At 30.3% G+C, this 144,179-nt stretch overlaps 13 protein-coding genes and 2 long non-coding RNA genes across 41 annotated transcripts in view; 6 read left to right on the forward strand and 9 right to left on the reverse strand.

Annotated features, from left to right (window-relative positions):
* LOC128390447 (myb-like protein A) overlaps positions 1 to 6,735 on the reverse strand; it is a 6,839-nt gene extending 104 nt beyond the window's left edge. The window contains exons 1-2 of the mRNA XM_053350165.1: positions 6,513 to 6,735; positions 1 to 2,679 (exon numbers count right to left, since the gene is read on the reverse strand). The exon at positions 1 to 2,679 is cut by the window's left edge and continues 104 nt beyond it. Coding sequence (XP_053206140.1) covers positions 1,082 to 2,679; positions 6,513 to 6,735 — 1,821 coding nt within the window. The 3' untranslated portion in view covers positions 1 to 1,081. The remainder of the gene's footprint in view (positions 2,680 to 6,512) is intronic.
* LOC128390448 (uncharacterized) lies at positions 2,818 to 15,399 on the forward strand. Of its 13 annotated transcripts, XR_008325634.1 has the most exons (9): positions 2,819 to 3,779; positions 3,878 to 5,575; positions 5,819 to 6,743; positions 10,076 to 10,132; positions 10,534 to 10,651; positions 10,726 to 10,778; positions 11,293 to 11,336; positions 13,164 to 13,253; positions 14,398 to 15,399. It is a non-coding gene; the product is annotated as an uncharacterized LOC128390448 (long non-coding RNA). The 13 variants fall into 13 exon arrangements; XR_008325629.1 differs by having other exon boundaries at positions 10,534 to 10,778; XR_008325632.1 differs by lacking the exon at positions 13,164 to 13,253.
* On the reverse strand, positions 8,695 to 9,119 carry LOC128390450 (uncharacterized). Its single transcript, XR_008325637.1, has 2 exons — positions 8,950 to 9,119; positions 8,695 to 8,881 (listed from the first exon to the last, which is right to left on the reverse strand). It is a non-coding gene; the product is annotated as an uncharacterized LOC128390450 (long non-coding RNA).
* A 9,976-nt stretch (positions 15,400 to 25,375) lies between the features above and the next one.
* On the reverse strand, positions 25,376 to 27,545 carry LOC128390424 (heat shock protein 60A-like). Its single transcript, XM_053350138.1, has 2 exons — positions 26,370 to 27,545; positions 25,376 to 26,269 (listed from the first exon to the last, which is right to left on the reverse strand). The coding sequence occupies exons 1-2, from the start codon at positions 27,429 to 27,431 to the stop codon at positions 25,604 to 25,606; spliced, it is 1,728 nt and encodes a 575-aa protein (XP_053206113.1). The 5' UTR covers positions 27,432 to 27,545; the 3' UTR covers positions 25,376 to 25,603.
* A 214-nt stretch (positions 27,546 to 27,759) lies between these two features.
* LOC128390425 (mitochondrial carrier homolog 2-like) lies at positions 27,760 to 29,799 on the forward strand. Its single transcript, XM_053350139.1, is given in 4 exon segments — positions 27,760 to 27,975; positions 28,214 to 28,611; positions 28,697 to 28,841; positions 28,844 to 29,799. Coding segments are annotated over 3 exon segments (1,041 nt in total). The 5' UTR covers positions 27,760 to 27,975; positions 28,214 to 28,275; the 3' UTR covers positions 29,404 to 29,799.
* A 13,491-nt stretch (positions 29,800 to 43,290) lies between these two features.
* On the reverse strand, positions 43,291 to 60,569 carry LOC128390470 (cholecystokinin receptor type A-like). Of its 2 annotated transcripts, XM_053350195.1 has the most exons (6): positions 60,255 to 60,569; positions 60,102 to 60,191; positions 59,894 to 59,996; positions 55,910 to 56,033; positions 52,240 to 52,707; positions 43,291 to 44,471 (listed from the first exon to the last, which is right to left on the reverse strand). In XM_053350195.1, exons 1-6 carry the CDS (start codon positions 60,421 to 60,423, stop codon positions 43,866 to 43,868), a joined length of 1,560 nt encoding a protein of 519 aa, XP_053206170.1. In that variant the 5' UTR covers positions 60,424 to 60,569; the 3' UTR covers positions 43,291 to 43,865. The 2 variants fall into 2 exon arrangements, with proteins under 2 accessions (XP_053206170.1, XP_053206169.1); XM_053350194.1 differs by having other exon boundaries at positions 59,894 to 60,191.
* Positions 60,570 to 60,713: 144 nt separating this feature from the next.
* Positions 60,714 to 62,951, reverse strand: LOC128390469 (heat shock protein 60A-like). The gene is made up of 2 exons (XM_053350193.1): positions 61,784 to 62,951; positions 60,714 to 61,689 (listed from the first exon to the last, which is right to left on the reverse strand). The coding sequence occupies exons 1-2, from the start codon at positions 62,843 to 62,845 to the stop codon at positions 61,024 to 61,026; spliced, it is 1,728 nt and encodes a 575-aa protein (XP_053206168.1). The 5' UTR covers positions 62,846 to 62,951; the 3' UTR covers positions 60,714 to 61,023.
* Positions 62,952 to 63,304: 353 nt separating this feature from the next.
* On the reverse strand, positions 63,305 to 68,446 carry LOC128390464 (protein AF-10-like). 7 transcript variants are annotated; one of them, XR_008325640.1, is made up of 8 exons: positions 68,034 to 68,445; positions 67,288 to 67,556; positions 67,105 to 67,198; positions 65,994 to 66,790; positions 65,793 to 65,897; positions 65,424 to 65,663; positions 64,497 to 65,293; positions 63,305 to 64,289 (listed from the first exon to the last, which is right to left on the reverse strand). XR_008325640.1 is itself a non-coding variant. In XM_053350179.1 (8 exons), exons 1-7 carry the CDS (start codon positions 68,220 to 68,222, stop codon positions 64,663 to 64,665), a joined length of 2,325 nt encoding a protein of 774 aa, XP_053206154.1. In that variant the 5' UTR covers positions 68,223 to 68,446; the 3' UTR covers positions 63,305 to 64,289; positions 64,647 to 64,662. The 7 variants fall into 7 exon arrangements, 5 of the variants coding, with proteins under 5 accessions (XP_053206154.1, XP_053206155.1, XP_053206157.1 ...); XR_008325639.1 differs by having other exon boundaries at positions 63,305 to 64,341; XM_053350179.1 differs by having other exon boundaries at positions 64,647 to 65,293; positions 68,034 to 68,446.
* An 817-nt stretch (positions 68,447 to 69,263) lies between these two features.
* Positions 69,264 to 71,957, forward strand: LOC128390463 (Bardet-Biedl syndrome 7 protein-like). Its single transcript, XM_053350177.1, has 5 exons — positions 69,264 to 69,846; positions 69,917 to 70,278; positions 70,349 to 70,730; positions 70,802 to 71,005; positions 71,082 to 71,957. Exons 1-5 carry the CDS (start codon positions 69,288 to 69,290, stop codon positions 71,903 to 71,905), a joined length of 2,331 nt encoding a protein of 776 aa, XP_053206152.1. The 5' UTR covers positions 69,264 to 69,287; the 3' UTR covers positions 71,906 to 71,957.
* Positions 71,958 to 72,033: 76 nt separating this feature from the next.
* On the forward strand, positions 72,034 to 73,332 carry LOC128390474 (uncharacterized). Its single transcript, XM_053350198.1, has 4 exons — positions 72,034 to 72,198; positions 72,300 to 72,427; positions 72,488 to 73,107; positions 73,171 to 73,332. Exons 1-4 carry the CDS (start codon positions 72,163 to 72,165, stop codon positions 73,272 to 73,274), a joined length of 888 nt encoding a protein of 295 aa, XP_053206173.1. The 5' UTR covers positions 72,034 to 72,162; the 3' UTR covers positions 73,275 to 73,332.
* LOC128390473 (retinol dehydrogenase 13-like) lies at positions 73,285 to 74,939 on the reverse strand. Its single transcript, XM_053350197.1, is given in 6 exon segments — positions 73,285 to 73,644; positions 73,729 to 74,058; positions 74,060 to 74,147; positions 74,224 to 74,328; positions 74,394 to 74,665; positions 74,763 to 74,939. Coding segments are annotated over 6 exon segments (1,068 nt in total). The 5' UTR covers positions 74,837 to 74,939; the 3' UTR covers positions 73,285 to 73,445.
* An 86-nt stretch (positions 74,940 to 75,025) lies between these two features.
* LOC128390468 (uncharacterized) lies at positions 75,026 to 79,529 on the forward strand. Of its 4 annotated transcripts, none has more exons than XM_053350191.1 (7): positions 75,026 to 75,184; positions 75,295 to 75,466; positions 75,576 to 75,795; positions 75,865 to 76,145; positions 76,711 to 76,871; positions 76,939 to 78,269; positions 78,690 to 79,522. In XM_053350191.1, coding segments are annotated over exons 5-7 (1,854 nt in total). In that variant the 5' UTR covers positions 75,026 to 75,184; positions 75,295 to 75,466; positions 75,576 to 75,795; positions 75,865 to 76,145; positions 76,711 to 76,870; the 3' UTR covers positions 79,212 to 79,522. The 4 variants fall into 4 exon arrangements, with proteins under 4 accessions (XP_053206166.1, XP_053206167.1, XP_053206165.1 ...); XM_053350192.1 differs by having other exon boundaries at positions 75,911 to 76,145; XM_053350190.1 differs by having other exon boundaries at positions 75,576 to 76,145.
* A 593-nt stretch (positions 79,530 to 80,122) lies between these two features.
* LOC128390467 (serine/threonine-protein kinase OSR1-like) lies at positions 80,123 to 95,972 on the forward strand. Of its 5 annotated transcripts, none has more exons than XM_053350184.1 (6): positions 80,123 to 80,280; positions 89,478 to 89,868; positions 92,262 to 93,131; positions 94,059 to 94,827; positions 95,131 to 95,276; positions 95,677 to 95,972. In XM_053350184.1, exons 1-6 carry the CDS (start codon positions 80,240 to 80,242, stop codon positions 95,758 to 95,760), a joined length of 2,301 nt encoding a protein of 766 aa, XP_053206159.1. In that variant the 5' UTR covers positions 80,123 to 80,239; the 3' UTR covers positions 95,761 to 95,972. The 5 variants fall into 5 exon arrangements, with proteins under 5 accessions (XP_053206159.1, XP_053206158.1, XP_053206161.1 ...); XM_053350183.1 differs by lacking the exon at positions 80,123 to 80,280 and adding an exon at positions 83,192 to 83,352; XM_053350186.1 differs by lacking the exon at positions 80,123 to 80,280 and adding an exon at positions 84,460 to 84,735.
* A 167-nt stretch (positions 95,973 to 96,139) lies between these two features.
* LOC128390471 (adipokinetic hormone/corazonin-related peptide receptor variant I-like) lies at positions 96,140 to 119,889 on the reverse strand. Its single transcript, XM_053350196.1, has 3 exons — positions 118,986 to 119,889; positions 99,187 to 99,400; positions 96,140 to 97,340 (listed from the first exon to the last, which is right to left on the reverse strand). Exons 1-3 carry the CDS (start codon positions 119,712 to 119,714, stop codon positions 96,910 to 96,912), a joined length of 1,374 nt encoding a protein of 457 aa, XP_053206171.1. The 5' UTR covers positions 119,715 to 119,889; the 3' UTR covers positions 96,140 to 96,909.
* Positions 119,890 to 125,981: 6,092 nt separating this feature from the next.
* LOC128390459 (leucine-rich repeat-containing protein 70-like) lies at positions 125,982 to 129,037 on the reverse strand. Its single transcript, XM_053350173.1, has 4 exons — positions 128,555 to 129,037; positions 128,213 to 128,457; positions 126,658 to 126,814; positions 125,982 to 126,244 (listed from the first exon to the last, which is right to left on the reverse strand). Exons 1-4 carry the CDS (start codon positions 128,949 to 128,951, stop codon positions 126,105 to 126,107), a joined length of 939 nt encoding a protein of 312 aa, XP_053206148.1. The 5' UTR covers positions 128,952 to 129,037; the 3' UTR covers positions 125,982 to 126,104.
* Between the last annotated feature and the right edge of the window lie 15,142 nt (positions 129,038 to 144,179).

Raw genomic sequence — 144,179 nt, forward strand, 5'->3', positions numbered from 1 at the left:
AAAAGTTTTCTGATAATAAACATTTTCATTTTCATGTTTTTTAGCAATTTATATAAAAAAAATTAATCATTAGTTAATCAGCCTGCTATCAGCAACTATTTGATTTGATTTCATCCACAATTAAGTTTTAGATTAAAAAAGTAATTGATTATTTGGTCGTTGTAGTTGATACTTTGCTTTTTTTTTGATGATTATTGTTGTAGATTAAAGGAATTAATCTGATTATCCTTTTACTATCGGTATGTATTAATATATATTTATATATAGATTAACTCTCTATCAGGATCATCATAATGATCATTTTTTCATCACAATTATAATCATCATCTTGGACATCATCATTATCATCATCATCATCATGATAATCATTGGGTATCATTGTTGTTTTGACCTGGTAATTGAAATGGACAATCGTTAATTGGAAAGTTGATTCCATTGATTGTTGAAAGATTATTTCTAAATTTGTTGCTGATTGTTGTCACAAATGTTAATATAATTAACATTTAAATTGTTGAAAATGAGGGAAAAAAGGTATCTTCATTGTGAAATGAATTGAATAAATTGAATAGAATTAATGGTTAATTATGATGGAAGATGATCATGATGATGGTGGAAATTTTATATTTGAAGATGTTGATGAAGAGATGATGATGATCTTAATGGAATATATGAAGAAAAAAGAATAGAAATTGAAATATAAACCTTTTTCTTTTTCTTAAAATTTTTTGTTCTGTATTTGGAAATTAACGGGAAAAGTTATAGCCCGTTTTCAAAATGAGATCGTTTGATGGCAACGAAATTGGAAGAAAATGTCTTTGTTATTTTGAAATGACTCTTTTTTAGCGCAAAAATGATGATAATCATGATAATGATGACGATTTAAGCTTTGTTGTTGTTATTGGAAGACTTTTGGAAGACTCTATATCTTGGATTGTGTAGATTTGATTGTTCCAAGCCAATGTTTGTGCCCTTTAGATGCTTTTCAAGATAATTGAAGATGAAAATTTAGCTCATCTCATCTTTTTTTTTATGGAAAAATGTTGTAAACTTTACTTTGTATGTCCAATATTTAATAATTCGATTAAGGTAGTGTCATTGAGGGTGGAGCTGAAGGCGGTGGAGTTGGCGATTTTTTGGCTGTTAGGTCAAGCGGTGTGGTTACTATGTTGTCCTCGTTGGAAGATGGCGAGAAACCGGAATCATGATCACCAATCATGCAGCTTTTACTTCCCTCATCTCCTGTTGTTGGATTATTGTTATCGTCGTGAAGGCACAATTCAGCATCTTCAGCATCTTCTTCCTCTTCTTCCTCATCTTCGGATCCTCTTGTTGCTCGTCGTGGTTGTTTCTTTGATTTGTTTCGATTATGAGGATTTAAAGGTTTTACACTGACAGATGAACGTGACAAGTCAATGGGTCTCTCTTGATCAGATGATAATCCATTACCATAAATAATATCACTTGGAGAGGGTGGAGCTCCTTTGATATTTAGAAAATGTGATGATGGAGATAAGGAGACGGATGAAGATGAGGTTAACTTAGAAACTTGATTAATAGATCCTATTGGGAAAAGTCTATTAGAATATGCTGAACTTAGAAGATAATTGTTAAACTCTTTGGGTAAAACGTTAAATCCTTTGCCAAACAATTGAACAGCAGAATGAAAAAGATGACGTGATGATGGATCTAAAGGTGACATAGGAGCGATTGGTGATATAGGTATTCCATGGTGAGATTGACTACCAAGTTGATGATGATGAAATGGAAAGGTAAGATTATCATTAGGTGTTGCTACACGTCCATTAGATGTGATACTAGGACTTGATGAATTAGACAAAGGTGTTGTAATGGTTGAACCAATGGCCGGTGTTGAAAGATTAACTTGTGAGGTCTGACCGGAGACTATGGGTGGAGAAGAAGATGAAGAGGATGAAATATTAAGAGGATGGATAAACTGAGAGTGTAAAGAATGAGGATGTAAATGATGCTGTTGATCTTGATGAGATGATTTTGAAGAAGATGCTTGGGCAACTGCAGCAACGGCCGCTGCCAATTTAAGGTTAGCTTTAGAATCACTGTATGGATGTAACATGAAGGAATTGGTTGGATCAAAGTTTGAGAACCCAAAGGCTTTGGCAACTTCAATTATTGAACAAGGTGATGAATGATGATTAACACGTCCCGATGATCCTTCACTTCCCAACGTTAATAAAGGCGATGGACCGTCCGAAGAGCCGTTATGATTTCCCGGTGAAACATGAGTTTGATTTTTATTTCCATTGCTTGTTAGCACAACATTACTATGATTAGTTATATTATGAAGGGTATGGTTGTTGTTACCATTATGATTGGAGAGATTATTGTTTGTTGAACTGTTTTTGTTGTTGATGATGTTATTTTTATTGTTATTATTGTTAACATTGTTGTTATTATTACTATTATTGTTGTTGTTGTTGATGATGGTGTTGTTATTGATACCATTGGTGGTGGGATTTTTAACATGATTGTTAACATTTTCTCTCAAATTGGCTTCTGATTTAAATTGATTGACGAGATCTTTGTTTTCATTAAAAGATTCATTTAACTGAATTGATCCATTTGTATTGGTCGTCAGGCTTGTTTGATTATCAATTAAACAATGTAACTTAAACCAATTTGATCGACGTCCATATCGAGATCCTGTTTCCGTCAATGAATTTGTGTATGTGTATGTGTGTAAAAGTAAAAACAATTAAATTTGAAGAAGAATAAGAAGAAGAAAATGAGGATAAACAAGAAAAATAAAAGAATAAAAAAAAATAAGAACAAATTAACAAAATTGATTAACAAGAGGGAACAAAATTAAAAAGGAATCAAACATCAATCATGTAATAAGAATAAACCAAACAAAAAAAAAAGAGAATAGAACAAAAATGAAACAAAAAGGAGAAAAAATTCTACGGGACCAACACCTAATTGCGAATATTAAACAAACATAGAAAGAAGGGTAAAGGTAAAAGAGAGAGAAGAAAAAAGAGAAGATAATTAATGTAAAGATGATCCCTAATTAAAGAGTAATTCAAATTTCGGTTAATCATGATTGTTGTTTAATTACTTTAATTTAATTAATGGTGATCGTTATTAGTATTTAATTTAGTTTCTTTCTACTGACATTGTATAATTTAATTAAGTTACTTAGTTAAACAGGTTAAACCCTTCCGGCAACCAAATTGTAATATCTTCTAATTTTAATTTTTCCATTAATTTTGGTGATTTACTTTGGCTTTTTTTTTCTTGTTTTTCGCCATTTTCATCGGGCTTTTACTGTGTCTTATCCCTATCGCTTTTTTTTTATTTACCTCTTGGTCTCTAACTTGCTTGATTGTTGCATTAATCATGAACCCATCAGGTCATTTAAATTTAATTGTTTTTGCTTCTCTCTCAGAGAGTAAAGTGTATTCTTCATGTTTTGTTGTTGTTTTTTCTTCTTCATCTTATATTCTGTGTTCTGTGTCAATCATGATCTCGATCATCATCATGATTATTATTATTAAAACATAATCATCATTATCATCATCATGCACCACAATAAACACAACAAAAGATACAACATGAGATGATGCTCATCAATTGCTCATTTCTCTATATATCTTATGGTTTTTCTTTTCTCTTTCTCTCCTTTTTTTTTCTACTCTTCTGTTGCAGATCATTAGAGTTGGATTTCAATTTCTATCCAAGGAAACAAGTCAATTATAAATTAACTCAACTTAAGCTTTTGTTATAATGGTTATAATTGTTTGGTAAGTGGCTATTTCTTTTTGATTATCTTCCAACAACAATTTAATTTATGTCTTTTTCTTTTACATTTACACATGTAACATTTTCTTTGGCCGTTTAGGAGAAGCGAAAAAAAAACCGTAATGTCGTTTGGTTGTGGTTTCATGTTCCCTCTTCTTCTGATTAAGATAAGTGAGCTGATTATTTAATTAAGTGTTTTATATTTATTTGTTTTTTTCTTTCATCTTAATGTTTTAATTTGGTTTTGGTTTTTTTTTCTCCTTCTCTTCATTTCAACTTCATTTCTTATCTCTGCTTTATTTAGATGTAAATTAAAGCATGATAATGTTAATGGTCTCTCTCTCTCTCTCTCTCATACATAATATCAATTTAGAATTGATCATGAAGATGATCCCTTAGCGCCCTGATCATAATTATATGATGATGATAATAATGAATTATAAATTATTTAATCAAGTTTTAAAACGTGAATCAAGTTTACACCAATTTCAAATTATCTTTTAACTACTCTGGAAGCATAGAAAACCATCAGAAGAAATCAAAGATGCGATAGAGAACCACAAGAGCTGAATACATTATCAACAAGAAGAAAAAGAAGAAGAAAAAAAACAATAATATTAATAATTATCAAAATTTTCTCTTTACAGTTGCTTGATTTGTCACCATTAATATCAAAAGGACGAGGATGGTGGTAACTGTTACTCGTATTAACGAGCAGAGGAAGTTGGACAAGAAGCGCAATCACCATCATCATCAACAGCGCGCATAAAGAAAACGAAGCCCATCTTACCTTGAAGATGTCAACGGAAGTTAAATATTAATTCCTTGTTTCGATTCTCACAATTTAATTCATTTCTCATTGTCTTCTTCATTAGCATCATTTTATCAACACTTTTACGCTTATTCCTCTCTCCCTCTCCCTCTTCCTCATAATCTTTCCCGCTAATTGGAATTACATAGGCAGAAAAAAGAGACAAATTATCAACAAAATTCACATAGTTAATTTCGTAGTTTAAAACAATGAGAAATTTGTTGATCTGTGATAAACAAAAAACGAAACGTAATAATATGTTAACTTCCGTTAATTAAGGTTAAAGATGAACCTTAATTTGATGATGATGCTTCCTCTTAATTAATGCGACACACAGTTATAGTTTCTATCCACCCACCTACATCCACCTTCCCCTCCCTCCTTCCGCCTCCCTCCTCCTCCTACAACCTCTTATACTACTAATTGATTGCGAGATTCAAACTGACCGACAATAATAACCTCAAAATCAGTAATCCAGTATAAAGAGTAATCATCACAATTAATATCTTTGTTTTTTTTCCTCCACCATCACGATTATCTTTTGTTTTAAATAATATTTAATAATGATAATTTAGTTGGTGGAAAAAAAGAACATTGAATCAATTAAATCTATATATTCCTTTCTATAGATCATCTATAATAACAATCAACGCTTTTTGGAACTAAATTAACAGCATTAATTTCATATCATGATGATAAAGATGATGATCTTTACATGGCTAATCAAACAGTTTTACAATCAACAAAAGATAACTGACAATCAAAGGAGATTAAAAACAAGACTAATGATCAACCTGATTAAATCAACTTTCATCTTCATCACAATCAATCATGATGAAAACAAACAAGCTAACAGTTTTTAAGGATCATGGTTAATTATAATCAATTAATCTTGTCAATGAAAACTTTCACAACAACACCAACAACAAATTGTATCATCATCTTTAAATTAGTTGTATCAATTTATTCAAATTTAAACTAATCAAGGTTAGTAACGTAACTTTCAATTCTCATTGATCCTCATTTTTGATAGATTAATAAGCTTCCCTTTTTTTTCATTGATCAAGATTAACTTTGAAAATGAAAAAGCGCATACAAATCACATATTCATTAACAATTTAATCAATTGGTAATAGTTTTGATTAACTATTAACATTAATCAAGTATACAAATTGATTGAATCAAGTTGACCCGTTTTTTTTTTATATTATTTGAATTGTAATTCATTAGGTAATCGCTTAATTTGCAGATTTATTGAGTATTATTATTTCCTTGGATCAACACACCACAACAACAACAACAACAACATTATGAGAAATAATAATATGATGATAATGAAAATCAAGAAACTTTTCCTGTTAATTATCGTTAGTTTAAAAAACGTGATTCGATGTTTTTTTTTGTCAAAATTTAAATTTTCATGAAGAAAAGGAGCCCAAGATATTTGGAAGATGAAACTTGGTAATCAAACTCAATTCAAGATTCTCATGAACTTAAAGATTATCATTATTATTTCTCTCTTTCTCTCTCATCTTCATAATGATGATTATTATATTAATACTATTATCATTATTATTATTTCAACGTGATTCGGCCTGGAAAAAAAAGTGAATCGATAATTGTGATTACAATGGGTAGACGACAACAATCAAAGATGAAATAATTATCTTCTAATCAAGAAGTTATTGGAAATTGCGGATTATGTATCATCATCATCATCATGATTATTATCAATTGTGAGATGAACTTTTGAATTGATTTAGTGAAATGCTAATACCAAGAGGATTAAATTACAGGATTGAATTTATTCAATTATTATCAATCTCTATTTCTCTTTCTATCATATTGTGGTCAAGATGTTGATTGAAAAAGTTTGATTGGAAAGGAAAAGTTTTGGATAATCGAAAAGAAACTCGAATCTTACCTGTTTTGGACATTCCGACTTGGATACATTTTTTTAAGCGGCAACATTTACACGAAGTCCGATTTTTTTTGTTAATTACACACTGATTGTTGTTTTTACAATCTCCAATGGTCGATGGATTATTATATGTCCTACCGAAAAATGATTTACATCCTTCACAGGTAAAGGCACCAAAATGGTAACCAGCCGCTGGTTCACCACAAACTTTACACAATTGATTCATTTAATCAAGTAAGTAAATCAAACTTAATCAAAGTCACCAAACAATTTAAAACAATCTTAAAAAAAATATATATCAAGTGATGAAGTGATGAAGGAAAAAAAAAGAGATTGAAACAGATACGAAAAAAAATATCAAAAATCAAAGTTATTGATACTACGATGATGATGATTACGATGATTACGATGTTAATACATTTATATCTTGTGTTGTTATTATTTGTTGACGATGTTGTTGTTGTTGTTGCTAAAAAAAAGTGAATTGAAAAAAGATTTAAGGAAGAGAGAGAGAGAGAGAGAGTAATCAGGTAAATAGGGAGACATTGAGTGAGAATGAAAAAGAGGGACATGCGTAGCCACTCAAGGATACTCACTTACTAACTCACTCACTCTCTAATTCATAGCATCATTATCATCTTCTTCATCTTCATCATCATCATCATCATCATATTGAAAGAAGAAGAGAAAAGATGAAGGCGAAAAAAATGGTTAAATAATCAAATGGATAAGCATTAAATTAATAATGACAAATAAACTGGTTAATAGCTTATTCACGTAATTTATTATTATCTTAGTGAAAATACAACACAAATTGTTAAATTGAATGAAAAATAATTGAGTTAATTAAATAAACGTTTTTCGTTTGTTATTGATGAGGATCCATCAAAAAAGATGACAGACAAGCTTCCTCATTGACTTTTGATATGATTGCTCATCTTAATATACAGAAAAGGTGTTAAGGTTACCTGTTGAAGGTTCTTTCTCTTTACCTTCTATCATCTTCATCACCTTTTTTTTTACTTCTTCTTAAGGTGATTTACCTGGAGAGTTGTCAGGTATCATTATTGACATTACAATGGAAACAGATGATTTTGATTAATTTTTCTTATCCAGTTAAATTGTTTTTTAAGCCATTTAACTTTTCTCTCTCTTATTTTTTCTTTTTGATTTGAAATGTAATTCTGTTCAATTTTTGATTTCATCAGTTGATGAAAAATGAGATAATTATAATGATAATGATTCTTTAACTTGATAATTTACACACGCGTCCACAATACGATATAACACGAGAGTAAAAATCAACAAGAAATTGAAAATGTTCTGATTGACAGGAGACATTCCACCAGCATTTAGATGGAATAAGAGATGATTTTCTCTCTCTCTCCCTCTCTTGAAATATTCTGAAGTTGATAAGATGATTGTGATGATGATCATGATTAAGAGAATGAGGATGAAAAAGGTTAAACCTGTCACCTAGAATATATAAAGAGAGAGAGAGAGAGAGAGGAGATATATTGCTCAATGGGCTGAATGATTGTTCTGATGAAGATGATTTTTTGATCATGATGATGAGAAGGATAAAAGTTGATGATCTCTTGAATTGTCCAGTAACCATTATGGTTACAGATATTATCTTAAATGAAATCCCATTAGCAACATGTCAAAGATGAAGATGAAGGTTTCATCATCATCTCATCATCATTATTAGTAATAAACTTTTGGAACAATTTGTTTTAATTTACTTTGGTGATCGATGGATACCTGTTGAGATTTAAAAAAATAGCAAGATGATTAAGGTGATGATGGAAGTTATATAAAAATTGAGTAATTTTTCATCTCTCTCTCTCTCTCTCTCTCTCTCTCTCTCTCTCTCTCTCTCATTTGTCTTGATCATTTCTTATTATTAATTAATTGTGTTGATCAATTGTATCAAAAATTGATGCGGTTAAACTTTTTGAATCTCGAATAGTTTTCAAGGTTAAATCATTGACAAAAATTAGACAGACTCACAATCGGTTGGTTGATTATTTCAAATTTAATGGTTTTACCGCAAAACTAATTCAATCATTAGCACTTTACTTTAAACTGACGTCAGCTATCAACAGATGATTGTAGCAATTAGTTAATTTTTTTGTTTCTTCTTGCAAACCCTTCAAATGAACTAGTTAAATTGTGACTAATATTATCAATAGAAAAAGTTACTTTTATTGTTTATCGTTATTATTGTTACATTCATAAAGATCTGAAATTGATGGTGTGTTGATGATGAGGATGCCCTTGGATGTCATCAGACATCATTTGAATTATTGTTAATTCATTGATTATGATAATGAAATGCTTTGAATAGATCACCGTTTTTCGAGTGGTTCCTTGGGGAAAAAGAGAAAAGAAAACATTGAAATTGAAATTCTCTCAAGATGAATCATGTTTTTCTTACAATCTACTGAGAATCATGATCGCCATCGTCATTATCAGGGGGAAATTCAGAGTAAATTTCATCATGGAATTGAAAAAAGAAACTCAAAACAAACTCTAATTCAGTTTAACTGTTAATTGCTTCGCGATTGTTTAACATTATTTTCACTTGTTGCTGTTGTTGTTGTTCAGTTATTGACATGGTGATAATTTCATGATGAAATTTCATAGGAAATAATTTCTATACAATAAACATGCGCATGTTGACATGCTCTGTGATTAAATTGTAACAACCAATCATATGTTACAATAACTGTTCAATTATCATAATTAATTGTTCAGGAAATGCTGATACAATTTACTGTGTTTACATAACAATTAAGACCCTGATTCAATGTTAACTTTTCTTGTACCCGAAACTTTTATCAAACTTTTTGTTGTAACAATTAAATTGAGATGAGAAAAAAAAACATCAAATTGATTAGCTGAATAATAATAATTGATTTTATTAGATTAATAATTTAATAAACTTCAGGTAATTGCATACATTGAATCAGAATTGAAGTGCAATTTATATTCACTGCAACAATTTAATTAAATGTTAATTCATTGTTTCCCTTTAACGATATGGTATTTGTGAAGTATGAAAGTAAATCAAGTAAAAACTAATTGTTATCATTATTTTTTTTGTTGTTTTAATGTAAATCAAATCAAAAGTAATTAAAATTAAATTGATTTAATGAGAAATTCATCAAAATTGAATCGTGATCTTCAGGCCAATCAGACTAAGTTAGTTAGGTGTTGATAAGCCTGCAAAGGTAAAGGTAAAGGTAACATGAGGTAGTTTTATATGATGTATGGGATGAATTAAACGTTGCATGTTTATCCATTAAATGTTTGCATATTTAATTAACAAGTTTCAGTTGATGAGAAGAAGAAGAAGATTAATAAAGAAAGAGAAAAAGAAAGAGGAAAATTGAATTGGTTTTTATGAATCAATTGCAAAGTTATTAGTCAGACACGCTCAATGTAAATAATGGATTGATGATGTTGCCTTAAATTAAACTGGAAAAATCATCAACAATCAAGGCTGAATGAAACACTCACTATGCCTTAATTTTTTCTCTCTCTCTCCTTTACCTTTACAGGTAAATCATGGAACCGGTTTCATGCTTTTATTATATCTTTTAGATGGTCAATCCAAGGTAAGATTATGGTCTTCCTTTTCTTCATCATCTTGTTCATCTTCATGTTCATTATTCAGACTCTCTCTCTCTCTCTCTCTCTCTCTCTCTCTCATCTTCTTTTAACCTTCTTCTATGTGGTTTCCAAATTATTCAAGTGTTTACACTGAAAATCTTAAACCCGCTCATCTTTGCTCTTCCTCATCATCCTTACCCACCCTCTCCATCTTCTTCCTCACTCTCTCATCTTCCTTTTACTCAATGTTTGCAAACCACAGAATATAAGATTATCATCATCATCCCTCTCTCTCTCTCTCTCACTAATTTCTATTTATATCGTAATTCAAACCTTACCTTTATTTATTATTTCACCAGGTAAACTTTAAGGTATGATAACATAATTATCGTGTATTTTTTTACAGTTTTACTTTTCAAGGTTCACCCACTGGACCTGATTAGACTTATGAATGACCAAAATCTAAATCTTGGTGCTTCATGATGATATTATTACGCTTCCATTGACGACCAGATCCACTTTTCGTTAGTTATTGCATTTTGATCGTTAAACTCTGGAAATATTGGTAATATATTTTTATATTTTTCATGTAAAAAAGGTAAACACTGAGTCATCACCATGATACTCATCAGAATCATCATTTAAAATGACGTAAGTTTAATTTCTTAGCAACTCAATGTTGTTATTCAAATGATCAACCTGATTATTAACACAGAAAACGATATCAAATGATTATAAACTAAACAATTAATTACTCGTAATTTGATTACAAAGTTAATAGTCAATCAATCAGATTGATTGATATTAACATAGAGAGAAAGAGAGTGAGAAAAATAAAAGGCTTTTTCCTAATCAGAATTAAATTAAATGATCTTTATCAGGGTGAAACTCGCAAAAAGAAATCGAGTCTAAATTTAATTGAGTTAATTAAGTTTCGTGACAATTATTTCATTCATTGAATGATAAACATAAAAATGATGCGAAAAAAATGAAATAACAGTTGGACCTTTTTTTTTATTTTCCTCGAACTCTCTTTCTCTCAACATTATTATTATTACCATTTCAAGGTTCAGATTAATCTGAGTACATTTCATTTTCTATTTTCTACTTTTTTTTCTCAATCATCATGATCTCATGTTTTATCGGTGTTTCCCCGAACCCAAAGTCCGTTGGAACATGCAAAACCATTGAACAGAGAGAAAAAGAAAGGTAAGAAAATAATAGTAACGAAAAGGATCCTTCGTTAGTTACCATGGTCAATAATAATGATAACGAAAAGAAAATCAGGTTGGCATGAATTTCTTTCTTTCTTTCTTTCTTTCTCTCTCTCTCTCTCTCTCTCTCTCTTCATCTTCCAACTATGATTCCATATCAAGGTCGCTGGTAAAAGTTGTTGTTATTTTCTTTTCCAGGTAAGAAAGAGAGAAAGTGGAAGAGGGAAGAGGATGCAAGAAAGAGAAAGAAAGAGAAAGAGTAACGTGCCAATCTGATTTCTTCTTCTTTTTGAGTTACAGAATTTACAGAATTTCCTTGAACATTTTTTTACCTTTTCTTTTTCTCTGCCATGTAATAAAAGACATAGAACAAGAGAGAGAGAAAGAAAGAGAGAGACGGTTTGTTTTCTTTATTAAATTGAACAGAAACATTGTCATAGTTGGTTAATCACCTTAACTCATAATAATCATGACAATGACGGTGATGATAAACTTACATGGTAATGAGTTAACTCATCGTTCCAGTTTCATGGTTGACATATTTTGCTCACTCAGTTGACACGATGTCTTATTAGACTCTATTCATCACTCTAACAACCACTCCCATCATAACCACTGGTAACATATTACCCTAGTTAGACAAAGTTAATTATCATCATTTGTCATCATTCATTGAGATCATGTTAACAAGACAAAACTTAACAAGGGTCAATCTCAATTCTGTATCGGTCATTTCACTTTTATTTGACCAATCAAAATAAGGAAATGAAAACATTGAAAAAGAAAAACTTTTCTCTCTCTCAATCTTCAGGTAATAATAACATTATGTCATCTTGATGTTTACCTGAAAATTTAATCAAATAAATTGAATGAATTCAATATCATCTTATAATCTTGATAAGCCTAATTGGGTCAAGGTTGATTCATCTTCATTCTTGATTGTGATTAAATTTACATTTAAGTTAATTAATTCAATCGCCAAATAATCAACTTTCACTTTCACAATTCAAACTGATTCGTTTTCTTTTTTTTCTAAATTGAATCTTAATTAGTTAATTATTAATTTTCTTTCTCTCAATTCTGAAGGCCCAAGTTAATCAATGAAGAAAATATTATTATTAAATTGAGTTACTAATTAAAGATTTAACAATTAACCAGAAACAATGCTAATCAGTGAGCACAAAAATAGTTAAAAAGGTTAACCAACAATCAATTTTAATATCGATTGTTATTATTACCACAATTATTGATCAATAACAATTAAAATTACTTTTCCCATTGAACAATTAATTGATTACGAACTGAATGAATCTATGTTTTTTTGTTTCATATCAAATAGTCAAGTTAATCAGTTTAAAATTGATTGTTAATTGTAATCAAATAATTACAATTAACGAAAAGCTTGTAGCTCAATTCAAGGACCAATTTTAATTATAATCACAACTATTTCAAATTCAATAGTAAATTCAAACAACAATTAAATGGTAAATAATATTAACACTGTTTAATAGTGATTTAGGAAATATATATTAATATGTATAAGAAGTAAAAAAAAATTATATCTAAATCAAATTAAATTTTAATAACGAAAACAATTAACGTATTAACCTATTGAAACGACATTGTTCAATTAAGGAAGTTTGTAATTCAATGATTTAATGAATGAATCAATTGTTAATCAACACTCCAACAATTAATAATGATAACTTTCTAGTTGAGATGTTAATTTTATTTAATTGTAATTAACGATCAGTGAAAAACCAGAACAAGAAGTAAGAACAACGAGAGAAAAGAAAATTATTATTTCTCTTTTTTTTTCAAGATCATTCAGAATTCATGGTGAACCGATTAACTCGTAAACGAGCACGCGATGTTTTCACAGCTTCCAGCACGTTACAACTTTGGCAATTTCGTATGTGTATACATCTGAAGGAAAGAGAAATTAATCTCTTTCTTTTTTGTTGAGTCGAAAAAATGTTCAAATTCGAGAAAATTGTCATTGGAATAATTTATATATAATTAGAATGGAGCATTTTCCGTCTTTCCCTTTTTCTCGTCAGAACTTTTCGTTTGTTCGTTAGTTGGTTCATTCGATTCATTTCTCTCATGCATCTTAAGAATATTAAATTTTAACAATCAACGATCAATACCAAACTTGCAACAGTAAGAATATAAAATAGAACGAAAAGTTTTTTGCTGAACTTTTTGTGCGAAAAAAAGTTCGCACGCTTCTTTTACCCTTGAGGATTTTCGATTAATCTAATTTTCGACTGCGAAAAAAAGAGTTGAGGCTAATTTTCTTGGTTCGAACTTTTTTCTTTTCTTTTCTTCTTGATCATCATTTTAATCTTCGGCATCAATTAGAGTTTTAGAACTTTTCTTTTCATGCTTGTTTCGATTTTCTAGAGTATCGACTATCGACTTGGAACCTTGAAATAGTATTTCAGTAGATTTATTTTCCACTTTCGATTCAAGATCAAAGTAATTTTATTTCTCTCTCACTGAAATATAAATAAGTCGATAATCAAACAATAACAATTAACGATAACAATGAACATGAAGCAGCATTTGGTGTGAGAGAAAACATAAGTTCATGTGGTAATGTTTTCGTTAGCTTATTCCAACCAATTTCTGACCGCAACAATATGGGATAACGATTAGTAACATGTTTAGAATTGAAAATGTTACATTAGTGACCTTGTTTCGATTAACTTATAATATAAAATGAAATAATTTCTCATTTTCTACTTTCACCTAATTTCGACCTTCATCAGAACTTTTCTTCAGTTCTACTTAGCATTATCTCTCATTCTCTCATTCTCTCTCTCTCTCTCTCCCACTTTAGCACCTCATCACCATCCTCATAATCAGAATCTCATCTAATTGATTCAAATAGCAATTAACTAATTGCTTGAAACCTTTTATAAAGAAACAGCTTACAGTCAATATTTTATTTTCTCTCCTTTTTCATATATTATATATATTAAACTGTGATTTCCATGAAATTTCATGAATGGTTCATTATAACATATTGAATCTTTTTTTCCCTGATTAAGGTTACCATGTCTTCCTGGATCATGATTACAATCATCATAATCATCACCAAGAAAACCAACCACACCACCGTCATCATCAATTATTAAATTGTTGAATGTTAATCAAATTTACCCTCTCCCTCTATCTGTTCAAATTGATATGATAACATTATTTTGTTTTTCCTCTAAATTATATCTTATAATCATCTTAATCAATTGAAATCGTTGCTTTTTAGCCAATTTCAATACTAATCATGATGATAATCAACAATTTGATTGTAACTTGTTTTTTTCCAGTTGAAACTTTTCAAGCTCGATCCATTTAGTTTATCAACAATTTAAATAATTATTCATTGCATGATCTTATCATCATCTCTTTCTTTACTTTCACTTTCTCCCTCTCTTCTTGTTTCACCACAATTTCTTCCCATTCTCTGCATGAGATTCATTGATTAACCTTGAATTGGCCAACATGATTTAAGAAATTCACCTTCGATTTTATCGCTCGACAACTTTTTCACTTTCTTTCGATTTATCATCATCTTATCTTCACTCTTTTCCAAGCTCACTTTCTCTCAATCATCTCCGCAGGCACTAACACTGATCTACCTTTTCGATTCCAAGCTAATTATCGAGATTATCACCATTGGCTAACGAAAAGTTGAGAAAAAAACTTTTCGCTTTATAAACTTTCAAATTGTATGAATGAAGTGATGATTGTTTTATGGTTAATTTCGATTAACAATTAATCTTATTAATAGAATTAGAATATGACAAAAGTATCATTGATATTTTCTCCCTCATTTCAAATGGAAAAACATTAAAAGTTCTAAAATGTTCTAATCTCGTTTTCTCTTTTAACTCATTCCAATTTAACTTCCCAAACAAATCCTTGATTTTCGTGTCACGATAATATCATAATGGTTTACAAATGATTAACATTAATTCATTTGTGTGTGTGTGAGGGAAATCAGCTAATCATTTTTAATTCATTTAATTATCATCATCAATTTTTTCCCGCCAACTTTTCTCTCTCTCAAATTAAATTAAAAGCTATTGACTTAATGTCCATCTCTCTCTCTCTCTCTCTCTCTCTCTCTCTCTCTCTCTCTCTCTCTCTCTCACTTGATATCACTGACCAACACACTTAACTGAACCCAATTTAAATTGTTATTAAGGTTGAAACCAGTTTCCTGGACATTGAGAGATTATTGTTAATGTTAATTGTTATTCTTGATTGTAATGGTTTAATCTTGTACTCATGTTATTGTTACCCAACTGATTATCATCATTGATTATGGTATAATCATCATCGGGTTAATCCTTAACAACTAATAATTAGTAAATATCATGACAATCAACAAGTATTAATATCAGAATATGATTACAATTAATAACTGATCTTTAATCATCATCGAAATGTTAATTGTGTCTAAATTGTGTCTTACATATTTTCCAAGCTTACTCATCATTCATTAATCATGATTAAATTATCATTATTATTGATTATAACTAATAACATAATTATGATTATTTGATTGTGATAATCAATAATATGAAAGTAACAATGAAAAAGTTTCGACGAGAATCAATTTTCAACTGAACAGCAATTAGAAATTAAAACTCACATTCAAAATTGAAATTTAATCATCATGATTAACGTGATGATTATCACACAAATCATAATGATTTAACTTTTTACCTGTCTAATCAATTTTAAAAATATTACCTACAATTTGTTGAACAACAACAATCAAGTAACAAAAAAAAAGGAGACACAATTAAAAGTGAAACTTATTGATGATTATAAACAATTGGGTCATCAATTATTGTGATCAATGTTGATTGTTGTTGATTTAATTTCTCAATGTAATAGTTTTTACTTTAACTGTGATTGATAAATAAATGATAATACCATTGACCTTGGTTAACCTAAATTAATTGTCAATCGTAAGAAACAGATTGATTTTAAATTGTTAAATTTACTGTCAATCACTAATCATAATCAACGATAATCACAAGAAAATCAATTGTTAACTTTTGATACACTTTTCGGTCTGATTTACCTGTGTAGGTAAAAGGTGATCAATGTTTCATTGTAATCATGGGATTTGATTGTTGCTGCAATGATAATAATAAATTGGAATAGCGAAAACAAGAAATAAATTGTTCAGGTAATCATGATGATAATAATAATGATGATGAGGATGATAATGATAATGTATGAAAGTCGCTCAAGGTTTTGGTTTTTTTTTTGCTTTTATTCAGTTTCTTTTATTTTTTTTTCTCATAACTCAATCTAGAATTGGAATTGGAATCGTAATCATAGTTATCACCATCAATGAGGAAAAATAAATGAAAATGAATGGAAATAAATGTTCCAAACCATGTTATTGATGATGGTCAAGATGAAAAGGTAACGTGAGGAGAGTTGAGGGATGATGATGGTCATCATCATGAAGATAGAGGTAAACAAAGTAAAGAAGAGTAGATGAGAAAAGGTTATAAGATGTTCAAGATGAGGATGAAGATGAAGATGATTATCATTATCATGCTATTGGAATTGTAACTGATAATCTTGTGATTCTGTTTCTCTCTTCCTTTTTCATTGTTACAATTCAATGAACATTCAGATTAACATCATGAATTCATCATTCATATTAATCATTTTTTTAGAAGAAGAAGAAGAAGAAAACAATTTGTAAATATTATTATTATTTCTAAATTTTGACCATTAAAGTTTTTACCCAAATATTTTCAACCAATTTTACTGAGCTTTTTACCTGAACTTTGTTGGTGAAATTTAATCAATCTCAATTTGAATAATCAACGACTCTAATTGAGTATAATAAAACTGATTAGTGTTTTAAATTGAAAGGTTAGTTTGATTGATCGATTAACTTTTATTTTCTTGCTTAAATTAAAAGAAACAACAATTAGCAATCAACCTGAATCAATAAGTTTCATCAGTTTGGGAAAAGTTTATCGTCAAAAGTGAACAGTAAATAACTGTTTCTATTATAAAATATATAACGAATTGTAAAAAAAAGGTAAAAGAAAAAAGTTTTTTAGAGGTTACAGGTAGGAGGAAGAGACAGAGAATGAAAGAAAGAAAGAGAAAGTGAATTGATGAGGAAGAAAGGGAAAGAAAAGAGAAGAAGATGATGAAGATGAGAAAGAGAGAAAGAGAGAGAGAGAGAGAGAGAGAGAGAATTCAAATGAAAGTCATGGTAGAAATGATTTACATGCTATTACCTTGATTTGACAATAGACCAACTTTTTGTTTTCGCCATCATCATGATAATAAGATGAAAACTTGTCAACCTTGTACATCTTAAGATGATGAGAGAGAAAGTCTCACTCTGACAATGGGAGAGTTAACATTTTAAACCACAAGAACGAGAGAGAGAGAGAGAGAGAGAGAGAGAGAGAGAGAGAGAGAAGGGAGGAAGATAGAATGATGATAAATCTTAAAAGGAAGAGTAACCAAAAAATTCGAGCAAAATATCGTCAAGGTTATCTTTTTTTTTCCTCTACTTTTCCTTTTTGTCTTAATAATAATAAACCAATTTGATAATCTAATCATAATAATAGAGATTAATAATAAATTATTACAATAATTTATTAGATTAACTTTTGATTACTTTTAATATTTTTTCTTACCTACGCTTTGCTGGTAATTAAACCAATCAACTAATACATTTAAGGCTTATCATCAATTATGTAATGATTATGATGAGAAAACTTTATTTCTTCAACTTGTTTCACTTTCTCTCAAATACTATCACCTTGATTTTTGAATTAATTTCATTTCTGATTGTTGATTGTTGATGCTTTCAGATAATTGGGCTGTTGTTAATTGCGTACATTGGCTTTTAAATATTAAAGAAAACTGATTAACTTAAATCTTTTTTTTGTTCTTTTCTGGTTTTTGTATTTTTATCAATCGATTTTAATTTAAAGAGAAAAAGAAAAGAGTTTGATTTGATTGATTTACTTTTGATGATGATTAACTTTACATGGGATGATTGAAGTTAATTGTCAAGGTTAATTGTTAGTAGTCATTAATTAATCATTTTCAGATGATCTAATGGTTTTCTTATTATTATACATAAATATTTGTATTTCAATCAAAAAATCAACATGGAAATTAAATTAAATTCATGATTAACATTTTATCATCAAAGTTTTGTATCAACTTGGAACAATTAATTAATCATTCAGAGGTATAACTTGATGGTTATGGTGTTAATTATAATGAGCAGTGTTGTTAATTTAATTGTTACACTAATTAACGGAACAGCAAACACACAACAACAACAAGGTAGGAAAAAAGAGCTAAAAACTTACCTGAAGAAGAAAAAGTTTTTTTTTCTCCAAGTCGAATTGTACTTTTCTCATTTTCTCTCAATGTTTTTATTAATCATCGTCTTAATTGTAATGATAATAATAACTACAATGAGAATTAAAAACAATTGAACTGAAGGTGAGTTAATTATAATCATAATAAAGGTAAATTTTTATTAAATTGTTTCTGTTGATCGAATTGTTGTTAACTGATTGTTAACCTTGGGCTAGTTGAGAAAGAAAACTTTTCTCTCTCTCTCTCTAACATTGTATTAATTGTTATCGTTATTAAATTATGATAATCATCATCATCGTTAATTGTTGAGGAGGAAAAAGGAAGCTTAGGAAGTAAAATTGTGCTATAACAATTAGCGAAACTTACAATTGATATAATCATATAAAGAGAAAATTAACTTTCGATGATTTAAAAGAATCAAGAAGAATCAGATTGATCTGATTGAGATGAAAATGATTAGTAAATTAAAGTGACCATGAAAACGATGATTGAACTGATAATCTTATTGAATTGATGGATGAAGGTTTCGTAACCATTAGTGGTAACAATTAACTTTCTCAACAGAATCAAAATTGATTGTTAATCTTAAAATCTATTCTATTATTGAATAAACAAGCTGATTCTAATAACAATGATAATCGTTATAAGATGACAATCAGAGGATTTGATTATATGGAAATTTAGAAGAAAAGAAAAATCAAAATTAATCTTGATCATATTTTTGCAAATCGAATCATATTTATTATTAATTTTTCAGTTCTCATGTAATTTGCTTAATGATGATGATGATGATGATACATTGATTCGGTTCCATTCTTGATTCAAACCATCATGAAATTAATTCAATAATATGAGTCTGAACACCTCACGATATTCAGAGATGAAAACGAGATTTTTTCCCTTCTAATGATTAGACAGACACGTTTTAAATTAACAGGTTAAAGTTAATCATCATTATCATGGGAATCATATGATCAGTGATGATAATAATGATGAGGATGATGAGGATTAAGCTTTGAAAAGATGGAGGATAAAGTGATAAAATTAAAGGTAACACGAGAGAGGTAAGAGAAGCCCTTAAAAAGCTCAATGGTTTGTGTAATATGATAACTTTTTCATTCATCATCATGAAGATGATAATAAATTTTTGCTCAAAATTATTATTATTATTTAATTATCATGATAATAAATTAACATGGGAATCGAGTGAAGGAAAAAAAAAGTTTTGTTTCTCTCGATTAGCAAATTAAGTATTCACGTTAGATTGAAATTAATTCAGATTGAAAACTTTTCTCTTACACCTCTCTATTCTTGATACATTTAATTACAACAACAATTTAAATATCATCCAGACCTTAATTGTGAATTAGCTTGACCTTTAATCGTAACTGTTGATCAGCCATCTCTCAGTTTCTCATAATAATAATTTTAACGTTTAGTTGATTGAGCTTTTTCTGTTGTGATTCCGTTATGATTGAATTCACTATTAACGGTAAATTGTTTCAAACAACAATCTGCCTCAATCGTTAAGACAATTACAAATTGATTTAGTTAACAAATGACCAAACTGATTTATGTTAATCATTTAATTGGGATTAGTTGGACAGAGGAAAAGGTAAACTGGTATCCAAAGGAAACTAAAAGGTATGTGAATAAAGCAACAGAAAAAAATGATAACAGTAATATTATCGAGCATGTTGATAATAATTTGCTCTTGGGCATCAATTATCTTCCAGGAATAAGTGAGAGAGAGAGATGATAAGGGATGATGTGACTTTTGTCTTTCTTTTTTTCACTTTCTTTTTACTCTTCTCTTTTAATTCCATCAATGAACCGTTTCACCTTCCTTTCACCTGCCTCCCTCTTCGAGCCTCACCTTCTCTCTCTCTCTCTCTCAGTAATAACCTTGTTTATTATCTTCATTATTATTAACATCCTCATCACTATTCTCATCCTTATCATCATCAACCTCAGCGAAAAGAAAAAGAGAGATTGAGATTTGTTGTGTTTCTTTTCACTTGAATAGTTACAAATCTTTTCTCCATTTTCTTAAGCTTTTTGTGGTTGCTCTGGTTTCATTCATTTCCTTTTGTTTGTTGTCTGACTTTCTCTTCCTCTCATTATCATCATCCTAATCATCATCAACAGGTATAATAGGTAAAGATAATAATATAAGATGACTTGTTACTTTATCTGTCTTTCTCTCTCTCTCACTCTCACTCTCACTCTCACTGTCTCTCTTGTCCTCATACTCATACAGATCCGTCTCACTCACACCATTGTAATGACAATAGAAACCAAGATAAACATTTAATATACTATTTATTTCATTCATTTATTAATTTCTGAGACAAATTTCCTCCTCCTTAATGTCTTATATACTATTTACTTTAATTCCACCCCACAGGTAAAAGTAACGAATCATTTCCTTTACTCCTTAAAAATTTACTCCCACTGATCTCACTTACACATTAAGATAATAGGTAAAAGATGATGATGATAATCATCCTCATCATGTTCATCATCATTACCAATGAAACCTTACAAGATGAACAGAAAAGCTTTGTGTTTACTTGATTCATCAATGATGATGAATGATTTTGAGAGAGAGAGAGAGAGTGAGTGAGAGGGAGAGGGGGATGAACAATACAAAAAAGGGAGAACTTTCTCTCTTCAAACTTAATTATGATTAGAATTAAATCTTTCAATTTTTCTTTGATTAATTGTAATCATAATCATGATAAAAAGCCAATGAGTAGACCTCTCGTATATTTAATACAATTGTGATTGTTTAATCTTGTCAATTGTTATACAAATACAAATCTTGTTTACCTTGATCTTGTCTGATTAACAACATTGTAAATGGTTAATGATTATCAACATAATCATCAAAATGATGATCATCAATAATCAACTGAATAAATTGTTTTTTTACCTGTAATACCTGAAAGAGAGAGAGAGAGAGAGAGAGAGAGAGAAAGAGAAAGTAAAGAAGGAAAAAGTTCTTATTCTAATCATGATAATATTAAGATGATAATTCTAATGATAAATAATTATAATAATAACAATACGATGATCAATGAGCTTGAATATTTATATTGCATTTCAAGGGTTCCGTTGATGATTAGTTGATTGTAACTATCAACTAAATCAATTTATTGGTTAAACAATAGGCTAACAAGTAACAATAACAATAGTAAGTAAAATAAAAAGTGTAAAATCTCATAAAAAAACATAAATGAAAAACAATCATTTTCATGTTAAATGTTGATTATTGTTGAATTAACTTGTTTCTTACCTTTGCCTTGTTAAAACATGAATTGGATTGTTGTTTAGTTAATTGTTTACTGTAAAGAAAAGACAATTTAACATGCAATTGATAAAATTACTATTACAGGCTCTAGATGTTAATATACATTAATGATGATAATAATAAATGATGATGATAGGCAATAAATAGGTGATGAATTGAATGAAGAGGTTTTTTTTATATTTGATTTAATTTGCAAAATTTTATCCATTGGTTTATATTATATTGATTATTACACCTTATTGCTCATTGTAAATGATATATCTCATTGTGATTTGATTTAAATTAAAACTTTCCAATCACAATTGAATTAGTTGATTGGCTTTTGTGTATGCGTTATATTGTACATTATCATGTAAATTGTATTGCAATTTATTGGTAATTGATTGCAATTTAAGTTTGCTTTCTTTACTTTGATTGCTTGATTTTCATTGCCAAGGATTTATCATTATTATTATTATTATTATACTCATCCATTGAACTTTTTCAAGCTTTATTATTATTATTATTATTGATTATCATGAATATGGATTAATTTGTTGAAATGTTGTTCAGATTGAAAAGATTATCAGAAACATTGATAACTAATCATGACTTTTACTTTCATTATCTGATCTTTAATAATAAAGTTTTGATCTCATTTCTGATAAACTTTGAATATATAATTTTCTCATTTCATATCAGGAATAATATAATCATCGCTTTCACTAATTTCCTACTTAATTGTTGACAGCAATCTACCTTGTTAACTAATCATCAAATTATCATGAATTTTGATTATACCAGAATGCTGATGATGATATTAAACTGTAAGATTAAGCTAATCATCAACTTCGTTATTGGTTAATCAAGTTAAATCCTTGGAATGAAATGAAAGAGAAATTTTTTCTTCTTCTCTATGTTGACATCTCTCTCTATCTCTTACATTGAAAGATCCGATTAAAAGTATAATTTGATGACATGATGATGATGATGATGTTAATTATAATGATCATCATCATCATCATTATTAACATGATGATGAAAGTTTGAGAAACTATGAAACTATTCAAAATTGATATGAACTATTCAAGGTAATCTCATCATTCAATATTGTTTTCTAATGGGAAAATTAATATCTCTTGTAAACCCAAAATGATAATTTAAATCGTAATGATTAACATTTAATCGTTATGATAATTGTTGATTTTTTGTTGTTGTTTTCTTTACTTGGACAATCAAATACTATCAGTGTATATATGAAATTAAGTACAATCATTATGATTGTTTGTAATTGTTACTGTTAACAATCAAAATTAAGGTGACCTTAAATTATTTAAGGTAAAAATCATCAACATTTGTTAACATGATTGTATGATTATGATGATTAAATGTTTGTCTTTTTTTTTGCTCTTTTACATTGTGATTGTGTCTACACTTAATTGTGATTTAGTAAATTGTAATATTATCATTAATCATGACATTGGTTGTTTACTTTTACTTTTTTTGCTCAAAACTAAATCAATTTGGGATCAATCAAATCAAATAGTAAATTGCTTATATGTGATAACTACTGGAAATTAAAACAACAACAATCAATAAACAATGAAAATTTAATAACTGGAAATAATTGTTGGCTTGGCTTTTTTGTTTGTTTGTTTGCTAATTAAAAACAATTAATTGTTTGATTCTTGATCAAGGTGATCAAGGTAAAAATCCTATGTTAGTTTATTAAGGTTACAGAGGGAAATGTTTGTTGGGTGTGTGATTTGTATTTCTTTCATTTTTTATTTTAATTGTTGCAATGAAAGTAATAAAAGACAAGAAAGTCATTGGGAAAAACTATTGAGATGAAAGATTAAGATGATGATGATGATGATGGAGAGAGAGATGAGGATGAAGATGAAGATGAAGGCGGAGGAGGAGGAGGAGAAGGAGGGATGTTGTAAAACGGAACTGAGATCATTGATGCATGAGGTTGTTACCTGAGAAAAGAGTGGTGATAGTAATTGGTGAGAAGACAAAGATGATGATGATGAGAGATGAGAGATGATAAGAAAGAGAAGATAAGTTAAAGAGAGAGAGAGAGAGAGAGAGGAAATGAAATCAGAACACATAGAAGACACTGAGAAGATGAAAAATCTGTGATTGGAGGAAACAATAAGAAACAGTTGAAAGTCACTGTAGCTTGACCACGAGGGTCAAAGGGAGGGAGGAGGTCGAGGTGGTGGTTTTGGTGGCGGTGGTGATTCTTGTTCCCTTATTATTATTACCTTTGGTTGACTTTTAATTTGCTGCAAGTTTGAAAAATAAAAAGCCCGGTGTGTGTGTAACGGAATGACCCAAATGCCCTCGGGCTATTTCCAGGTAAAAGTAACCGTATAAGTTTTCATCTTGACAAACATTCGAGGCTAATTGTCATTTGTTAAAGGTAAAAGAAACCGTTGTTACTCTAGCAATTAGTTTTGATTGTTTTCTGATTTTATTTTGATTCGTTTTCTTTTCCGTTACTTTTACCATTCATCCAAATCGATCTGATTATTATTATTAATCTTTCGTATTTATAACTCACTTTTTGTTTCTCAAAAATTTTAATTATTAATACATTGTAACTTTAATCACAATCAGACATTGGTAATTTGATTACTTTTCTTCGTAATCATTGATTGTATCGATTAATTGTTAGGTATTAATTTTTTTTTTCTTCTTTCAATTATATTAGCTAAGATAATCTTTCATTTTGTTTCAATGTTTATTTTATTGGTTTTCAATTGATTACATTTAGTTCATCATGTGTGTTAATGATTGATAGTTAATTGTAATTCCATTCTTAACAATCAATTTACTTTATTATCCTTTTTTTTTGTTGCTAATTGTAATTCGAGTTACAAAGTTATTAGTTTTTTTATAAGATTAAAAGTAATTAAACATTTTTCTGTACAAAGAAAAACATTGTTAATGTTTTCATTTCCAAATGTATCATGATCACTTAATTGCTTATCACAATTAATCACCAATTTCTTTGGGTTATCAGATTCTAATCACAATTAAGGTGATTCGATTTATCCAATTTTCTAATTTTACTTGAATGAAACAATATCTCCATCTAGGGGATAGAATAATATTTTTCCATTTTCTTTTTTTTTCTTCGTTTCAGTTTCACATACGAAACTTAATAATTTTCTTCCGATGTTCGGCAAAATGACCTTTTGTAGCATTTAGAACTAAAGTTCTTTCGATTTGATTGTTTTTCGCTTTTAGAATGGTAATCAATGTGATGTTTTACTTGGATTTGAAAGTTTCGATTGTTGTTGGATTTGGTGAGATTGGAAAATGATCAATCGATATTCTTAATTGTTGAAAATATGTAAAAAAAATTTAATTTACAAATATTATATCTAATTAAATGAGGATTGGAAAAATTACATCTAAGGTTTTGATTACAAAAGCAACTAGAGACCGGGATAACTACAAGATCAACGAAAATGCTTCGAGAGAAATACAATTGAAAAAAGAAATGACTTGTTTTTCTAAATTGGCCTTAGAGAGAGAGAGAAAGAGAAGGGGATTTTCGTTTAGAAACCACCCATTCCTCCCATTCCACCCATTCCACCCATACCGCCCATGCCTCCCATTCCTCCCATGGCGTCGGCTTTGTCTTCTTTGGGACTTTCAACGATAACAGTTTCTACTGTTGTCAATAGGGAGGCGACAGCGGAAGCATCGGAAAGAGCAGTTCGAACAACTTTAGTTGGATCAATAATACCAGCGGAAATCATGTCAGTGAATTCACCAAGATGAGCATCGTATCCAAAGTTAGGGTCACTTGAGTCCAACACTTTTTGTACCACAACTGAAGCATCGACTCCTGCGTTCATAGCAATCTGCATACATGGCATTTTCAACGCTTTTCGAACGATTTCAATACCTGTCTTTTGATCGTCGTTGATTGGCTTCAGATCGTCTAGAACTTTAATCGATTTAAGAAGAGCTGTTCCACCACCAGGAACAATACCTTCTTCAACTGCAGCTCGAGTGGCATTTAGAGCATCGTTTACTCGGTCTTTCTTTTCACCGACTTCGACTTCACTTGCACCACCGATCTTGAGAACACCAACACCACTTGCCAATCTCGCCAATCTCTCGGATAATTTTTCCTTCTCATATTCGGAGCTTGTATTTTCTATTTCGAATCTAATTTGCTCGATTCTTGCATCGATTTCAGATTTGTTACCTTTTCCCTGTAATGAGAAGATGAAGGAGATCAGATTAGATGAGATTAGATAAATTAAATCAGATAAAAATAAGAATAAGAATAAGAACAAGAGTATTGAAACTTACCTTCAATAAAAGAGAATCATCTTTGGTAATTGTAACTTCACCAATTGTACCCAAATCAGATAACTGAATGTCCTCCATTTTGGTCAGATTAGCATCATCACCGAAAACTGTTGCTCCAGTTGAAATGGCGATGTCTGCAAGAGTATTTTTCCTGTTATCGCCGAAACCAGGAGCTTTTACAGCGCAAACTTGAAGACCGATCTTCAATCTATTCAATACTAAAGTGGTCAAAGCTTCACCTTCAACATCTTCGGCAATAATTAAAAGAGGTTTTCGTTGAGCATTGGCCATTTCTAGAGCAGGAATCAAGGGTTGGACAGAAGAGATTTTCTTCTCGCTTATCAACACAAGACAATTTTCAAATTCTACTTTAGCTCCTTTGGGCGAGGTTATGAAATAAGGAGAAATGTAACCTCGGTCGAACTTCAATCCTTCAATCACCTCCAATTCATCAGTCAAGGTTTTACCATCTTTAACGGTGATCACTCCATCTTTACCGACCTTCTTCATGGCTTCCGAGATCAATTGACCAATAGTTGAATCTCCATTGGCTGAGATTGTGGCAACTTGAGCAATTTCCTCGGGTGTTGTTACAGTTTTGGACTTTGATTTCAAATTGTCGACAACCTTTTCCACAGCCATGATGACACCTTTTCTAATCTCATTGGGATTGGCTCCTTTCGATATCTTATCAAAACCCTCTTTGGCAATAGCTCGGGCAAGGACAGTGGCTGTTGTAGTACCATCACCGGCAGCTTCATTTGTAGCATGAGCAACATCCTGGACAAGCTTGGAACCAATATTCTGGTACCTGTCCTTCAATTCAATAGCTTTGGCCACAGTCACACCATCCTTGGTGATCTTTGGTGATCCCCATGATTGTTCAATTACAACATTTCGTCCAGCAGGTCCCATAGTAACAGCAACGGCATCGGCAAGTATATCAACACCAGCCAACATTTGAACCTTTGCATCGGAACCAAATTTAATCTCCTTTGAGTAATTACGATAAACTAACCTTCCAAAAGCACGGGGAGATCGACGCAACAACAAACTATACATCTTGATGATTAGTTAATTAGACAAATTGATTAAGACAAAACAAAGAAAAATAGAACACAAAGACAAACAAAACTTGAAAGAATCAAATTAAACTCAAAGATTAAAGAGCAATTAATTCAACGTGAGGAACATGCGGTGAGAAAATTGGAAAATTCTAGTAGAATTTCGGTTACTCCATCTGACGGAAGAAAATCAAACCTTCGATTAATTGTTCTTCTAATTAAAAAACTGTTTTCTTTTCACAAACAAATTCACCAAATCAAATCAATTAATTTTCTCTTAAAAATTGGATCAAATTAACTAATCAAGTAGTTAATTAACTCTAATCAACACGATTTAAAGCTTCATATCGAAAATATTATGGAAAAAATTATCGATATATCGACAAAGGTTTTTGCTTTTCCATTCAAATGAATTGAAACATTTTCTTGTTTGTTTAGGTTTTTGTTGCTTCTTGTGTTTAATTAATTGTGATTTTGGTTTAGTTAATTACTGTTAATTTCTCTTTTTATAGTTGTTTTACACTATTTACTTTTTCTTTCCGGTAAGTTGACTTTCAGTTTCCTAATTAACCTTCCAAGTTTTCATTTTCATGTTTGTTGATTTGTTTACTTTTACAAAATGAAAATTTTTACTTTCTATTTTTTTCCTGCTTTTTTTTAATGGAATTAAATCAAATCAAATTAAATTAAATTCTTGTCTTCATTAACAACTTCTAGATTCTAAACTTGACCTTATATTTTGTTGTCTTTCTCTCTCTCTCTTTATCTATACTGTTACAGGTAAATTGGTAACTTATTGTTTTACTGTTGGTATTTTATTGGACGAATAAATAAAAACAAAAATGGCTGAGAATCAAAATGAACATGAACTGTCATTTGAATCACAATCTGATGTGGCTAAACTTGTAATTTGTGTGGTCAAGCATCCATTTGATTTGGCCAAGACTCTTATTCAAGTTGGATATGAACCTTTACCCTCTTTTCCCACCCGAAGTATCTTTGGTCAACCCAAAATCGGTCTACCTGGTGCACTTTCCTATCTTGGTTATGTTTTTAGACATGAAGGAGTAACTGGTTTATTCAGAGGTTTACCTTATAGTGTTGTTGATTATTTTAGTTATCGATACACTTACAATTATATAGAAAACAATATTGGTAGAGTTTGCCCTTACTTACAGGTAATATTTTCCTCTCTATCTCTGTTGATATAAAACCGCAAAGATTAATTGTATATATCTTATCTTATTCTTCCTTTTCCTCTAGATAACCACACCTGATCTAACAGAGGAAAGTGGAGACGTTACCACAACCGAATATCAACCAGCTCCCAATTTAACAATTAAACTTCAAAAAGATGGACGTCGATCAAATGTTCCAATAGATTTTAAAAGTAATGTCGATGAATTGACTGAGTTGTTGTTCGAGATGGACTTTGTATCACCGGTGGATTAATAGCTTCTTATCCATTTCATGTTTTATTGGTTCGTAATTTTGCTTCATTCGTTGGAAAGGAAGTAGTTTACGATTATCCATTATCTGCGTTAAAAGATATAATCAAAAATGAAGGAATCGCAGGTCTTTATGCAGGTTTTGTTCCCAAACTGATCGGTGATCTTTCTTGCCTTGTGATAACCAAAAGTATCATCATCCTCCTCATTAAACCGTATCTAAATGTACCCGAGTACAGTTCAGTTCTCACTACAATAGTCAATTTCATGGTTCCAGCCATTTTGTATCCATTTAATTTGGTTTCGACTGTTATGTCCATCAACGGCTGTAAATCTCTTGAAGCAGCCAACCTTGAACCAGAATTTCTCAGTTGGACTGAATGTTGGTCTCACCTTAGTTCTATGGGTAATATCAAGAGAGGATCATCAATTATCTGGAGAGTTCAAACATTACCACCCTCAGGAACACCACCGAGGCCGGAGGGTTTCGGACGATATGGATCATTAAATAAATTCAATTGAACAGAGAAAACAACAACAATTAGATGAATCCTTTTTTCCTCTTTGCACCAAGTTTAATCTACTCATCAAACTATCAACAACTTTCAAGTGGATTTTTCAAATCTAATAGGAAATATGGATCATATGGAATAAATGGAAATTGTGATCAACCAAAGGATAACAATGGAAACTCAAATTAGATGCAAGATTCAATTGATTGTTGACAATTAATTGTGAACATCAAACCGAATCAACTTAAATAATAATACCCTGACTGTTAACATAAAAGCCAAATATTATATAAAACTTTCTCTTAATCATTGAAAGTTTATTAGTGATACAATAACAATTTACCAATAAGAAATGTATATTGTTGAACTATTAACAATAAAAAGCACGATTGCTTAACTATCATCATCATCAACACTCAAACAATTAACACCAACAGTATAAAAAGATACAATTTAAATGGCCGATTTTCTAACAAATTATCATCATTTAGAAAACTCTTTTGATTCTAATAGTATATTATATCCTCAATCAATTTTAATTGACAACTTTGCACTGGCAAACAATCAACACTAATCAGCCGATTCTATCAACACAATCAAACATTTGATAACAATCAAGATAATCACCGAAACAAAACAAAAAATCAGGTCGATCCAGTCGATTCAAAATCTCGTTCTGTTTAAAATCAACTTTCACCATTAATAGAAAACAATTTAACAATCAAAGTTAATCATAAATACGAAACTAAAAACAAAATGAAAAATTGTAACTAATTAGATTAACTAAATTATCTTTAATATTAATCCTGATAAATACAATTGTATAATAGTTACAAAAGTAACAATTTAAACATGAATACTTTTCACAATTAAATAATTGTTGATTTGGAAAAGTTTAATTCATCAATCAAAATAAATATTACTTACAAATTGATATCATTTTACAATCGAGATGATTAACAGAATTGATTGATTAATATAAGAACAAGTTTAATTACCTTAATCATAGTGATGAAAACAGTTACACTTTGATGATGTTGATATGGGGATGATCATGATGATTAGATTAATTAATTAATTATCTTCGTCGTCCATTAAAAGCTCTGATTCCATAACCGAATCCGTAACCACCAAAGTCCGGAAAATAATAAGGATAAAACGAGTGATAAATATACTGAGTTGATAACTGGATTAAAACCATAATAATCACAAGGAACAGGAGAATCTATTAGTAAATTATCAACAATTAAGATGTACAATTAGGTTTACAATTTTAACTACGATCACAATTTAACTTACCTGGTAAACTTTTTCCATCGTTGTTTGTACTTGTCACTTGTTAATCAATTTGAAAACTGTGATCAATTAATGATTAAAATTTGATATTTATATTAGCCTGACAATTGGCTAATTGTTTAGTTAATTGTTCACAATACTTATTGACCCTTGCATGTTAATTTGACAAATTTTAAGGAAATCAGGTTAAACTTAATTGCTCCGTGATTAATATTACTGATCCTTTATTTATTATTTTTTACTTTCAGGTCCAAGAAATTAAATCTCAACGCTTATTTGATCATTTATGTCAATTTGTTAATTGTTACTCTTAATATACTGTTACAAAATTGAATATTGGTCACTTTCACTATCCACTCTTGACCCTTGGTCATTGTTAAGTTGACCAGTTAATTAATCTTAAAATTTAAGGTCAATTTTAAAATGAATAGTTGTATAATTTTCTGTTTAAACTGAATTGAATTAAAGGTTAATCACTTTAAATGAATGAGTTAATTTTTACTCTTCGTTGATTGATTGATTGATTACCTATTTACTTTATAATGATTGATTGGTGAAAATAAACCAACTTATGTTACAATTAATATTATCATCAACATAGAGGGAAAATTGAACAATCAAACAAAATGATTACCTGATAATCAGTAGCATTAATAATAACCCTTAACAATTGATAATCATTCATCATGACAACAACAACAACAACAATTAAACTGAAAAGCGATTTAATCAATGAGAATTAGTTAATCAGTTAATATTACTCGAATATGGATAATAAGAATTGATTAGAACAATATGAGAAAAAAAAGTTCTAACAAAATCGAAAGGTCAATGAATATTATCAAGAGATAAATCAACATGGATTAGAAAAGGGATTAACCTTGAACTTGATTACGATGATAATTGTCAGCATGATAGTGAGAGAAAAAAAAACAATCAAGTTAATCAATGATTGAATGAGAAACAAATCGAAACAATAAACAAACAATCAAATTATCAGAAAACTCAATTGTAATAGTTAAATGATTATTCTATTCCTTGATTGTTGTGTTCAAGTGTAAACACACCAAGGCTATTAAAGTGTCGATGAAGATGAGAAATGAAGAGAAAAAGTTATTAGAACTTTTTTTTTATCGAATTTGTTTTTTTTTTCCTAACCAACCAAACAATTTGAAAACAATCATGATTAACATTATCATTATTTTGATTATTTTCACCTGATTCCGGTCCAGTGAAGTTGACCATTGTTATCCATTGTCCAGTTTAGATGAAAGGCCAAACTAAAATTACTTTTGATTCTGTTCAATTGATTTGTAATTGTAACAATAACAATCTAATTTAATCATCAATTCTGAATGAATTCTCAATTTCTTTTCTACTGTTTAATCTGAGTTAAAGAAAGCATCATCGATTATAATAATCTCGATTAAATTTGATCCGTTTCAGAGTCGTTTTCAGGTCACAATTAACTACTGTTAATGATTTGAAGAAGATGATGATTAACAATTGTAAACTTTACAATTGTTCAAACTGATCAAGTTTTATTGTTGATTGTTGTTTGTTGATAAAATGATTCTCATTAATAGTAACTAATTATATGGATCATTATATTGATTACAATCAGTTTTGATCAAGAGAGAGAGAGAGAGATAGAGAAAGTCCCTTTGGTGAATTGATTTTTAATTTTTTTCATTATTATTAACAATTGATGCTAATTGTGATGATTATAAATTAAGGTTGTTAATATCATATCAATCATGATGATTAGCTAACTATGTTTATTTATAAATCGCAACAATTTAGTCAACTCATTGATATAACTTATAATCTGTTGACAGGTTAAGGTTAACTTTAAAGTTTCTCTTTTTAATTTGATTCACAGTTAATTGTTAACAATCAGCAGATTGTCAACTAATCAACAATCAGTGTCAACTATCTAGTAAAAACAGTAAGTCAATTGACGATCAATCTTAATTAATTTCATCAACATCGAAACTATTTATTTAAAGTCTATTAGATTGTTAAATGATATGAGAACTTTTTTCCCCCTTCATTAATGTTAATTGTGATCATCAAAGATGACAATTTAGTATGAATAAAAATGATTTGATTGATTGTTTTATTTATATATTCTTAATTGTGATCATTGTAATCGAGGACTTAATCAATGAACTGACAATCAATTCAAATGATTCCAATCAGTAAGCAGAAAAAAACAATTCAATTGTCCAAATCAATTAAAACTAATACAAATCAAAAACAAATCAATTCCCAAATTTAATTGGCAATGGGATCATGTTAATTATACTTAAAGAAACATAAAAAAAAGCTCCAAAATTCAAATTCAAACAATTAAATTTAATTGTCTGGATCATCTTCTTGCAAATGATATTAATACAATATATATATAATAGTTATAATATCAATTAATAGTTAATTGTTGGTTAGTTGTTGTTGGTGTTGAAAAAAAAGGTCCATCCAACAATTAAGACTTGAATGTGAAAAAGATTTCATCAAGTTTAATAATTAACCAGATTAAACAAAGTCTTAATGGTCAGTTTTATCCATAATGGTCAGTTAAGAGTTAATAATAACAAAGTAATGATAATAAACGTTAAACAATTAAAGTTACCTGATATTATGATGATAATAATAATCTTCATAATGATGAAGCTATTTAATTCATTGAGAGAAAGATGAAAAAAAAAAGTTAATTTTAAAGGTAAAAATAGTAATCAAAAAGTGAGCAGAAAAAAAAGTTTTCATCATCATCCATGTTTAAAGTAATCAAAGCACTGGACACAACATGATCTCATCATAAACAACAACATGATATAATTATAATGAATGAACCGAATTAGTTGCTTGACCATAATAACAACAAGTGATAATAAAGGTTAACTTATTTTAGAATGAGCGAGAATCAAATGTAACTTATATACGAGAAGTAACTTGTTAGTGAGTAGATGATGATGAGGATTGTAAAAGAAACAGAAAGTGAACCTCTTTAGACGACCTTTGACCTGAATTTAGAATATTATTATTATTATTATGTCTTCTCAGTTAAGATTAATCTGATTAACGGTTAATCTTTTAATCAGGAAGGAAAACACGAGATGATGATGATGAGAAATTGAGAGGAGGAGGTGGAAAGAAAGATAAAATGATGATGATGATGATGATGGAAGATGAGGTTCAACCCACTGAACGGGTTTTTTTTATTCTTTTTTATCGTCATCATCATCATTCGTGAAAATTTTGTTCTAATCTATCGTATCGAAAGTTATTCGATGAAAAGAAGATGAAAAAAAACTTTTTTCATAAACAAATTTTTTCTCTTTCTTTTCACTTACTTAACTTTTCCATGAATTTCTATTGTGTCAACAATCAAAACTAATTGTTGAATATTTCACCATTTAAATAATTGAAACAATCATGTTAATTAACTGGTCATCATCTTGATATTGATTGTTGAATAAATTTCCTCTCTTTCTTATTTGATTAATTGATTTTTCGTTCAAGTTTTTTTCTTTCTTTGATTGTTATGATGATGATTTTGTTTACTTCTTGTGATGTGAATTCAATGTTTAGGATTAATCATCAATCAGAAAATTCTTATCATGGAAACCATGTTAATTCCCGATTCTGGTTAGTGGTCACTCTTTTCCTTTTGATTGTTAATAGTTTAATTCAGTGTTCTAATGGTCAAGACTTTTATGCTGGTTACTATTCCTATCATCCAGCTTATTTAAATGATGAACCAAATGTAATCCATTATTCAAAGAGGATGCTCTATGGATTACCTAAAGGTGGCTACTCAATGTCCGGTAAACCCTTTGGATTAACGGCTTACCTGTTTAAATTGAAAGATTGGGATAATCTTTGGACTCAATATTACTCATTGGAAAGTGCCTATGCTCCAGTCCGATACTTTGGACACCATGGAAACGTAGTTGATGATGTGATCAATTTTTGGCGTTAATTATATCATAGTTTCATCAACAATTAGATTATCATTTTTTGTGAATAAACATTTGCTGATTTGGACAATTAAATCAATATTTAAATCCTTAATTTACCTTTTAAAATGTTAACTGTGATTTAATCTCTGTGATCATGATTAATGACCTTCCATTATTATAAATAATCACTATTCATTCAAGTATATTACATAATATCACTTGACCATCAACTGACCATTAACTGTTTTGATTAATATTAATATTTAATAACAAATCAACAAGTTAACTTTCTGATTAATTGATTTGGGGAATATTGATTTCAAGGAAATTGAAATGTTAACTTTTAAGTGACTACTCGTTTAAAATTATCTTAATTGTTGATGATTATATTGATTAACCACCATTTGAACCATCAATTAGAAGTACAATTAAATTAACTATCTATTATCTTACTATTTTATAACGATAAGAGATAAAGTTAAACTATCATAACAATTAAGTTAATTGGTAAAATCTAAATGAGTTAAACGTCAAAATAATCAATATTAAAGAAACAGTTTAATCCAGTAATCAGCTTAATCGTTGTTAGTTTATTTGGCAATAATTAGTACACTTCACAATGATGATAATGATCATCTAATCAGCTAGTAATTGATTAGTATTTTCAGTTTGTATTTGCTATCATTATGAATTCAAGTAATCATGATGATCATTTAATTGAATTGAATTAATCTAAATTAACTTGATTATTGATTGAATGTGATAAAATGAAAGAGAGATTGATAAAAAATTAGCTTATCCATTATTTAGTAAATTGTATACTTAGGATCGTAATTGTTGATGTAAAAGTTATGAACACTAAATAGTTGGAATCAAATCAAACATGAAACAATTTAATCTTGCTGAATCTTCATAACTCAGAACCAATGAACCACTGACATTGAACTGAACAATTTCAATATCCATATACAAGTAGAATCGGTCATTTGTCCAAGTTACTGGATAATATTAAAAATAGTAAATGACTTTGTATGGTCAATGGTTAATAACAAGTAACGGACAAAATCGTCGATAGTTAATCAATCATCTTGATTATTTTGATAAAATTGATTTCAATCTATCACAATCAGGATGATATTTTTTTTCTTTCTTAGCTGGACAATGAGTTGATATTAGAAACAAAAAACTTGACCATTTCCTAAATAGACCAAACCTAAAGTTAACAAAAATCAAAAACAAAACCAAAGGGTAATTGTCAACAAATTTACTAATTAATATCGATCAATTTAGTGAGAAAAAGTTATCAACATAAATTGTACTCTTGATTATAAGTTGATTGTAACAATCAACCATCAAATTTTGTGTATTATTATTATTAGTCAAACTATTAATTTCTTTGAGAAAGTAATCAAAGTTTTATCATTCATTTTAATTAATGATCTTGACGGTATATTGTTGATATATTATTAATTAATGATTTTCCAATAAAGTTCATGTTGATTAGATGTTCAATTTAACAGAAACTAATAAAGTTACTTGACTAGACCGATTGATGGATTAGTTGATTTACCTTTTTTGCTTCTTCATCTTCATCATCATGATCAGCAATTATTTCCCATGAAGTCAAAACATAATGGTATAATCGAGAAGGAGAGAGAGAGAGAGAGAGAGAGAGTGTCATAACTGGCCAGGTACTGAAACTGGTTTAGTACCTGGCCAAACCCTATAACTTTCCTTCAGTTTCCTGTCATATTTTGGCCAGGTACTAAAACTGGTTTAGTACCTAACCAATTCACCTTGTCTTCCCTTTAATTTTCCTCCCTCTCTCTTCTTTTCTCCTTCTGATCCGCCATTTTGGCCAGTTGAGTTGGCACCTTTAAGGTGCTCGATTCAGCTCCATTCAATCTATTTTCTTGGTGTTTTATTAATTGTTAATTAAAACAGTTAAACTTTGACTCTATGTATTAATCTCGGAAATAACAATTTTATAATTTATGAATTTGTGGAATTAGAAATAAATACGTTCGTATTTGGTGCTTAAAAATTCAGTGGTGATTTGTTGAATACATTTTTGGTGACCCTTGGACGTGATCTTTGCCCCCGTTTGTTGTGCTTGCAATTCTCTATCATTTTCAGGGCCTTAAATATACATTTGGATCAATCAAGAATTTGTGGTGATTCCAAACCGATAAGACTACTAACGCTGTTTATGTTACTTCTGAATTAAGAATTCATCTTTGTTTTCTTCACCATACAATCAATGTATTTCGTATTCAGATATTTTCATTCTGTTCATACAATTGTTTTTATTTAGTTATTTCATATTTTCTCAGTTTAAATATCTAATTTATCTGAGATTCAATTGAATAAGTGATACGTTAACCAAAGTTTAGAAAAAAAAATCGTTTCTTTGTTAGAAGAAAAAAATCGATTATAGCCGTAAATCGAAAAGCAAGCGTAATGTTTCAATTAAAACCAGTTTCGATAAGAGTTGTCTTTTATAAATGATACGCTTCTAAACCTGTTTTAAGTTAATGATTTGTGACTAAGTTGTATCTGAAATTACGAGTTTTGTTAGATGAAATAGATGCATGAGATGCAATACATTGATTGAGTTTTTGTTATTATGCTTACGTGTGCATTTGAGTCTTACTAACATTTTAATATTTGATTAATATTTGGTATCCAATTTCTTTCGTAATTATCACATCATTTCACTCGTTTCTCATCTGGTGGAATTTAATAAAAAAAAACAAGATTTCGTCCATTTTGTTAATCGTTCAACAATTGTACCTTATTTGCCTTCTTGGTGATTAATTTTTCGATCGAACGATTGATTAACTTAGTTATTAGTTACAACTGTGTTTCATTTGTCCTATTGGTGATTAATTTGTCGAAACGATCGAGTAACTTAGTTATTAGTTACAATTTTGTTTCATTGGTCTACGTGGTGATTAATTTGTCGAAACGATTGAGTAACTTAGTTATTAGTTACAAATTTGTGCTCCTTTTGGTGGATCAATCAGACAATTTGATCTGTTATTGTTTATCACTTTCGTCATTTGGTCAATTCTGTTCAACTTCGTTTGATAAACTAGTTATTGTTTATCACCTTCCGTCATTTGGTCAACTTCGTTTGAAATCGTTTGATAAACTAGTTATTGTTTATCACCTTCCGTCATTTGGTCAACTTCGTTTGAAATCGTTTGATAAACTAGTTATTGTTTATCAACTTCGTCATTTGGTCAACTTCGTTTAAAATTTATTGATAAACTAGTTATTGTTTATCACTTTCGTCAATTGGTGAATTACGTTCAACATTTGGTTAAAAATTTGTTTGATAATTTAGTTATTAATTATCACTTTCGTCATTTGGTCAATTCTGTTCAACTTCGTTTGATAAACTAGTTATTGTTTATCACCTTCCGTCATTTGGTCAACTTCGTTTGAAATCGTTTGATAAACTAGTTATTGCTTATCAACTTCGTCATTTGGTCAACTTCGTTTAAAATTTTATTGATAAACTAGTTATTGTTTATCACTTTCGTCATTTGGTCAACTTCGTTTAAATTCGTTTGAGAAACTAGTTATTGTTTATCATCTTCGTCATTTCGTAAATTTCGTAAAATTTGATTGCCTAATTTTGAGTGCTTTTGTTTATTTTGTTTTCTACTCATTGATTCGATTGTCCGTTGTCCCAAGAATCCGTGAAACTTTTGGTCTTTGGTTAATTGAGTTAACCGTTCGTTTCAAGATTTGTTGGTTCGTTTTTTTTGGATTTAATAGTCAATTTGTTGTGAAAATTTGTCATAACAGAAAAATTTTGTATTTGATTCTTTGGATAATCTAGTTATTGATTATCATTTAGTTATAATTTGTTATTTTGATAATTTGTCGTTCAAGTAGCTGATTCGATTGTCCGTTGTTCCAGGATCTGTGAAACTTTTGTCTTTTTGGTTAATTGAGTTAGCCGTTTATTTCAAGATTGCTGGTTCGTTTGTGTTGGATTTAATAGTCAGTCTACATTGAACAAAAGATTCTTAAGTATGACGAGCCGATATTTCGATGATACTTTGTTAAACAATATTAAAAACTTTGATGGAAATAATGCTGATATCTATGATTGGCTTGACGATTTTGAACAAATAACTGAAGCCGCTGGCTTAAATAATATTGATAAATTAAGACGATTACCTGTTTATTTGATTGGTTCCGCTAAAGATTGGTATGTTGGTAGTATAAAGAGTAAACCTGTTGATCAACGACCAGCTACTTTCAATGATTTAAAAGCTAAACTACTCGCAGCTTTCAAACAACCTTCGCTACACCAAGATGAATTACGCTCGAAAATTGAAAATAAAAAGCAACACGAAGGTCAAGATGTTATATCTTATTTCTTTGAAATGGTTGGCCTTTGTGCTAAACTTGATCCAAATATGGATCTCGATGATAAACTAAGATATATTAAAAATGGATTCCTCCCTGGTATTTTAAAGTATATCGCTTTGGTGAAGGTTAATTCAATGGACGAATTCAAGGATTATGCCGTGGAAGCTGAATATTATTATCTTAAGAATAAATTTAATCAATAACTATTAAACTGGGTAATTGGTCTGGTGTTGGGAATCTTCATTTAAAATTTTGAATTTATTATTATATTGGACTTGAACAATCTAACTGCAACCTTCGATATGGAAAGTCTACCGAGTCGTTTGAATAATTCTGCTCGTAAAAGGGACTTTACGAGGATGGCGTCCGGATAATGTCATAACAATTTTGGCCAGGTACTAAAACTGGTTTAGTACCTGGCCAATTCACCTTGTCTTCCCCTTTAATTTTTCCCCTCCCTCTCTCTTCTTTTCTCCTTCTGATCCGCCATTTTGGCCAGTTGAGTTGGCACCTTTAAGGTGCTCGATTCAGCTCCATTCAATCTATTTTCTTGGTGTTTTATTAATTGTTAATTAAAACAGTTAAACTTTGACTCTATGTATTAATCTCGGAAATAACAATTTTATAATTTATGAATTTGTGGAATTAGAAATAAATACGTTCGTATTTGGTGCTTAAAAATTCAGTGGTGATTTGTTGAATACATTCCCCCTCTCTCTCTTTTCCTTTTCCTTGAATCCACCATTTTGGTGGATTAGTTGCGTTGGCACCTTTATGGTGTTCGACTCAGTTTACTCTTAATTTTAATATGGTTTTAATTAAAAGAAAAGTTCAAGTATTTAAATTTGTTTCATTTCATAATTAGTTTGATAGGTTGATTTTAAATGTTCATCGTCTTTCTTTTGGTGATCGTATAATTGTGAATTCAATTCATGGTGACCCGGACGTGATATCTATTGTTTTTGCTATTCTCGTTACCTTATTATCGTTATCATTCGTATTTTAGTTCAATAATGATCTGTGCTTGCTTTCAGTGATTCTTTTGTATTGTTACCTTACGTATAATGAATTAGAATAGTCAAATAGTGAGATTGAGGTGTTTGAATTACCGATATTCTCAGGTATTTTTTTTGAAGACTTTTTTCGATTAATGTCCATTTATAAGGCCAAATTTTTCTGCTTAAACCATTACCATTGATCAATTTGTTTAGCATTTTATTATTAACCCAAGTCAATAAAAAAAAATAAATATATCGTTAAGATTTTTCCTTTCTTTTAGGTTTGTTTCATTTCAAATTGAAACTATTATGAATAAGATAATTGTAGTTATGGTGTTAGATTTTGATTAATGTTAGTTTCTTATTTGTCGAAAATCGTTTCTTTGTTGATAAAAATCGATTATTGCCAGTAATCGTGGCCTTGTTACATTAGCTAGCAAAAAAAAAATAAACCTGTTTATCTTGTTTTACAATAAGAGACAAAAAAATTCTCAATAAGAAACTCATCAGTCAGAATTTGTTCTTTATGATCAACTTGATTTTTGTTTCTTAATTGGACTTCTTTCAGTTTCATGATTGAAATTATCTCGAAAACTTTGGATATTTTACTCACTATCGCTACTGTATAGATAAGTATTCAGTTTATTGAATCAGATTAAAATCTTTTGTGAGAGTTTGACATTAACGTTTAACTTTTAGATTTGTAAAAACGTTTAACAATTTCTTTAGATGGGACGATTGAGTAACCAAGTTATTGGTTACATTTGTGCTTCATTTGTCCTCGTGGTAATTAAATCGTCGAAATAATTGAGTAACTTAGTTATTAGTTACTATTGTGATTCATTTGTCTTCCTGGTGATTCATTTGTCGAAACAATTGTGTAACTTAGTTATTAGTTATAATTCTGTGACGTTCGGATTAAAATTTGGTTTAAATTCGATTGATAATTTAGTTATTAATTATCATCTTCGTCAATTGGTAAATTACGTTCAACATTTGGTTAAATTCGATTGATAATTTAGTTATTAATTATCATCTTCGTCAATTGGTAAATTACGTTCAACATTTGGTTAAATTTGTCTGATTATTTAATTATAAATTATCATCTTCGTCATTTGGTTTAAATTTGTCTGATTATTTAATTATAAATTATCATCTTCGTCAATTGGTTTAAATTCGATTGATAATTTAGTTATTAATTATCATCTTCGTCATTTGGTCAATTCCGTTTAACTTCGTTTGATAAACTAGTTATTGTTTATCACTTTCGTCATTTGGCCAACTTCGTTTAAAATTTGATTGGTAAACTAGTTATTGTTTATCACTTTCGTCATTTGGTCAACTTCGTTTAAAATTTGATTGGTGAACTAGTTATTGTTTATCACTTTCGTCATTTGGCCAACTTCGTTTAAAATTTGATTGGTAAACTAGTTATTGTTTATCACTTTCGTCATTTGGTCAACTTCGTTTAAAATTTGATTGGTAAACTAGTTATTGTTTATCATCTTTGTTAAATTCTATTGAGAAAATTGTATTTGTTTCTTACTAATTGATTCGATTGTCCGTTGTTCCAGAATCTGTGAAATTTTTGTCTTTTTGGTTAATTGAGTTAGCCGTTCATTTCAAGATTGCTGGTTCGTTTGTCTTGGATTTAATAGTCAATTTCGTTTGGAAAATTTATTATAACAGAAAATTTTGTATTTGATTCTTTGGATAATCTAGTTATTGATTATCATTTAGTTATAATTTGTTGGTTTAAATAATTTGTCGTTCAAGTAACTGACTCGATTGTCCGTTGTTCCAGAATCTGTGAAACTTTTGTCTTTTTGGTTAATTGAGTTAGCCGTTCATTTCAAGATTGCTGGTCCGCTTTTGTTGGATTTAATAGTCAGTCTACATCGAACAAAGATTCTTAAATATGACGAGCCGATATTTTGATGATACTTTGTTAAACAATATTAAAAACTTTGATGGAAATAATGCTGATGTCTATGATTGGCTTGACGATTTTGAACAAATAACTGAAGCTGCTGGTTTAAATAATACTGATAAATTAAGACGATTACCTGTTTATTTAATTGGCCCTGCTAAAGATTGGTATGCTGGTAGTATAAGAAGTAAACCTGTTGATCAACGACCAGCTACTTTCAATGATTTGAAAGCTAAATTACTCGCCGCTTTCAAACAACCTTCGTTACACCAAGACGAATTACGCTCGAAAATTGAAAATAAAAAGCAACAAGAAGGTCAAGATGTTATATCTTATTTCTTTGAAATGGTTGGCCTGTGTGCTAAACTTGATCCAAATATGGATCTCGATGATAAAATAAGATATATTAAAAATGGATTCCTCCCTGGTATTTTAAAGTATATCGCTTTGGTAAAGGTTAATTCAATGGACGAATTCAAGGAATATGCAGTGGAAGCTGAATATTATTATCTTAAGAATAAATTTAATCAATAACTATTAAACTGGGTAATTGGTCTGGTGTTGGAAATTTTCATTTAAAATTTATTATTATATTATTATGGACTTGAACAATCTAACTGCAACCTTCGATATGGATAGTCTGCCGAGTCGTTTGAATAATTCTGCTCGTAAAAGGGACTTTACGAGGATGGCGTCCGGATAATGTCATAACAACTTTAGCCAGGTACTGAAACTGGTTTAGTACCTGGCCAAACCACCTTAACTTTCCCTTCAGTTTTTCCCCCTCTCTCTCTTTTCCTTTTCCTTGAATCCACCATTTTGGTGGATTAGTTGCGTTGGCACCTTTATGGTGTTCGACTCAGTTTACTCTTAATTTTAATATGGTTTTAATTAAAAGAAAAGTTCAAGTATTTAAATTTGTTTCATTTCATAATTAGTTTGATAGGTTGATTTTAAATGTTCATCGTCTTTCTTTTGGTGATCGTATAATTGTGAATTCAATTCAAGAGAGAGAGAGAGAGAGAGATAAATTGTAAGGTAATTAACAACAATTAGTATTTGTCCTTGATTCCATAACCTTTGATCTTTTTGGTTAGTAGATAACAATCAAAATAGATTGTTAGTAATTCATTTCTCTCATGAAAATGTTTTCCTCGAAATGAACATGAATATAACTAATAATATAAACAATTAGCTTTAACTAACATCTCAATCCTAGATTATTATTATTAATAAATTCAAATTAATCAACTTATTATTCAGAATTAATCAAATTTCAGTTACCATGTTAATATAAAGAATGAGATAAAATAATTTTCAGATTTCCTTTAATTCGGTTTACTGTTTTTACATTATAATTACAATTTTCATTCATCAATGTCTACAATTAATTAGTTTGTATAATATCAAATTAAGATTTTAACAATAATCAGTTGATTTTCATTAAATTTATTAATACATTGAGTAAAAATATTAAATCATTTGGATGATGACAATCAATTTGTTTTCATTTGATAAAATCATTAATTGATATTTTGATTTCATACGAATTGATTATCAGACTGATTAAAATTGCTTCGTTGATTATTATTATCACTTTTAATTATCTTTGAAAGGTTAACTGTCATCATTTCCTGTTCCGTTTTTTGTTGATAAACAAACAATCAAGTTAACTGTTTACCTTTGGTTGTTTAGATTAGCTGATTAAGTGAGATTACAAAGTGGATTAAAAAAGCAAATTCAGTTTAAGATTCATCCATTTATGATATTGATTGTGGGCTATTGATGGTAGGCACAGAGACGAAACTGACCAACTGACCATTAGTATTGTTTGGAAAATATTTATACAAATTGTGACTTGATTGTTGTTTAATTATTATTGTTATTTTGGACAAATTCATAAAATTTCTGTCTCCATTGATATTGAATCAAGTTTATTTTTAACCATTGAATTTAGATGAATGTTAATTGGTGTATATGAAGTATTGGTCAAATCAAGTTGATCCTTTAGCCCGGGGCTATTGTTATTACCATCCAATATAATGTCACTTGTTAATATTGAACCATAATGAGGTAAATTGGGCTGGAGATGATGATGATTAAGTAAATTGATTGATTTTGTTTCATTGGCTGTAAGATTTAAACCGATACCACTTTCAATTGATTCACGAACACAGCCAATTATATGATGATGATGATGATCACTTGCAAGTGAACAGCTTCCAGTATTATTGTTAACATAATTAACTGATTGTGATGTTTGACCATGTCCAGTGTGTGAACATGATGAGCACATCATCTTACGAAAATTGGTTGACATAAATCCGTAAATAAATGGATTAAGAGCCGAATGGATAAACGATAAAAGGTAACAGGTAACTCGAGCTGAATAAATTGTTTGATTATAATCTTGAAGGCCAAATTTAATTACCACGTTAATTATAAGTCGAGGTCCCCAACAGAATAGGAAAATGAGTACAACAAAAATTAGCATCTTGATAACCTGGGAAAAGATTATTGTTATTAAATTTTATATTAGAATTCATTGATTCATTTGATATTTCATCTTGTAACCTATTCAAATGGAAATTTAATCAATCACCTGAGAATTTAAAATTCTTAATCATTATCATTCAGTTTTGTCAACAATCTGAATTCATTTAATCTTTAAATTGTGATGAAACTTTTAACTACAAATATCCAAGGAAAATGTTGTATCTCCTTAACAATTGAGGTTCATGTTCAGAATTTTGTTTTCTTTTGTGTTCCTTTTTTAATATAATTTTTTTTTCTCTCTATTTTTTGCCACATGCAACTAAAGTTCTGAAGGTAAAGTCTTTTTCATTACATGATATATTATATTTAGCTCAGGGTAGAGGTGGAAAGCTAAATCTTTCGTATATATTGTAACAGTTTCGATTGTCAATTGTAACGAGTTTTCTTAGAACTGTGAACTTTTGAATTTTCATGGTAATTGATTCAATTGAAATATAATTGAGACATTCCTGTCTACGGCAAGGAAAAGTGATAATTTACCTGTTGTTTACCTGGCTCAGTTCATATTATTACTTGGCTTCTGTTTATTACCCACCTACATGTATCTTTCACTACATGTTATTCATGGTTAAATATTGAGATTACATGTGAGATATTTACTATTGATTTGCTTTCAGAATTTTTTATTTTCTCTTGGAATTTGTCAGCTTTTTCCCCTGCAATCTTAAATAATACACATGAAAATATATCTGATTTGTGAATCAAGGAAACGTGAGATTAACTTATAACTTTGCGGATGTTAATTGTTATCAAGAAAGTCTTTCTATCTATTCAGCTTTTGATGGATAGAGTTTTATAAGTGTAATGGAAACTTCATCTCATGGAGAGTAATTATTTGACCTACTAATCGATTCCCGAGTTCAAGGTTAATGACTATCAAATTATTATGTAAGAAGTAGGATTAGTTTGTCATAGTGTTATTAAAATATGATTGATATTCATTTCAATCTCTATCTGTATCTACTATCCCCTGAATCCCTATGTTTGAATTTCCCTAAACTTTATTCAGTAATTATCATCACTTTTTTGGAGGAAATCATTCGGATTTCTTATTGATTCAATTGATACATCATAGTAACATGGTGAGATTTATGTTCAGTCATGATAACTATTTCGCAAGAGAAACCATGAAAATTTCCATTCCTCACTTGGTTACATGGCAAAATTTTCATATAACATAAGTAATTCCAATTGATTTGAATAGAATCGACTCTAACGTTTAATGATACATCAACTTGTCCATTTTAATTTGTACACAAATTGTCTGGTCAACAACAGACCAGAAACAATAAACTATTACATATACTCATGAGAATATGATATTTAAATATCATGTTATTACATATGAAGAATTTCAAATATAAATGTAAATATTTCTCTGTAATTTCTGTAATCTGATTGGGGGGAAGTCAATGATTAACCACGAAAAATGATATCTATGAACATTTTTCTCGTGATGTAATTTTTATCTGAGTTTCACAGGGAATCTAAACAGTTGAATTCACTTCAGTCACTCAGAACTTTCTGCTTTTGACAGAAGTGGGAGTGATGATATCAACTTGTATCAGAAAAATTGGGAGTGAAAAATGATAACAGCATTAAAACCAGGAGAACTGGACAATGTCCAGTAGCTGTTAATGATTTATCATTTTAAACGATCAAAACTGTTAAAGTTTCAAAAAATTTCCACCCATTTACAAGGAAGAAATATCTGCTTCTCTTAATCAGAATTAGAAAAATGATCCCGGAAAGATTCCCGGGGTGATTTTCATGATACAAATTAATGATAAAACCCTAACTATTTTATGAAACTTTTTCCGTCGATTCTGTGAAATTAGTATTCAGATTTATGGCTATTCAGCTTTTTTCTGTTGTAAAATTTCAAAAGACATCATTTCAATGTTTGAATAAACGATTCTATTGTAATTTAGTTGAAATTGTAAACCTTTTCGCTCATCGAACTTGAATTATCAGAACTTTACTCTATTTCTATTTCTATTTCTTTTTCTACCTGATGAAATTTTTAGTTACATTATCATGTTATTGTTCATGTTACTAGTATTTGAGCTGTTGACATGTTTTAGGACATGATCACATTATCCGTTGTACATCATCATCATGATGAACCTGATCATTATCGTTGATTGATTGTGAATTAAATTATGTTTATTGGATGTTGAAGGTGGGAAAAAGTTTACAATTTACAGAGAAAGAGAAAGTTTTGCTCAAATTTTACCGCTCAGAGTAAAGTTCAATCAGGCAAAAGAGAGCAGTCATTATGCTCTCATTTTGAAAATGGTTATCAAGTTATCCAACTGATTCACTCTTGAAATTGTTTATTGTTTATCATGTACAGTACTATTTTATCTGATGATAACATGACACTGACGAATTTTGTTGATGATAGATTCATGAGAGCTATGATTTGAAAAAATCGATGACAACTTTTTCCTCCCACTTGATGAGCTAAATCTTTACTCGTTCTTGTCTTATATTGTTTTTGTTTCCAATGTTCATTTGAATTGGAAATTCTCAAGAATTTTCTTTTCAATCCCCATACATTCAGAATAACAAATGATTCCATCTTTTTTTCTCAGTTTAACATTCTACAACTCAGAACTTTATTTCCTACTCCTGAAAAATGGACCGATAAACACGAAATGAAATGATGAATGAAAAGTTTGCGGGAAATGTTTGATATTAAAATTCATTATATCAACTACGAAATTTGATCAGATAGTAATTGTCATTTTTATTGATACAGAATCGTAAGGATCTAGAAATTCACTCGAGAAATCATCTTCATCTGTCATCTACTGATGAGATCATCTTCATATCTAGATTATTCCTGTTAAATGATAATCTCACCATATCATGAATATCAATACTATCTGACAAAAGGATTAATTCATTGATTATCATGTTAATGAGCATGAGATGGAAAGAAAAATGTTTTCAAGGGCCTCAATGTAACCTTACACATGTTGTCATCATAGAATATTCTTTCTCATCTTCACCCTGTCAGCATCTTCAATCTGATGATAATGATGATGGAACTGAGTCTATGAAAAGATGATAATGAAAAAATGAAATTTTTTTCCATAGAAAATTCTTTGTTAACATAATTTCCATTATTAATAATAACTAGAATCTTTGAACTCGATGTTTCTTCTGATGAGAATGTTATCAAAAAAATATGTTCTTCTAACGGGAGAAAAAGTTCTAAATGACAAATTGGCTGCAAAAGTTTCGATAAATTCTTAAATTAAAAGAGGAAGGAGAAAAAGAAGATTCTATTACAATTTTCTAATAAGAGAAAATGAAGATTAGACTCTAAATTCTCATGTAGTTAATTTTATTCCTTGATAATAGAAAGATTGTAACAATCGAATTCAGATCATGTTATCATCATATAAGTTACATCATCGAATCTAAATAAATTGAAGATTAGAAGAGAAAAAAATTCTTTTCTTTTGTTTTCCTTCACAATAGATTCAGAAATTCTAGGAATCTTATTCACTAGAATAATAATCTTTTTCCATGTTGCTTCCTTGTTTCTATATTATTTCACCAGAATATCTACAACCTTGAATGCAAGTTGCATTTTGAGTTTTTCTTTGATTTATCGAGACTCAGATTCTCTTCTACGAATTTTCTAAAATTTTTATCTTTTTGTGATTCAAATTTATTACTTAAAACAATCGAGATTAGTTTTTTATTATTCTAATCAAATTTAAAAGTGATAACACTAAGTTGACCTTACGATAAATCGCATGAAACAATTAAATCACTTTAAAACTTTGTCACTTGCGTTCAAAGATCCAGGTGACTTCAGTATCAGTACTATCAGTAATAAATTGAAACAATTTCTTCAACAATTTCCCGTATTTGATATTAAGGGCGATGTGTTTAATTAATCTTAACATAAACTATCATCAATATTGAATTTCTTTGTTTTATTGCTATTTATTGCTTTGTCGAACGTTAATGGACCAAACTGTCTGAGACTACGTCAGTTTACACCCTTACAAAAGCTAGTTTGCTCATAGAAATCGCCTTTTTTTACTCACAGGCTCATCCTTTTCCACATCCTGCTACATAAAGTCTCCGGTAAAAGTTTAAGGACAATGAGTTTGATAGAATCAAATTTTCAAATTCATCATCCAATGATAAACTTCACGATATCATCCAGGCTTTAAACTCAATCAACAGCACTTGGGGTGTAATGGTCATGGACAATAAAACTATTCACCAAAGGCTCGATACAATTGAGTCTCAAATTCGTGACGATGGTGACAATTGTGAAGAAACAGTGGATAAAACAGAAGATATTTACCAGCGTCAAGAACATTCTTATCTCCGAACTATAGTTTTTGGCTGCGTTTAGGTAACAGGTCATAAACAGACTTGACTATGCTTTTGACACATGGACATTAACACAATCAAGGAGCAGATTCGAAGCTTCGATCGGGCCAACGACTATTTTATTAAAGAATCGGCCTGATTGGCTGGACACTCAAATATTTAAAATAATGTGAAAATTTCATTTGCATTTTCATTTTCATTTACAGATACGGACAGGTTTATTTAGCCGATTTCTAATAGTTGTGAGCTGAAAATGGCGTAGGACAGGCAAATGCACTCATTGATTATTTTGAAAATGAAGATACTGAGAATGACGATACTGAAATTTACGAATCAAAAATGATGATAGTCCGTATGTGAAAACAGAAGCTGAAATAGGAATTAAGTGTGACCTCATAGATAATGGGGAGCTCACTGAATTAAAAAGGAAAGAACCTCACCTTAAGAGAACTCTTCTCAAACTTCAGACTGATCCACTGCTTCTTTCATCATTAAGCATCTAGATAAGCTTAAGCCTTTGGTTTCTCCTGAAGCATACACACTTTTTGATAGTACAATCAAAAATCATAATCTTGATCCTCGCGGCCAGCGTCATTCGGATGAATCTAAGAAACTCACCAATATTATAAGCTGTTCACCAAAAGTTCTACCGCACCTGAATTTTTTGTCAATATTTCGCTTTACCATAAGCACGAACTCTCGATAGATTCAATCAGGATTTATTCACTACAACTGGCATCTCTTCTAAAATCGAAGCTGTTCTCAAAAAACATGCACCATCATTGCAGCCAGAAGAGAGGTTTGTTGTTATCAGCTTTGATGGAACTGACATTAAGCCAGGATTTACTTATCTTTCACGAAGAGATTCGGTGGATGGTTATGAAGACTTAGGAAGTTTGAAGAAAACTTCTGAACCGGCTGAGAAGGTACTTGTTCTTGGAATCAGAGGAATAGCTGCTCATATATTTGTTGGAAACAAATAATATCCTATTATTTTATAAGTCCAAAAAAGTTTAATACATGCAGATTGAAGCAGCTTGTTCAAGAAAACTTGAGAGTTGTTGGTGAGGCTGGATTCAATTTCATAGCAACTGCTTGTGATAAAGATGGGAAGAATATAGCTTTAGCTGATGCTTTCGCTATTGATTCTACCTCTTCTTCATTTGAGTTTGACGGAAAGAGAATACAATTTCTTTATGATGTTCCCCATATCATAAAATTGATAAGGAATAATCTTATAGAGTATGGACTTTTCTGTGATTTATATAACAAAGTTAAAGAAATAGTTGAATGGAAAGTTGTAAAAGATCATTTGAAGCCAATAGTAGAAAGCCCACAAATTCTATCATTTTGCCCTAAGCTGACGAAACAGCATCTAGACCCTAAAAGGTTTGAACTAATGCGAGCTAAGTTAGCAACTCAACTATTCAGCCATTTTGTAACTTCTTCGTTTGCTTATGCTGTTTGTCAAGGACATCCAAAGTTGGATGATTATGCGCTGATTATTGAACTGTTTCACAGGCTGCACATCTTGTTCGATATACTGAATTCTTCTTCTACGTCTCTTCAACGATTGAAAGCCTTGGAAAACTGCTTTGACACCAAAAAAGTTGATTCCAATTCTCGAATCTTTTGACAACCTTATCAGCAACAATCACAACCACAATCACACCAGAATTCTCTGAGTTCTGTGAAGCTTTTGAAAAGCGTGGTCTGATCTCACATTAGAGCTCCAAGAAAGTTCGATACCATCTATGAAAAATGGTATGGTTAAGGTTATTCAAGATCGAGGAGATTAAATTGATTATCGAATAAACTAACAACTAACTTAATTGTCTCTAAACTTTTGACGAGTTTGATTTAATGTAATTGAAATAATTAGTTAATTAATTTATGTCCATCTACCTAATTTATTTGTTTTCTCATTATTCAAACTATCCATTACGACCTTTAAATTTTTGGACTGAGTCTCATTCAGAACCTAATTACAATCAATAATTGTTGTCCTTAACCTTTTGCCGAGGACTGTACTTACTACTACCGTTAAATTTGATTTTTAGAGATGGGTTGATCTTTCAGAAAAACTATGCATTAATCTGGCAAATATAAAATAAGTTCATCTCTCATCAGAATAGTCATACGATAAATAGAAAATGCTCTGTTTCAATTGAATCATTTAATTTTTTGTTTAATACCGAAATCCAAGCAATTTAAAAACACAATCAACCCAATTATGTACGGGGAATAGTGGAAAAATATACAGAAAAGGATGTGTATAAAAATTTCGAAAAAATTTTTGACATAACAGGAAACAACATCAATTAATCTGAGGATGAGAATCGCTGAATTTTTTCAGCTTTAGTACATGAAATGGGAATGCTCACTGAAGTTGGAGGATGAAATCTGAAAAGATGAGAGATCTACGTGTAAATTCAGAACTAGGAAAGAGACTTTTGTTTTCAATTGAATTCTAGTTACAGCAATAACTAAATGTATGCAGTCATTAGAATTTAATGATTAGAATGTTCATCATTATCGTAGGTTCTATGATAATGTCTTGTAGCGATTTTTGCCTCAAGTTGAAATAGACAAAAAATCGTTTAGAAATCACAATTTGATGTATGATTTGATTTCCAGGATGAGTTGTGCTGCCGAATAGAACTGAAAGTTCATTATCAGATTGAATCGTTTCAGGATGAAAACATTATCAAAAAATAGCTAAAAGTATATATAAATAATTTTATCATCAATTCCCAATTGTATATGATGAATAATGAGACAAGAATATGGCTAATTGTGATGAAACTGAGCAAATCTCAAGATGGTTATTACAATTAAGATAAAAAATCATATTGTAACAAAGTTAATGAACTAGACCATGTTTCTTTGCCTGAATTTAGATGAGATATAATCATCAAATCATATTGATTAATCTTGACTCAATGATCAAGTGAGCTCATAAATAATCTCATGAATCTAGATGAACTTCACCATTTCCGTAACAATTAGTTAATACTAATTGTAAACCATAAAATAATTTCCATTACATAAATGAATAGATAAAAAATTCTTAATGATAACTTGATGATTCTGCTCATAGCAGTTGATATGATAATTTTGGACTGAAGAAAAAATTTCAGTCATGATGTGATAAAATCGTTGTACTAACTTTACCTTTCATATAATCACCATAACAATGATCATGTTGACTTAAGTAATATTGTTGATACTGATCAATGATAAATTCTCATTCATATAATAACCATAAATTGGGGGAAAAAAATATTCACCATAATAATAATCATGATGATAGTAAATGATGAATGGATAATGGATTAGTAAAATCTTACCTGTTTTCTAGCTTGTCTAATGTGAAATCCATGGGAATGTGATTTGGGATACACTATTTTCTCATGTTTATTGGAAGGCCATCTAATCTGATAATCAGAGCGAAAACTATTCGATCCAACTGAACTTGGATTGGTGTTGATCGGTGTGGTGATTACCGTTGTATTCCCCATGGCTGATGTTGCTATCGTAGTTGTTGAAGTGTTGTTACTATTGGAATTAGTTGTACTTGATGATGGGCCGGTTAAAGATGTGGACAAATTTTTGGTCATCGAGGCCATGGTTCGAGTGCTAACCCAGAGTTCTTGGATAACACAAAAGTAACAGATAACCATTAAAACTCCCGGAATTGCAAACATTGCAAGTAATTGATAGATAGCAATGAAAGTAGCCCAACCATCATCAGAATCCCAACAATAATAAGCAGTTTCTGAAGTATGATTGTTATAATAAGTTATTGGATAAATCCTCTGTAAAGAAAATTAATGAAACGATTAAAAATCATTATTGTTGATACTTTTTACTTTTATCAGATTAAAACATATGAATTAACGAGGAGGAAAAGTTCAGAGTGTAATTATCATGATGAACACTTATGATGATGATGATGATTCTGGTATTTATTGCTACTCATCTTGACCAAATTGATTATCAATACAACTATGGTTGACCTACTTTATACCATTGGAATTAATTGTTTACAAGGTAACCATAATTTGTTACTTGACAATAAAAATAATGGCAAGAAAAAGTAATAACTGATGATAACTTTTTCTATGGTTCAAATGCTAATAATGATAAACATTTCGTTACGATGAATCCAATCTAATGTATTAATTAATTATCTTTTATGTATTAACATATTACCATTTGAATATTTTATTATTTGTCAAATTAATTAGTGAAAATGTTGGTGATGACAATAATGATAACAAAGGAGTTTTATTCATCCTATTTGAATAATCAATCTAATCATCAACAGATCATCTTAATCACAAACAAGTTGACTGATTTAGTTAATGAGGCGAAATGTTTACATAATAATGATCATCAATCTGAATCATTTTCAAGTGTTGAAACTTTTAAGGATTGAACTGTTCACCATTTTCAGGTAATAAAAATAATGACACAGGGAAAGTTCATTTCTTATGAGTCTTGTTCATGAACTTTAAGGAGACCTTTTCCTCAACGAATCAGTTATCTGATCGATCACTTTTATCTTATCTTGAATCAAACTTTCTCTATGGAATATAACCAAGAATTAGATCAAATTGATAGCCACGCAAGGAACTTGAACTCTGTGTGAATTTTGGGGAAAATTTAATGGCAATGAAATCGCGTGAAAACTCAGAATCATTATCTTGAGATATATATATAAAAAAAGAAAGAAAAACAAAGTTCTAAGATGATGGAAGTTAATTACGATTGTTTATCATCGACTTTCATCAACTAAATCATTTTCTAGGCTCATTAATCTTATCAACAACAAGTTGATGAGTTGAGAATCACCATGATATTTAATTTCATTGGTTATTGAATTTAGAACGGCAATGATGGAGAGAGAATTGCTATTCAGGTTTAGTTTTGTATTCTAATCATTTGTAAGATAATCTCAGTCCAATCTGATGAAGTTGACACGTCACAAATTAACGTGATCTTCAGTGAGATCAGTTAATGAATACTAACGAGATAATTATCCCCAGCGAAAATGAATCAATATCATGACGTTGTTCAATCAGATCAACTAACGAATCATGATAACAATGTATCAAGAATTCAAAGAATTCTGAAAATTCTGATATTATTATTATCAACATCGATGATTATTTATTTCTATATAACTTTTAAGAATCATTCTCTCCTCATGAAACCCTGGAATCAATTCAAGAATTCATAATATTCAATAATAATAATCCGAGAAAAAAAAATTCCCTACCAATATATTAATCTTTACGAAGCTATTAATATTATTTGACTATTTGATATCATGATAATATATAAAAATCTGACTCAATTCTCAGTTTAAAGGATTCATTGAGCCAAAAATCACCCTGAAATCGTATCAGAACTGAACCTTTATGATAAAAGAAAAAAAATCTACAACTTGATTAATGGTTATAATGTTTATCCATGATTAGCAACTACTTATTATTATTTTGATTAAGTTATTGCATGATAATCGTCTCATGGTGTTGAAACTTATTGAGATAACTTAGATTCATGATGAAATACATGGAGCAATAGAAATGAAATTGTTTATTGATTGTTTTCAATTCATTGTGATCACAAATTTTATTCACAAAAATTCATTTCCATTGATTGTTATATTTTCATGTAATCAAATTTGATTGTTATTTAGTTAATTCTAGTAATATTCATGTATCAATATCGATTCAATGTAAATTCTTAGTAATAGAATATTTATTTGTTAATAGAATTTTTTGTTCTCTTTCATCATGTTAATAACGTTTTCTCCTTCGAATGATAATTTCATTAACTTATTACTCTTGATTGAACTTTTAGCTAATTAGTTTTAATGAAAAGTTTCCATTCCCTGACTATATATATATTACATCATCATGATTTAATCAAGAATTAGAAACTTAATAGTTTTTTCCTTCTTACAAAAAAGTAGTTCTAACCTCTAATATTGAGAAATATATTCAAAGTCACCTAATATTCAACGGGAATAGTGATAATAATCTAGACGGTTCCAAGTTCAGTGATCATGAATTCTTACTCATTATCAGCTAATATGTATGTGGATATATTGATTCACTGATTATCTTGATTAAATCAAGGTGAGACTGTTAATGATTGATGAAGCTCAACGTGACTCCATCCAATTAATTGTGAGTAATTGTTTGAAAAGTTGTGAATAAAGTTAATCGTTAGGAATTGATGAGTTTCATTGATAAAAACAAAAAACAAATTTTAATTGATAATAAACTTGAAGATTATTCAATCAGTTGTTGGTTAATTTTTGTTTTTCTAATTATCAATAAGATTATCAACTTTTATCCTGAAATCTTATTGAAACCTTTTCTTTCCAGAAGGATATCGTTTAAAAGGATTGAACTTTTTTTTTATTCATTTTCTTATTTTACCTTTGGCTGAATATCATGGGGTATTATTCAGTATTAGTAATTGTTTTAGAGATTGTTTCAAGAGGTTCTTGAGTTTCCTTTGGAAATGTTGAATGAACAAATGATTATGATAATCGAGGATGAAACTCTTGAGGTGATCACTTTCGAAATTGGTGAATGAGTTAATATTGAAACGATTCTCATGATGATTATCATGATATCAGGAAAATTTTAATAGGAGGAACAAAGGAACAAAACATTTATCAAAAGCAGAATTATCATTCCATCCTTAGTGAAATGCTCATTATGAGGATATTAAATACAATATATAAAGTGGTGAAAACAAGGAAGAGGAAGTGATCGTGATAACAATTTAATAATCAACCATGTTGGTGATCAAATTTATCATGATAATTAACGATGAATATAAGATCGTCTTGAGAGAGAGAGATAGAGAGAGAGAGAGAGAGAGAGAGAGAGAGAGAGAGAGCTTTGATTGTCAAGTCAACTTGTTCCAATGTCTATCATATGTTTTGTCTTGATAATTAATTTGTTGACTAAGAAAAGATAATTACGATTAACTTACCTTGGTAAATACAACGGGAAGGGCAAGAATGACCGCCAGTGACCATACAAGTAAAAGACCACGACGACTTGTACTTAAAGTGCATAATCTTCGTGCTTTGATTGGATAAACTATCACTAAAAATCTGATGAGATAATTAAGAATCACTAAATTAGATGAGAAATCAAGTTTGTCTTCAGGCACAATGTTGATGATTAAATGAAAGATTGGATTTCAACAATGTAAACGTTAAGGTAAATTGTAGTTTTACAAAGTTTTCCGATTCTAATTTTATCGTTAAGATTATTGGTTAGTCTTTGATTAAGATTGTTAATCGTTAAGTTAATATTTATCTTGCAAGATGAAATTTCTATCATGATTTCATGAGAGAATCGATGACAATCAACTGAATTTTTCATGACTGTAAATATAATCTTTGTCTCCCTGAATAAATGAGCAACAAGATTGAAAATAAAAGTTCAACAAGTTGATTATTTGATGGAAAAATTTATTAACACCATCATTACCTATCTTATGCCTTAATTATTATGTCGTCAGAAAACATGATGAAAATCAGAACAAGACTCGAGGGTAATTATATGATTACCCGTTGATCTATGAAATCAACTGAATCTGTTACTGAATTGATTTATCATTAATAAAAAATTACATGGATATTATTATGATAAGTAACACATATTATTAGCTGAAAGTGATTCATATTATCAGGATAATTATTAACTGACCATTTCAAGAGACAAGAGTTCAAACTTGTGATTATCATCAAGATGATAATATGATGATGATGATGATGATAAGGCAATCTATTCAATAAGAATTGCTGAATATTCTGATTCCTGTATTAGCTTTAGGGTTTATTTTAATAATATGAATGGTAGTGGAGCTGTTAGTGGTTCCATGGAGGAAAAAAACCTCATGAACAGTTCTGATTAAAGGTTTCCTACAGAGTAACAAATGAGATACCATGTAAGTCTCATGCAATTTTGGGTTTGATAAAAAAAAGAAAATATCCTTGAAAGAAAAAAAATTCTTGTTCTTTTTTTATATTACCTGTAATCTAATACCTATTATTATGTAGTTAACTATTGGACGAACTGTAGGCAAAAAAAGTTTCACCATTCGACTGAACAATTATCCGTTTTCATGATGATGTTTTCCACTGTTCGAACTCACCATTTCAATGAATCTTTTTTTATCCTTCAAAGAAAAACATTTACAGTTATGATCTAAAGTGTACCTTTAGTTTTCACGAAGATACTTTGGGACTTGGACATTACCCTTTTCGAATGTTGATTCTAATATTAGCTGATTAATTTTTTCGCCGTTTTGAAATTTAAAATGTTCAAAAATGAAAAAATACTTTGATTCCTGACAATCTATCGATTCTCTTTGATATATTAATAAATTTTCACATAGAAAAAACAATCGATTTCCTATCTGAGGATTTGCTGAGAAATATTAGCAATTTGATGATAATTTGTTAACTTTCAATAGTAAATTTCCTTAAGGTTATTAGATAAATTTACATGGATTTTTCTTGCCTCTCATTTCATCATCATGAAGTGTAAATATCATGTGAAGATGATGAGATTCAGATAATTCCATCCATTTCCATTTCCATTCTCTTTCTTTCTTTCTTTCTTTAATATGTTTTAATGATAAAAGTTCTGCCACAAATTAACCTCTTCAATATTGACAATGAAAATCCCATAATCAGAATCTCATCAGAATCTTGACCTTTCATATTATAATCTTAAATACCCTGAGAATTGATTCACTCAAACTGGTTCGATATTTTCATGAGGTAGACAGTAAAATGTACCATGAATTATTATTGATATTAATAACAAGTCAATTCGATTATCATGTAAATTAGCTGATCAAATCAAATCATCAAATCAAAACATTAATATTTCCATATTCAGATAATATTTGATTTTGAATAAAAACTTTTTCCTTCTTCTTATTCAATCTATTCATGATTCTTTTCCAGTTGAAAGCAATTCAAATTGCTATCGTTATTAAATTGATTGTTAAAAGTTTCACTTCAACCTACTAAACGATTGCTTTATTGGTTGATTACCTTGAATTAATCAACTTAATTTCATCAATTCAAATCTTTACCTATTCAATGATACATATGAATATGAATTTCATGAATCACTTTCCATGAGAAACCTTTACCAGACAATTAGCTAATTGAGTTGCATGAGCTTATTAATCATATCACTAAATTGTTATAAACATCTAGGTGACTTCAATTAAAATGATCTCTAAATTGTTGACAATGATTAAGAATATCCTTCAAATGATTAAACACCAAGAGGCTATAAAGTTTATCCAATTGTTATTTAGAGTTTCAGTCTCAGGGATCAAATGATTAACTGAAAAATTAATCAATTGAACATCGAATGAGCTGAATAATTAAACTATTAATTCATTGATAAATAATCACAATCTTAATGATCAAATGAATTAATATTCCTCTCACTATAAACTATCAAGTATTATCATGGTGATTGATTGAATCGATTAATAAAAATGCTAAACAAATTAATTGTATTAAAAGTAAATAAAGAAAATGAGAAAAAGTTATCATTGAATTACAATTACAATTTAATCACAATTTAATGATGATCATTGATTTATTTAGAGTAAAACAATCTAATAAAAAAGAATCAATTAATTACAATTAGGTAAACAAGTTTTAACACTAATAATAGTTAACGAATCCCTTAGTTAATTGTGACAATCTAAACACTTTGAGTAAATAATTAACCCAAAATGTTATGTAACAAGTTAAATAAATCATATAATTAATATTAAATTGTTTCTATTAATTGTTCTTAATCTCTCAGTCCCATGTAACTCATTGCATTAGCATTTATATTATTAACGAGGTTCATGATAACTTCATTCCAACTATTCAGATCTTTCAATATCTTTCATCATGAAGATAATTTTGTTATTTGTTGATAATCTCAACATTTATCATCAACTCATTCACTTCCCTCAACTGATAATGATAATAACGAGCATGATAAAGTTTTACTGATGATAATGAATTGTACATGATAATCATAATTTTCCTTTTATTATTGTGTTCCAAGAGATTGAACTGAATCTGAAAGAGAAAAAATTTACTATTCTCTCACAGAATTATATTATTTTTCTGAGTTTTTTTTCCTTCTTCCTTTCTTCATGATCATGTTGTTCATCTCAGATTCAGATTGTTCATAAAGTTTATCGTTTGGAAAGATTGGAATCATCATGATGAGCTTTTTTCCATCTTGAATGATCATCAATTCTGTTGTTGAATTAAATTAACACGTGAAATAATTTCAACTTGACAGTAATAACAATTAGCAAATATCTTTTCATCTCCTTTCGCCTGAAATCATCTGAATGCTACTCAGTTACTATGATGAAATATTATCTTCATGATATTTTTTTTTTTCGTAATTGGTGATGATGGTAATCATTTATATCTTTACTGTGATGAGTTTCTATCAAATATTAGATAAGTTCAAGTGAGATAAGAAGATTATTTACCATTTCAAGTATTCCAAAGATTATCATGAGCTAGGAAAAGTTCATGTGGTAAAAATGAATCAACAATTCTGCCACGATTTGATTTGATATTTTTCTCGATTCAGTCAACTGACCGTTTCATACAAAGTTCATTTAATTGATTGTCCAGTTTGAGGATAAAAATTAACAACATAAACTGTTACATGTTAAAACTGTAATGATTTAAGCTTCAAGATGATATTTAGCTTGACAATCAATTGATTGCTAAAACGATCATGAATTGATAGATTTATTAATAAATACGATAAGTTCAACTAAGGTTTTCATTTAATTCAATAACCGTTTGAGTGTCAACAGGTAACTTAGTTGTTGAAAGTTTCGAGCAACAATTAGATTATTTTTTGTTTCAACATTGGATTAGAATTGATTAACTATTAAGGGAATTGTAATTACCTTTCAATTGAAACAGCGACCAAATTAAGGACAGACGATATACCACATAGCATTTCAACGTACGAACTTAGTTTACAAACTGAACCTCCGACGTCCCATGTGACTGCAAAGTATTCAAGCGTTTCCAACGGAACGTAAACAATTAATAGTAACAAATCTGCGACAGCGAGTGACACAAGAAACGCCGTAGTTGGTGATCTTAATTTACCTCTACCTGCCCAGGTAAGAATGACGACAATGTTTCCAGCGATTCCGATGATAAATGTGATCGCATGGGTTATTATGATCGGTAGAAAAGCTGTCAACAGGTAACCAATCAGTTGATTAGTGGATTATAATAATCAATACACTTGAAACTTACCTGGATTAATTTGACTTGGATCAAGCATATCCTCAGGTCGCTCCATGTAAATCCGACCTGGATCACCACCAGAATCGGGTAAACAGTCATCGAAAATATTGGACTTGGGAAGATATCGATGAACCTCATTAACACATGGATTCAAATACGATTCATTCCAAGTTTCCATCGTCAGTTAATCAATTAATTAACTGAAAGAAAAAAAAATTTGATTCTATTGAAACTCCGAAAATCCGAATCTACGAAAAAAAAAGAGAAATTCGAACTTGTTACTGTGTTAGAATCAAAGTTGTTCTATTTGTTTTTTTCCATCAAATGTTAGAACTTTTCTTCTCATTTTTTATCTCGAGTTTGCGTCGAGTTTTGATGTTGCGTGTTACCATTTGGAGTGTGCAAATCGAATTTGCAATTTAATCATTTAGTTGATAATTTTTTTCCGTTTCAAGAGAATATCGAACATTACAAATGAAAATATTGCTTTTTATTAAATAAACTACACTACATATATATGGTTGATTCGTTGGTGAAAATAATATATATGTAGAAAAAAAATCTTATTATAAACAATTATTTTTTTTTGTGTTCTCAGGTTGAATTTTCGTTTAAATTAGGATCGAAATTACTAAATTACTATTGGTGTGTCATTAATGATGTGGTATGTGTTTTATGGCAAAATAACAGGGACGATTTTAGGATGAAAATGCAATTTCGGCTCAAGTAATGACTAAGTTAGTTGTGTTTGTCTAAGTCACTGAGAACTGGGGGAGGGTTAGAAACCACCCATTCCTCCCATTCCACCCATTCCACCCATACCGCCCATGCCTCCCATTCCTCCCATGGCGTCGGCTTTGTCTTCTTTGGGACTTTCAACGATAACAGTTTCTACTGTTGTCAATAGGGAGGCGACAGCGGAAGCATCGGAAAGAGCAGTTCGAACAACTTTAGTTGGATCAATAATACCAGCGGAAATCATGTCAGTGAATTCACCAAGATGAGCATCGTATCCAAAGTTAGGGTCATTTGAGTCCAACACTTTTTGTACCACAACTGAAGCATCGACTCCTGCGTTCATAGCGATCTGCATACATGGCATTTTCAACGCTTTTCGAACGATTTCAATACCTGTCTTTTGATCGTCGTTGATTGGCTTCAGATCGTCTAGAACTTTAATCGATTTAAGAAGAGCTGTTCCACCACCAGGAACAATACCTTCTTCAACTGCAGCTCGAGTGGCATTTAGAGCATCGTTTACTCGGTCTTTCTTTTCACCGACTTCGACTTCACTTGCACCACCGATCTTGAGAACACCAACACCGCTCGCTAATCTCGCCAATCTCTCGGATAATTTTTCCTTCTCATATTCGGAGCTTGTATTTTCTATTTCGAATCTAATCTGCTCGATTCTTGCATCGATTTCAGATTTGTTACCTTTTCCCTGTAATGAGAAGATGAATGAGATCAGATTAAATGAGATTAGATCAATTCAAATCAGATAAAATAAGAATAAGAATAAGAGTATTGAAACTTACCTTCAATAAAAGAGAATCATCTTTGGTAATTGTAACTTCACCAATTGTACCCAAATCAGATAACTGAATGTCCTCCATTTTGGTCAGATTAGCATCATCACCGAAAACTGTTGCTCCAGTTGAAATGGCGATGTCTGCAAGAGTATTTTTCCTGTTATCGCCGAAACCAGGAGCTTTTACAGCGCAAACTTGAAGACCGATCTTCAATCTATTCAATACTAAAGTGGTCAAAGCTTCACCTTCAACATCTTCGGCAATAATTAAAAGAGGTTTTCGTTGAGCATTGGCCATTTCTAGAGCAGGAATCAAGGGTTGGACAGAAGAGATTTTCTTCTCGCTTATCAACACAAGACAATTTTCAAATTCTACTTTAGCTCCTTTGGGCGAGGTTATGAAATAAGGAGAAATGTAACCTCGGTCGAACTTCAATCCTTCAATCACCTCCAATTCATCAGTCAAGGTTTTACCATCTTTAACGGTGATCACTCCATCTTTACCGACCTTCTTCATGGCTTCCGAGATCAATTGACCAATAGTTGAATCTCCATTGGCTGAGATTGTGGCAACTTGAGCAATTTCCTCGGGTGTTGTTACAGTTTTGGACTTTGATTTCAAATTGTCGACAACCTTTTCCACAGCCATGATGACACCTTTTCTAATCTCATTGGGATTGGCTCCTTTCGATATCTTATCAAAACCCTCCTTGGCAATAGCTCGGGCAAGGACAGTGGCTGTTGTAGTACCATCACCGGCAGCTTCATTTGTAGCATGAGCAACATCCTGGACAAGCTTGGAACCAATATTCTGGTACCTGTCCTTCAATTCAATAGCTTTGGCCACAGTCACACCATCCTTGGTGATCTTTGGTGATCCCCATGATTGTTCAATTACAACATTTCGTCCAGCAGGTCCCATAGTAACAGCAACGGCATCGGCAAGTATATCAACACCAGCCAACATTTGAACCTTTGCATCGGAACCAAATTTAATCTCCTTTGAGTAATTACGATAAACTAACCTTCCAAAAGCACGGGGAGATCGACGCAACAATAAACTATACATCTTTAATGAAAAGAATTAAGAACAAAGAGACAAAATGATCAACTAATTACAATAAGAAAATTAAAGAAAACCAACAATTTAAAGTCACTTCAACGTGAAGAACATGCGATTCATTAACATGCGGTTTCTAGAAATTACTCTAAGTCATTAACTCCATCTAACGGTTAACAGAATAGTTTAAGTACGAATTTGATCTGAGAGTTCAAAGTTCACGACTTCGAATTTGGACCAATTAGCTGATTAATATTCATTCCAATCGTGAGTTAAAAATTGGAATATTTAGTGTTCTAATCAATTCTTTCAATTCAATATTCTCACAAGAATAAAGTGATCGATGTGATTTACCGATTGTGTTGTTATTATTTGTTAATTAGCTTAATTCGGTTTCATTGTGTAAATAAGAATTAACTAATAATCTATTAATTGTTGTTGAATTGATTGATAATTAACTCTGGTTGATTTGATATTATAAGCAAATTTTATTTAACAATCTTATTTTTCCTTAAAATCGTTTAAAACTTGAATTAAATTACATTTTTTTTCATGATAAAATTTGGTCTCAACTGAATAAATGGAATAGATTTGAAAATTAATTAAACATAATTAATAATCAAAGGAGTTGATTCATGTTGATACAATAGTATTTCTCTCATGAGGTATTTTATGTTAATTGTTGCAAGGAGATAGAAATTAAAATTGCAATTAAAGTAACGGAACTTTCAATCTCGCGTTAAATCATAATTCAAAACGATTTTATATTAATTGTCGTTGAAAATGATCAATACCTTACTGATTGATTAATATTAATAAATTACATTCGTGAGTGAGAGTAAGGGATCTGAGAGAGAAATAGAGAGAGATGGTTTTCTTACAATAATGAAGATGATTTAGAAACAAACTTTGGTTAATTGTGATTTTTTTCCTTAATTTCTGTTAATCGTTTTTGTCTTTGGGAAGCACAAATGTGTTTACGATTTTGACTCAATTCGTTTTCGCATATAACATAATCTCGATGATTGAATAAGTTAATTGTTGGTGGGATTTTACAAGAATCAAGAGGGAAAGAGAGATATAAAATGACTTCGAAATTAATTGAATCGGGACATCATTTCAATCAGCGAAATAACTTTTTATATTTCAATCGTATATGAAATGAAATTCCTATCGGTTGGGTATCGTTGTTCAGAATTGTGGTTCCTAACGAATCGGCTTTCTGGCTTTTTCGCTTATGCTTCGCTTTCAGTTGTATTTTCCTCAAATAAATGGTCATGTGTATATGATGTAACTGTAACGATATTAGTCCTTATTATTGTCCAATGAGTCGCAAGTCTAATGCATCAACAGGTCCAATTGCTCACAGTCACCGAAGATACAAACAGAATATCATTTTATCGGTACAAGGGGAAATGGATGATAAAATTAGGAGAGATTGTCATGATTGTTGCTGTTAAGTGTTGATGTGAGAAAAGAAATGAGATTTAAACCGGGAAAATTATCTTAAAGATAAATTGTTAACATGTTGAGAGAGGGAGAGAGAGATAAGTTTATGCATAAATTGTAGTCTTTTATACTCTATATATAAAATAGGAACTATCTGGAATTAGAGTTTTGGTCAATGAATGAAGGATGGTCAATAAATAGTCAATGTTACCTAATCTTAAGTCAAATTGTTGGCAACAAAGATGAAAAGGTGAGCATGTTTATGGATGAATTAAAGACATTTAGGTGGATTTTGTTTGTTATTTTGATGATATTAATAATGAAATTAGAGGTAAGATGAGGTTTTTTTCAGAATTTGTACCATTTGTGAGAATTAGTTATCTTTTATCTGGACCTCTGAATAGAGGGTGTTGGAAATTTGGGGTATTCTGCTGTTGAGCGGCATTCATCATCTGATAAAAAGGACTTTCCGTCGGAGGATCCGTCATGTTAAATTGTGGAGGCAAATTGTTATAATTCTGTGGTAATGAACCAGTAACTTCACCATTGGTTGAAATATGGTTTGGTGCACGAGCTGATGATCCATTAGGTAAATTCGATGCTGGACTTGTACGAGGACTTTTATTATTATCATAGAGAGGTGAGGGATTGGCTCCTGAATTGCTTGATGGGAAACTTAAAGGCGAACTTGAAACTGAATTTCCTGATCCATTTTGAGAAATGGCTGAACTGTGGTTGGAAAAACCACCAATTGAAGTGAGTGGTGGATTAAGAGATCCATTAAGTGGAAGAGATAATCTTGAGTTAACCGCAATCAAATGATCTCGACGGGCAACAAGGTGACGAACTTTCTCTTCAAGTCTCTCATTTTCACTTCGTAATTGATGTAAACATGATAAAAGAGAAGCGACATCAAAATGTTGAGATTGTTCCATAATCATTTGTGCTCCTGAAGCCCATTGACGTTCTAATAATTGTTCTAAAGTTTGAGGTCCATCAGGTAAAGGTCTGGTCATGATGAGAGATACAAATACTAATAATTAGTAACTTTGTGACTTTGTTGACAATTTACACTTGAAGAAAAAACAAACAGACAAACGATAATAATTAAAACAATGGAAACAAATGAAAAGCTTACTCTTTGAGCACATTAATTTGCTTAGGTTTGGTTGGAGGTGCTGGTAATGCAAAATCTTTCACAACACTGGTTATGGGAGATCTTGTAAGCGGAGTGGTTTGAGAGGCATGGCCATTGGGTGCTGAGGATGTAACAGTGGCAGGTGATACCTCACTTGAAGGAGGTGTAATTTTTGAACTGGTTTGAGTTTCTGTTATTGCTTTTGCAACATTTGAAGGCTTTTCGGTTGCACTTCGATCCCTGAGAAATATAAGACGATTCAATAATTGATGAGGAACAAAATAGAATTAATTATTGAGGGGATTCTCGATATGAGAACAATTGGAAAATATTAATTGATTGAAAGGCGGTTAAAAGTTAACAACATACGGTTCAGTATCTGTATTAATCTCTTTGAGAATATCGTCTTTCTTTCTCTTTGTTTTCTTGGCGCTAATTGCATCCTTTTGGGTTACTTTGGGTGTTTTATTGCATCTAAGGAAAAGGGTGAGAAGCGTTTTAAAAGGTAACAAAAATGGATACTAAATACTTGTATTTGCGAAAATACTACGATCATTATGATTGGCTTACTTTGGAATAGCGAGTGGTTTTTTCATCTTTTTCTCAGCTGCCGTTGAGTTTCTCATCTTTTTTGGAATCGGCGGTTTATCTTCTTCATCGTCTTCTGTTTCTGTTGATGAATCATCTTCAATTTCACGTTTAGATTTCTCTTTCTTTTCACCTGAAGATGATGTTGAGGGTTCTTTGGCTGTAAGACTTCCGTACATTGCTGTGAAACTAGGGGTTGGATTAGGAGATGAAGCTTGAGAAGATGAGTGATTAGCTAGTGATTCCTTTGGATGATTGTTAATAACGGGATTAGGAGAGTTGGATTGGCCTGCCGGTGATTGAGATGCTGATGAGATTACATATTGGGAAGATTTCTTTTTTTTCCTTTCATTTTTATTAGATTTATTATCTGAACCATGATCTCCACCTCCTCCTCCTCCTGTGCTTGAACGAGAGCCTGGAAAAGTAGGACCAACAGCATTATCAGTTAACCCATAAGATTCGTGTCTCGATTTTAAAATTTCAGGATTAATAGTGAGGTTAGGTTTACCTAGACTATTAGATGATCCCGGATTATTGCTTGGTAAATTGTTGATAGTTGAAGAACCAGCAACCAAAGAGGTAGATAAATTTGAACCAAGAGGCTTGGACACTTTCTTTTTTGGTGGTTTGGATACTTCACTGGGTGATGTTGGTTTTAATGATGATATTCCCGATTGACCTGCAATCTTTTTATCAGGACTAGTCTCAGGAGTTGATTCAGTAACTGGAACTGGCTTAAATGCAGGAATGGGTTTAATATTTGAACCATCTTTTTTCTGAAAGAAAAAAGAAGAGGCGAGTACAAAGAAAATTAGAATCTAAGTGAAATATGAATTTGAGAGAGAGAGAGAGAGAGAGAGAATATAGAGAGAAAATAATAACAGCTATCACATCTCTCAATCTAAATGGGACAGAAGCAGAAAAAGGAAAGAGAATTGTATCAGTAGAGAAGAACGAAATTTATATATAATATAGAAAAGAACAACTCAAAATGACCAAAATGAGATGTGATCAACAGAAGATTATAGCTCATTAATTAATAGAAAATCTTAACCAAAGACCAAATTGATATGAAATGAAATGAGCTCACCAATTTTTGATAATGATAAGCACAATATCCACAGTATTTGACATTGTCGTTAAAATTTCCAGCCTCTTCACATAAGAGACCAGCGGCTTGGGCACTGAATGAATGATTTGAAAGAAAAAAGCAGAATGAATAATATAATCTTCGAAATGAAATTGAGTAAATGTTGACGATAAATGAACTAACCATGTTACATGAAAATGGTGTTTACATCCAGGTTTATTGCACTGCATACAAGCTCCTATTGAAGCTTTACTCTCCTTTCCTTGTTCCTCGCAAATGTAACATGTCTTATGGAACCTGTCAGGGGGCACTAAGGCCAAAATAATCGGTTCCATGGTTGACACATTACCAAATCGGACTTCTGGGATATAAAGGGAACACACGACATGAGCCCATCCACCGGTATCTGTCCTTTTAAGAGCACCATCTTTGGATGGGCAAAGTTCACATCGCTAAAGGTGAAAAAGAAAAATTTTCAAATTAATAGAAAAAAGTCAGATGATTGAGAGGTAAAGAAAATCGGTAAAAGTATCAAGTGTTAAGAGATAAAAACTTTAACCTCATGAGAATACTAATAAATAGCCTAATATTTTGTTGTAATCAGAGATTTTGTCAAAAGCAGTAATAAAAGAAAAGCTAATTGATTATGAAAGAAGAAGAAAAGAAAAATAGAAAGTGAATAAAAAAAAGAATCTATATAAAGATGAAAGGTAAGAAATGGCGGTGATCATCTCGGCTCTGGGTTGAGATACATAACCAGAAATTCATGAAGGAAATTTATCTTTCTCATCACCTTGTGTATATATATTTTCCTTTCTTCTTTTAGTAAAAGTAAATTCTAAAGAGATAGAGAGAGAAGCAGAAAAAAAGGAAAGAGAAATAAAGAGAGAGAGAGAGAGAAAGGAAAGAGAAATATAAACAACACTTACTACTCGAGCCTGTCTCTCTTGACTCTCACATTTACGACAAAACCAGGGGCCAGTGGGCACCTGAACAATTCCATAACAAGCTTGGTGAACAGCGACACTACATTGATTACCATCACAATAGACCAAAGGATTCTCGGTCCATCCTCGTTCATCACTACAGACACAACATCCACCCACCATCTCCTTCATGGTTTGGCAAGATTTCCTTTTGCCAAAATAATTTTTGATGAACTCACACCAAAGGGAAGTTCACTTTCAATTATTGAAAACAAAGGCCAACGATTCAAAAGTCAATTAACCAGTTCACTTTCACGACAATTATCATGGTGATAGTGTTATTATAAATTAATTAAGACAAAGAAATTATGAATAAAAAAGACGGTTAATTTGATATGAAAATAAACATCAAGAAAAAAAGATTATTGAACCTGAAGAGAAAATCGCATCGCCATCTCTCGGCCAATTTCTCAACTTAAATTCTCTTTTTTTGAACTTTTTCTTATTCTTTCCAAATATTAATATTTATCTTTGGAAACTTAATCGAAATGTTCATGGAAAATGATATTTTGTCTGATCGATCTGATTAATTGATTGTTAACTGTTCTTCATTCAAATGATTTGACTAAATTCTTAATTTTTTGGGCGATCTTGAAGTTTATTATTAGTTTGAATGTCATTAATTTGAAACTCTTCAGAGGTTCAAGTTTAATTGTTAGGAATAAGAGAGAAAAGTAATTAAAGTTAATCGGTGGCTTTTAGAGCAAAATTATTAATAAAACTTCAAGAGAATTAATTTCAATATAAATATTAGAAGATTTTAAATTGAGACATTTTTTACTGTTCAGTTGATGAGAAAGTGAAATTGATCATTATTTTTTAATCTTAATTGTATCAATTGTATTGAGAGTGAACAGTTGATTGTTCAACAGTTAATTATAGTTAAGTCCAAGTGAACTTGTTGATTGTAAGTAATCAAAAGTAACGATATTAACTTACGTGAATGTCTAATAAAAAACTGTGAATATAAGGTGACGACAAATATTGATTAACTGAATGTACAATCAAATTGTACATTAACAATTGACTTGATTGTGTTGTTGTCCATGTCCATAAATTAAGTAACCATGACACTATTAATATAATAATAATAATAATATTTGTCCATCATTTCAAAATAATAAGAAAAATATACAACTTAATTAACTTTAACACAACCAAAGATCCAGTGTATCCAATGAATTTAATCAGTTAATCATGAATTATAAGGTAAAATTAAACCGAATTGATTATCTTCAGGTTGGATTAACCTCTCAAAATACATTGAAAGCCTTAAGTCCAGGATCATCTGATTCTCATTTAACTGTAATCGCCGTGATTGGTGATCATTCTGGAGCAATTAATTGTTTCTCTCTTCGTTCTGATTCCTCGACCTTAATCAATACAATATTTAAAACATTACCTGTTCCCAATGGTAAAATTAATTGTCTCCAAGTTACTCGAGATCCAATCGGTTCACCTAAAATTTTAATCACTTTTGGTTCCTCATTGATTCGTGGCTATACCGGTAAAGGTAAACAATATTTCAGTTTACAATTAAACAATTTAACTGAACCAATCAAGTATTTCCAAATTATTTGGCCCATTGATGTTTACATTTGTGGTTATTATATTTATAATCATTACGTTCTGACTCCCGATACTTGGACTGATAGTAAAAATTGTAACAATAATATTCAATCAAAACATTTCTACATCTCTCCGAGTAAAATAACGGGATTAATTGTGATTTACAATTCGATTGGAAAACGATCAGGTAATTGGAGATTAATTGAGTAATTTGGTTGTTTCAATTATGAATTTTTGTTTCGGTTTTTCTTTTTCAGTTCCACTCATTTCATGTGAAGATAGATTGATAAGAATTTTGAACAATTCGACTTGTCGATATGAACTCGAAACTTGTGGTGTTCCTAATGTTTTATTGGCCCTTGAAAGGTCAGCTAAAGTGTCGGAGGTTAATTTTCTCTATGGAACATTGGAAGGTAAAGTGGCCTTAATATCGTTGGAGTTTGGTTTGAACGAAGTCAATTCTGTCCATAAATGGTCAATCCCTGAGAAAGGTTTTCGTTCATCGGTTAATTGTATCTCCATGTTGGAATCAACTGGTCAGTTGTACATTGGACGATCTGATGGTTCCGTTGAAATTTGGTCTTTCAATGAAACACTCGAACCTAATGGTAGTTTAACTGTGGGTACTAATCAATTTAATTACTTACCAATTAACCGAAATATTGAATTTTAATTCATCTAATTTTCAGGTTGATATTGACCAAAGTCCAGTTCAATCAATAGACTTTAATTGTGGTGAAAGTTTAACTTCAATTTGTATTTGTCGTGAAGGATCACTAATCCTTTGCTGTACTTTTACTGGATTAATTTTTGGATTAACTAGAAACCAAATGATTGGTCAAACTAATGGTCAGTTAGAACAATCATCAATGATAATTAATCGTGATATTGAACAGAAAATTGGACAATTAAATAGTGAGATTAGTTGGTTAGAGAAAAAATTAACTCGTAAACGTGAATTTTATCAGAATTTAACCTCAGGGCTAATTGTTAATAAGAAACAGAAAAACAGTCTAACCTATTCAACTTTACCTTATTTCACAATTAACGATTCATTTGTGCTCCATCAAGGTAAGAATTTGATTAATTATGTTTACTAAAATAAATCAGGTCAATTAATCGATAATCAATATAACCGTTAGATGCCTCGTATCTCTTAACATTGGAATCAGAGGTTTCTATTGATTCGGTCATTATCCAAAGTGAACTTTCCCTCGAACTTATCGATTTAGAACGGAACTCATCGGTTCTAAGTCTAAACGAGAATTCGAGTCAACAAGTTTTGGCCACATTTCGATGTCAAGTTAATGCAACTCGATTCGAGACGAAAATCAAAACAATCGAAGGTACAAATTCGTAATTACCAAATGATCACATCACCTTAATTGTCTATTGATTGGTGATCTTTCTGTTTTCTTTCAGGTCAATCGGGTATCGTTCGTGTTTATATCTTAACCCAAATGAACCCGAAAAGTTGCCAAATGAAAATGTACCAGATTAAAGCGTTGTCATTACATAAACGAAATTACAATCGAATCGATGAACAATTAATGACTCATATTAATAATCTTCATATTTATGGTTCATTTGGATTAACTGAGAGTTTAAATTGGCTTCAATTGTGTTTACCTGAGATTCCGGAGCGAATTGATCTAATTGCTTCATCTTCAATTGAATATAATTTTCAATCAACTCTAATGGAAACTTTTTTAATTGTTAATTTTTACAAAGGTTCAATTGTTTTCCAATCGGATAATATATCGACAATTTCAATTGTTAAAGATTTTGTCACTCGAGAAGCGACCAAAAGATCAATACCAATAGAGATTAATATCAAAGTTAATTATAGATGTTTAGGTGCTACAATTAGTAAATTATTTCCTAAATTGAAACAATTACTTAACGAGAGAAAAGTTAATCTAATTCGAGAAGCAATCAAAGATTTACACATTGTAGAACCAGAGATCGCTGCATCGATAGAAATTGAGATCGAAACTAATTACAGTCCATTTGTAACGGTACAATTTAACTTGGAACGATTTTATGGACTGATAACTGACCTTTACCTCGATTATTATAAACTCGAAGGTATAGAACCAAAAGTGATAATGTCCAATTTGGAAGGAAAATTAAATCAACTAATCAAGTTGATCGAAGACCATTCGGATACTCGTGACGATCAAGTTAATCTACTGGTTGAAAATTTAAATGAATTTTGGAACATCAATTCAATTGTTAAGAATTGAAATTTTTTTCCAATTGTACTTTTCGATTTCGACGAAAATAAACTTTGAAATATTTTTTCGAACAAAAATCGAAATTTTGAATTTTTTCTTTTTCGCGGTTTCCATGGATTCGCCATGTGAGTGAATAAATTTTCATCTTTTCATTTCTCTTTGTTGACAGTTAACTTTTTGGTGATTCTATTTGTTTAATTTACTTAATTCTTAGTGAATTTAGTTAATTACTTTTTCGATCAATTAGAGGTTCGATTTGTGGGAAAATGTCTAATCCAAAAGCCTTGGAAAAAAAGGAAGAGGTGAGTGAAATTTTCTTCCATTGTGATGATTTGAAGAATCTTCATTTGTTTTGGATTTTTTTTTATTCTTTTCTCTTTTCCAATTTCTTTTCTTCCCTCAGGGTAACCGTTTCTTCAAAATGGGCAATTATTCAAGTGCTGTCTCATGTTACTCGCAGGCGATTGAATTGGATAAAGAAAATCATCTTCTGTTTGGAAACAGAGCTCAGAGTTATTTGAATCTCAACAGGTAAACTTGTTTACCTTTGAATTTGTAATTTTCTATAACAATTGTTTCTCTTATCCATAGACCTGAAGAAGCGATTGAAGATTGTGATTGTGCTTTAAAATTGGATTCTAATTATGTCAAGGGTTACCTGAGGAGAGGAACAGCGTTTAAATTGTTACATGAATATGAAAAGGCAGCAGTTGATTTTGAGAAAGTAATTCAACTTGAACCGAACAATAAACAAGCACCAAAAGAGCTCAAAGAGGTTCAGAGTAAAATCCATAGGATAAGTCATATCATCGATGATCTTGATCCCGATTCCAGAGTAAATATTGATTTCGATACAGAATTTGATTCAGCGACTTCAAAGACAAGTGACCTTAAGATACGATCAAAACCAAAACAAATTCCAGTGTCAACAAGGGTCATCAATAGAATACCTGTCAACAGTTTTGAATTTTATTGTGATTGGCGAGAGCTTCATGATGATTCAAGTAAATTAACTTACATTTCTAATATTGGATCAGTTAAATTGGGAAAAATCTTCACCAATTCGATGGAACCTCAAATTTTCTGTGATATTCTTAAGATACTTACTTCATGTGTTGATATTCCCTTTCGATCAAGACTGTTGTATGAACTGTCGAAAATGAAAAGATTCCAAACTCTGATTCTTTTCCTTGAAGATCATGAAGAGAAAAGTAAGTTGTATCATCTTGGATTTCAATGAGAAATTAATTTCCATCTTTTTGATTTTTCTACAGTTTTGAAGAGCTTAATTGTCGACATGAAATCTTACCTTGATTCAGGTGAAATGGAATATTTCATGGAGAAAATTGGACCCAAATTCATGTCAATTGTTACCTAAAAACATGACCTGAGATTATTAAGATTATTTTTATTACAAATTTTGTCTAGTTACAGAATTTACATCTCGTTATTTGATTTCTCAGTGATGAAATTCATTCAAAACTCATCACATTTATTTCTGACTAAATTTAAACTAATTGATTGTAGCAAAAAAAAGTTCCATGGCATTTCAGTTAGTTATCTGATCTTGAACAATAGTTGATGGTGATAAATTTTCCACTTGATTAGATTGTTCCGTTTGATTGTTAACTACATTGATATTGGATGGTTTATCTCGATTAACTGTCCATCGATCGCTAATCAACCAAAGCTTTTTGGCCATAATATCATCTTGAGCGTGAGGCAGCAAGTCGACTGGTTTGTTGTCACTAATTTGATTAAGAAAAACAAAACAAAAACCAAAGGATTAGATTGAATTTCAATTCTCAAATTATCTGTTCCATTTAACTTACTGATATAACTTTCCACTGGCTTGGTCATTACTTAATTCAGGGGATAGAGCGCAATAGACGATTACTTGAGATCCTTTATTAGGTGATCTTCCGAGTAATTTTAACCAAGGTTTAGCTAATACCCTGCCGAATATTGATTTGGAAATCGACATGTGCCTAGTTAAATCTGTATTACAGGCTCCGGGATCAGCGGCATAAACATAGGCCCCCGAACCCTGAAGTTGAGATGCTAATTCCTTGGTGAACAAAATGTTGGCCAATTTAGACTGATTATAAGCGTGTGTTGGATTATAACTTTGGGCACTATTTAAATCATCAAGATTAATTTTCCTTTCTATAAGCTGAAGCAGTTACATTGATAATCCGAGCCTTTTGCTTGATTAAATCATCTAAAAGTAGATGAGTTAAATAAAAGTGACCTATTGATAGTATGGAATGAAAAAATGGATTAAATGATTGTCTATTGTTATTGAAACACGAAAATGGTCTACTTACCCAAATGATTAACTCCTAATTGCATCTCAAATCCTTCTTTAGTATAAGTTTGTGGGCATCTCATGACACCAGCATTGTTGATTAGAATATCAAAATTAATCTCCTCTAGAGAGAGAGAATGGAAATTGATTAGTGTGGAGGTTAATCATCATGATAGAATTGAAACTAACTTGATTTCATTCGTTGGACAAACTCATTGATTGATTGGAGAGAAGATAAATCAAGAAGAGAACAGAAAACTTGTTCATTTTTCGTTTTTTCAACGATTTCTCTTCTAGTCCAAATACATTTATCTTGATCTCGACAACCAAGAATTACTTTAGCATTTCTATTAGCTAATTGCATGGCCGTTGATTTACCAATTCCAGAAGTAGCACCAGTGATTAGAACAGTTTTACCAGTCAGAATTTCTTTTCCATTATATTCTGGGACAAGAGCTTGACTATTGACGAAAATAACAAAATAAACAAAATTAAACAAAACAATCAAAAGGTAAAAACATCATCACAGAGAAAGAGAATGTAATTGATTTAACTTACTGTCCAAAGTAAATCGCTCCATAAGTACTACATCCAATGACCACAAATGATCCTAATTTCAAGAGAAATCCCATTGCAAAAAAAAGTAATTCAATCAAATTTTAAGATCAAAGAAATTAAATCAATTAAAAGAGATCAAAAGTTGACCAACATTCGGAAAAAAAGTAAACATCACATGTTCGGGTTATCGATTAATCGATTAATCGACCGGTTTGAATTCGTTTGTTTTTATTTTCTCAAAGTCAAACGTTGATTAATTTCTCGTGATTAAGATTCTCAATGTTACTAATTTTCTAATAATTTTAATTGTTACAACAATTAAACGTCTAAATGGTCAACAATTGATTCTTCGACTGATTAACTTGTTATAGTGAGACTTTAATTTATTAGTTTAATGACAACATTTTGGTGCCATTGTTCAGGTAAATTTATTGAGATTTAATTGTTATCCTAATTGAAAAATGAATTCTGATTGTTTATGACAAGAAGATGATTAGAATTTGTTGTTATTTTATTTTTATCTTACATCTAGAAAATAACAAATTAATTGATTCCTGAGTTGTTTAAGGTTAATCGCCAATGTCAACAATCTTGAACAAGTTAACAACAATATTTAATTCTGGTGCCAATGAATAGCAATTAATTTCAGGTTAATTTGACAGTTGATTGTTTCTCTACAATTAAATGTCAACACAATGTCAATGGTAAGTGTTGAAAATACTCCAGTAATACTATTATATTGATAGAGAGATATTTTCTCTTCATATTTCCAATTCAATCTGTCTAATCATCTTCATCATCTTTGCCTTACAGGGAATCATGTAACTGCTACTGTATGTAAATGATGTTTACACTTTGATGAAGGTCAATTTTTGTGTTTGAAAGTCACAATCAATTGAAATGATCAGTTGTCCGTTCAATTAACACCATGAAGCTGTCAACAACCTTGATAACGGTTTGATTGTGTGATGATTAAGTGGCAAAAAGATGAAGCAAATACTAAACTACCTTGAAATTTACCTGGATCGTTAAAGTAAATTTATCAATTATCCTGCTAATTGTATCAATTCAATTTTCATCTTAAAACCAACCAAATTTAAAGGATTTTTTTTTGTCTCTCTCTCTGGTTCCATGTCGCAACAATCAAGCAAATTGTCAAGCTCTCTGACCAGTACCTTAACTTATACCGATGAGAGAGATTTCAACATCATAATTGCTGTTGCACAATTTAATTTAATTCCATTGGAGCTCATCAACATCAAAATTGGGAAATACAAACATCTTCAATTGTTGAGAGAGATTCTAATCTTAAATACTAATTACCTGATATTAACTTGACAAAGAGGGACATTTATTACTTCATTTGAAGGATAAAAGAAACAGGTAACTATTAATTTGTTTGATTTAGTTTTCGATATAAATATAGATTGAGATTATGATTAAATTTCCATGAGTAAAAAAGCCTTGTGACCATCAGACTCGATCATTGATTCGTAATTAATCATGATGATTAGAGACTAATCGATTTAATCTGCTAGAGGGGCCAAAGATTTATCAAAGGAATTAAATCAATGACACAAACTACGTAAAAAACTTTAATTTTAAAACTTAAATCAATCAACAATCTAAATCATTTCAATCTCAGTTTAATCAACGTCATAAGGGCTGAACGAAATTTGTAATTAACCAAAGTTAATGATTCAACCAAACCTTAATCAATTTCTTAATTTAAGTTATTAACTTTCTATTAGTTACCAATTAAACCTTTCGTTTGATTAAGTTAGCAAATTGTAAACCACAATAATTAACATCGTTGTAACGATATTTTAACCTAGTTGATTAACCAAATCAAATCTTTACCAATGATTCCAATTAATCTTATAATTTATCTTTTAATTGTGAACAATTTAAATTATGTCGTTCCACTGGATAACAATTCTTGGTCTAGAATTGAAAATTTCACTTCTAATTGGTTAACTAATTGGATCAATGAGATTGAAGTTAATTATGGTTCGATATTGGTAACGAGTAACATTTCAACTGATTGTCGACAATCAATTGTAAACTATGTTAAACAACTTAAATCATTTGATTTAAATGCTGTTCAAAGTGAGTAATTTGATAATTGTAACAATTAATTTTCCACCAATTAACGTAATTTAATCTTCCATTATAGTGATTGATTCTTCAGGTGGATTACCTTCTGGTTTACTTCAAGGTTCATGGACAAATTTAGGTGCTTTCGATGAGTGTTTATCATTACCTTCGAGTCAATATTGTTTGGTCAACAGTCGAGTACCTTTACCTCGAACCCGAAAGTACGAGGGTTTTTTCCGTCCATTAACGGACAATCTTCCTGTTAACTCTTCATTTAATCAGCTGATTTCATCTTATGGTCACTACTTTATTCAAATGAACATAACAACTGGACTTTGTTTACCTCAAGGATGTTCAACCAATGAACTTAATTTACTCCTTCGATCAGCTCTTAATAAACACCAATCGGGATTACAGTTTTCTGTTGACATTTGTCAAACTCATTCAGAATCAATTCCATGGTTGAAACATGAGATTATCGTAGTAACGATAATTGTTTTCGTTATTTGTGCCAATATAATTGGTACACTTTTACCTTCAACTCCTTTACTTGGACATTTTAATGTTTTCCAAAATTTGACGAAAACAATATCACCCGTTCAAAGGTCACCTGTCACTTGTCTTGCAGGAATTAAAACTCTAACTATGGCCTACTTAATCTGCGGTCACATTGTTTGGGGATTTATCTACAATAGTTTCAATCATCTTTTCGCTTTTCCATCGACGCTGGTTAATCCAATTGGACTTGGAATCCTACTTGGACCAAGTAGCCTGGAAACTTTTTTCCTAGTCGGTGGCTTGGAAATGATGACCTTTTTCATGGATAAATCGCCATCATCTCTATCATCATTAGTCTCATTTCCAACCTTCATCTTACTTCGTTGGCTTCGATTCTCAATTACCGTCGGTTGGTTTATCTGTGTTTATATAATCGTTTTCTCAGATCACTTTAGAGTCCTGATTGGTGGACCTTTTTGGTATTATCTACAAGCGGCCTCATCGATTTCATCAACTTGTGCATCCACGTGGTTTAATCATCTCTTATTGATTGCTCATCATTTCAATACACCAGAAAATTTGAAAACTTGTCTTCTAGCCGATTGGTATCTCGAAGTAGATTTCATCTATTCCATAATATTTATAATCATTCTGAAACCTTATTTAGCCGATAAACCAATTCTATCGATAGTCAATTCAATCCTGATCATCGTTGTTGGAATCACAATCACCACATTGATTACAATTAAATATGATGTTCAAACTTCATGGTTACCAACTAACTTTTTCTCCAATCAATTTACCAAGTATCTTGTTTACATTCACTCCAAACCATGGGCTCATGTGAGCCCTTATTTCATGGGTGTTATCCTCGCATTGGTCCTAAATTCAGATAAACCAAAAGTCAACAAGGTAAGTAATCAATTTAATCATTAATCACAATCTTAAAGTCACAATTAACATGACATTAACCAATAAGTGGTAATGGTTATGTTCAATTTCAACCTAAGCCAAAAATGATTGACAAAGATCAACAATAAGAGTGTTATATTATTATTATTATTTGATCCGGTTTTAATTATCATCGTCATTGATTAGATTAGTATAGTTAATTGAAACAATCATGGTAAAAAAAAACCTTGAGTGTGTTAATACAAAAGTAAACAAGGATATATTGGTCAACAATATAACCAAATTATCTTGATTATTATTGATCTAATTCTGCAATTGTTTGCATTTCTAATTTGTTGTTAAACTAATAATTATTATTATCTTTTCTGTATTTTTTTCTCTCTCACCACTAATTAATTAACTGTAAATATATTCACATAGAAACTAATTCCTTATGGTTGGTTTATTTTCTGGCTTTCGATCTCTACAATTTTTCTCTATGAGATAATCATCAACATTAACCTAATTACAATTAACCGATCATTGACCATACTCTATGGGTCAACCTCCCGATTGTTGTGGTCAATTATCATCGGTTGGTTAATTTATAGTTGCCATTTTTCACTTACCTGGTCCTGGTTATCTAATATACTCTCATCCCGATTTCTTGCCGTTCTATCCCGAGTTAATTTAAATGCACTTTTCGCCAATTTCCTAATTGTCCGATTAAACAATTCAACCCAACGGTCACTAATTAACTTCTCATTGTCCACTCTCCTGTTTAGCTATGGTATTCCAATGGTAGTAGAGACTTACCTGATTTCCTTTATTTTCACAATTCTAATTGACAAACCATTCACCAACCTGTTAATCAACACAATTAGAAAAGACTTGACAATCAACGATAATGATAATAACAATAACAGAGACAGTAAATCATCAATAACAATTAAAAAATGTTAATCAATTTCATCATCTGTCATTAACAATTACAATCCTTAATTAACCCGATCTCATACCAAAGACTTTCACAAACAAAATTGAAAGTAATCACTAATTAACTGTACTACCTAATTTACCTAATTAGTTATAATATAATATTGTCTCAATTTCATTGAAAATGATGATTATTAAATTAAAATTGTCTGAAAAAAAACATTTACAAGTTAACGTTAATTGTTACAATTAAAACAAATCTGAAGACAATTTGTTTCAATGAAGAAAACAAAAAATCATACCAAACAAACTGAACGATCAATTAGCAACCTTGTCCAAACTAATTCAATTGTAAATGAAACAATTTAAACCCTGTGATTAGAGAGCAATTAGTTAATCAAATAGAAACAATTTCATCTTAATTCAGTTGATAATCATGATTAAGATTATTATTAAAACAAGTCAACAACTTTGTCTTCCCTCTGATTATCAAATGAATCAATGAGATAACTGTTTATGGATAACAAAAGGCTAATAGCTTTTTAGTGGTTTAAATTGAATCTAATTTGATTGTTACAATCAACAGATTGCTGACATTCACAATAAGCTTTGAACACATCAATCATCATCCTGAGACTAGTTATCATCATCCCTGTCGCAATTAACTTATTTCTCTGTCGACAATATAAAATAATATCAACCATCTCCCTCGACAACAATTTAATTTTCTTAACTAATATCATATTGAAGCAATTTACTAATTCAGTTTATAATAAGTTGTAGTTGTATAAAGATCACAGTTAAATAGTCACTCGATTGTTAATCATAATATATAATACATATAATTTAATGAACAATCAACTAATCGTTGTTTACTAATTGTCATCAAACTTTGTAACTGCAACTTTTTTTTACCATAAGGATAATAATTTAGTGATTATTAATTACTGATCATAATTGTGAAATATTATTATACAACAATTAACTTACTGATACATTGGATTGTATTTTATTTCATTTAATTGGAGACAATCAATTAATTGTTTATCATCATCATGCTTCGTAAATTTGATAGCTATTCAACTGAACGTTTAACGTAAGTACTAATTACAATTAAATTAATTTCTCTCTCAATGGTTATTGATTTATTGTTATTTACTTAATTGTAAATACTATTACTATTTGATTGACAAACTAATCAAACAATTTAATCAACTAAATTTGATCAATTATTTTATGAATGATATCGTAAATACTTAAACCCCTTAATAGTAATCAGTTAATTGTAAATCACTTGCTCAATCGGTTGTTTAACAAGTAGATATTACAATTAACTCAATCAATCGCTTATCTTAATTCTTGTAATCAGCTAATTGTAATTAGATTGACATTTCCGTTTCATCAGTGTAAACAAGTCTCATCATCATCATTAATTAACTAGATAATATTTTAATTGTCTTATCCTAACGGAAATTGATTAATCTCAATATTTTTGTTTAGTTAATTGTCAACACCTTATGATTTGTTTTAATTGTGTTGATTAACCTTGGAGGTTTTTTCTTATTATCATGGTTGATTTAATCAAATTAATGAATTTTCATCAATCAATTTTATAATAGTAAATGAAATTAGTTAATTGAAACAATTAACTAATCATTCATTTGTTACTGATGATGAAAATCAGCTAACAATTAACTTAAAAAAATAGCAATTTAAAAGTTAATTATAACAACAGTACAATTCAACCAAGCTAACAATTTATTAATTTCCGTTGATTAATTGATTGTCATTAACAAGTTTCTCTTTAGTATTTAATTGTGTCCAAGTTCAAGTGATTGTGTGTATATAACAATTAGATAAACAATTAATTATTTAATCAACAGCTCAATTCAATTGATAATCTAAGGAAAGTTATTCCTTCCGATTGATTGATTAATCAATAATCAACTTTAAACTGGATTAAGGTTAATCAACAATTAAATTAAGCGTGTTTCTTGTAAATTGTTAATCATAAATGATGAGAAGGTATTAAATTGTTGATTAAACGATTAACAATCTAGTTAAATTTTTCATGGCCAATTTACTTTGATTACAATCAACCTTGAAACATTTCGTTGATTATATTTGATCAACAATTCAATCAATTGTTAACAATTAGATTAAACAATTTATTTCCTATTTATTATTAATATTTAATATTAAAAATCAAACAATTAACTCATCTAATCAATTATAATAATTACTTTCTATCTGTCAATGTTTAGTTGATTCTGATAATTACAATTCTTAATTATCGGAAGATAATTGTAATTAGCTAACCCTAGATGGCAGAATGAGTTACAATTAGTTAATTTAGTTAATCAAACGCATTATTTACCAAGGATTTAAACTTTAATTGGGCAAATAATTAAATTGTTGATAACAATCAAAGCTCCTTGGTTAGCAATTAGCTTACACTTTGTAATTGCATCACTAATTATTGAATTAATTGCTAAAAATTAACTAAATTATTTCAATAACTGATCGAGATCAATATTAAACTTGCAACAATTAATTATCAAAATTTGAGTTAACAATCAAGCTAATTGTGATGACAGTTTCCTATGTGAAAATATTGAAACTGTTATAATTAATTAATTGTTGGTTTGAAACTAAATTTGGGTCAATTGATTTTAAATGTAACAATTAAATGCCCAAAGGTTAACCCTTGGCCCTGTTTACTTAATCAAATTGTCTTAATTACAATTAATTGATGAAAGGTAATAAACCATTAACCTTGAAAACAAAATGATAGCCTAGTTACATAATTATCATTGATAGTTAATTGTTTGATAGTAATCAAATTAATCAAAAGCAATCAGACCGGATCAGGAATAAAAATTAACTAATCTTAATGGTTAACAGAAAATTAATTACAATGTTAATTGTATGAACTTTTAATTTAATTGTAAAGCCTTAAAGGGGTTAGTCTTTAATTGTTAATTCATTTTCCAAGTTTAAAACTATTAATTGTTTGAAAAAAAACTTTCTATTAAATTAAATGGTTAATTGTGCACTTGATTTCAAATCAATTTGTTAATTGTCAATTAACTGATTGTTATCATTAGGGAAATACTTTGATTTGCTAATTGTTGATTAAATCATAAAGATTTACTCTTAATCATTAGAGTTCAAGTTGATCAATCAATATTATTTTCATTAATTTAGTTACATCACAATCCATAGGAATCAGTTGATTGTTTGATTTTATTCAAATCTAATCAGCTAATCATCAACTAAATTGTTATGATTATGAGTTGTTGATTTTAAATTGCAATAATTAATGATAATCATTTAAAGCATTTAATTAAATCATAATCAAATATATTGATTTAAAACAATAACATATTTATGAAAACTTCAATTAGTAAATTTAATTTGAATCAAATTAGTGTAACAATTAAACAATACGATTACAATTAACCTTGATTGTTATCGTATAAACAAAGCTCTTAATTAAATTAGAAAAACAAGTTTTAATTGCTAATCAAATGAAAATAAAATTAAAATTTTTTCCCCAAATACTTAATTGTTGACGTAAATTAATGGAAACAATAACAATTAAATTTAATCACAAGACGATTATGTTAATCTAAATGAATTGTATTCAGATTGATATTCAATTGAATCAACTTTTAAGTTTCATGATTTAATAATAAACTGAAATCAAAAGATAATTGTGATTAGATTTAAATAGCTAATTGTCCCGAAACAACAATCAAGGTGAAAATTAAATGCTCCTTTTAATCATGATTAAGTAGATTTAGTTTCCAAACTGAATTTAAATCACTGTGATCATGACAATTCAGTCTCAGCTCTCCTGCATTGTCATCTAATCGTTAATCATCACACTGATCATGATCATGATTAACTTTTTATTGTTACACTTGTAACAACAATCAGTCATTTAAAGTTGAATCCAACAAACCAACACAAACATTGAATTAAATTGTTACCAAATTGTAGCAAAAAAAAAACATCAATGATTAAAATTGTAATTTCAACGATCACATTAAATTGTCTCAATTTGTAAATGTTAAATTGTTAAAATTAGTTAATTGTTTCCAATGGATCTTACAACTCCAATTGGCTCTCGATTGGTAATTAAACGTTTCTTATCAGCTGATGGGTAAGCAACAATTAACTTTGATCAGGATTAGATTTTAAAATTTACAAGTTTTTCATTTGCAAATCAACAATTATCATCGATAAATATGATTAACTGATTTGTAAATTGTGACAATGTGAAAATTAGTTAATCATTAATCATTTATTGTAGGTTACATTGATTAACTTTGAAATTAGGTCTTTAGTCAAGTTAATCAACTAACCATTAACAATTTAAACTGCGCATAGACTTTGACCGATTTACAATTAACTCCAATGATTATTATGAGATAATCAAAAGAAAACTTTTAATTGCAATCATAATTTTGTCTCTGTTGTATTATTATTATTATTTACAGAGGTAATTAAAAACAACCAAACAATTAGGTTAACCATAATAACTAATTTGTTATTAAGTTGTTACAATAATTAATATAAAAACTTGGGAATTTATCCTGAAAATCCTTGATGATATTCAGGTAAATACAATCAAGATAATCTACTAATTGATATAATCAAATGAGAGATGAAACAATTAAGACAATCACATAATAGCTATATAACAATTCAAGTTAATTAGTTTTTAAATTTCTAATCTATTACAAAATAATATTAATTGAAAACTGATTTTATCGATTGCACACCGAGAGAAGAGGTAATTAATCAATCAATTCAAATTAACTCCATAATGATTAGAGTAAATTTTCATGTCTACTGGTGATTTCCCCTGATAATCATGTTAATCACTTCACTCCAATGATCTCAATCCTTTTATTGTTATCATCGTTTATCTCACTGGTTCCTTAATTGTTACTTTATTTCTTTTAACAATTAACACCAAATGGATACACAAAAGGTTGAGACAAGTCTTCCTGTTGTAGTTAATTTTAATTTTGAGAGTTAATTGTTGCCAATAATTGCTCAGTTAATTGTCTATGTTTTGTCTCTTCCTCTCTCGTGTTCAGAGTTGTTTGAATGTTTCACTTTTTTTCTGGCTCAACTCGAGTTAACATTGATTTTCTTAACGTTGTTTCCTTTGTCTATGTTTACTGTGTATCATTTGATTTATTTCCATCACAATTAGTTGATTGTTGTCATCCCAATTGGTCCAATTTAAATAATAAATCGTATTCTAGTGGAAAAAAGAGAGAAATAAAATTAATCCTCACTAAATTTCATCCAATTCTTACCGAGATTAATAACAATAATTTATTAACAACCGAATCGTGATCACTCAAATTGGACTAATCAATTTCCATCAGATGATTTACTAATTAGTTCAATTGACACTTTTCCTCCAAGTTTATCTCCATTTTAAACTTACCTGAGTTGCTGGTGATTTTTCTGAGTCTTTATCGTTCAAAATTCAGTGTCTTCTTTACAAATATCATCTACTATTCACCAAGTAAGTTTCATCTTGTCTTCATTTTCTTTCACAGCTTTTTAATTGCTTGAAACTAATTATACTGATTAGTTGATTAGCTTTATCATTTTGAGTTCTTATTGTTTTCTTTTTGTTAATTATCTGGATTAGCTACTGTTTTCCTCGTTTCTTCTCGTGCCTGATAATCCACCATAAATGATGTGTGACTTTTCATAGACTTTAATCTCTCCTATGTTGATATAAACTAATTTCTGGTTTTATTTTTCCTTTCTCTCTCTCTCTCTCTCTCTCTTTTTATTAATTATGATTAACTACTTAACCTTGCCGATTGCGAGAGAGAGCGAGTTGTTGTTGTTGATATGATGGTATGATAGCAAATTCAGGGTATTGATCGATATAAATCAGTGTAAACGATGATAATGTAATAACGATATGAGTATAAACAATTTCCTCAATAGTGAATCAAGAAAAAAACACACAATCACACAATATATTGGGTACGATGCACAATCTATTGTTCATTTTTTTCCCCTGATCAATCAGAACACTAATTGAGGGAATTACTCACACCAAACACAGCACAATGTCAACAAGAAGAACCAAAGAGAAAGAGAGAGAGAAAAAAAAATCAGATGAAATCAATTTTAATTAGTTACCCAAAAGACTTAATTAAATTGATATAATCACAATTACCATGGAATCCAAAAAACACACATATAATACTCCAAATGAGTTGATTTTAAATTGGAATTTTATTCACTGAGAGAAAAAGAGTAAAAAATATTCACACGTAATTTACTTCTCAAAGTTAATTAATCACTAATTAAGAAAACAATGATTACCTCTAATTAGAAAAAAAAAGAAGAAAACAAATGAAGAGAATAAAAAATCTAAATAGAAAAAAAGAGAAGAAAATGTTTTCCCCTTTTTTACATTTTCTTTTCTTTTCTCCCGCCAATCAGAATGAAGAAGAAGAAGAAAAAAATTCTCTTTGTTTTTTATTCTTTTCTCTTTTCCGATTCCAAAAACGAAAACCATGAAATCGGTGTAGTTCAATTTATTCCAATTCCAGGATAATTTGTGATTTTTCTTTCTCTCCCTGTGATCGTTACCCTTGAAATTGATTTAAATTGAACAATTAGGAATATCTATCGTAGTGAATATATTGATAGGATTATGAATGTGAGATGTTTTTTTTTTAATCTAATTCAACAAAAAGAAACATCAACTTCAAGGTTAAATGAACAGTTAATTTTAATCACTAGTGAAGAGTCACCACAATTAACAATCAATGTTACTCCATCATCATCATTACTTTAATTTTACTGTAACAATTTACTTGTTTCTTGATTGACACCTTAAGACTTTTAGTGTACACACAGTAGATTCATCTTTTAATTAATCACCATCATTGGGATACAATTTGTTACATTTATTCAATTTGGTAAGATGGAACAATTAGTTTCCAATATTTTTCGTTTTTTCTTTTATTTCCTTTCATTTCCACTAATATTAATCGAAATTCTCTCAGCGTTTTTTTTCTTACTTCGGTGAAACCATAACCAATTTTCTCAGTCTGGTGATGATTGAATATCTTTTCTCTCTCTCTCTCTCTTTCCTTCATCTATTAAATTCTCTTCCTGTTAATTACTGTTCTCATTACACTAATAGTGAATATCTTTATCTTTACTTGGACTCATCATCTTAATGAATTGTTGATTATCAATTGATATCTATTGTAGTCTTTAATTATAGACCCAATAAGGGGATCAACCGATTTTAATTAATTTGATGATAATGATCAACTACTGAATTGATTATAAGTCAACCTTATGTACCATATAGATTGTCAGCCATCTTGAATCCACTTGAATTTCCATTTTTTTTCCTTTGTCATTGGAGAGTTTGTTTCTCATTCTTTGTTTACATTTTGTTCTTCATCACAATTAATTAGATAATTGTTAGTGTTTGTTTACATTACAAAATGAACACCAAACACTAATTAAATTTTATCACAACTCTGAGCAATCAAATACTAATTATTGTTTAAGCCACTTTCAGATTATATCTTGGTCTAAATCAAATCTAAATCAGTCACAATTAGAAACTGATTAGTAATAATTGTCGCCATTTTATTGCCTGGTAACAAAAGTGACAAATAGTCCAAGTAAAAGTGTGGGAACCCAAAAAAAAACGAGACAACTAATCACCAAGTCAAGAACTTTGGTTTAAAAATAGAAATTAAAGATTAAAGAGAATAGACAAAAGTATTAATAGCTATTTTCTTCTCATTACTCATACAATGTTAAGAAAATAAGGAGAATTTACTGATTGAAACAATTAATTCGTTTATTGTTTCACAAATCTCAATTCTAACCTTGAATAAATCCAAAATTTCGTATCTAATCTTGATCCTTAATCTCCCATAATCTTAAATAATATCATCGCTATTGAATAGAAACTTTAATCCATTGGAACCGATTTCAGAATTTTAATTAAATCTTCATTTTATATCGAAAGTGCATCTTTTCATCAACTCTTAAGCTTCCGGACTCTCTCTCTCTCTCTCTCTCTCTCTCTCTTCAACTTCCAATATTTATCCCCATCATGAACTCATGGAACTCATGATAGTGTAAACATGTTGATCATGTTGACATAATAGAATCAATTGTTTTTTTTAGATTCTTTTACTTGAGATTCTGTGAATTGTGTTTTCCCTTAACGAACATCATCATGACGATGATCAATAACGAAGTCTAAGAATGAATGAGTACTTTAGAAAACGTCATTCGCTCCATTTTTCGTTGACGTAATTTTCTTTTCTTCTACTAATTTTGTTATTCTCACATGAACACAAATATATTAATTTCTATGATGCTGATTAATATTATTATTATAAATTGAATGCAAAAAAAAACTCTAATACGATAAACAACAAGAAAAGAATAGAAAATTTTTCCAAATTGTAAACATTTCGTTTAAGTGTAATGTTATTGTTAATATTTTCTCTGCTTCCGTTTTCTTTCATTCTAATTGTGATTCAATTCATCATGGTGTTGATGTTTTTTTCTTCAATCTCCTTTTTCTCCCTAGTAAACAATTAGTTAATTATGATGACAACAATGATGAATTATTCTGGTGGAAACTTTGATTTCAATGGAAAAGCTCAATTTTTTTCCTAATATTTATTATCCATAGACAAATAATAATAATAGTCAATTTGTTGATTGTGATTACTTGTTACTTATCCTTTTTTTTTTAAATTTGAAAACAATAGTTAATTACTTGAAGGTATAATGATTTAATCGAAGTAAATTAAATTGTTATTAATTACATTTATATCTAATTACAATGATGAAACAATTAACTGTTACAGGTTAACCTTGAATATGATCTTACACTTTAAATTGTGACGAAAGTTAATTGATTGAAATTAATTGAGTCTCGTGAAACTGATTGATAATATGTTGATTATGTTAAGAAGAAGTTGTAATTGTAATTGTTTTGTAATAAAATCAAACAAAACTACAATCTAATTGGTTAAGAATTTAATTCATGAAAAACAATTGCTGATTATTGATTAATTTAAATAATTCTGATGATCAACCTTGAGTGTTAATTGTTGATTAGACAAGGAAGATGATGAAAATGTTAACATGACAATTAACTGAATTTCATCCTGAAAAGATTATCTGATTACTAATCAATTTTGTGGTTAACATTGAGAAAATAGAGTTAATCAAATTAATGTGAAAACAAAAAGGTTGACAATCATTAATTTTCGTTAACGTTACCCTGATCTTCCGTTGACTTTTCATTGTTAAATCAACAATTAAACAATTTCCCTTCTTTCCTACATTTTAAAATCATTAACAATTAATATATTGTGATGACGATTAATTTGTAAAATGAAAATGAATGAAATAGTAAAAAAAACTGACAAGAGAAATTAATTAGGTATCAAAAATGAATCTCCCAACCTTCATTCAAGTTCAGAAGGTGGAGGAATTGATTGAACTTGAGAGTAGTAAAGTTATTGATTGTAACAATTTAACTGAATTGATTATCGCTTCAAGCAATTAAGCTTAATTTTACCTCTTTTTAATGATGATTATGTGACTTATTTACCCTGAGACCTTTTTTTTTCTTGATCGCTTCAAGATATCAATCAAGATGATACAGTTTATCCCTAATAATAATCTTGAGGCTACTCTTGACTTACGATAATTCATTTTCCATCATGAAACTTTGATTCAGGGTGGAAGTGATACTTTTTTCCAGGTTCATCATAAATTGAGTTTCACGTGAACGTTGTTCCGGTGCCAATTCAATTGTAATCATTTTTTTAAATGATTCTGTTTACAATGATAATCAATCAATGACGATAAATTGATGACATTTGATTTTTTTTCATATTCTATCAACATTCATTGCCATTTTTTCACCAGTCGTAGTATCAGCAATGTCTATTTTGTAATAACCAGCAATCGTTTTGATGATAGCTTTTGATATTGAACATAAATCAATATTTAATTTTGAAAGGCCTATCATTTATTTTGATTGTTTAGGTGACTCATTTAATTTCAAAGTAACAATTTGTTTCACTTTTTTTACTGAATTTCTTTAATTACATGTTCCATTGTTGAAATTTCTCTCTCTCTCTCTCTCTCTCTCTCTTCCAAATATCGTATCCTGGCTGTTGATCGGTCCATTTGCTGATATTTTCTCTAATTGAATCTTGACCATTGGAATTATAATAACAGAAAGACAGAATTTAATTTCGATTCGACAAAAGGATCTGCTATTGCTTATCCATTTTCCCCTGGAACGTACAGACGAATCAGTGCAAGTGAACAAATTTTATCGGAAACATTGAGATCAACATCAGCTTCTCATTTGATTCCACCTTCATCATCACCATCATCTCAATATCAGAATAAATCTGACGAGTACATTTACCTGAGACCAATGAAAAATGGGACAACAGCAAAGCTCAATCACCTTTTGGAAAAGGAGAAATTGAGACTTCGAAAGGCTTTAAGTCATGGAGGAAGTAAGAAAGATGTTAATACCGTTGAACTACTTCGAACTACACCAAGACCAAGTTTCGCTGATATTTTGGCTGAGAAAATTTCCAAACATAATCAAATCAATGTAAGTGATTATTTGTTGAAAGAAATTGATGAGAAAAGAAAAAAAAAGTAAGAAAAAAATAATAATTCATCAGTAAATCATCGATTCACTAATCTCTCTAATTAATTGTATTCAATCAAATTGAATCTAAAGTAATCAAGTAAATGGAGATGATCAATACAATAAATACACTGAATATAATTCCCAATGATGATGCATGTTCAGAATTCATCTTATCCTTTATCACCTCGTCAACACTTATTGATTGATTAATAATGTTGATTAATCTCATTGGATTTCAATGTCATGGTAATCAAGTTTGATCTTGATTGATTATAAGAAGTTAGACTAATTCATTAAAAACAAACACAAATCATAAAAGATACCAAAAACAATTAACAAATTGATTGAGAAAATAAATTAATGAAAGTATCACAATTAACAACTAAATCAAAGTTCAATTACCAATGGCTAGAAAGAGAGAGAGAGAGAGAGAGAGAGAGAGAGAGAGAGAAAAGCCAGAGATAGATCACATGGTTACTATTAGATTACCAGTTTGATTTTTTTTCCATCAATTTGGTCAACAATTAATTAAATCGATTGAATAAATTAGATTATCTTTGTTATTAGTTTCTTTTCCTGATTAATTTTCTTTTCGATTACCGGTTACATCATGGATTACATGTTTTCTCATATCAATGTTGATTTTTTATTCAATCTATTTGTTAACCAGCCAAGAAATTATAATGTGCACACCTAATACTCTGGAAAGAGAGATAGAAAGAGAGAGAGAGAGAGAAAGAGGATGATAACCTTGTCCCAATCAATGGTAATGAATGTTAGCCAAAAAACTGGTTAACTTCCTGGTAAATCCTAACGGGTTAGTTATAAGTTGATACTGAAGAAAAAAAGAAGAGGAGTATCATCTCCATCTTCATCCTCTTCATCTACATTTTTTCCTGCATCTTCATCATTTTCTTTGAGCTCTGACAAGTCAATTGATAGGATAAAAAAAAGAAGAACAAGTGAGGGAGAGATGATAAAGTGAGACATGGAAAAGAGAGAGAGAGAGAGAGAGAAAGAAAGAGAAAGAGAGTAATGTTTATACCGGCTTCTCATACTCTCGAGTCACTCCAACCAATCAACCTTTTCAACTCTTAATTAATCTCTGTTTTCTTTCATCAATTTAATCTTTTAATTTATTAGTTAATTATTCTTTGACCCTTTTTGTATCTTTTTCTCTTCCCTTGTATCTCCCCTTAATCCACTCCTAATCTCTAATAACCTACCAGTGTTTTCGTTATATTTGCACTTTAAATGTAAAAATTTAAAGGTAGAATTACAATTCTGCAAAACCCTCATCAACTTAAGATAAATTACATTGAGAAAAAAAAATTCTATTCTAAAGTGAAAAATTCAATCATCATTTTCCTCTCTCTCTCTCTCTCTCTCTCTCTCTCCTTCCACCAAACCATCATCTTGATCATCATTTCGTTACATCAGTGTTGTGTTAATTCAGTGTATTTATGATAAGGTGATTCTGTGGTTACCAGCATAGGTTACAATTGGTATTAAATTTGCGATGGTGAGAGACAACAATCAATAGATTGTAAAACTAAACCATTCAGTAGAAAGAGAGTGAGACATAGACAGAGAAAGAGAAAGGAGATAGAGAAGATAAAGAAAGAGGGAGATTGAGTGAGAATGTAAGGTAATCAGACAGACATACTCAATGCGTCTCAATGTGAACATCAACTACATGGAATACAAACATTCACTTAACAATCAGCATCAGTTGTTATTTAATATTCGCTGGTTGATTTAATTGTTTAATTAACTTTTCCATTTTGATTTACATGTAGAGTGAAAACCTTTTCCCTTTTCAATTGATTCTCTTTCAGTGTTAAATCAAATCTTATACTTTTTCTCTTCTCTCTTTCTCTCTCAATCTCTTTCTCTCTTTCCACCATCTTACTTAGTTTTCTTCTTCTCTCTTTCTTCATTTCCTTTCTTTTCTCTTTCTCTCTTTCTGGTTAATTTTGTTTTCTTTTTTGTTGCTTGTCATCATCTCTCATTGTTTTCTATTCTTCATATTTAATTGTTTTTGTTTTTAATTCGTTTTTTTTTATTTTCTACCTCTTTCTCTTTCTCTTTCTCTTTCTCTCTTTCTGGTTAATTTTGTTTTCTTTTTTGTTGCTTGTCATCATCTCTCATTGTTTTCTATTCTTCATATTTAATTGTTTTTGTTTTTAATTCGTTTTTTTTTATTTTCTACCTCTTTCTCTTTCTCTTTCTCTTTCTCTCTTTCTCTCTCATAATTTTCTTTTTCTATTTTTCTATTTTTCAATTGGTGTTATACTTTGTGTTTTTCTGTTTTGATTTTTTCCAAAATCATGTTAACCACCGATAATCAGGATACTAAACTCATGATGAATGGATCATCATCTGGCAATGGATCAGCATCGACAACCTCATCATCTTCAACCACAACCTCAACCGGATCAGCTTCATCAATTAACAACAATAATAACACAACCACCACCACCACCACCACAAGTAATTCAGTCTCATCTTCAGGAACCTCTTCATTGGGTCAATCGGGTAACAGTTGGCCAAATGGTAAAGATGATTATGAGCTTGGTGAAGTTATCGGTGTTGGTGCTACCGCAGTGGTACATTCAGCCTACTGTAAACCAAGGAAGGAAAAGTGTGCAATTAAACGTATTAATCTAGAAAAATGGAATACCTCAATGGATGAATTATTGAAAGAGATTCAAGCAATGACAGCCTGTAACCATGAGAATGTTGTCTCTTATCATACCAGTTTTGTGGTTAAAGAAGAGCTTTGGCTTGTAATTAAATTACTCGCCGGAGGCTCTTTATTGGACATAATAAAGCATAAAATGAAAACAGAGGATTGTAAACATGGTGTTTTTGATGAAGGTACCATTGCAACGGTTCTTAAAGAGGTTCTTAAAGGGTTAGAATATTTTCACAATAATGGTCAAATTCATCGGGACATTAAAGCAGGTAACATATTATTAGGTGAAAATGGTGAAGTTCAGATTGCCGATTTTGGTGTAAGCTCTTGGCTTGCCACTGGTGGTGATCTTTCCCGTCAACGATCACGTCATACCTTTGTAGGAACACCCTGTTGGATGGCTCCGGAAGTTATGGAACAAGTAACCGGCTATGATTTTAAGGCGGACATATGGAGCTTGGGTATTACTGCCATTGAATTGGTTACCGGTACTGCTCCCTATCACATTTATCCACCCATGAAGGTAAGATGATGATGATGATGATGATGATGATGATGATACATTTATTATCTTGTTCATCACCATAATTATCAATATAAAAAAAAAGAAACGCTGCAATCAACATTCGTCATTTACCATCACCAGTAGATGATCATCTTAATGATAATTCCTGATTACCACCATTAACCAACACCACTTAACTCACCATGGATTTTATCAACAAATTTATCGATAAAAACATTAGAATTTGTTTTCTTTCAATTCCTCTTTCCTTTTAAATTTGCTACTGTTATCAAGGAAAAGTGTTTATCTAATATTATCAAACTCTTTTGCCATTTACCTTCACTTGAAAGGTCAAGGAAATTTAAAAGCAAAGGAATATGTCAGAGCTTAGGATATCCTTTCTATTTGTGTATCTATGTGTTGTTTGCAGTTGTACATGTTTCTATTTGATCACCTGGGATCATCATGGTTCAGTTTCCAATGTTTTCAGGATGTTCATCTTTAGTTTGATTGATGGTTTTCGCTTCGTTTTCAACTTGAATTGCATGTTAATCAGACATCCGTTAGCAAAGCGATCAATTTATCCATTAAAAAGCAACATTACCACCAAAAGGAAACATAATTTAAGTGATGAAACTGAACCAATTGATATTAACTCAAGTTGATTATTGACAATCAGGTTGACTTAATCCCATGTAATTAACCATTATTATGCTGTTATCTACAAATAATTATTCATTAAGTTTACTTATACTTAATTACGTTGCTTCTTGTAATTGAAATGTTGACACTTTATGTTTACACTTTTTTTATTGCAGTTTCTTTTTTAAATTGTTGATAAATTGGTGATGACGATCATTCTGATTACTCTTTTATTGTTGATAAATTTTATTCTCTGATTGTATTATTAATATTTTTTTTTATTCTTTTCTCATCTTTTATTAGGTTCTGATGCTTACCCTTCAAAATGATCCTCCGACTCTTGACTCTGTTGCCGAAGATAAAGACCAATACAAGAATTATGGTAAATCTATTAGGAAATTGATCTGTGATTGTCTTCAGAAAGATCCTTCGAAAAGGCCAACTGCCACTGAGCTGCTTAAACATCCGTTCCTTAGAAAAGCAAAAGATAAAAAGTATCTCGTTCAAAATCTTTTATCTTGCGCTCCAAGTATCGAGGAAAGAGCCAAAAAGGCGAAAAATGTCCGACGACCACCAGGAACCAGTGGACGACTTCACCGAACTGAAACCGGTGATTGGGTTTGGTCTTCAGATGATGATTCTTCCGATCCAAATGATGGTAACAACAAAGACTCATCAGCCAATTCGTCTGTTGGCTCTGGAACTCAGCCAAATAGTAGTAAAAATGATAGTAATTCAACATCATCACCAACCACAACCAACAACAACAACAACAACAATTTAAACAATACAAGTACCACCAACAATATTAACATAAATATAAACAACAATAATGTAGAAAATAGTCAACATGATGTAAAAACTAATCAAACCTCCTCCTCCACCTCATCATCTTCCTCAACCTCTCGTGAAGTGCCTTCTAATACCAACCAAGGCCAGCAAAGTGGATCTGATTCCTGTGGTAGTAACAATAATGCTACTCCATCACCTCCAACCATTAATCTTGTTCTAAGAATAAGAAATTCACAAAGAGATTTGAACGATATTCGTTTTGAATATTCTTCAGACAGAGGTCAGTACATATACAACCAAAGACTTTGAGTTTACAGTTACTTGTGTCATTCACGCAGTTAAATATAATCAATGAGGGAGTAAAGTTAACCCAGAGAGCTAATGCTAATTAATGCCCTCTAATTTAAACGATATTATCTCACAAAATGGTCATCTGATTGGATATCAAATATTATCTACCTGATTATCATTACCTGCGCGAATGGTTCAACCAGTGGTTGTAAACTCAAAGTCTTTGGCATATCACGTGACAATTTATTCTAAATCTAATTATTGTCTATTCATTTGTTCATTTTTCTCACAGATACCGCTGAAGGAATAGCCCAAGAGCTTGTTCAAGCTGGATTAGTTGATAATCGTGATGTGATAACCGTTGCCTCTAACCTTCAAAAGTTGATAGAGACCAACTTCGAACAGAATATTTCTATGAAAAATGTGATCTTCGCTTTGGTTAGTACTCAATGTTAAGAGATTTTCCTTGATGATCTCTCAAACATTTGACCTTCATATTACTAAACCGTTTTCCCGATTCCTTTTTGAATCCCGTCCATAAACAAAAATAGTTTATTTGTACTCAATTTCACCCAGACTCTTCCGCATTCACCATTATCCCGTTATCCATAGCCTTCAATTTCTTCCTTATTCCTCGCCCTATCATTATTATGATGATATTCATTTATACCTGATAATTTATGACCACCTACGTTCATTTTGCACTTTTTTTTACCTGTTCCCACTATTTGATGATGATGATTCATTTCATCATAAATAGGAAAACATCTACATCCTAATTGTACTTTTTTTTTATATCTAACGGTCATCTTTTTTTTTGTTTCTTTCTTCTATCCAGAGCCATGATAATAACGGAGATGAGAACGAAGTACCTGATGAAAAGCTCCTGATCGGTTTTGCTCAACTTTCTATCGCAGATTAACAAGCTTCTTCTGTAGATTTTTAGTGTATATTCTCTCTCTCTCTCTCTCTCTCTCTCTCTCCTCTCTCTCTTTCTCTCTCTCTCTTTTCTCTTTCTACTATTTGAAAAAAAAGAACCTTATAAGTTACCATGAATGCACACAGAATTTGGCTCTTTTCTTTACTTTAAATAAAAGTTCTGTACCTTTATTCAACTGAAGGATTTACCGTTAACATGGTTTGATTGACATTCAATTTGGAGTAAAAAAATTTTCACTCTTCAGGTAAACTCATGAGTTGAGATCATTTATTCAGTTTAATTAATGTAAAGAGACAGACATTTATCTTCCAATATTAAAAAGTTTCTAAACTTTTATTATTCATTGAAATTCAAGGTATTTCTGTTGGTAGCATATTATGGTTATTTATTACAAGGGAATTCATGGAGTTTATTTTTTGAAAAGTTGTTCTTTTTTTTTATTTTCCATCAAATCTTATCAGAATATTTCATTTCCAAATTTCTCAACATGATGTTTGTACATATTCACCCTTATTTAACTTGTGAACTTCCACTTCAATATTTGATATAATATTATTATGTATTTCCTTGGGCACTCAGGTGAGGTTAACATATTATTGTGTAATCTTTTTCTTGATTAAATAGTGAAAGATTAAAGTAAAATATGAATGAAATGAAAAAAAAAGTTCATCGTCTTGTAATAATAAACTTGAATGATATTCGGTGTAGCATGATGATAACATGATTATTTCAATTGAAACAGGAATCAGATGTAATAGTAAGGCTTTAGGTTAAGCTGAGATTTAGTTATATAAATATAACGGTGAAAATAAGTGGTAAGGATGAAGGAAAAAGAAAAGGATGAGGATAAAAAGTCTTCGAAGGTGGAAAGTGATGAAAATGCTCTGCTAGTAGATTTTGTTTCTTTTGTCTGTTCAAATTCTGATGATTCTCGGGATTCCATAGATTTAGAATGTTTTTATTTTCTCATTTTTGTTGTTATTCCTCAACAACAAAGTTGAATTGCTGAATATCAGGTTTTTAGTTTGAAAGTCCATGAAGTTTATGATGACGAACATGATGATGAATGAATCTTTATATTCCCTCTCACTCTTTCTCTCTCTTTCTCTCTCTCTTTTCATAAGTGAAGTTTCAAAAATTACGGAAAACGAAACTTTTACCATAAATGTAAGGATTGACGCATGAGTTGGATACGGCAAACATGAAGAGAATCGCCTGAAGGTCTTGATTAATCTGAGAAGCTGAATTACGATCAATTTGATACCAGATCACTGCAATCACATAAGGAGACCAACATATGATGAATGCTAATATTATTATGAAAGCTTCTTTTAGAACTCGAGATTGAATCTTTTGACGTTTCGCGGTTACACTGGATTCTGGAGCAGGGAGAATCTCAAGAGATTCAGTTTCTCGGGTGTAGGTTGTTGTTGTTGTTGCTGTTGAAGGAGATGATCGATGGTAATGATGATTGGTAGTGTGATTTTGATGGAGAGATGATGAGGATAATGATGTTGAAGGCTCAACGGAAGACAAACTGTTCCAGCAATCGTCAAAAGCAGCTTAACATTAATTAGAGGAGAAAAAGTTTCGAAAAAAAAATAATCGTTAATTTACTTGTCATTTATCAGAACTGAGCGAGTAGATTGTTATTAATTATCAATGATCTTTTTTTCCCCCTCTCTTGTAACATATTCCCCAAGAGGAATAATATAATAATATTCAACCAGAACTTCATGATTAATCAATTGGTTTTGTCTTGAGTGTTAATCAGATTTTCTGATCAACCCAATATAAGTTATATAAAGTTAATTGTATGGAATTTATTTCTCATTCAGTTAAGAAAACGATTTTGTCAACTAAATGATGAAAATTGTGTTTAGGAAATTGTCCTAATTCAATTATCCATTATTATTCTCGATTTTAATTCTAAACTCATCATTTAATTTAATGATTTACATATAACATGTTCGGAATTAACTCTCTCCAAGTTAATGAAACTTTCAGGCAACTTCCTGTTCTTGAAATATCGACAATAATCAACTTCCGATTTTTTCCGGTTTATCACAATAAAGTGATGGTGACAAATGTCATTCTATTAATATATCTACATGATAAATGAACTTGCATCATGTTACTTGAATAAACTGAATGAATGAACTTTTAGCTTGTTCATAAATTACTTGTATTCACTGACTGAATTGAGCAGAAAAAAAAAATAATTTGTTTAACTTTGATCATGATTATCATGATATTAACCATTTGAACGTTAATTGTATCACAATTGGTTCAAACTGAATTATACTAAACAAATAAATTTCATTTTAAACTGAGTTAAATTTAGCGAGTTAACTAAATTCAGAGACTCGACAGGAGATGAACATTTTTCAGATCAATGTTATTACATTAATTTAACAATTTAATTGTGATCATTATTTTCAGCTAACTGTCCATCATTTGTCTAGCTTATTTAATTAACATGGATCACAATTAAAGTGAGCAAATTCATTAAGTTACAGCACAATTAAGGGATAATTTATTACGAACAACCAATTTAACCTAAAATTATATAGCAACCAAATCTATGGGAATTTAAATATTTAAATTCTAATTAGTGAAAGACAATATCATCAGGATAATCTCGATGCTCGAACTCACATAATCGACAATACTGACCTAACAATCGTACCCGTTGTAGTGACCATTACATTGTATATTAATAATTCTCTGAGCAAGAGAGAGAGAGAGAGAGTATTCTCTTAATCTCGTTCTGAGAAATTTCAATCGAGTTCGAAAAAGAATTAAAATGTTTCAAATAAGAGTTGATAATAATTAGAGTTGTATAATAATTAATAGCTAGGTCACTATAAGATATCGAATTTGGCACTTTGGCCTCAAATAACTTCCGTCTGGATGATTCGCCTTAAAATTGGACGATATTTTTAAGATACTCTTCGAAAACTTTATGACCAAAAAAGAGTTGGGTTCTTAACTAAAAAGAATTGAAAAACGAAGAAAATTTTTAGCTAATTAGAGATAATATATTGTTGAGATTACATTAGATTCTACAATTTGGTGTGATTAAAGTTAATTAAAGAGGATTTGAGATTTTCCGAGAAAAACTTAGGGATTTCGAGAGCTTTTGGAAAGAAAAAAAAAGTTCGAAGATTAAAAGTGGAAAATGTGTCGTTCTAATCTGATTGCGAACAATAATTAATTGTATCAAAGATCGAATCAAACAATATCCTGAGGCGATTAAATGTTGATTAGAAACTTTGATCAAACGTCAACTATTGTACTCAAAATTCAACCAATAGAACAATAAAACTCTGGTTGACAGTTGAGATTCTGATCGATTGATCTGATTAAATTGTAATCAATGATTGAAATAAACAATTAAAGGCTTACCTTTAACATTACCAAGGCATCTTGAGTTGGCAAATAGTTTGATACAAATGCCAGTGTAACAAATGATGATTATGAGCAAAGGTATAACATAAACAACGCAAAGGCTAAAAATATTATACAATTTCCGATGCCACTCTTGGGTGAAAGCGTCGAAATCAACACACTGGGTGTAATCGCTGATTTCAGGGTGAGCTTGAACACTGAACAGCACCATCTTAAAGAGCAGAAATGAAAATCAATCAGTAAATTAAGAAAATTGAAACTCAATTACAATCAGAATCATGATGAGCCCAGGGAGTGATTATTATCATTATTGAAAAAGGAACAGGAAAAACTTTCAAACTCATTAACTTTTCCAAATCAACAGTTTATATTATTGATCCTCTTTAAGTTAATGATTTTTTATCACTCAATCATTGATTCAACTTTTCTGATTGTTGATTAGACACAGAAATCAATTGAAACTATTCAGGTTTCCATTGAAACTTTTCACCAACAATTGTTATTATTTTCCCCCAATTCCAAGCCTATTTATCAGTCCTTGTTGTATTATTTAATATTATCAAGTGTTTATCGTCAAGTGATTTAAATTATTAATGATAATTATTCAGTCACGTTGTAGATTTTCATGATTAATTTGATTCAGTTTTAAATTCAAGTCATGAAGATGCTGATGATACTCGTTAATGTTTACAGTTTCAACGAGAGGAAAAATTTTCCCATTTGTTGACCTAAAGGAGTTTTTTTTTACATCCAAGTTGATTGTTATTATTTATTATACTAATTAATCATTTTAATTAATTACATGGTGATGAATTCAGAGAGATGTTATTAATATTATAGCTTTAGAGTTGACTTGTAATCAACTAATTGTTAATGGAAAATGATTTCTGAAACGATTGACTTGTAAAATTGTCCATCAATTGGAAATGAAAATCATTAAATCAATGAAATAAAATTAATCATGAGAAATTTTCAATGGTAATTAATTTTTAGTATTATAATGAGTTTGTTTGTTTGTTTTTATTGTTGTTGATTGAATTAAATTTAATTGAGTTAATTCTTGTAAAAATCCAACAGCAATTATTAACTTAATCAGTATAATTATTTTCCAGGTTAAATTTCATAATTAAAAATTTTCAGGGTGAAAAAAAGTTAGTTAATAATGTTCATCATAATCATCATCATGTTCATGCTGATGGTTGATTTTCAAATGGAAGCTGAAAAAAGTTCAGTTAATTCAAAGCAAGTTCAAGTTTCAATCATCCAGGGGATTCATTAATTTAGTACAAATTTTGATTAATTAAAGTAATATGAAAAAAAGAGTTCAGATTCAATTTAAAAATCAAGTCTAAATACTAAAAGGTGAAAGTTTCAGGGGAGAGATGATGAGATTTTGGATAAGCTATTAGATTGGAAATTAGATTTTCTCTGTTTGATTAATTGGAAGAAAGTTTTAATTGTTGGATTAAATTGTATTTCTAACAACAGGCTTCAAGATTTACTTTAAGTTGATCGTTACCGATGATTGATTTACACCGATTGATTAATTGACGTTGATGAACAATGATCTTCATGAGTTATGACGATTAATAAGTTTCTCGATTTAACTTTTCGCCGAATCTCATCTCATCTGAATCTATGGATTCTGATGAACTTTTTTCTTACGTTTTTTTTTGTTTCCATCTTGGTGACATAAAGACAAATCGAAAGTAGAACTTTTTTTTCTCTCTCCTCATCATCATTGTTCATCAGATTCTAATCGAAACTTTGAGAGAAAAAAAAAGTTTCCTAATCTTTTGTTGAGATGAAAAGATTTGCTCGAAATTTGTTCGAGACTTTTTTTTTCTCATTCCTTTTTCTATTGATAATAAAGACAAAAAGAGTAAGATTAAATTCAGGAAATTATTCGCCTTCATTTCACCTTAATTCAGTTCCAAATAGATAACTAGCTTGTTAGAACCTTAAGAATGAAGCTGATTGGAATCCAGGGTATTCTTTTTAATAACCAGTTAACCAGTAATTCTGGATTCATATTGATCATGGATTCCAACTGATCATTACCATGATGAGTGTAGGGAAAAAAAACTAACACCACCACACAAACAAATGGAGTAAAAGTTATCATTCATGAATAAATGATAAGAACTGAGACTCATGTTGATGAGCAAATTGTCAGTATTCACATTTCAAGTTGAATCACTTTTTTTCCTTAATTCGTAATCAATGTTATCCAGAACAGAACATAATTTTTTATTCTCTATCCTTCAATCTTGCTGCTTTAATTCAGTTGATTGTGATCCTGACTCTGATTATGATTACGATTCCTTTGGCTCTCTGCCTTTCAATTTTAATGATAGCGATAATAATCCAAGTAAATGTAATACATTATCGGGATAAGTTCTGCTCAAGTAAGAGAGAGAGAGAGAAAAAAAATCAGATCATGAAGATAACATGATAGAAACTGATAATAGCGAACAATAATATTATCTAATATGCATTAAGAGTCTTGAATGTTTCATTTATTATCCTCATGATCTTCATGATAATGAGCATATTATATGAACTTTTCTCTCGTTAGCTCATTTCCATTCATGATAAATTCAATGATTAAGTAACCAGATAGAAACCAGAAGCCTCATGATTGGATTAATTAGAGCTTTCATGAAAACATATCACTAATTTTCAAGTGAAAACGAGCATGTAACATCCATAGAACCTTAAATTAAATGCTCAAAGAAAAATGTATAAATTCTGTGATGAAAAATCGACAGAATTTTCTCTTTCAGAATTCGGTAAAGAATCCATTACATAGGAGCGGGAAATTCTCGATATCGAATATTTTTTCCCTCTATGTTCATAATTAGCTTTCCATGAACTTAAATTCTTAGATATTATTAAAACTATTCCATTCCTATATACTGGAAGTAATATTTTCATGAGATTCAGGAGGAATCATGATCAGTGATTCTAAGATCTGACAATTTTCAATCAGCAATTACATCAAAGTCCGTTAATTATAATCAGATTAAATCAATGAGGAAGATAATTAGTAAGTTACTTATTGATTGGGTGAAACTTTTCCTCCTAAACATAATTTTAAATTCCCTGAAACATGAATAATGAACTTAATATGAAATAAGATGAGATTCCAACGGGAATTGGAATTGAGAATTTGATTAATCAAAATTACACCGAAAGCACAATTAATTAATTTTCAAACTCATCAAACTTGAACCCATCACCTGAATTTAATCATGTCTCAGTATAATTAACTTACGATAATGATTGTGATTCAGATTCTCAAACCGATAAAAGTTATCATTATTAATATTTACTTTAGAATCTGAAATTATACTTTGAGAAAATGAATTTGAAATTTGTGATAACCATGATAATAGTTTTTCCTCTGTAGTTTTTGATTATTGTTTACATTAGATTAAGATCATGTTCAGATCTCTCTCTCTCTCAATTCTAGTAATATATCGTTGTTTTCACCATGAAAAACATGATAACATATCATGAATTTGAAATGAATTTTTTTTCTCATCTCAAACAGGAAGCTTAATATTATTACAGCATGAAAAAAAAACTATCAGATGTTATATCAACGGAAATGATTGTCAGAATGTTGATCAGAAAATTTAATCTACTCATTATAATCCCAGTTGATTAATCAGCTAAATTCATCAATTGATGAAGACAATTTAATGATAATGATCATCAACGATTCTGATGAGAGAATCGGCAAAGAAAACAATAACAACATGATGATTTATTTACCTCTTGGTCAAAGATATAATCAGGTTACTCTGTTGAATCAACATATAATAAATATAATCATGATAATGAATCTGAATTTGAATGATAGTTCTGGGTGATATTGTATAATCGAGGGACAAAATTCATAGATATATATTATACGAGTTAATAGAAAAGAAAAGGAATAAAAAAAAAGTTCCAACTCAGAACTTTCATAGATTCATGATAATCGAAAGTAATTCCCATGAAATGTTATCCTTGATAAAACTTTGCTCGAATACTTTTTTTTGCACTTTTGTTGACAATCCACTGTTTCTGACATTGATAATTGAATAGATTATTTAATTAGCAAAATGATTAACAATATTGTTAGTCATTGAAATGAGTTAATTGAGTAGCATTATTTGTGGATACTTTCAACAATTAACTTTCAGTAAAACCTTTGGCTTAACAATTATACAAATGAAGTAATAAAAAACTTTTAGATTGTTCAACTTTATTGTAAATTTTTATTATTCACACAAAATGTTAATATTGAAGGAAACAATTAACCTAATTGAATATTGTATCATTTATGATAATATAATTTTCTGTTTCAACAAACCTCATGAAACTCAAGGTTCTGATTTTAATCTTGAAATTATTAAATGATCATGATTGAGATGAGTGTCAATTAAAGGTGACAATCAAACATTTGACATTTACTATTTATATTTAGTAATAGTAATATGAAAACATGATTTTCTGGTCACACTGATTCATTTTGATGAATTGTTATCTCCAAACTTGAGTTGATATCATGATGATGATGATGATGATGATTAAAGTAAAATATGATTCAAGTTAAGCTTTAAGAGTCTTATAAAGATGATTCTGTTTACTTGGACATTGGGTTCTGGTCAGTTCGAGTCTAATGTTCAGGTTAATCTTTTTTTCATTAATATGTTCAAGTTTTATTTTTCAGATGACCATCAGTAATATGAATCTGGTACGATTAAATCAAACAATTAAACTTGGATGACGTTAATTGAAATTGACTTGTAACTTTAATTCCTTGTCAAATTATTAAATGAATTTCATCCTTGATTACTTGAAGGTTTATGACATCACACTGGTCAGTTAATCATGATTATCATTGTATCAGAAAGTTTTTTAGATTGTTAATTAAAGTTAGTTTAAGGCTTGGTGATTATTGAATTGTCAAAATATATACAACAGTCTATCAAATTTATCGTTATCATTTTTAACGTATTAACTTTATTTCATCTCAAGGTCAGTTCAATGGTTTAAATAACATGTAACTTGACCAATACAAATGGCCAGATAAATAATAATAATGATAACAACTGAAAATTGAAAATTGAAACTTAATCCAGTTCCAGTTACTGGACACCCCATCAACATATTGATTTTTTTTGAACGAAAATGAATGTTTTTTGACTCACTTTTGAGTCAAAATTTGAGTCAAAAATTAATCAAAATTTTTGATTGCAATTGAAAATTATTGGACTCAAAAGACTCAAATCTCAGAAAAGATCATTTTCTTGAGTTTTTGATTCATGGACTGAAAATTCGAAGAAATTAGATTTTTAGCGCTGATTTCAATTTCTAGGAATAAATATGGTTGTTTTAATTTTGATTCAAAATTGACTTTGATATAATTTGGTATAATTGGATTGATGGAATTCATGATTCTGAGATTCTGACAAAAGTAAGAGTATAAAGATATTTGGTAACAAGAAATAAATTGAAATTGAAAAAATTTGAACATGAAATAAATAGATATAAGATCATAGGTATAAGATGAATATAAGATCTTTGTAAGCAAGAATAAAAAACCAAAAAGAATCAACAGGTTTCCATAGGTTTAACTTCTTGTGAAAAATCCATGATCTCAGAATCATTTTCTTCTTGATCAATGTTTTCCATTTTCTTAAATTTTTCGTAAAGACAATTGTTGATGGTTGGTACAATTTCTTTGACTTTTGGCTTTTTTTCAACAACATTGAAATAGCTCATGATATTTTCTTTAAATTGATTTTCTTTGATTACGATTTTTCCCTTGATCCTTTTCTTAATCGAGCCAGGAGAAACCTTTTAAAGAGCTGTATTGTTGAGGTTTGGAATCTTTGATCGTTAGTAAATTAGCATAAAAAAAGAAAAAAAAGGAAAAGGAAAATTGAAATTGAAAAATGAATCGAAACTGGATGTAAACAAAAGCTTTTTTTCACATGGATCAATACTTACATTTGGCCATTTTTCTATGATCTTTTGCTTATTATTTCGATGAACACAAATATGATGATAATTCACAATGAAAATGACTTAAATCACAATAATTGAAGAAATTAGAACAAGAAATTGAACGGAATGAAAAAATAAAATGAATGAAATGGACAGAAAATAGAATAGAATAAAAGTGAATGGATGAAAAAAAGCTAATTTCACTTCACTTTTCTAGAGAAAATTTTGATTTGAAGAATTTGCGAAAAATATCGAATTTAGAATCTTTTTTCTTTGTTGTTTAGGTGAAGAAACGTTCAATATACGAATTAGAAACTAATTCATATAAAAAAGAAGAATAATCACAGAAAATAGAAAAAAGAAACCAACAAGAAAAATTGATGTCACTTTTGGAAAATTAAAGCCAAATTAAACTAGTAATTGATGAGAAACGGCTCAACCAGAAAATCTTTGTGGTATTTGTAGGAAGCTTGTACTTTTATGATGAAACACTTTTGATACTTGGGATAAATTGATCAATGTTCTTATATCTGAGAATTTTTTAATCTCGAAAATATGAGAAAGTGGAAACAAAAAATTTCCAGTAGATCCTTTGAAATTCACTTTAAAATCCAACACATCAATTTGTTGACACAAAGCTTGTATATTCGATCCTAGTTGGAAAATGGAAACAATATTCATATACTTTGAATCACTAGTTTTAATGATTGAATCTCGTCTTAATTTGTCACTTGAATATTTCTCGGTTGAGAATCGCTTGCCATCAAATGATACCGTCTTTAGAAATTTCACTTTCAGAGCCAAATGATCATCACTCATTGAACCGATCTCCAAAATGAAATCTAAATATTCCATTGAATCTGTTGGTTCATCTTCTCGAATGGTAATGATTTTTGGATCCACAATTTCATGAAAGTTACTCTCTAAACCAAAATTCTTGATTTCTCTTTCACTGAGAGGCCAATCAGACACCTTATTAAGAAATTCAAAGTACTTGAAATCATTCATAAAGATTCTTACTAAAGATGGTGCAATATTTGAAGATCTTCGAACCTTGTCTTTTAGTATCCCATATAATTTTCTAATGGATAAGATGAGATGTTTTAGAGGTCCAAGATCTTTAACAGATTCCGGTAAATGACTTAATATGTGTTATAAGTCATAAATGTTGGTCCATAGATCTCATTTACTCCATACTGAATTCACGAATCAAATTTTCAGTTCAGATATTAGTTCCTGAGTAACTGGGCCACAGTGAGAAAGTTGAAAGATTCAGAATGAAGCACAGTAAATGATTGATTACTTGCTTTAACAACCCTTTCACGATTCCTGGAAAATAATATACAATGAATGAATCGTATTCCGAACTTTTCCAATATTTTATGAGATCGAAAGTCCTTGGTGGTCTTGTGATATCAGAATGAACACAGATCTTGGAAATCCTGTTAGAAATTTCTTTTCTGAAAAATGTTCTATCGACTCTTTGCTCAAAGATATTTGTCACCGTTTCTCCTAACCAGCCACGTAAGATCAGACTTCTTAAGACACCAAGAATCATGCAGTATATGCTCAACTGCAGTACTTCTGACAATATCGAAACTTGATAACTGTAATAAAGGTGATCCACCAATAATTCCATGGTATCGAGAAGACGGATCCTGAGAAATTTGATCGAGAACATTGTTTTCACATCTTTCGAATGAATCGAAGTCATTCTTAGATCTTCTTAACTCGTCTAAGTTGATTTCCTCGAGATTCGGGTAGATTCTTGCACCTCTTGATGATGAACTCGCTTTTACAAGCACCAATCACACCCATACGTGTGATTATATTGACGAGATCCACGTAAATAAGCTCTCATAGGAGCGTCTGCAACTAGAGCGATGAGATGAAACGTGGCCTTGAATGTAGTCCCAATTTGATTCCGCCATGATATTGGATCTTTTTCTAGAGCTTTCAACTCTTCACAAATCGGTCCTAAATAACACGTGACATCTGGCTTTGATCGACCAACAAAGAGACCAACAAGTAAAAAGTGCTTCCGTCGAAATTCAGGTTTTAACTCGTTCAATGAAATAAAGACCGGAAAAATTTTTATACTGGAACTATTACCAACTTGCACTTCATCTGAATGTATTGAAAGTGTTAATCTGAACTCATTTGGAGTCTTTGATTTAATCTCTCTAGCAATTTGTGAACAACTAATATCATCAATTGATTCATGATCATAGAACCTTACAAATTGTGAATCGGGAATTGTAGGTAGAAAATTTTCTAGCTGATCTTTAAGTTTGATTCGAAGAAAATAATTCTCGGGCTTTAATTCTGCTTGTATTTCGACGTTATCACACTCATATGAACCATATTTTGAGGGCTCACCCGTGAATGGACCATGACTGTGGTTACTTGAACAAAGAACATAAACTTCCACTGGATTTTTTTGGGCTCTTTTATCCCATAAGTATCTTGGACTTTGTAGAATAACAGGGTCATTTGAAAAACGAATATTGAGATCATTGAAAATGTTTATCACTAATTCAGTAGCAGTCAAAGTTAATTTACAGCGACTGAATAGTGCTGATATCACCAATTCACAATAATCTTTTTTCTTGAGCCGTGGGTCAGCACTTTGATTTTGAGAATCTAGAATCTCAGTATCACTTGAAGAGCGATCACTATCATAAATTGATCTAATATCCTGATCATGTTGAGATTGATTGTCAGAATCGGTCTCAATTGATACGCGAGAATCTTCAAAATCTGGCAAAGAAGCGAGATAATCACTTTGCTGACAGAGGTGAAAGAAACGTTTCTTTCTATTTACACTTCTTTTAGATAAATTTAATGAATTCATTTTGTGGAAATTAGATATAAGATAAAAACAATTAAAGAACAAATTTTAAGGATCAACTCAAATCAAACATTTACACAAATAATTAAATTTGAATTAACTTCTTAATTAAATACAAATAGAAAATTAAAGCAACACGTTGTTTTCCAGACAAACACATGTTCTATTCTAAATTTAGAATAGAACAATTTAAATTCTTTTATCTTTGTTACTATGGAAACAGAGCTTGATTAGCTTATCACAAGAAAGCGGAACAAATTAAATCTTTTGATCTAATCAATTTAGGAAGTGGTTTTTTAATCATTTTAAAAACGTTTTTTAATTGTTACAATTTAACCACATTTTTATAAGTGTTTTAGTACCAACAACATCTTAAAGTGCTAGTGAAAAATCGTTCTTTTTTCTGTTAAATTTTATGGACATTGCTAATCAGAGAAAGTGCTACAATCTCAGAATTTCAGCTCGTCAATCGAAAAAAAATCCGAGATTTATTTTTAATCAAACCACTTTGGTGGGATCTTTGTGTAATCTGATGAAGAATGAAAAGGTTGTGGTCGCTTTGGTGCGAATCCAGAATAAAAGTGACGCAGAACAAACTATTCCTCTGGGATTCAAGGTTCATCGAAACAAGATTCCGATTGATATTAAACCAGATAGAATTCATACTAACAATATTGTCCAGGTACAAGTTTTTGGTAGTAAACCAATAACATCAATGATCGTCTGTATCGGTGGTAAGTAAATTATTCGAATCTTTGATATCTAGTTATTGAATCATTTATTTTTCTTCAACAGATGATTCTAAAGATCTTTTAGCTCTTTATAAAGCCTTTTGCTTCCGTGTCAAGGAAAAAAAGCTACCTAATCTGGCTAATAAAATAGTTCATTGGTTCTCGATTCCAAATATCACAGTGACTCGTGTTTCAAAATCTAATTTCAAACCAATTTCATCGAAAGAATTTCAAAGCTTTATCGATCACGTTGAAACAATGAGCAAACTTGAGTCTAAAGTTACACCACAAACGTCCGAAGTGTTGACAATTTCCGATGATAGTTCATCAGCTTGTAATATTCCAAGTACTTCGATCACCAAAGAAAATCCAGGATCTTCAAAGGTGTTCAGCTCTAAGGATCAACAGATTCATTCAAGCCAAGATCAAGATTCTATCAAAGAATTGATAGATAGAGCGAAAGAAAATATTAGAAAATATTCTGAAACAGCTAAGACTGTTCCAATCAATAATCCACTAAAAAATCTTTTCAATGAATTGGCTCAAATACAGAATCAATTAATTGAGATCATAGAAAATATTGAAAGATCTTTTTCGAAAGCTGTTGAAAATGTTGGAGATTCAATCTCTTGTGATCTTAGAATCATCAGTGAAGATGACAAGACTGAAGTTAAAGAAAATGTTACCTTTATTGAAGGTATTCTACCTGTGAAAACATCAAAGTACAAGAAAGCCATAGCTTCTTTACCAAGTGAGTTCCATGAACGTGAACCTTCACAAGTGATCACAGCTCTGGCAAAGATATGCTTTCCAGATCATTGGATCACGGGAGTGACTATTAAAGGATCCGGTGGAAGAACATCTTTATTGGAAATCTGGAGTAGACAAGATCCTTTGAGTGTAAACTCAAATGAATCACAAAAATCTGTGGATAAACAACTTGGCCATTCACGATATCAAGCTTTCATTGATCACACATTGAGAAAATGTGGGAAAAAATCGTACGATATTGGAACTGAAAAGCATCTAAGTACAGTCTTATCAAAAGCGATTCATTACAAAAGAACCAAGATTTATGCATCAAGAGGCTGGGATAATATTGAGAATGACTCATCCGACGATGAGTTTGATCATTATGAAAGTGAAAAAGATTCTGATGATGATCCTATCATTCTTCCACCAAAGAATCGAAGATCTAGAGTCACGAAAAGTCCAGTTTCTCAAACATCCAGAGTAACAAGAAGATCAGGGATCATTATGCCTGTTGTTACTATGACTGTAGGATCACCATTGCCAAAAGAGGATCAAATCGTGCAGGGAATCGACTCTTATGATCAAAATGCAATAGATCAACATCAAGAAAAGTCATCAGAGATCCAGGATCAACATTCAGGTGATGGTAAAGGTTCTGACAATGAAAAAGATGCTGGAAATGAAAAGTCTGAATGTCTTTCTTCTTCGCAAAGATCTAAAAACGCAGTTGAAAATGATAACCAAGAAATTGTGGAGCCTGAGAAAGCGGAAATACCTAACATGGACTCACAACCATCTTCACCTAAAAATGATCAAAAATCAATTGATGATGATAACTTTGAATTTGACGATGATGACGATATTCTTAGTGATATTCAGGGTGAAGATAAAAATGGTGAAGAGATCAACTACTTGGAATCATCTCCTCCAAATCAATTGTTTAGTTCTAGTGTTGATCAAGATTCCGACAAGAATATGAATCAATCTTCTCATGAAATCAAAGAAGGCTACGGAAATCAACAAATGCCAGAACCTTTTAGAACAAGTACTCCGATCCAAACACCAACAATCATCAAGGATAAAGATGTGAATAAATCAGCTAACGAGAATCTTAGATCATTCGATGAATCATCTGAGTCTGGAATTGAAACTAATTCTAGTATTCACACTAGTGTTGCTTCGGAATCTCAAGCTGGTCTTCTACCAATGACTCAATCCATTCCTACTTCTTCAAGCAAGCGAAAAGTATCAAATACCACTCAACCGGAATTGAAAAAGCTCAAGTCTTGTCCTCAATCTGAAATACAAAGTGCTGGTGATGAAGAATCAAATTGTTCAACAAATCATCTTCTTCGACTGGTAGCGCTAAAAAATCATTGATCCTCGAACATTGGCTTTCTTGACCGATCCAGCGAACGCGGAAATTCTTGCGCAAATTGTTGCTGCTCAGAAAATCAACAAATCTGATCAACAATTCGGTATTTCTATTTTACATACCTCAATTTAATCAAATTTCTATTTTCAATTTTTCAATTTTTCAAACATCTTTTTCAATTTTCTAATTTTTGATAGGTAGAAAATACCTAAATGATCCTCTATTGGTTGTTCAATTTCTCAAATTTTCTGATTTAATTAGACTAATTTGTATCCAATGTTCAACATAGAGGATCTTTTTTTCTTTCAATTTTCATTGGTCCAAAATTAGATCCAAAAGTTTTTCCCTCGAACTATTTTCTTTTTCTTCAAAATATGTACCTCAATCTAACCGCAATCAAACCCAATCAGATTAAAATCTCATTTCGCAATCAAGTTTTGATATAAATACAATGATACTTGTTATTTGAGTCAATCTTTCTACAATTTGTGATCAAAGTGTTTCTATTTCGATGATAATAACCAGTGAAATTCAATCTCAAAGAAAAAGTCTTTCAACTATGAAAAAGTCAAAAATAGCCGTTGGTTTACCTAAAAACAAACAACAAGTGAAAGTGTTTGGGAATTTCAAGCGCCATCAAAGATCAACAGATCAACAAAAAGTCTTGGATCCACCACTAACTTTGGGATCAACGATAAACTCAACTCTTACGACTCAAATTTCTCAGATCCTGGAAGAAAAAGGTCTAAGTGTTAAAAGATCTGTTAATCTGACAAAACAACTTGAGCTCGATCTTATTTACGCCATTGTTCTTCCTTTCATTATTTGTGACGAAATTAAACAGAAGCAGCCGATCTTGATGAAAGTCGATACTAAAAATTTCACTGAATCTAAAATTGATCTTCCATTTTCAAGTTTTCTCGATTCTAAAGTCAACTGTTTCAAATTTGATGTAAACAATTTACTTTTTCGTGGATCATTCATTGCTCTAGGAGGTTAGTACTAACATAATTTGTTGTTCTTTTCAAAAATAACATTGAATTTTTGATATTCAGAAACTCCGTTGGCTCTTAAAATCTGTTTACAAAGAATATAAATGAAAACAGTTCATGGAAAGGGTTACCAAAGATGAAAAAAATACGGAATCAAGTTATTCAATTCTCTCATGTTCCACTGGATGATGTTTCAGATGTTCCCCCTTTTCGAGTTTTGTCAGCGTCTGAGTATGAAAAAATGTTCATATGTGATCTTTCAATCATCGAATCCGCTCAAAGCTCACTGGAACCGAACGAAAGAAGCTAATGATGAGAACTCTATCATCAACTCGAAGTCCGTAATTAAAGATCAAAGATCTCAAAATCTCCGATAAAAGTGAATGACAAAGAAACATCGTCCGTGAATCAACAATTGTCAAGAAGAGATCTGAAAGTAATCTTGATCAATCATTTATTGAAACTACGATGGAAAAGATAAACAACCAAGTTCAAGAACTGAGTGAAAGATCATCTGTCCTTTCAAACCTTGACACCACAGGATCTATTCTGATTTCAACATTAATGTTCTCGATAATTTCGAAAGATAATCGATCTTAAGAAAGAGAATGAAAAGGAACTTTCATATTCTGTTCCTGAAATTGATTCTACATACAAATTAAGTGTTAAGGTGAACCTTTGCAGCTTTTGGCTTGAAACACGAAAATTAATCTCCGAGTATCTTCTTCTTTCTATTAAATTAGAATCAGATCTTCATCGAAGGTTTGATTCAGTTAGATTGGACCTTTACGAGGCTGCAATTAAACAAGAAGTCATCCAATCCAGAATCATTTGCTTATGCGTTGGTGAAATTCAGTTTTCCTCGATCTTATATTGATGATGTGGTTCTTGGAAAAAATTTACGATAAGAAAGATTTTGATGAATTTGAAAGAGCTCATAAATTGTCATGTATTGCTAAATATCCTTTGTCTTTCATATGGAGCTTTCCAGATCCGTATGGATCTAGAATGCAAGGATCATTCGATGTAAAAATCGGTCATGAAAGATTGAGAGCTTTTTTCAGTAAGTTATCTTACTTATAATTAATTGTAATATGGATCATTTTTTCAACAATACTAATTGATTTAAATGTTTCTTCACAGATCATACATTTCGAAAATCGAATATCTTTTCATATTCCAAGGATGCTGAGAAAAAAGTTCGAAGAAGGGTTATGAAAGAGTTATGTTCATTGAATCGTTTATCTCAGAAAAGAAAAGATCAGAAGAAGAAGATACACAAGACGATCCTTGGGAAAATGCAGATTCGCATAGCTTAAATGAAACTGAAGAACCGACTGATTCAAGTATATTCGATATTGAATGTTTTGATGATCTTGTGTAACAAGAATCCATGAAAGACTTATGATTCTGAAATAAATGATCAATCTACTAATAAAATAATTGATTCTTGAATTACTAAAATATTTGATTGTATAAATTGATGAAATAATTTCTGATTACTAGAATAAAATCTAGAATAAAACTAAAATTAAAATCTATTATCCAATTTCCTCATTAATTCTTAGATAACAATAAAAAAATGAAATATGATTTTGAGAGTCCAGAATTTAGACCAATCTCTTAGTAAGATCAAGAATCATTTGTTTCTTTGCTTACAGTTGAATGAAAATTAGTCAAAATTGATCGATTTTGACAAACCTTTGAATCAATTGTGACTCTTTTTTGAGCAATTTGCATGTCTAAAACTTTTCATTTTTGACTCAATCGCAGTCAAAATTGACTCAATTTAAATCAAAAATTTTGACTCAAAATTGAGTCAAAATGGCCAAAAGAACCTACTTTTTGACTCTTTTTTGACTCTCTTCTGTTGATTGGGCAATGATTAAGGAAATACAATCTACTTTTACAAGGACAATTTATGAATAGTTATTATTATTTTGTTACCTGTTGTTGGTGTTATAATATTATTATCCTAATTTAATACCTTTAGATAATCAAAGTAAAGTTGATTATAAATTTAATCATTAATCAATAATATTTTGGTTAATAGTATTGAATTAAGAAAAATCTGATTCTAATTTGTAGTTTAACTGATTAAATTACTTTTTACTTATAATTAGATAAAAGATCAACACTAAATCATTCATTCAATTGAAATCGGAATTGATTAAATAGGTTAATCAGATTTCCAGTAATCATTTAAAACTAACAATTAAGGTAAATAGTATAATGTAAACAATCAATTGGTCAGTTGATGAGATTACCTTTTATGTAATAAATTGATTGTCTTATGATTAAATTGATTGAATGGTATTTTCTTATTACGTTGATTAACATAATGAGCCAGAAAATCATTGATTGTTTCAATAAATTAAATGATATTGACCATTCAAAAAATGACCAATACAAGTTGAAATTTAGTTTATTGTTCTGACCAGTCTAGTTGGTCAAATGTTCACCTTGAGTTAGATGATAGTCAACACCTAATTGAGACAAGTGAATTGTTGATATTCAAAATGTTATCATTACTTTTTATTTCTCATTCTGATTGAAGGTTAATATGAACATTGAGCTTGGAGACGAAGAAAAAAAAATTCTGACAAATAGTCAATTCTGGTGAGGAAAATGTTCCAGTTAAAATTAGGTTCAGATGAGAATCTATTGTTTTATCAAAGGGATACTTAAGATATTTTTGTAGACCATTATTTTCATTGAACTTTTTTTTTCTCGTCGCTACTTTAAGGAGTTCGAGTGTTTGAAAGGTTCTGACTCTGAGAAAATGACTTTTTATTTTAAAGGAAAAGGCAAACGAATAGACTGATAATCGAAAAGTATTTTTGTTACTCTGATACTCTTTTCTTATCCAATACATGGATGAAAAAATTACTCCTTGTGTCCTGTAAAAGATTCAGATGATAATCATGATGATTGTTTTAGATTTTGATTTAGAAAAAAAGTTACATGGAAACGTTTCATCAACCGAACAAATTTCCGACAAAATGATTGAATTTACTCAATTTCTATTTCAATTCTCGAGCAATTTAATCGGCATCCCCTTCATTTCACTCACAACTTGAAACTGTAATTTCCACCTCCCCATCAATCCAAGCCAATTTCATTCATTCCATGATATTACCTCTCACCATGATTATTGTTATTCCTTTATTATTTTATTAGATAAATATTTGGTAATATTAAAACGATAAAATAAAGAAATAATGAAATAAAAAGCTGAGGCGGTGATAAAGTTCTTAGCACTTTATTATTTCTCTAGTTTGTTTCCCTAAATTTCCAGAGAAATGAAGAAAACTGCTCCAAGGAAAACTTAAGAATCTATAAGTTTCAAGTTATTTGAATTCTTTGTTCAGTTTTATCTCTCTCTTTCTACTGTCAACAGTTCAGTTTATCCTGAGAGCCAATTATATAATCAATCGTTATATACACATGCGATATCTGATATTCCCCAGGTTTCCGATATATTTTGTGTATATATTTTTATTCTCATGGAAAAATAAACCGATAAATAAATAAAATGTAAATTCTTTTCATTGGTGACAATGAAAATCTAATCTGAGTGAAACAATCATCGCCTCGGGATATGTTTGAGGTTTCAGCTGTTGTTTTATATATTGAAAGTTGAGTAAAAAAGTGATGGAAACAGAGGTTACAGGGGGACAATGTTTTCCTGTGGATGTTTCCAGTGATAAGACTGTTCATCTTGTTCTGAATTTGCTCAGGGGAAAAAGTTCATAGGATCAAACTTATTATGTTACAATTCTTGTTTTTAAAAAACAAGAACAATGTTTTATGTTTCAAACTTTTTCTCGAAACTTTTTTTTCGATCTCTCTCTCTCTCTCTCTCTCTCTCTCTCTCTCTGTACAATTTCGATATTTAAACCTTTTCGAACTCTTTTCACCCACTGTCCAACTTAATTTCCCCCACAGATATAAAAATCTATTCTCCCTCTGAATAAAACGATAACATTTTCCAGGGAAATATCTCTCTCCTCTCATATACTAAATCCTCAGAATTCCAGGTTCTAAGTGATTCTTAGCATTCCAACAAACAAAGTTCTGATATTCATTCAAATCAATATGTCAACTACAACTAAGAATTCAATTGTTTAATCATCATCATTGGTGACAATTATTATATACAGCCACGGACATTAAGTTTCGTACACTTTCAATTAAAGTTGCGCATAGAGTTGGTTATCTAATCAAAATTGATAAAATTTCATAATCTATTGTTGATTATTAGGTTTATTTACATTTTGATTTGTTTTGTTTTGGTTAATTTAGTTTAAATTAAATCTTGAAGTGATGCCCAGGGCTCTAGAAAATGATCTGCGTTTAAAAATCATCGATTTAACATCACAAGGTTTCAGTGTCAGAGATAGCTAGTGAACTGGACTTACCAGCATCAACGGTTCAAGGATGGAGGATGAGATACAATCAACGTGGACATTTGAACACATTTTACTCTAACTGTAAGAGGCCTTTCATATTGAATGGCCATCTAAAAGAGTCGATTCTTTTGAAACGATCGAAGATCCGTTTAAACTCTACTAAAATTAACAACGAATTAGATTCAATTGTAACGCCCCGAACGGTCATAGGTTTTGAGATCAGAAGGCTATAAGACTCACCATGCGGCTACAAAGTAAGCTTAAGACTCAACATCGTCAACGAAGAGTTGAGTTCGCAATGGTTCACGAATCGTTCGATTGGACGAAGTGTATCTTCGTTGACGAATGTTGTTTCAGTAGTGAGAAAGATGGAATAAAACTAGTCAAAGGCCTAGAAACTGTCGTTATAACGGAAGTTATGTTAATCAATCTGATCATTGTGCCGTAAAATTGTTTCAATTTGGGAGCAGCAGCTTATTCAGGATTAGGTCCATTCGTTTTCTTGATTCGATTAACGGACAAACTTATGTAGAAATTTTGGACACGGTTGGTGTTGAATTAATAAGGAAAGATTTGGGACTAACGAATGCTTTTGGGTTGAAGACAATTGTCCCGCTCATCGATCTTCGTTAGTTCGTGAATGGTTTGAATAAAAAATGCGTTACATCAGATCAATGTAACGCTTTTGAGCCTACCCGCTACCTCCTGATCTCAACCCTATTGAAAACGTTTGGGTGATCTTAAATATGAATTTTTATATTCTAATTGTTCAATTGATTCTATTGATGAAATGAAATTGAATATTAAGCTAAATTGGGACTCAAAAAATAATTGTGACTATTTCAAGTCCTTTGTTGATTCACTACCCAAAGACTGCAAGATGTAATAGAGCAAGATGGTTTTCCAACAAGATTTTGATTAAATGAAATTGATAAATAAAATTGATTAGATAACCAACTCTATGCGCAACTTTAATTGAAAGTGTACGAAACTTAATGTCCGTGGCTGTATAATTTGAATGTCAACAACCATTATAACAGAATTACGATAATAGTCATCATCATGATTCTGTTTATCTTATTAGTTAGATGAGTTGAATGAACATCGATTTGTGTATGGAAAGAATATTATTTTTTGGAACTTTTTTTCTCTTCTCTTTTCCTTATAACATCTAATCGTCAACTTTTCATGGGAATCTGCAGTTATCTCTTCTGAGAAGATTTTTACTGTCAAGTTTCAGGGTCAATTATCAACAATTTTTGTTTTCTATTCGAATAATTTGATTCATGATATTCTGAATGCTGAAGATTCCATGAGAAGCTCATTGTTGACAATGTTTATTGTTTTTCATAGAAAACTTTTTTCTCTCAATTTTCATATTTACATTCTGTCATCATGTTATCAATTTCATGGTTATAAATATTAACCATGAATACATGATGATCTTCAGCATCAGAAGGAGGTTGAAATTTTGGATACTTGAGTGTGAATAAAGTTTCAAAGTCCAATAAGATTTGAATATTCGGATGTTCAGAGAGAGAAAGGAAAAAGTATTAACTTTGTCAGAATTGATGCCGATTCTCTAAGAAAAATGTCACCAAGATTTCGTCAAACAATCAAATGGCCTCATTCTTATTCATAAAAATACATTTTTTTCGAACAAAAAAAGTGAAACAATAGATGAAAAAATAAAATTCGATCGAAAAGTTCAACTGGAATACTAAATGAAAGAAAAGAAATGATTCTAACCATGATAATGGGAGAGAAATGATAGATACACGTACATTCGTGAAAAGATCATGATGATCATGATAAAGATAACTGAATCTCTTACTAAATGTAAAGATAAGAGCAGAACTTTTTGTTCATCTCAACAGAGAATTAGAAGAAAAAAAAACTTGGATTTCATGTTCAACTGTTCATAGTGAGAGAAAAAATGTACCAAGTAATTTTCGAGCTTTTTTTTCAAAAGTAAACCTTAAGACGAAGATATAATAACTCATGATAACTCGATAAAATCATGAGAAAATGAATTACATGGTGAAGAAGAAAAAACTGACGATGATTTTATTGATCATTCATTTTGAAATCCTGTTATCAATCATTTCAGTAGCAATTGTTGGAGCTGAATTGATAATAGTCTGAATTCATCATGATAATATTTCCGAATGCTAATATAATTTGGTCTATTGTTCCATCAATACAATTACACAAAGAAAAAACTATCAAACCATATTCCATATATTCTGATGATAATAATAAAAATAAAATTGATGAGAATGATTATCGTTAAAAGTGAATAATAATCACATCAAGTTCATCAAATTGTTTTTAAGTTTCATCTTTTTATCTTTCATTTTTTCTTGTTGTTTGAAAAACAAAATTCAAATGTTAGAGGAGAAAATGAAAGTTCACTCAGGAAAAGACGATCATGATAATGATTATCATGAATAATTGATCCAAAAAAAACTGTAATGAATTGGATAGAAAGTAAAAGAAACTTTCTCAAGTCTTTTAATTTCCCTGGTTCGAGTTGATGAGTAAATATCAGAATAAAATATCACAGGAAAGACGAGAAAAAGTCGACACAAAGTAATAAGTAAATTTTCACCTTCCATGGTCAATCTTTGATTCTGATGAAATTTTTTCAAGTGAATTCTTTTTTTCTTATTAACTAACCTGAGGTAAACTTGCAGTTATACTTATAATCCAAGCACAGGTAACACATTTATGCACCAATTGGGCACATGAAGTGTACTTGAACGGATAGATTACGGCAATGAAACGATCGATTGAGATACAAACAAGAATCGACGAAGATGAATAGATCCCAAGGGCACGATAAAATTGGAACACTTTACAAGCGAAAACACCATAGATCCAAGTTATACTGAATCTCCACATGATTTCTGAAGGTATCATGAGACAAGTGACAATTGAATCAGCGATTACAAGATTGGATAAAAGAAATTCGTTTCGAGTTCGTTTGTAGGCACTATTTTTGAAGATATTGTAAAAAACGATCAAATTGGCCGGAGCTCCAAGGAAAAATAGACACAAATACGATGTCACTTCCAGAACGTTAAGTTGATTGAGCTCAGTGAGAGTGGTTGAAGTTCCGTTTTCATTTTCATGACTTATTCCTATGTTGAGATGATTAATGGGCTGATGGTTATTGGAGTTCAATGTTGTGGTCATCATTGAAAACGCTGATGATGATCCACTTGTCCAGTCCACTGAATTGTAAACATTATTGTTGATCATGTTACTTGAATCGATGTTGTTATTAACCCGATTGTCATCATGATTACCATGAAAATATAATGAGCTGTTAATTATTGTATTAACAGTAGGAGATATGATACTCAGCATCATTAGATTTCCATTATGGAGATAATTTTTATCCATTAATTGAATACACTGAACGTGGTTTAGAACTTTTTTGTTGTTGTTATTTTCTCTTTCGAAAACTTTTCAACTCTTTCGACTTATTTTCTATTTCCTTAAACTTTATCGTTGTGCTCAGTTGAATGGTTCGAGCACATCTAATGTTGTTGGTGGTTAGATGAAAACTATTAGGATCTCATGAATTTCATGGTAAAACTTGTGTGAAACTCAGTGAGTCAGAATTTTGTTTTTCTCTCTCTCTCTCTCTTCCCACTTCTGAACAAAATGCGCACAAGCTAATATCTTTTTCTTAACCATTCCCAGAGAGAAAGAGTCAAAATATCATAAGAAAGAAACCAAAGAGATAATTATTCTTAGTTGAAGATAATTCTCTCTTCCAGTTCTGTTTTTATTTTCTCTTTTATATTAATAATAATATCGATATGAGAATATCTTCTCCATCTAATTATTCCATTGGTTCTTACTCATTCATAACTTTTATTCAACAAGTTCCATACGCATGTTAATTGATCAAAACAAGATATTCGTTGATTTTTATCCAATCTCATTGATACTATTTATCAATTTCGAGACTCAAACATTCTCGGTGATAAACTAACATGTAAACTTGTGAGAAATTGACAGAATATGATTCTAATAAATTATTATGGAATTTTCCTTGTTTATATATCTAATCAACTTTGATTAATCATGAATTATTAACAAGTAGATAGTAAAAAATAATTCATGGGAAAAATGAACCAAACACTAACTCGTTTCTCTAAACCAATACTATTTATATAATAGATCACATTTAATCATAATATATATAAATCAGTTCATTTGGTTGTATCATCTCTCTCATCCCTGAAACATTTCGTGTATTCAAAATGTCACCATAAAAAGTTATCATGAAAATTTGCTGAATTTCCTATTCTTTATCAGAGATACTCAAGAGAGATTCCTGAAAATTTGACTCTCCATTTTCAACCATAAACATTTCTCTCTCTCTCTCTCTCTTTCCCTCTCTTCTCCCTGTTTGTCATATATTCAGTCTCTTTACCATGATAATAATAATGCTAACGATAGCATTTGAGGTTAGATTCTGAAGAAAATGCAATATCTGTATGATAGGAATAATGAATGTATCATATAACTGAATGAAAACATATTATGACTTCATTGTTTACTATTAGCATAAAGTACAGTGTGTCCCGAAAGTCAAATAAGAGTCAATATTATATTGTTAGCATTTCCTTTGTAAAATCATCATTTCTGATAAACTTATCATGATAAAAAAAAGGTAATACTCGTTATTGATTTTGCAATAATTGATAATCGATACCTTGTTATTATAATAAAAACAATGAGAGTTGGTTATTAGCTGATGGAACAGAATAAAAAAACATTGAAATCCCATGTTTCATGTTTAACTTTTGTTTTGTCTCTCTCTCTTTCTCTCTCTCTCAGAATCAGATTTGATTTCACCATGTTGATACTGAAAATTTGATCAAAAGCAAACATTGGTCATCACTTACCTTTAAACAAGATGACCAGAGGTTAATCAGGTTTACATGGTTGATGGAGATCATTGTTTTGCTGTTATCATCATGTTGCTTCATCAACAAACAGCACATGAGTCAGATCAACCTTGAAACCAGAATAGAAGACAATATCAAGAGATCTGAATAATCTGAATTGAGAACAGAATCTGAATTTGGTGATTAGTTAAATTCTAAAAGTTTTTTATTATTATTATTTCATCTTTGAGCTGATTTACAGGGTAAACAATCAACGAGTAATCATGGATCATGTTGAAAGTAAACTCAACTAAATGAAATGAAAAATTTATTCCCAGTTTCATGATTACCATTAAAGTTAAATTTGAATATCTAATAATGTCAACTTTCAATCATGTCCAATCTTTCATCATCTGAATCAATAGGCTTACGAAATTGTTATGATGATGATGATGATGATGATCAATGATATTAACATGATGCTGATATTATCAGAATTTCAATAACAATATAACCTTGTGGTTAACATATTTCAGGCTTAATCATATTAAGGTGTAATAATAATGTTACCTCAAACTGATATTTGATAATAATGAGTTGCTCACCATAATAATAACAATGACTGTTGACAGAATGATTAAGATTACTATCATGATATTTTCGATGATCATAATCATCATATCTTGAGTATCTTCATGATTTACTCAGTTAGTTATTATAATGAACAGGATTAAATTGTTTTTTTTTCGGTATCATGATGGATTTCAATGAAGGAGATGAAAGTTGTCATTCATTGTAGTTCATTCAGTGGTCACTCTTATTGTCCAGTGGATGTAAACTTGATAATTAACATAACAATAGGCTGATGATTAATGATTTTCGAGTTTTCTATCTCTGTCTCTCATGTACTTTTGTTATCGAACTCTAATCCTCATGAACATGAACTTTTTCATGTTCAGGATAATAATTATCTTTTCGTAATCTTTAGTTATTTATTTGACATTAGAGTCTATTAATATTTTAATTGTTAATTGTGTCCCTTTTGGTGAAGATAATTAAATGGTTTAGGTGATCACTTTTCCTGTTGTCCAACAATTAAACAAGTTTTGCTTAATTAGTGTCCATTATTGTGCAACAAATGACTGATAAAATGGTCCATTTTTTGTTCCAACTCATTAAGAATCAAGATAAAATTCAGCAATTAACTAATTGTTAAAATGAAAAAAGATCCATAATAGATTAGATTTGTAATAATCTAAAAAAAACGTGAATGAACTTGCAATTGAATTAATTGTTTAAACAACTAATACTCATCATTGATAACTGATTATATCAACAGTTAATCATCAAGCTGATGATTGAAAATTTTGACATAATTTATGAGTATTGTTGACAATTAGTTTAATTGCTCCATTAGAATGGAAAGTTTTTTGTACATAGAAAAAGTTTTCGAGTGATATTTTGTTGAAACGAGAATCAATCTCATGGTGATGAAATTGATTCATATGGAAACATTATCACAATCATTGTCATTTGATTACCACGATAATGATAATAATCTGAGTAAACTGATGCTGTTAATCAGCAAATTATCATGGATATTATCTTGACCGCCCACTGAAATTATGGGCCAGACTCACCCCACCCTGAAGATGAAGGTGATGATAGATATGTGATGTTCATGTTCATCATTAACATCTAAACTCTTATTTCCAGACTTCCACAAGACTCATTATATTCATCAGAATTCACACTATTCATATAACTCAGAGAGTATATGTTGATAAAGCTCAGCTCACCGGAATCACCAGTATCATGAAAACATCCTCAATGTGTACATGATAAAATAAATATAATAGAGAGAGAGAGAGGAACAAGTATAAAAAAACTTTCCATTCCACTAAAAGTGTCATGTCAGATAATCTGACATGAATAATTATCTTATTTGGATTTATTCATGTTCATTGAATCTATTGATTCATATTAATAGAAATGATCATTGAGAAATAAAAGTAAATCAGATCGATTTCCACATCGATTGATTCAACGACTCCATGTGATGTGATAACATTATTCTGATATCTCTCTCTCTCACTCACTCACTTTTTACAACCGATGAATGTTTTTGTCCACATCATCTGATAGAAACTGTTCAATTGTATCGATTCATGATAATTCTGTCATTTGATGAAACGCTAAATAAAAATCAAGGAAAATAGTCCAAGTGATACAATGAAAGTTTTCCATGAGAAAATTTCATCAAGACCAAGATTAATGTTCATCATCATGTTAATTACTAAGCTAATATAATAATCGATAATTAATCAACCATCTTAATGGAAATATTATTTTAATGTATATCAATAGGTTACAGTTAAAGATGAATTCTGATTGATCACCGAAATGAAACAATCAACTTGATGATATTTTTCATTGTATTATGATTAAAACCGTTCGGGGAATTGTTTCACTAATCAAAATAAATTGTTCGTTTTTCTTATTAATCAAATCGATGAAAAAACTTTTCAGGACAATTTGTTTCTCAAATTAATTGATTATAAGTTAGGGTGAGAATGGACAATTTAGTAATTTGATTATTTGTTTCAGCAAGTTAACTAATTATTCTAATGGGTTTGTCATGGATTTAATTGCTTTTCATGAAAGTGAATTCAGATTTAGCTGAATGATTAAGAAAACGGATTAAATGGTTTAAATTATCACACCAAATGTAATTGATTGTTTGTTAATCCAACAATTTAGCTGTCCAATTGTGAGTAAACCCAAGTCAAATTGTGTGTTGGGATTAAATTGTAATTAATGAATTGTTTATATAATCCAAGTGACAATTGAGTGGAAAATTAATCGGATCAAGATGATAATCAATGGGAAATCTGATTAATATCATAATGAACTTGATCAACTCTCTCAAGGTGAGTATCTCTTGACAAAGTAATTGATTGAGATTTTATATTATTGAAACAACAAAAATTCAATAATTTTTCATCAAAGTATCATGGTCATTCTGAGTTCCATGATCATTAAGTAATATCTTTCAAAGTGAATTGTTTATTGATGACAATTTAAAATATCATTGAAAAATTGATTCCATGAAGAAAACGATTTATCCTTATTTCAGATTATTCTTTGCCTTTTTCTAAATCTGAATGAGTTCAGGTGAATGAACATTATCCAACCATACTCATGATAATTATCTTTGAATCCATCAACTATTTCTAATCATATCATCAATTCAAATGGCACATTTATTCAGATCAATTCTTGAAAGGGTAACATTTCATGATGAATCAGGTAACACATGGGAAGAAATGTTGTAAATCTGAGAGAGAGAGAGAGAGAGAAAACAATATCATATGAAACATTATTAAATGGATGAAAATGAATTCATTTCCATTCCAGTTCTGACCATGAATCAGAATCTTTTTTTTTTCATCTTCTTACACAATACATGTTATTAAGTCTCAACAATCAGATATCCATTACCGGTAAAAAAAACTTTCTTCCCATGTTACCAATGGTTAACTTATGATAACGAAAGAAAAAGTAATCGAAAGAAAAGTTTCATCAACGTGACTTGTAACAATTCCCAATTGGTATTAATAGTAAATGAAAGTCAATGTGAAAAATAGTTTCTCAAGAACGAGGCTCGAGTTTATTGATACTAGAACTTTTATTTTCATATTTCCATTCAAGTCGAAAGTATATTTGGAATCAAGTTATCATTCAGGTGATACTATCAATCTGTTAACACTATCATCATATTCATAATCATGAAAGATACTCACTCTCTCTCTCTCTCTCTTACTGGGAAAAGGTGAGAGGATAAAGTTACAGTTATAGCTTACTGATAGTTCATGGTTCATCTGATTCAGTTTCACTGAACTCATCATGTAATCTCTCAAGTCATGATGAAAGATAAATATGTAACTAAAGTGAGTTTCTTATAACATTATCACACTTACCTTAATCATCAGTATCATGATCAACTGATTGTTTCAAGTGTAATAATTTACCTCATTTTAACTGAAGGTTGAGTTACATTTTAATCAACATCTTCTTGGTATAATCTCAGCATCAGAATCATATCAAGTCATGATATTTTCATGTAATATCAAGTTGACTTTTAGATGATGATAAAAAAAAAATATTGATCCATCATCATGAACCATTGAGCAGTAACAGTTTTCATCTAATGAGATGAAATATAACTGAATAAAATACAATATGAAATGAAATGGAAGGATTTTCAGATAATCTCATGTAATTTCATATTCAGGATAATTTGATCATTTAAATTGTTGGTTGGTTATTGTTATTTATATGTTATCATCATTTTCATTGCTGATCCTCTGGTGAGAATCATCATTATCTCTGTTGATTAATATCAATCAATCTGTCTGAGTTTTTCCATTGTTGATGGAAAATTCCTATTCTCATCAATTCCGATAGATATAAAACTTTATCGGTTGAATGTATCACCATGGTGAAGTAAATTACCTCAATTCGTTACCTTTATATTACATAAATAAAATTATTCTCACCTTGAGATAGATTTACAGTTATCCAGAAACACGAAGAAAACTTCTAGTTCAATTTATCGATTACTCTGATTTTCAGAACTTTTTTCCTCACAAGCGAACAAAGAAAATAACCAAATTCTAATTCTAGTTAATTGTAATTGTTTAATTTTCCTTTTCAATCTATTCAACCTATTTAATTGTTCATTCTCACAATTAATTTTTCCTCAGACTTTTCATTTATCTTGTTTATTGAACTTTTCTCATTCTCTTTTTACTTCCTTAATAATGTCTAATAATACGTCAAATTTAAACTCTATTAACATGAAACAATTAAGTTAATTGTTGTGGAACAATTAAAATAAACAGCCAATGTTGAGTAAATTGAGTTCTGAGAGTTTCCGTCCACTTGAACATTGGAAACCTTGGACTTGTGTTGATCGCACCGACAGAAGCCATCGGTAGTCCGAACAGCCTTTACATGTGAATGGATTACCTGTTGAACAATTAAAGAATGGACAACAATTAACTTGATTAATTCTCGTAAAAAAAATTAGTTATTTTGTTTTGAGTTGAGAAACAATTAATTTGTAAACGTGATCATGAAATTGTTTATATTGAAATCTGATGATTAACAATCAATTGTTGTGAATCAAATTTCGCGATAATTTTAGCAATCATTTTATATAACAATTAATTGTTTGCTCCTCAAATCATTATCTTATGTAAGTGATTGTCTTAATCACAAGGATTAATACTGTGACCATGATTAGCTTTAATCATCATGATTAGTAAACAATAAAAAGTTTAGTGGGAATGTAATTTGAGATTATCAAGTGATCATCTCTCTCTCGTTTTTTCAAAATGATGGAAAAGTTAATTAGAGATGAGATTAGTTAATCTACTTACCAGGAACAACCAGAGTTGACCCAATTTGTATTGGGGTTTTAAATACATTCGGATCAAGGAAAGTCAACTGGTTATCGGCTAAGGAAATGACCGCCGGAAGTGAGGCCGAAAATGCTGTTGGATCAATGAAACTGATTTCATTTCCAGAGAGATCAATCTGAGAATTGGATTATTATTAGAAAAGAAACAGTTATTAATATTAATCTCTTTGAGGAAAAAGGTTAAAGTTCAAGAAGAAGAAAAAAAAACGAATCATCGAAACCTCGAACGTACCGAGAGATTTTCCTTTTCTAATGAAACTTTTTCCACTCTCTCTCTCTCTCTCTCTTTCTTTACATTCAATTTGATTTCCGGAGCGACATTTCCGCTTCCGTTATGTAATATTCTGGATATAATATGAGCAACAATCTAATAATGAGGAGTAAATATTTATATCAACGCGAATAAAAATAAACTTAACTAGCCACAAGGGATAATTCTGGTTGAGAGAGAGAAAAAGTTCTACAAGAATAAAGAAAATTCAATGTTCGAATAATATTGTGCTTAATATTATATTATCTCTTTTAATCATCATCATCTTCTTCTTCTTTTTCATCTTCATGAAGGTAAGAGTGTTAACCTTGATTTTCTATTGAAGAAAAGAGAATCTTTTTTTCCCATTTCACTTATTCTATTGACTTTGTATCACCATCTTTATCCTGGTTTTCACCATTGGTGTTTATTCATATTCCGATATTATATCAACAACATTTTCTCTGGTAGGTAAACAGTTTTGTTATTAACTGTTGTTATGTTATTATCCAAACTTTTATTGTTAACGGTAAACTGATAATGACCATGGGTCATCATGATCAGGATGTAAAGTGAATGGTAAAGATTTAGAGCTGATCTAATTATCTGAGGATTTAACTTTTCTTTTTGTTTTCATCTGACCATCCTAACATCATCTTCAATTATCATCATCATCACCATCATCCAATAAAATGTTGTTAATATCCATGGATAACTATCATTATTGATAATATAAATGTTGCTGTTGATTTAATATACTAGAAAATTGTTAGCATGATTGTTGATAAATGTGAATTGATGAAAATGTTTTCAAGGTAATCGGTCTGTCTCAATGTATTGAGATGATTCAATTGAAAGATGATGATGATGATGATGATGATGAGAAAACGGTTAATCTGGTGAAAACTCATTCTCTCATCATCATCATCAATCTCTCAATATAATTATCAACAAAATCATTGAAAGAACCAAAAAATGAAGGAGAAAACAAAAAAACAATGAAATAATAGCTTTTCCATCATGTTCATCATCTGAATTGTGCTGATTAGTGGTGATGATTATTAGTTATCATCTATTTATTATCACTTGGTGTCATTTACAGCCTACAAGTACCAAGGTTCAATTTGATTAAGCTAATTTGAAATAATTAACCATTGATACTTTCAAATACACAATAGAAAATTCAATTTACTTTCTCTCTCTCTCTCTCTCTCATGTTAATTGTTCATCTTCATTGTTTCATCAATTAAATTATTATCTTTACCTGGAATTGAGTTTGTATTGAACCAAAGGCCAATGCTGGGATTTTTTCCAATCGATTATTGGAAAGTAAAATTATCTCTAAATTTTTCATTCCAAAAAAAGCACCAGGAGCAATTGAATCAATCTGATTGTTGGTTAAATCGATTTGCTTTAATTGGGGTGCAAGGGAGAAACTGTTGGCCGGAATTGTTGTCAATCGATTTGATTGTAAACTTAATTTCTCCAAACTGGTCATTAATTGTAGTTCTGTGAGTGTGTGTGTGTGTGAATATTGTTGTTGATTAAATTGAATGAAAATTTCTTAATTGTCGTTCTAATTGTAATTGTAATTTTATCAACTTACCTTGGAAAGGAAAATAGGAAATGTTATTTTTATATAAACTCATTTCTTTTATTATTGGATAGGAACCGGAAAAAGTATCTTCGTTAATTGTTTCCAAATCATTTTCCTCAATAAGGAAATTAAATACTCGATAACCGTTAAATATATTGGCGGTTAATTGTTTAATTGGATTCTGGGTAATCCAAACTGACCGGTAAGCTTTAAATTGTGAATTAACTTGAAACACTTTAGCTAAATTGTCTTCGGTTAATTCATTGAAACAAGATAATCCTTCACGATCACAATGACAGGGTTTAATTAACTCTGGTTCTGGACAATCATCAGCATCTAATTCACAATTAACTGAGTAAACAATTAAAAATAAAGACACAATTAGCAAATTGAAATTCATTTTCATTGCCAAGCCAAATCACACACAATTAAATAAACAACACTACAAAGTTAATTGTAACTACTATTGGTTAATAATAATAATGTATCACAATTGATTGTCAAAAAATGAGTTAATTGTTGATACTCAAATTGATTGTCTCCCTTTTTCATTATCAATCTGGTGATTTTTTCTGTTGTGATTAAATCAACAATTACTATTGATTAAATTCACAATCAATAACAATTTGATTAAAACTTTTACCTTCTTTTATTGTTGATTAACCTTAATGGTTAACAATTTACCACAATTAAGAGGTAACGATCATTTCCAATATAATTAATTTCAATCTCAGATTATTTATCATCGATAATCATTAATCTTAATCACATCATAATCGTTTTGACAATTAAGTATAAATGGTTTGCACTTGATTGTTAATTGTTTTAGATGAAAACTGATTTTGATTTGCTTTCAATAGTAGTAATTAAATATCTGATTGTTGAGAGGGATAATTAAGATCCATTGAAAGATATTAAACTAGCAAATTTATTAAATTGTCATCATTGTTAATTTCTGGTTGACAATTGAAACAATAATTAACTGATTATAAATGTTAAGCAATCAAATGATTCAAACAATTAAATCGTACTGGTTGATAATTAATCAAATACATCGAGAGGTTTTTGTTAATGACAACAACAACAAAAAAACATGATTACATTTGTGACTTATTGATAATGATAAATTGATTGTTAATGACAATTTCGATACAATTTAATTAGCCAGTAATTAATCACCAAGAGGATAAGATGAAGATGAGGAAGACAAAAAAAATCAATCTCCATCCTAAGATGATCATCATCATCATTTCCGTTTCTTGTTTTTTTCTTAATTTTTTCCTCTTATTGTCTAGAGATGAAAATAACTAATTAACAATTAACCTGAACTAAGTTTAATTGTAATTTGATTAAATTGACAGTTTATTGGATCATTTAAATTGCTATAGACAATTTAATTTATATTTATATGTAACTGGACAAGCGGAAACATTTAATTATCACAATGAATTTGTATCTGTGTTGATTGTTGCAGTTTTTGCATCAAATGTGATTTAAATTGTGATTGTGATAATTTAAATTTGAACCATGAAGTTGATGATGATGTTAGTTAACATGATGCTGATTAAATTGAGTAAATGTTAATCATTATTAGTACTTGTTGACATGGAATGATCAGTGAACTGAATTTAGTTGGAAACGATTTACATCATTTGCATTTTCCAATGTAAATTGTTATTAATAATAATCAAAAGTTGATGAAAAGGTGGCAACAAGATTAAGATTGAATTGATTGTGATGATGATGATGATTATGATTAAGAATGGGGAGGATAATCATGAAAACCTCATCATCATATGATGATTATAATGAAATTAAATTTACCAATTGATTAGAAAATTGAAATTTTCATCTTCATTTTCACCAATCGGTTCAATTTCAATAGTCTAATCATCATCATCATTTTAAACTCACTAAGGTGACTCATTTTTATTCAAATGTTTTACTGTATTTTATCAAGACTTTTTTTTTGCAAACTGTAGTTCTGTCTCTCTATCATTTTCTTTCTCTCTCTCTCTTTCTCCCTCTACCTCCTCCTCTTTCTCTCTTTCTTTTCATCTCTCTTTTTCTCCTCTTTTTTTTCTTGTGACAAGCCTTGCCCAGGCTCAGCGTTTCCATCGGAGGTCACTCTTCCCTATTCTCTCTCTCTCTTCTCTCTCCCAGTTCAATCGTTTATTTAACATCATCATCATCCTCATCTCCATCTTCATCTCCTCCACTTACTTTTCCTTTAACTAGCCTTGTACTGTGATTGCCCGGGCCTTTTTTCTGGCCTGGGCTCAGTAGTACATGGTAGTAGTGATAGTAAATGGTAGTGGTTTTAATGTACTATAAGACTTACACACTCACACTAACACTGAGAGAGATCAAGTTGGAAAATGATGTTGGGAGATGAAATTAGATGATGATGATGATCATCATCATCATCAAAAGAGAGAGAGAGAGAGAGAGACGATGGAAAAACTTTAATATTATCAAGTTGCAGCTATGATGAGTTATGGATCGCGCCAAAATCAGATTAACCTTGAGGCCAAAATGACCGAGGCTCCTCATCTGTAATCATCTTCTAGTTGTTGTTGTTTTTTTTTACTATTATTATTTTATTTTCTTCTCCTTCTATACCTTTAGCCCTTCATCATCATTATCATCATCTCTTCATGATCATTTTTGTTCATCTTCAAGATCTTTCCTCTTTCCCCCTCTGAGTGAACATTAAAACTTTAAAAGCATCACTATAATCAATTGGGATAATTGATGTTCCAAACACACAAATACACACACACACACGACTCATGAACAAACTTGACCATCCATGTATTTATATTAACTATGCAAATGATTGTTGTTAATTTAATTTTCTTTGATTGTTTATCTCTTGATTGTTGATCAAGTTTCATTGGTTTCACAGCAAATTGTTTGCATAAAGTGTTGATACTTTTGCAAATGATGCAGAAAACAATAAATTATTATCACATATTAAGCTTTTTGTTTTTGCAAAATGCAATCACACTTGATATTATATCATTGTGATGATAACAGGTAGATACAGAGTGTTGGTGATACCTTTATGTTTACAGATTATTATTTAAATAAAAAGGTAACTTGTTATAAAACTAAACTGTTTTAGGTCCAGGCTCCAGGTAAATCCTGGAGAGGAAAGGTAAGAAAGTGACCATTTAAAGAGAGAGAGAGATGAAGATAAAGGAGGGAGAAAGAGAGAAAGACCGGGGAAGTGATTGTTCATCTTTTTTTCATCTCATCAACTTCATCATCTTCATCTTTTTCTTATGCTTGTTTTTGGAACCTTGAAGTTCATGGAAGACTGATGACAGGTAAGTGAATAAAGTTAAGGGAGAGGAAGAAAAAAAATCAACTGAAAGTTTCACTTTTTTGCTCACCCTTAATCTATATACATATATGTGAATTTCTTTCTCTCTCTCTCAATCGTTTCTTGGTGACCTTATAAAAAGTTTCAAGAGTTTTCAAGAAAAAAAAAGAGTGACATTCAATCATGAAAGTTGACAGAATTGAAAAGAAAGAGAGAGAATATGAAAAAATCAGAAGGATCCAGGGGGAGGGTGGGTGAGAATAGGTGTTGATGCAACATGAATCGCCCACAGATTTTGCATTAACCTGAGTTTCCATGCATAATAATGATGAGAGAGAGAGAGAGATGATGGAAATGGTGATTTAAGATGAGGATGAACTTAAGTGTGACCAAAGCAACAATATCATTAACAACCAATGCCCAAGCTTTTATTTTAGGGATGAAACTTATTAGCAGAAAAGTTAAAAAGCTTCACTGATGATGAAGATGAAGATGAGGATAAAATGAAAATAGTGAAAAGTACTTTTAATGTCAACATTGAAAATGCATCAACAACGACAAGACATAATCATCAACATCATCATCATCTGCATCAGAAGCATATCAACATAATCTCATGATGAGGGAGAAAAATTGTTTTTGCAAAACAAAAAAAAGAAACTCAGCCCATGACAATTTATCTTCAGATTTTTTTTCTCTCTCTCATTCAATGAATCTCTCTGTTCATTATTTTTTATCCATAGATTTATATTCACTTTGCAATATCATATTCATTGTAACCTTCAACCTCGACGTAGTTAAAACTTTCGGGGAGTCGTTAGACTTTTGCAGATCTCTCTCTCTCTCTCTCTATCCACTTTCAGCTCTTCATCCCTTGTTACAGCTTCTTCCTCATCTTCATCTTCATCTTCGTCTTTTTCTTGACCTGGATTGACCTTCTCTCTACAGGGAACCTCACAGTTAACAGTTTGAGTCCGCCTTTTTTTGCAACTTTAAACACAAGTAAACAGGATTTTCTGATTCAGAATAAGGTGACCAAGGTCCATTTATCTTTCATCTCTCTCTTTTATTCTTTCTTTTTTTTAGTCATCTTCATCTCTTTTTTGGGCTCTCTCTCTCTCACTCACTCACTCTTCAGGCTACTTGACCCGATCCTGGTTACTAAATAGCCTGCACACTTGCTTGCTTGCTGACCACTCATCCTCTTAATGACCGGAAGGCTCTAATCTCATCAATATCTTTAATTGGTTAATGTATCAACCTGCTGATGATAATAATAATATAAAGTTATCATCTTGTGTATTTTTTTCCCCTGGTCAAGTCTATGGTGTTTTATATTTTTACAGTATTTTTTTGATTGAACAACAACAGTGTTGAACAAATCGATCATGACCAAAGGTCAACAAAAGGTCAGAGGAGTGATCATAATCTGATGATAATAATACTCATACATAATACAGTAATACCATTATTATTACTGATACTCACTATTATCTCTCTCTCTCTCTCTCTATGTAACATATCCACCCTCCTCTCTCTCTCTCCACCACCACCTCCTCCCTTTTCATCAGTGAGGTCCTTGTTTATATGATCTTTTTTTACTAAGGTCAAACCATAAATTGACCATAAACTTGACTCTTTTACGAGCCTAATTACGAGAGCGAAAATCTCTCGACCTTCTCTCTCTCTCTCTCTCTCTCTTTCTTTCTCTCTCTCATAATTTCATCATCATATTTATCATTTCTTATCATATACTGACCATTAAGTAAATTGCAAGATTGATAGTAAACAATCAATACAAGTAAACAAATCGGAAAAACAAAACAATTAGCAAATTGATTGTTTCACTAATTTGATGATAATTGTGCAAGAAAAATTTATCTAATTGCTGTCCAGGATTAGAAGCAAAAGTAAATACCTTTTATCAATTGAAATGAGTAAATATCATTTAAAATGCTACTTTTAACTTGGCACATTGCAAATGATGATATAAAGATAATGATGATTATGATGAAGATAAGTGATGATAACTGTGATGATAGGAGGTAAGAAAGTAAGATGATGATGAAGATGGAGAAAGAGTTGAAATGTATGAGGTAATTGTTAACAGGAAAAGGAAAGGATAAAACTGATTACCAACAAGGGAACTATTTAAATGAAAAAGATTATTGCAACAATTATGTTCAGCCAATTTGGAGCATATAAATTGTACTTTGATTGTCAACGGATCATTACAATTTCTGACTTAATCTTCAATTGTTTCAATATAATGATGATGGATTAAGACAATTTTTGTTACTTTAATCCTCCATCATCATCATCATCATCATCTCTCTCCCTTTTCATCTTCATCCTCCTACAATTCCCTTATAGTGTGAGACTGTGACTTTGGCCCATGTGAGGGTCGAGCTAAATTTTTGGCATAAAAACATTAAGAAAATAATTTTCAGTTAATAACTTAAATTATTTTCGCAACAATTTTGTTTATGAAAATCATTGATTACCAATGAATATAATAATTGTCATCATTCATTATGGTGAATTGGTAGATTTTAGTAGACAGAAAATTAAGATTCAAATGGTGATAATGATGATATAGATGAAGATGAGATGAAGATGAGGATGATAAGATGATGACCAAAGAACATATGTGTAAATCTCTAATCTATCATGAAAATCGTGAAAAGTTAATCTCTCTCTCTCTCTCTCTCATAATTTCATCCTCATCTTCATCTTCATCTTCTTCATCATCATCATCACCTCCTAGAAGGATCATTATAACAAGATGATTATAATTATCATCTCTTATCCCTCTTTGTGATTGATACAATTGATAACTAACTGTGATCAACATCATTATCAACTGCTACTCACGATGCTTAAAATATCATTTGCAGTGAGTAATAAAAAGGATAACCAATTGTTTGGTTAATTGTTTGCAATTGGATTTACACTTTGACCCAAGGTAAATATTGCATTGGAACAAAACAAAACAGGTAACAACAACAAGTTCTGAAAGGTTTGGGTTTTTGGTGCCAATTACATTTCCAATGAAATCTATTTACGTGCTAATATAAAACTACAAGTTGCAATTCAAATGCAATTAGTTTCTTTTTTGTTATATTCTTAATGATTGTCAACACTTATAATACCTGTGGGGATATGAAAGAGGAATGATGATGAAGGAAAACAAAAAAAAAGCAACAAGAAAACAAATCAGTTGATAATAATATACAATTATACACAAGAATCAATTTGATAACAACAATTACCTGGTACACAGAAATAGTGAGTTATTATTGATATTATAATATGAATGGGCTGAGCTTTTATTATCAGCTAATTCAGTTTCTATGTTCAAGTAAAACGATTGACCTTTTGATTTGACCTGAAACCTCAATGGTTTGAACAGCTAAAAAAACCTTTGCACTTGATATGAAAATGATTGAAAAGTCTTGAAAAATTACAAAAGGCAAGAGGAGGGAGATGATGATGATGATGATGATAATAATAGTGATGGTGATAAGGAGGAGGATGAAGATGAAGATGAGGATGAGGATGGGGAAGAGTTTCAAGAAATGATATAAACAAATGATTCACAATGAGAAAGTTTCAAAATTTACAATCAAAAGAAACTTTTTTTCCCCATTCTGATTGTTCAACAAAACTAATACAAAATCAGGGTCCATATAATGGATATACAGGGTGTCTGTTGCTGTATAAATTTCTGTGGTGTTTGTTATTATTATTATTATTATTATTCCAATGAACTTTCATCTTGACAGGGTATTCAGTTTTTCCCTTTGTTTATACACCATGAAATCAGCCGGGAAAATATCTGAGGTTGCATATTAATCAGACTAATTGTTTGCAATCAAGAAAACTTTTTTTTACCTGTTGCAAGAGTTTAAATGCATTAGAGTAAAAAAAAAGTTTCTTTTTGTTCGAAGTTTTTTTTCTATGGTTTATCGCCACCTTACCTTACCTTTACGAAGTACACAGGTAATAACTGTACCATTGACCTGCAATCGTGCAAAACTATTGCATCATTACCTGTGACTTACTATTATTACTATGATTTGTAGTAATTATAACGTTCAGGTCAAATGATTAAATGAATCATAGCTTATTACTAATCATCATTTACCTTTGATTGCTTATCATTGAAGTAAAGTGATAAACCGGATAACCGATAATATTAATCATTGTTATTGTTTTATTACAATTTACTTTTCATAATCAGTGAGTATTAACATGATATTGGAATGATAATCATTTAATCAAATCATCTTGTTATCGTCATCATCATCATTAGGAGTGAGCATCTTCCGCCTACGCCTCATCCTCCTCATTTCAATTAAATGTAAATCTTGTATAATAAAAAGTCATCTCAATGTTATTTAGATTAACATACAAAACTTGAATCACTTTTCATGAACATAAATTTTGTTAATCTTTTACAATCAACTTAATTAGTATTTAATGAATGGTTAATCTTTTAACTTGGATAATCTTGTTAATCATGCAAGTTATCACTTTGATGGTGATCAACTGGGTGTTGTTGTTGTTGTTGTTGTTGTGGTGATGATGATGAAGTACAACTAAAGCATGATGATGATTAGTTAATCCATCAAAATTGGATTATGATTTAAACCCCTATGTTACTTAATAGTGAAATGATTTATTTTCAAGTTGATTGTTAGACTTTTAATGTAATCAGTTGATTGGGATTACATGTAATCATTGATCCAACCGGTAATTGTTCAGTCAATTGTAATCAATTGTTGTCTAAACAATTTAATACATTGTAAATAATACAAGTGAATGATGATGATGATTAAGTAATAATGGTGATAATGGATGGACTTTATTAGCTTCTAGTAAAAATAAAGTAAATTAAAGGTATCAATTTAATTTGCAATTAAAACACTTTGAGTAGCAATCATGATTAATCAGCTATAAGAGTAACAATCTCATCTGTTGATTGTTTGACAATCAGTTAATCATTTAGACCACCATACATGCAATAAAACAGTAAAAGTATCACACGAAAATCCAATAAACACTCAACAATCTGATTAATCTGAGTAATTATTAAAAAATTAATTTTCAACTGGAAAATTGATTATAAAAAAAATTTAAAGGTAATTGCATAGGTAAAGAAAAAGAAATTGTTTATAGTCTTTAATTATCGCCGTTAATTGTTTAAGGTTTTTGCCAAAACCGACTCTTTAACCATCATCATCAATTAGATTGACCTGCATTTGTTTTTATCATTTGTTTACTTTAATTTCAATCAATTTAACATGTAAATTGATTGAAAGGTAACCTTGATTGCTCCAAGTCAATCAGGTGTTTGCAAGTGATTTAATCCCAAGCAAATGTAGATAATGATTAGTAACATCATCTAGATTATTACCAAGCCCATTGGACCCTATTTGTTTTGACTGGTTAAAGATTTTCATTTAAATCGCCTCAGGCTCAATAATATCAACCACTCTCTCTCTCTCTCTCTAAGTATTGACAAGTGACCAATAATGACCAGCAAGTTGGTTCGCTGCTTTTTGCAATTACGCAAAAAAGACTCAAATTTTCCCTGAGCCCATGAACCAATTCAGGATTTACTATTTGCTGATATTATCAGAACTCCAGATGAGTTTTTTGGAATCAAAATCGTTTCTAGAACTCGAAAACTCTGATCACAATCAACTAAAAACTTTTTCTAATCTTTTTTTTTTGTTTTCGTTTTGATGAGACTGACCTGGTAACTAGTTTCTCATGGATACAAGTACAATCGAACGGACCAGTTTGTAAAGAAACGATCAATTGTTTGACCATAAGTCCAGTTGGTCAATGTCAATATGACTAATACAACTATATAGTTATCCATCGGTAGCCAAAACAAGGACAACAACAAACACCTTAAAGGCTAAAAACGATGGATGAATCATCACCATCATCATCTCAACAACAACAACAACAACAAAACCTTTTGAAAGATGTAAACAAAAACTTTACTGATGAAAAAACTAAATTGTTACGATTAATTTTACTTGAAAGTTAAGTTATATTATATAAATTGCAATAGATTAACAGTGAAATTAGATGAGCACATTAACAAAAATAAAAAATAAAATCAGAAAACTTATCAAGAAAATGATGATAAACTTGAGCCTTAATCCAAAACCTTTCAATCAATTGCAATTACCTGATCTAAATTAAATGATAATCGGATTCGTGTTGCAGTCTCACCTTTAATCAGTTACACAGTAAGTGTCTAATTGTTGCAAATTAACAAACATGATGTATATTAATTTTATATATACATAATCAACTGTCTATTCTTGACTTTTAAATCATTTTATCGCTCTCACTCTCACTCGGTGCACTGATGTGCAAACATATCAACACTTATAATTTAGTAACTGTTTTTGCTTATGATTAAGTCAAGTTATTCAAGGTTAAGATAATTTAATGTTAAACTACCGCTATTAACGAGCCAACGTTAAGGCCTAACGAAATTGAAGGCCAAGGCCAATACATGACTATGGAGAAGAAGAAGAAGAAGAAGATGATGATGATGATGATGATAAAGAAGAGGAAATTGCGTAAAAATAATCATGCAAATGATGATGATACGGAGATGATAATTTTCTTGGACTTTACTCGAAGACAAAGTTTCCAAATTTACTCGAGTCACTCTTGTCATTGTTATATCTTCATCTTCATCTTCATCTTTATCCTCATCATAATCTTTCAAGGTACTTATGTATTAACGTCTTCAATCAAGTTGATGATTATTTTTGCTAACCATGAGAAGAGCATCTTTAATTGTGATTACAATTAATGATGATGATGAGGTAGATGTGGAGGAGGTGAAGGGATGAGAGAAAGTTTTTTTTCCTGTCAAACTTTAAGGTCGCGTGTGGTCAAGTTAATCAACATAATTTAGTTAATTGCAATTAAATGGTTACTTTCTAGAGAATGATTTAATTAGCCATGGATCATTCAACAGAAAACAAAGACAATCAACTAATTGTTACTAATACCATTGAAATTTGTACTTATTAATATCAATTGTGTCTTAATATCATTAATATGATACATTATAACAATCAAACCAGTTTTACAATTTGGTTGATTCATTTAATCTGATTGACTTTGTTGATTTGATTTCAAGTTCATTAAACTTGATTAAGACAAATAATCTAATAGTAATTCAATTGATTGTTATCATCTTTCATTAATTATTAAATATTTACATGATCACAGATGATTATCATTAATCAAATGAAGAAATAAAAATGAAACAATTATCCGGAACAAGGAAGATTATTGTTAATCATCTTTGATTGTGAGACGATCAATTGTCAATCTAATATTATGAAAAATCACAATGTTAATCATTAAATGTCATCTCAATTTAATTTAATTGCAACAAATAATAGTAATTAAGATGATGATTAAACACAATTAACAAGAACAAAAAAATATTACAATAATGTCACTATGGTGACAGTTAATTGTTGTTAACCTTGAGACAATCCGGAAGGCATTGGTTAACAACTCTACGTTAATTGTAATTACTATCATGATGATAATCAGTTTAGGTCTACTGAATTAACAACAGAGTAATTAAATCAAGAAGTAAAAAAAAAGATTACCTTGATTAAAGTAAAAATTAATAATCATTTATGTAAATTAAACTTTTGTTTCTTGTGTTTATATTAATCATTGATTGTGATAATAACTTGTTGATCATTTCTGTAAATTGATAAACTACAAGTTAATCAATTGTACAGGTTGAATAGTACAAGTTTAATTACAAATTGTTAATCATTTAACTAAATCAAAGAGATTGCATATTACCAATGGATTAATATATACGTTGAAAGGTTGGCTTATTATTGCAACTTTTTACCCTGAAAATTAAGGTTACCTGAGGTTAACTTTGGTTTTTTGCAAAGGTAGAGAGAGAGAGAGAGAGAGAGAGATGATAAAGTAAGACTCACTCATCTTATCTTCCTCATCTTGTTGTAGGCTGTAGTGTAGTTGTTGATGTTGATGATGAAGATGATGAGGATGATGAGGATGATGATGGTTCCTCTTCTTTTTTTGGTAAAGAGATGTGTCACTGGAACCTGTTGAAGGTAAAGGTAAAGGTAAGCCCGAAAATAAAATGAATCATCAACAATCAGGTTAAATTGTGAGTCTTTTTTTTATGTTAACCAGTAACAACTTGACGGTGATGATGAAGATGATGAGGATGATGAAAGTCCAATACACAGGTTACCTTTTACCTTTCAACTTTTACCTTCCCAGGATCTTGTACAGATGATGTTAGAAATAGAAATAGAGAGAGAGAGAGAACAAGAAAAGGAGGGTCAACGGGGGTGGTGATGGTGCTAGTGGTGGTTCTCTGTGTAGTGGGCTGGTAACAACATCGATTGTGAGAAGGTAAAAATTAAAGGTCACTTTGATTCGTCGAAAAGAAAACTAAAGTGAAAAGTGTATACTTAGTTACGCTAACATGAAACAATCATCTTTTTTTTTCTCATAAAATAATATTAATTTTCGCTCAGTGTTAATCTAAAATTATATCGCAATTGATTATCTATTTAATCTCAATCCTTTTCAATCACTTTTTTCATCTCTCACGCATTTCATCATTTAAACGGTTTCTCTTTGTTTACATCGATACTTCATCTTTCTTACCTTCCCTTTCCTCGTCCTCCTCCTCTTTCGCCACCCCTGTCTATTCCCTCTCTCATCTTCTGTCATCTTTTCCTTTCGTTTCATCTCTCTCTCTCTCTCTCTCTCTCTCTCATAATCATCCTCCTTCTCTTTATTTTTTTTCCTCTCTAAGTTTTACTCTCTTTCTCCACTTTGTCTTCATCTTTATCATCATCCTCTTCTTCTTCTTCTACTACTACTTTTTATTTCTTCCCTGGATTTATCATCTTTTCCCCCTCTTTCCCTTTTCTCTATACACTTTTCCACTAAAGTCCTCCTCTTCTCTTTATCCCTTCCCCCTTTATCATCATCATCTTCATCTTTTTCTTCATCATCTTTTCTCTTTTCACTTTTCTTCTTCTTCTCCCTCACACTTTTTCTTCTTTTGCAAGTTGATATCGCTTTCTTTAAGGTTGCCCCTTTTTCATCTTATTTCTCATCTTACTCACCATTTATCATCTCTCTCTCTCTCTCTCTCTTCTTCTTCTTCTTCTCCCTCACGGGCTCTCACTTGCATCATCATCTTCCTACAAGATGATAATCTCCTTCATCTTTAAAGTTTAGTTTAGTTTGAAAGTTTCTCATGTTTAAATCTAAAACCACTTCATCAATAAGAAATCAAAGTTTTACATATCAACATACAGTTAATCAACAAGTTTGCAAGCAAAAAAAGTTTCGATTCAATTGAAATTGTGTCTTAAATGCAAAATGTTTCTCAATCGGATGTCTGGACAATCATCACAACCACCAACATCTTCATCTGCAACAACAGCAACAACAACATCATCATCAACACACTCAAGTTTCACTTGCTCTCCATCAACTCGGCGACGATCATCATTCAATCGTAAATCTTTACGTTTACCTGATATACTTCGTGACACCGAAATGGTTTCCCATCTTCGAGGACTTTGTACACCTCCCCCTTCACCTCTCTACCAATTCTCATTCTTTAATCGTTCATCATCAACACTCACCCCACCACCAATTTCTGTGAATAACACTGAAGCTCCAAACAACAGCATCAACAACAACAACAACAACAATCAACAAGCGTTTGCATTTGATACAACCCAAAGAAGATCAACTTCGTCCACCTCTTCGACTTCCGGTCAATCTTATCGAATACCCATTGAGATGGAGTTAATTCGAGACGTTGGCCAGTCCCTAAGACGAATCAGCAACGCATTCGATGAGCAGCGAAATCACAAGGCCTTATTCACGATAATTGTTATCCTTAAATTCACAATGTACTTTTGCATCGATTGTACAAACTTTGGTGTCTCATTGTGAACATTTAACAACATATCTCGTTTTTCCCGCTTCTTTGATCTTCATTAATTAACTAATAACCTTTTACTTTAATTAACTTTAATCTCATTATTTTGACAACAAACTTTACCAACGAACAACAAAAAAAACCTTGACCAACGAAAATTGAACATTAGTTTCGAGTTTCGATTTTCTTTCTCATTTTTTTTTCTCTCTCTCTCTCTCATTTTCGAACTTTTTTGATTCTCTTTTTTTTCTTTTTCGAACTATTTTCTTCCCTATCAACTTTGATTCTACTAATAAACTAATTGTAAACACTGATGATTGTAATAATAATACCGATGATTTAATTATAATTCATTACAATAAAGTAACAAGAAAAAAACTTTGCCTGGGCTCATTTGATTGTGTTCGAAGGGACAAAAAAATTAAGGTCATTCGAGGTTCTATTTGAACATTTCGATAAAGCAAATTTACGGTTATAGCGTAGGGGCGAAAGTGTGTGAACCCTAGATATCTATTAATAGATCACCTCGAGAAAGGAGAAAAAAAATTGATCTTGTACCGCGAATCGATTTTCGACTCAAATTTGACCTCGCGTTTCGCATTTTGTTTTTTTTTCTTGCAAAATGTTTGCACATAAAAAAAAGCACATCCAAAGAATTGATAAATTCGCTCCCAACTGTCAAATGCTCTGTCGAAATGTACAAAGCGAAGATAAAATATTTTCTCTTGGAAAACATAAACAGCGATAAGAATTGCAAACCCAAGAACTGGACACAGTTCCAATGTTGACCACTGGTAATTAAAGTGCAAAAATATTGTTCCAATTGCAATTTAATACGAAACTGCAGATTCGATGTTCAAATAGTATTTTTGATCAAATTATTAGTTCGATTTAGTCAATTGTTACTTTTAAATTGGTTCGCAAATTTGCAAATTGAAATTTGGCATAAGATTTTTTCTCCTATGGTATCAATGTATCGATGATAACTACAGTGTGTTGAAAATTTCCCTCTATTTTTTGGCGCGTTTTTCATTTGATACCTTGTGAGTTATCCGATGATTTTTGTATCCATCACTTGATAACCTTTTTGGCAATCGATTTGTTTGATGGATATTATGAAGTTTTTTACTCTCCCTGCAATTGTTGCAATTCATTAATTTTATGTTAATAGGATTATAAAACTTAATTAGTTAGTTATTCATGTGATTAGTGTTGGGTTGGTAAGATTTTCTTAAACTCGTGTTGACTAATTATGATAAATTAGCCCTTGGGTTGAAATGTTATCTATTGGTGGAACTAAATTAACCCTTGATGCTAAACAACAATCAAGAGAGTCACAAGAAGATAATCAAAAGTTTCTGATTGTTTTCACATTTTTGCAAATTAACATTGATTCTTGTGTATATTCTGTATGTGTTTATGGTAAATATTTTTCCTCGACTGTACAAAGTTCATTGTTAACCCTGATAAGCGTTTTCGTTGCAAGAAGAAGCTTCAGATTACTGTTGACAAAAATATAATTCATTAGAAGGGTAATTAGTTGGACTATTTTTCCTCTCTTAAAACAATAACAATGTAGAGAGATTGATGATGATGAGGATACTAAGGAAGAGAAAAGATGATGGAAGATGAGAGAGAAGAAGAGAGAGAGAGAGTAAAGATGATGAATTCTTAGCTTCAAGAAGATGGAAAACTGTATATGTTTGATGTTGTTCATCTTTTTCGATGGACATTAGTTCTAAACTTACTGCAAGTTCGAGGATGATAAGGGTTGTGATGAGGAAGATAAGTGATACTTAGTATTTGTTAGCAATTAACTGAGTTGAGTTAACGAAGATTAAGTTAACTCTAGTTGACGATTGAAAACAATGTACAATTAGGAGAGAAATGATTAATTATCCTCATTAAAATTGCCATTGAACAGGAATCAAAGGGATAGTTTTTTGTTGTTGTTGTTGTGATGATGATGAAAGAGATGAGGATGATGATACGATGGAAGATAGAGTTTTCCATAGGTAACTGTTTCCTCCTTCCCTTGAAAAAGTTATCCAATGACGATTATAATTAACTTCATTTGAATATCTAATATGATAATCTCAAGGAAATTGTTTGATTTAGATTGAAAATTTACCGTTAATTTGGATCAACAGTCTTAATTTACTTTGATTTACTTTTTCAATCGTAATTGCATTTTACAGTTAGTTGATTAACGCCAAGATTAATTTGCATTATCTTCAACTGCAATCAATGTTTTCCTTGATTGTTGATCGTTTAATCAATTGATATGATTTGAA

Source organism: Panonychus citri, unplaced genomic scaffold (assembly GCF_014898815.1).
Source record: "Panonychus citri isolate SS breed McGregor unplaced genomic scaffold, ASM1489881v1 Contig00120, whole genome shotgun sequence".
Taxonomy (NCBI): Eukaryota; Metazoa; Arthropoda; class Arachnida; order Trombidiformes; family Tetranychidae; genus Panonychus; species Panonychus citri.

Excerpts from the sequence above, each read along its gene's own strand:
- LOC128390469 (XM_053350193.1), bottom strand. The coding sequence starts at position 62,845 with ATGTATAGTTTATTGTTGCGTCGATCTCCCCGTGCTTTTGGAAGGTTA. Across the intron at positions 61,690-61,783 it reads ATGATTCTCTTTTATTGAAG|GGAAAAGGTAACAAATCTGA; the intron begins GTAAGTTTCAAT and ends TTCTCATTACAG.
- LOC128390424 (XM_053350138.1), bottom strand. The coding sequence starts at position 27,431 with ATGTATAGTTTGTTGTTGCGTCGATCTCCCCGTGCTTTTGGAAGGTTA. Across the intron at positions 26,270-26,369 it reads ATGATTCTCTTTTATTGAAG|GGAAAAGGTAACAAATCTGA; the intron begins GTAAGTTTCAAT and ends TTCTCATTACAG.
- LOC128390467 (XM_053350183.1), top strand. The coding sequence starts at position 83,291 with ATGGATCTTACAACTCCAATTGGCTCTCGATTGGTAATTAAACGTTTC. Across the intron at positions 83,353-89,477 it reads CGTTTCTTATCAGCTGATGG|AAAGACAGAATTTAATTTCG; the intron begins GTAAGCAACAAT and ends TTATAATAACAG. Across the intron at positions 95,277-95,676 it reads AAAATGTGATCTTCGCTTTG|AGCCATGATAATAACGGAGA; the intron begins GTTAGTACTCAA and ends TCTTCTATCCAG.
- LOC128390468 (XM_053350189.1), top strand. The coding sequence starts at position 76,625 with ATGATTCCAATTAATCTTATAATTTATCTTTTAATTGTGAACAATTTA. Across the intron at positions 76,872-76,938 it reads TGATTTAAATGCTGTTCAAA|TGATTGATTCTTCAGGTGGA; the intron begins GTGAGTAATTTG and ends CTTCCATTATAG. Across the intron at positions 78,270-78,689 it reads ATAAACCAAAAGTCAACAAG|AAACTAATTCCTTATGGTTG; the intron begins GTAAGTAATCAA and ends ATATTCACATAG.
- LOC128390463 (XM_053350177.1), top strand. The coding sequence starts at position 69,288 with ATGAATTATAAGGTAAAATTAAACCGAATTGATTATCTTCAGGTTGGA. Across the intron at positions 70,279-70,348 it reads AACCTAATGGTAGTTTAACT|GTTGATATTGACCAAAGTCC; the intron begins GTGGGTACTAAT and ends TCTAATTTTCAG. Across the intron at positions 71,006-71,081 it reads GAAAATCAAAACAATCGAAG|GTCAATCGGGTATCGTTCGT; the intron begins GTACAAATTCGT and ends GTTTTCTTTCAG.
- LOC128390470 (XM_053350194.1), bottom strand. The coding sequence starts at position 60,423 with ATGGAAACTTGGAATGAATCGTATTTGAATCCATGTGTTAATGAGGTT. Across the intron at positions 52,708-55,909 it reads TTCCCGTTGTATTTACCAAG|AGGATTTATCCAATAACTTA; the intron begins GTAAGTTAATCG and ends TTTTCTTTACAG. Across the intron at positions 44,472-52,239 it reads TTAGACAAGCTAGAAAACAG|GTTATCAAGATGCTAATTTT; the intron begins GTAAGATTTTAC and ends ATCTTTTCCCAG.
- LOC128390474 (XM_053350198.1), top strand. The coding sequence starts at position 72,163 with ATGTCTAATCCAAAAGCCTTGGAAAAAAAGGAAGAG. Across the intron at positions 72,428-72,487 it reads AGTTATTTGAATCTCAACAG|ACCTGAAGAAGCGATTGAAG; the intron begins GTAAACTTGTTT and ends TCTTATCCATAG. Across the intron at positions 73,108-73,170 it reads TGAAGATCATGAAGAGAAAA|TTTTGAAGAGCTTAATTGTC; the intron begins GTAAGTTGTATC and ends ATTTTTCTACAG.
- LOC128390471 (XM_053350196.1), bottom strand. The coding sequence starts at position 119,714 with ATGGATAAAAATTATCTCCATAATGGAAATCTAATGATGCTGAGTATC. Across the intron at positions 99,401-118,985 it reads TAACTGCAAGTTTACCTCAG|ATGGTGCTGTTCAGTGTTCA; the intron begins GTTAGTTAATAA and ends CTGCTCTTTAAG. Across the intron at positions 97,341-99,186 it reads ATGCCTTGGTAATGTTAAAG|CTGCTTTTGACGATTGCTGG; the intron begins GTAAGCCTTTAA and ends ATTAATGTTAAG.
- LOC128390459 (XM_053350173.1), bottom strand. The coding sequence starts at position 128,951 with ATGAAAATGAATTTCAATTTGCTAATTGTGTCTTTATTTTTAATTGTT. Across the intron at positions 128,458-128,554 it reads TTCCTATTTTCCTTTCCAAG|AACTACAATTAATGACCAGT; the intron begins GTAAGTTGATAA and ends ACACACTCACAG. Across the intron at positions 126,815-128,212 it reads CAATACAAACTCAATTCCAG|ATTGATCTCTCTGGAAATGA; the intron begins GTAAAGATAATA and ends TCCAATTCTCAG.
- LOC128390464 (XM_053350179.1), bottom strand. The coding sequence starts at position 68,222 with ATGAAGGAGATGGTGGGTGGATGTTGTGTCTGTAGTGATGAACGAGGA. Across the intron at positions 67,557-68,033 it reads AAGAGAGACAGGCTCGAGTA|CGATGTGAACTTTGCCCATC; the intron begins GTAAGTGTTGTT and ends TTTCACCTTTAG. Across the intron at positions 66,791-67,104 it reads CTTATCATTATCAAAAATTG|AAAAAAGATGGTTCAAATAT; the intron begins GTGAGCTCATTT and ends TTTTTCTTTCAG.